Source organism: Ornithodoros turicata, chromosome 7, assembly GCF_037126465.1.
Source record: "Ornithodoros turicata isolate Travis chromosome 7, ASM3712646v1, whole genome shotgun sequence".
Taxonomy (NCBI): domain Eukaryota; kingdom Metazoa; phylum Arthropoda; class Arachnida; order Ixodida; family Argasidae; genus Ornithodoros; species Ornithodoros turicata.
In genome coordinates, this window is record NC_088207.1 from 11,910,618 (window position 1) to 12,054,796 (window position 144,179).

Here is a 144,179-nt window from a genome sequence, read left to right on the forward strand (position 1 = left end):
TCATAATCACGTGCCCTCACCTCGTCAGGGCCCTCATGTCCTCACGGCGCCTCACGTACTTTCACCTAATGAGGACCCACATGCCCTCACGTGTCCTCATCCTCACGTGCCCTCACCTCATGAGGGCACTCATGGCCTCACGTGTCTTCAAGTCACTAGGAGGCACGTGAGCCTCAAAAGAACTTTCCGTCCTGTTCACATGAGACGTCGGCGTTGGACTACTGTGTCGATAGTTGCTACTAATGATACTGCGCGGCATTAAACTGTTTATAGGGTTTCGTGCTGTGCTGGGATAAATGTGTTGACAGTTGTTACTGTCACAGTCAGATTTAAGGCGGTGCATCAGAGCCGGTACTTCGTCGTCTACAATCGAGGGATGGCGCAGCGAGCGAAATGGTTCGCGCAGACACCGCTTCACAACATTTTGGCGTTTGCTTGGAAATGCGGTACCGCTGATGTAACGTCTTCTTTTTGTGTTATTTTTGTTTTATCTTTGCGCGCGACGGGTCAAGCGAAATCTTGTGCAAACATATGACCGCTCGTGCTCACCCATGCCAAGCCCAATACTGTAAACACGCATATCGCGCTCAGCCAGACGGAACAATTAGTGGCGCGGTTTTTGAATGCGCACAGGCTGTCCAGACGTCTCCTGAACTTCTTCGTCGATCTGTTGCTGTTCCGTGCTGTGTTGTTGTCGGGTGAAGGGTTAGTCACCAGTCGTTTCGTGTGATTTCTGCAATGCTTTCGCATATAATAAATGAAATTCCTCGTAACACAAAAACCTAGGTTGGACAAGACGCGGTTGAAACACGTTGGTGTCGGCATGTTATAGCCTACCGACATTACGCGGAAATTGCGAAACGAAGCCGCAACCTGTTTTTGTTATTTTCTGTCACCCTGGGCTTACAAATTTCAGACCACGTTGTGGTGGTGCAAAACGCTTCATTTACTTGCACAGTCAGGGGAAATGAAATAAAACTGCAAAGAGGCTGCATAACGTTTCCCATATCCTTGGACATCAGTGGAGAAGGAGGAAAAAGGCAAAAGAGAAGAAGAAAAGGGAAGAAAAGCAGGATAGAGGAGAAAAATGTGTCTGCCTGGACCATACAGCTGCTTGGAACGTAAAGTGCGAATGGAGGTTTTCAGTTTGGTCGTCTGTATAATTCGGGTCTGTTGTGCTCATCCTGGTCGTCACTAACCACGGCCCCAGACTTCGCCCAAGCACAGATCAGCATGCCGCGAACTGGGTCTCTGATGTCCCATTCCTCTGGAAGTGACCTTCAGCTCGTGGTTCTGTCAGTCTGGATCTCGGAGTGAGAGCATTTCATAACAAATTGTCATTGTGAGTGTCATCTTGCCTATACGCGCAGGAACTTCCAGAAATCCTCTCTATCTTTCTTTTCCGTCCTCGTCGTGGCTTCCGACATCACGACCTTGTCCCGATTAGCAAAAAGCGCACGGCACACTGATTACAATTGTTCTGGCCTGGCGTACTTCCTTCTGTAATCGGGAACTCTAATTCGCATGCTTCGAGGATAGCGAGGGTCAACAAGCTCTAGCAGGAGGTAGTCGTTATAAATTCGTGCAAGGTACACCACACTTTTCTCGTTCCGCAAGGCGTCGTCCAGTACCTACAACGAAGAGGCAGTACTGCCGGTTGGTTATACGTGGAGTTGGCCGTGGATCTGGTACCGGTAGACATGCGTGCACTTCCACAGACAGCACTTCCTCAGTTCCGGTACGTGACTCTGTCCTGTACGCTTGCTACCGTCCACCAGTTGGTCCTGATATTTCGCGAATGTTCCGGTCACTATACAAGGCATGTTCAGCGCAGCACAGAACTGAGCATGGGCTCAATATCGTGCTCCACTAGAGAGGACTCCAAAAACTACAGCGATGTTCACGGCCATATGATCTTGTCCGATGCTTGGTGGACGCTCAGTGTCAGCCACACCCTTTAGTCTGTACATTTTGCACTGCAGTGTTAGTACACTGCGCAATCCTTTTCTGCGTTCAGAAACGACTTTCATGTCCGCAAGTGCACAACAATGGGTGATGGTTTCCGAGCGCCTTGAAGCTACTGAACAGGTGCATTAGTGACAGACAGACGTAACTAAAGCCCACAATATTGACATGTAACTAAAGCCCAAAATACTCACATGTAACTAAAGCACTTGTAGAGGGGCGCATCCTGCATACTCTACCAAAAAAAGACGCCGTAAGCCGCTTTCTCCTTTCTTGTTTCCACCGGAGGCTCAGAAACTGCTCTATGGTGTCTTCCTGTAATGCGGCATGGTCCTCCTCTGAGAGCTCAAGCAATTTTTTGTAGTCGATGCATGCCGTTGCCAAGGACGTTGGCTCCATGTCTGGTCTTTGCGCTTGTTCCCCATAGTCAGCAATTCGGCGCCCGGGCTTCTTACGCAGGGCTGGAAGGCTGGCCGCCTTCGCTTTGGTGTTGAGACGGCGCTTGGCCCTTGCCTCTTCACGTGCTCACGTGCATTACAACGTTTTTGAAGGCTCAAAGTGTACTTCCCTGGCTTTGTTTGACACATCTCCTTGTGCACACGATGATGCAAACCTTCACGTGAGTTCACTGATACGGCTGCGGCAAATGCGCGTGTTTGGTAAGACCGCCGCTGACTGAAGTTGATCCGCTTTCCCCCAACAAACTTCGCGATAACGGAATTGAAGTGCTCGGCGGCGTTATTGTCAACATTCATCAACAAGCTGCGAGCATTGCCTGCAACACGACTTAGTGTGATCTCAGTGACATAGTGACTCAGTGTGATCTCAGTGATCTCCAGTGTGATCTCAGTGCGCAACCCTATTCTGCACTCATGAATTATTTCCATGTCTCAAACAGCCAGAAGCTTTCGTGCCTGTCCGCAATGGTTTTGCTTCAAATGTTTCCTTTATACGATAGCTGACTGGTGCTCTGAATTTTTTCTTGCATTCCTGTTTTTAATACACAATTTCCAATGAAGTGAGGCTAAACGCGATCGTCCCGGCGTTATATGGGGGAATGACATGCCACGTTCATGCCCTCCCCCGCCCCTCCCCCCCCCCCCCGAGAAAATAAACATCGATGAATGAACAGCTCATGTATAGTATAGTCCGTTCAAGTATTTGCGGCAGGGCTAAGCTGCGTGTGCTCGTGCTCCTGCGTCACAGTCAACGTCGGCCTCGTCGTCCACCTGCACGTGCAGCGGTATAGCATTTCCAGCGCTCAAATTGTTGTGTCTTGTGACGATACCCTCCATGGGAGATGGCAGCACTGCGCTGCCCATTCTGGAGCGGCGTACTCCACGGATGACCATACATGACAAAAACTCGTGTGCCGAGTCAACAGCTTAACGTAGATGAAATCTTTTTGGTGGTATTGGTTCTTGATATGTTTTTCTAGTGCGTGATCGGGCCAGATTTTCGATTTTGGGCGGCTCTATTTTGTAAGCGAGCGGAATCTCGAAATATAGCTTTTCCCAAACCTTTCGACGACGATATAAAAATTTCTGAGTCTAAAACGCAAAATCTGTTTCGATCATGCACTAGATCTAAGCATCCTCTTCCATTTAAAAGCAGTTGCACGGAGATCAACCAAATTTTCGCGGCGCTACGGGAGTTGAAAAATATATGGGGATTCCCATAGAGCGTCGGTGGTGATGCACCGCCTTAACGTTAGTGTTTGGCATCACTAAAGTGGAGCCCGAAATACTACAGTGCAGATGTACCGTTACGGAAATGATCGGGTGGTGGCAGGGAATAGTGCTTGAAGAGATCCTGTACTCAGTACCGTATGACGCTGCTGCCAGAATCGGAGGATACGCTCACAGCTGAAGTGTTTGGGCACAGTGATGGTACTAATCGCACGTGCAATCAGGTCGTGCCTTTTGGTTGTTGTTTTTTCTTCTCCTCCTTTTGCATTTCAAAGGCGCTCTACAGTCACGGGGATTCCAGTTTTCCTGGCTTCGTTTTGAGGAGACAAAGAAAGATTTTGAAAATTCTTACAACTCCATGATGAAAAACCCGAGACTGGGGAGAAGACGAAAAACAGACGACGCACACAAACTCTCAATTTCAACGTCTCTTTTTCGTCTCTTCACCACTCTCGGGTTTTTGATCATAGATCATTTTGATTGTTATTTGTTTGTTCTGCTTTGTTAGTTCCTTCCTTAGTACTTCCTTCATTATTGCTGTCGCACAGAATTTGGGGAGCCCGGTAAAGGCTGCTTTATATTGAGCTTCATGCTGTTAGGAACAAGAGACGTCAAGATAAAAAGAAAGCCTCGTTAATTCCCAGCGGCGGTAACATTTGTTTAAAAAGAAAGTACAAAACTACCGCACATGACACCTTTGGCACGACACAGAACGCGTGTGTCCAGTTGCAATCATTCGAAGGTAGCGGGGGAAAGCAGCTGCACGCGCTTTCGAAAACGCAGTACAGGGCCTCTCCAAACGACGCTGCTATTCCAGTAAACAGGCAGAAAAACGAATCCACAAGAGGTAGTGTGGCGCTCAAAACACGACTTAACGTCAACGAAGTCGTGTTCCCTATTCTCGGGGTTCTACCTTATGCAACAACATAACATGACCGCCTAAGAGAGTCATGACTTATCTGTAAGGTCCCTCATGAAAAAGTCGCATGCCCCATCCGCAAGATTCTTCTTTGTAGCCTTCATACAGGGTGGTCCACCAACCATGATAGAAATTCATAGTAAAAAACGTAGGCCCCGGAGAGACATGCGGTCAAGGGATTTTTTTCTGCCATTAACTTCTGTCACATATTTGTAATATTTTTATTTCATTTCAATTGACGGAAAGTTAATTTCTTTAATTGAACTCCAAAATTTCCCATGGCAATCTAACGTATTCTTTGCAGAAATGGGTTCCCCGTCGTCATTTTACTCAGTATAGCACATAACCCCACTCGTAATGCAACGGCAATTGCCGAAATAAATTCGCCGAAAATCTGTGGAAGTGAGAGCCCTTGGCTCCGCTTCTTTTTTGACGGCTCCAAGTTTGAGCGCAAAGCCGCGAAGAAAGGAGGTTTCATTGACACGCCACACGAGGGGGAAAGGGTCACAAACCCAACCCACAGAAGAGTTCCGCTGCCAGGTATCAGCTTTGTCCACGTCAGTTTCAGGGTCGCGCTCTTTTTCCTTTATTCGTGTTTTGCTCAGTGTGTTTGTTTGCTTTTGGGTGCGTACGCGGCAGTTTTCACTATGACCGCTGATAGCGGTCTCGCAGTTTTTCTGCACCACCTTATTGTCATAAACCTGTGTATGTGTGTGTGTGTGAGAGAGAGAGAGTTGTATGCACCGAACGCCTGTCAGCTCTCTTCTTTTTTCAGTTTGTTTGTTGCAACATGCTACGGATTTCTTCACATTCAACACACCTCCTGTGAACTTTTATTAGGTTATCATTAGCGACACTTTTAATGCAGAACAGGATACGTTTCCCTGAACAAAAGACAAACCAACTTAGAAAAAAAAACGAAAGTTGAAAGCAAAACGAAAGGCGTGAAAGCAAAATATCACCATGCACCATGGGTAAAAGTGTTCGAAGTGTTCGCCATCTGCTGCAATGCACAGGTGGGCTCTCCGAATTGTATCTTTCGCGGCCCTTTTTATTTCGGATCTGGAAAGCGACGAGCAGAAAGCAGTGATTTTCCCCTGCTGGTCAGCCAGCGATCGTGGTTCGCTTTTGTATACTTCGTCTTTGGCGTTGAGTCAGGAGACCTGGCGGGCCACAACACTGGACCAAATCGGCCAGCCCACTTCTTCCGGAACATGTGACGGAGCAGCTGTACTGCATGCCGCGCGCTGTGAGGTGGAGCCCCGTCGTGCTGGAACCACACGCGGGTCCGTTAAGCAAGAGGCAGGTCATCAACAAAGCTGAACACGGCATCTAAAATTTCGCTACAGTAGCGGTTGGCATTTAGGGATACTGTGAAAAGATTGGCCCAATAATGGCTCCGTTATAAATCCCGGCCCATACATTGAATCCCCACTCGTACTGATGCTTGCAGTCCCGTAGCCAGTGTGGGTTTGTTTGGCTCCAATAATGCGCGTTGTGGCGATTCACTTGAGCGCTATGGCAGAAGTGGGCCTCATCAGCCCAAATTCCCCTGTTCACAAAGTTTCTGCTTTCCTCGGTCTGACATAGGATTCAGTTACAGAAATCCAACCGTTTCTCGTTGTCGCACGGCTGGAAATGTTGATGAAGGCTCACGTGGTACGGGTGGAGTTTGTGCTTGTGTAGTATTCTCAGCACACTTCACTTTGATGTCTAGACTCGCTTTGCCAGGGTGCGCAGACTTTACGTGGAGATCATCTTCTACTTCTTTCAGGACCTTGTCTGTTTGTCTCGACTGACTGGCAGTGATTGGGTGGGACCGGCTCTGGTAGCGGAATGGGAACTTCCTGTTGTGGACAGTCTCAAAAATGCACGCCTTATGGTACAGGAGCTCACCACCCTAGTTCCTGGAAGCATTTCACTGTATTGGAGGACTGCTCGGTCATAGGCCACACCTGAAGCCCCTAGAACAATGATCATCCTTGTTTTTTCTTGGTTGGAATACACGGTGCTTGCCATCGTTGCCGTTTACTTGTTCACTGCATTCACTGAGAGCGGAGTGCAAAATGCGCAAATAATGTATTTCCTTCCCTGCCTGTCAACACGTCGGGTGACCTCATTTTTGATAAGATTCCCGCACTCACCGCTCGTGTTTGTTCCGTGGGTAAGGCTTGTAACCCTTTTCCTTCTCGTGTGGTATGTTAATGTAACCTCCTTTATTCGCAGCTTTGCTCTCAAACTTAGAGCCGTCAAAAAAGAGGCGGAGCCAAGGGCTCATCTCCACGGATTTTCGACGGATTTTCGCGAATTTATTTGGGCAATTGGTATTGCACGACGAGTGGGATTATGTGCTATGCTGAGTAAACTGACCACGGGGAACCAATTTCCGCAAATAAAATGTCAGCTTGCCTTGGAAAATTTGGGCGTTCAATTCAAGAAATTAACTTTCCGTCAGTTGACATCAAATAAAAACGTTACCAATATGTGGCAAAAGTTATTGGCAGAAAAAAAAATCCCTTGACCGTATGTCTCTCCGGGGCCTACGTTTTTTACTATGAATTTCTATCATGGTTGGTGGACCACCTGTATATGGAGGAATGAAACCTAAGAACGGAACATGGCGATCCTCGAAGATCTTCGAATTTCCATTGGCCCTTCGCGCAGAGTGATGTCATCTGCCGCACACCTTCTCCAAGCGAGGGGATACGGTGGCTCCCCCTTCATCCGTGAGGCTCTGGATGAGGAATGGACCCATGACCTCATCCGTGAGGTTCCTCACAAAGGGCCTCACGGCCTCATCTGTGAGGCTCCTCACGGAATACGTTGTACCCTCACGTATTGATGGCCTCATGACGTCTGGCCTCATGAGGGCCCTCACGGTGGACCTCATGAGGGACAATGCCTCACGACTGTCCTCATGAGGAAAATTCAGCGTGGTCTGGCCTCACTCACCCTCACCTCATCCTCGTGAGGTGAGGGTGAGGCGTCCTCATGAGGGTCCTCATGAGTGAGGCCGCCCAGCTATGGTCACAGGGAAAGGTCTTGGGAACGTCAGCATCATGCGTATTTTGTACTGCAATCTCTGGAGCATCGAGGCAGTACTGGCCAATGCGGTGAACAACTATGTTGAGCGTAGCAGCGAATGCCGTAGTGTGCGAGAGGCAGCGTTTCTTTGTTCTCCGCCCTTCAAGTTTTACAGGTGAGTTTTCTTTCTTCATTTTGCCTCACTTAAGATATGTGCGTTCTTGTTTTCAGGACGATCACAAGTGGTTGAAGTGTGCATAACAGTTTAGTATCCGAAGTAAACAGCTTTGTCGTTTTCTGTACCTGCAGAATCTGGTTGCGTATCAGTGACAAATTTATGCGAGCTGTGGGACTGTGTGGTGTGTGCGTGTGTGATATGTAGTTTGGTGTATCCGAATGTTTTTTTTAAATATGCTCTGATGATATCCTACTGGGGTCAGGTTTAATGCTGTCTGGTTTACGGCTGCTGTAAATGCCTTCCCAATGTCGACATCAGTTTGCAACGGAGCTTTACTCCATTGTTGAAGTCGCACGTTCAAACAGTACGTAGCGCAGGTATTTCAATGTTACAAGTTGCAAAATGCAGATATCTTTGTTCACATCTCTTCGATTCATGCACTATTTTATAGGTGCTCGTGATATCTTGAACTGGGGGTGGTGAAAGCAGCGGTCGCCTATTGTATGAGCAGTCTGATAGTACAGATAAGCTTGGCTGCAAAGGAAATGAGTTACCTTTCCACATCTGACTGCGCTGTTCTCCAAGGTTCCTTGTTTTTTGTATAACCGCTAATCTGGTTGTTGAGTGAGCTAGTGTCGCCGTTTGTAGTTTTGTATGAACTAATAGCTTCTGTTACAGTTGTCAGACAGCTTGAACTGCATGTGATTTCGTCACATCGATAGACAGCGTCAAGCATGTGTAAAGGACCTGGTGTCTCTCTACAACAATGAAGAGCAGGGCATAAATCAGAAGACGAAGACATCGCTTGGCTGCTTCCGCATCACACCATTTATACTCCAAAAGATGCTGCGGTAGGTGTCATGGACGTGTTCCCAGTGGTTGTAGAGTGTTGGTTTGTGACGTCCATTTATGGCAGTGTTTGAGCTGCTATCCCACTAGATGGAATGACCTATGTTATTGGTTATCTTTCAGAGATGACCGTTGCGAAGAGGCCTGGCGACCATCCATGTGATTATTATTATTATGACCATTATCACTGATTTTCTTTTTTGTACATATTTCATTACTTGATTTAAGATTTGGAATGTTTGAACTGCATGGTATTTATGTAATTGACGTCATTTAAGTGCTGGCTGTCAGAATGATTGCTTTTCAGATTCCGTAACACCATTTCCTTTTTAGCATGTGTGCATTTTGATTTGCAGACAAGGATGTGTCACTCTTTAGTAACGTCGTCTTCAGAAAGTCCCAGAGTGCTTAGCACTGCTTCAAACATTGGTAACGTGCGTTACATCGAGGTAGGCAAAGGTCTGCAAACTGCTTCGGCTTCTCGTCTTTCAGCCCATGATCCATGCTGTGTCAAAGTCAGCAAAAATAAAGCATTGACTACTATCCCTTCCCCCATGCAAGGAGTGCTGGGATTACCTGATGTCGCCCATTCTCTAATTTTGCCATGGTGTTATGCAAGTGTATGGAAACGGTTTCGTCTTCGAATTCTCAGTCGGGGGTCAAATGGGTTCCGCAGAAGGAAAATATGACCTGACATGTATGGATAGGCATAACTTGACATTTCCATAGTGCCTGAATCAAAAATATTCATAAATTTCAGTTCTTCAGTAAACAAGCTGCATCCAGCATTTTGACATACAGGCGTTTATAGTTTTATCATATATATTTTTTCTATTTTCAGTGTGTCTTGCAAATGTTCCTTCCTGCTACCCAAAGTCGTCTCCCACCCCACACGTGTGTAAAGTACTCGTTGCCTTTGGAGCAATCAAGATTAGTGCATGGCCCCGAAAACACAACCAACAGTGATTCAAGTACTGCGATTTGTTGGTATGTCATTGTGCAAATAAGAGGGGAAGTGATCACGATGTCTGGTAACTTGTCTGCAACTCTAGTTAATGCTTACCCTGCATGTTTATAGAAATAAACCTTGTACCAACATCTATGGTGCCTCTCTGAATTGTATATACATACTGTGCATGAACTACATATACATGGACATGAACCAATACATGGGCCACCAGTGCCAAAATTTATGTATAAATAATGTGTACTTTTAGACACATGGCTAGTACATGTCTGTATGACGGCTCAGTGGATAGATAAGTGATGTCCCATTTTAGACATTCGGTCTAAAAAAGGTCTAAATCGATGCTATACTTATCGGGTTAATAGCCGTATTTTAGAGTAACGTTAGCTGGGCTAGGGGACGGGGACGGAGCAATAGAGCTACTCTGTTAGGCATCTAATAAACATGTCCAAAGTCTACATTTAGACGTCTTTCGCGCACCATTCGTTACCTGAGTACCCTTCTATAGAAACCACCGGCTAATGGCGAATGACGATCCGAAAACCAACAACGTTCATTTCTTAGGCAATTTGAGGCTTTGTATGTGTTTGTCCTTTCTATGTTGTTCCAGCCTCAGAACATCAGTTGTCTCTTGTTCAACAATCCTATTTATGAGACTGCTTGTACACGTTCACTGAAGCCCTTCTACTGTCCACTTGCAGTTAATGCTTTGCAGAGTTGTCAGTGTTTTAGTGACTCATTCACTGTATCTCTTGTGGTGAGCTTGTGTAGCCTCTTGCTTCTGGTCAGGGTCTCATGAGCAGCCACCACACTCAGAAATTGAGCACAACCCCAGCAGGCTCTTGGACTTAGCCTAACGTGAAAATTAGCATTATTAGAATGCCTAAAACAAACAGAACCAGACTGCACAGTAAAGGAACAACGCAATTGCATATTTCAGAAGCTTTCCTCGCATACGTTCCTCTTGTGTAGATACAACATGTGGCACACACATAAGGTAGATATAGTGTCCTGATATATCTTTGATACATGACCGAGAAACAGCACTGGGGAAAGGAAACTTGTAGTGCACACAAGGATGTCCTTCAGAAGAGGAGGTACATCCACTATCCTCTCCAGCTGTTCGAATAAGTCCCTGTAAGTGAGAAACGCAAAACAATCGCACCACTGCTAGCTTAAAGTAGTGTAAATCGCCTTCATGGAGCAAAAGCTGCTCTCCAATGTCTCGATGTGCAAACAACGACAACAACTTTATTAAGGGATGATAGATGGGGTGTTTCATGGCCAGGGGCGATACTCTACCCCATTGCTAGTGGTGATGCGGGGAAAGAAATAATGAGTCCCTTCGCAATAAGGATTTTTACGAGCTCCCGTGGCGTAGTGGTTAAGGTGATCGCTTTACACGCTGAGACTGGGAGGTGACACGGGTTCGAATCCTGTCACCGGCTGTGCTGTCTGAGGTTTTCCCTGGGTTTTCCCAAGACTTTCCAGACGAATGTCGGCACAGTTCCGCTTGAAGTCGGCACAGGACGCACACTAACCCCCCTCTCCTCCCACTCCTTCATGCTGTCCTCTATCCGCTCACCGCACCTCTCCGCCGCGGCTCATATCCACAGTTGCTTCGCGGCGCTAACACGGATTTAAAAAAAATAAGGATTGAAGTCCTGTGGTGTCCAGAAATGTGAAGAGAGTATTGAGGACAGAGCGTTGGTGTGCTGGATGTGGCCAGGGACCTAGCAATTTTGTGAGACGTGGGGGGGGGGGGGGGGAGTCTAGACTACGCTACCATTGCGAGCCACTTTACCAGGACCAACTTCCCATTCTCATTTTTTTTCCATGCGCACCAGTAGAGGTGGTTTACAATGCTCTAGCACCATTTTTGTAGCAACGGATGTTGCTTTACCAGTGCTGCTCCATCTATCTTTTTCCTGAGGCCTGAGCAAGGAGAAGTAGAGTAGTATAATTATACCGGTTAAGGCTAACATTTCTAAAAATGCGCAAAAAGCATCGACACATTTAAGCTCCAAATGTGATCAATAATGTTAACAGCAAACCTTGCCCCCAAATGTACCCCTTTTAATAGGATATATGTTGTCGAAATACATACACAAGCTGGACTGCACATGTGTGTTATGACGGGATGCGCTACAGAGAAAATGTGGCTTATGACCTATTGCGACGTACAGCACGTCAAAGCGATGATTCACAGATGAATGAGCCTAATTGTGTCTATCGGTGATGAGCATGCTGACTGTCATCCCTTGCTGGTCAAGGTACTCGAGCACCCCTTGAAGGCCTGCTGGTTGCTGGAGTCAACTTCAGTGAAATTTGTGGCATGTGATAACATCAACTTACCGCTTGAACACACAGCAGTCACAGCCCCAGCCCGGCTTTTAAAAAGGAACAATAATGCTGGCGTGTAAATGGGATACATGACTCTTTTTTACAGTTCGGAAAAGGCTGAGCGTAATCATACAGAAGTGGAGACGGACAAAGAGCATCTCAAGACAGGAACCCGTCGGCAGACGAGACGAAATCCCTCGAGAAAAATATTGCGCAAATCCACGCGCGCTAAGAGAACGCGACGTTTATTCCACTTACAATAATACCCAGGGCAGACAGCGCTCCGCCGCACACCAAGACCAAGAAAACAAGACCCCACATCAACCGCGTGTTCACTTTTTAACCCTTCTTCTTGCGAAAACGCCCGTCTCCCACACATGACTTAAGCGTGGTTCACAGTAGTGCGTTCTGCTGCGAGCGGACGCCGGCGTGCGTACGCGTGCGTTGTAAGCAATCCGTTCCGCTGTTCACATACTCCTGTCCGAATGCATGCGTCACAAAACCATAAGCCAATGAGCGCCGAGCGGGATTTCCACTCCGGTGACCGCCATGTTGAAAACAGTCTCGCAGAGAGAAACCTATTGCGCACGCTCGGAAGGCGGCCTCGCGATTCGTTCTCCGCTTGCGGGCTGCTGCGTGCGTCGGAAAAATTGAGCTCGGGCGAACTCCTTGCGTTCTGGTGCAGGATGTCGCGCACGTATCTGTTGCCACGGTAACCAGCGTCCGCACGCAACAGAACGCACTAGTGTGAACCATGCTTTACGGTGTCATACACAGAAAGGAGCACCCTGCCGGTGCTTTATCAAAGTCCGATAGGCGGCGAAAATATTCCTCACACTTCCCCCCTTATAGTTGTTCACAGGCTAAAGTATTCTCCACCGTTTGTCGCTTCGAAGCGCTGTTTCCAACAGCGTTAACGTGATGTCGTAATCGTTTCTTATCGTGAACGTCGTCCTTAATAAAGACCGTCCTGAGCCAGAGGCGTGAAATAAAGCGTCACGTTCAGAATGCTCCTGTATGTAGTTAGTACTGACCACTACTATCTGGACACGTTCTAATTGCAGTTTTCAAGTAATTCGCGACCACAATGTAATTGGGGCCGTGGGATCGAATCCAGTGTGTCAATACACGTGTCCAGCACAGTTGTATTTAGCCGGCTTGTAGTAGTCATGGAAAAAAAAATATATAAAGAAAGTGAAAAGGATAATTAATTTAATTTAAAATCAATGAGATCACTCTGAAGAAAGTGGTCTGTCGCCAGCGCGGACCATGCTCGCTGCTCTCGCCATGACGGTTGTAGAGAGTCACACCAGGTTACGGTCCACCAGTGGCCACCAGTTCTGCACATCGTGGCTGGCCAGGTGGGACGTCATCATGGCAGGTCTGGGCTGTTTAGGAAAAGGATGGATTTGGACAAGAAACGACGAATACACCCATGTAGAAAAAGTTGGGATAATGAATGTCCAATCGACGTCTAAATTTGGACGACTGACAGGTCTAGTAGATGTCTTCCAATAGCGTTAATATATAGGGCAACTCCTCTAGCCTTCCTATAGCATAGCTAACACTATAGCTAACGTTAGCTAACGTTACGGCACCTAGACATCTCAACCTAACGTCCAACGTCTTGCCCTAGCCCAACGTTAGACCTGTTATGTACCAGACTCAGGCGGCTTCTAACCCTGTGCTATCCTTTAATTAGCCATGATGTCTAGGACTATATACCTTCATTAGCCTTTACTTTGACCACACCTAAAAGCTTCTCTCTATGTGTGTACTGTTTCACGAATGTGCGCCGTGCATGTAAAGGTGACATGCAGTAGCTTACACATGAAGCACATTTTGACAAAACTATTTTAACACGAGGGAAATTTATGTTCTGAAGCTGGAACACAGAAGAAAGGCCAAACACACAAAGCCTCGCGTGCCTAAGAACAATGAATTAAGGGAGAAGGAAGTCACTGGAAAGTTTCGCCAGCTGCAGGACTCGAACCCGCCGGTTCAGGGCTGTACCAAGCCCCAGAGCAATCCAGAAGATGTGTGTTCGAGTACTGCAGCTGACTAACTCTTTCAGTGATTCCCTTCTTTCTTCATTGTTTATTATAAATAAAGCTATTAAAACACCGCAACAGTGACCAGCGTACGCACTTTACGTTCGCACAGCATCGCGACAAGACAATAGCGGTCAGGGACATCTCAATGGTTAAACACCGACTAGATAGTAATGTCCATAATATCACAACACATATTGTTGAACTTCTAGAAATAATACCGTAATATTAAACTCCAGTTATGTGTCCTGATGATGCAACTTTAAAGGAGCATGGAAGTGACCCCCAAAATATTTTTAGTTTTTCGCTGCAACGTCTTCTACAACAAAAATGAGCTGCTGCGAAAGATCGATGAGCGCAGGTAACCCAGATAGCACGCGCAAGGCTCTGTCCCGCACACGTTCAAAGAACGCTCTCCAAATCCGAAGAGCGCCGAAGCGAAGCCGAAAACGGCCTGGCGTATCACGGGCTACGGCACGTGACAAGTGACGTCCAACTGCACAGCTGAAACATGTATAAGCGGCGCGCGAGCCGAGATGAAGAAACAAAGGAAAAGGGCACCGAGCAGCTTCTACGTCACGCGGGGCTCGTGTCTCTCGCCCGCGACTGCCGTTCTTCGACTGTCTTTTGTAAATTTCATTGCGCAGTGACAATACGCCGCAGATCGGAAATATTTTGTATGGTGACTCCTTGTGGACAGCTTCACAAATGAAGTAGGATTTCGAGTCATGTTAAAGATCACTTCCATGCTCCTCTAAGTCCCGTAGGCTTATTCTGGAAGTCCTCAAATGCAATATATCAAGTTCAAATAACTTACAAACACATTTCAATAGATACTGAGCGCCCAAAAAAAAAGCTGTCAAATGTACAACCTTTTTGGTAGCATACCTGCATGCCTTCCAAGTGACGTACAGTAAAGCACGTGTCACACTAGGCCGACTTTTATCGGCCGACTGCCGATCTCAACACGACACCGACGACGACTGCAACCGTCGGCCGACACAAAGTTGGCCGATTCCAAAGTCACACTAGGAAGCCAGCGATAGCTGACACAAACAGCCCAAAATGTCGGCCTAGTGTGACTGTCAACACCGATAAACCTGCCAAGAAAATCAGGGAAAACACGAGTCGGCCGACTGTTGTGGCAGGTTTGGGGGCTGGCCGATTTTCTTCGCCGACATGCAGATCCGCTGCGAGATTTCTACAGTTTTTCGAAGTTTTATTATATGAAAACGATAAGACGAGCTCTGAAACGCCCAATGGATCCAATCGCAGCTATGTCATGTACAAATGTCGTACAAAACAACCGGGGCGAGGGTGTCTCCTTGAAAATGCCATGCTCACGTGAAGGCTCGCACCGATACGTGGGCCCACGTTGAGAGGTGTGAGAGGAGTGAAGTGCACGGGACACAAAAATACATAAAACACACATTTAATATGTAAGGGCTGAAGTGGTCTCAGTCAGTGTTGTGCCCATCTCGCGGCAGATCTTCTCTGTGAAGAGTCCGTGTTGGCCTACGGGTTCCCGCTTCCGCGGCAGCCATCGCGCCGAAAAAAAGCCCGCGTACACACGATAAACTGCGCAGGCGCGATTGCTGGGCTCACGACTGTGGTTGGCTGCGGCGTACAATCACGTGCTCACGAGTCGGCTATCTGTGCGGTGTGACAGGAGTCGGCGTCGGTACACTGTCGGCGTGCTGGAGAACAGAATCGGCCGATCATTCGTCCTGTCGGTCATTCTCTTGTCGCGTGTTGGTGTCGCTGTAGTGTGAGTACGCTGCCGACGCCAACAAAAACAAATGCGCCGACAATGTTGACCAAAAATCGGTGTCGCGTCGTCGTAGTGTGACACGTCCTTAAGTGACTGGCCACATAGTAATGCTGTCATCCAATATTTGTCAATTGAACATTGTGTGGGAACCCGTGTTTCCACAACCTCTTGGCGTCAGCCCGTCTGTTCCGTCACCGAGGAAGACAGAGCAAGCGAAACGTGCAACCAAGAACAAGCAAAGGTTTATTCCACTTACAATAATCCGCAGGGCAGACAGCGCTCCGCCGCACACCAAGACCCGGAAGCAAGCAAGACCCCACCATCGACCGCGTGTTTACCTTTTAACCCTTTTTCTTGCAAAAACGCCCCTCTCCCACACACATGACTTATGGTGTCATAGTCAGAAAGGCGCACCCTACCGCTGCCTTATCAAAATCCGATAGGCAGTGAATATGTCCCTCACACTTCCCCCCTTATAGTGGTAACCACCGCGAACAAAGTTCCCATAGTTCAACAATCCTTCAACATGTCGATCAGGGCATCTTCCGGCGGCTGGTATGGTTGCTGAGGGGTGTGCTGATGGGGTTGCTGAGGGGCGTGACACAATAGTTGGGGGCGCGATCGTCGGAGAGTCGCTAGAGGAGCGGAGACATCTTCATTGGTACGGGCGACATCTGTTTCTCCTGCTGTCACTGTCATCGGCGATGTGTCCTGCGATGTATCTTTGACACTCCGCATTGATGGCAGAGGAGGCAAAGTTCTTCATCGGTGTAAGGGATAGGAGGGTCATTGTGGTGTCTGTCTGTAAGGGTGAGTCCCCTGGAGCGACGACTCTTGAGGGACCATCAGCGTGCAGAGGGCATGGTGGCTCCGACTATATGGTCCTAGAGGCCCAAGAGACTAGGCACCCGTCTGCAGCAACTGACCACATAGCAACAGACCTCTGGGAAGACGGGGCAGTTGCAGGTCCTCCAGATGAACGAGAACAGGCCGTGAACACCTAGGCGGTGCGTACAGTGCTGGCTGGATGAAGTCACGAGGCTTACGCGTCTTATGGGGGGGGGGGGAGGGGCATCTCCTGCGGGAAAGAAAAAAGGGGATACGGTGAGAAAGCAATTTCAAATAGCGAGAACCTGAAAACGCTCTCCCCCAGAAGATTATAGCTAAAGACCGCGAAACAGAAATCACACTAAGATCAACAACGCAAGAGCACTAGGGTTAGCGACTGGGATAGTGGCAGCTACGTGCGCCGCCTGCAGGGACGCAAACTGTAGCGATTGGAAGTTCCGGAAACGGGATCCTGATCCACGTCATGAGGAGGAAGCTGAACGTCTGCTTCTTCGCCCTCGGGGTCTCGGAGGTGGTAAGTCGTCAGGTCCGAGATGTGTACTGGCCCAGTTTCTTCGCCCGTGTGACAGCGACGAAGCCTGTAAGTGAGCCCGGAAGAGCATGCAGCTACTTCGAAGGGGCCATCCGACCTATCTTTGAGTGAAGCTGCAAAGCCGCGAGCCGCGTGATTCAGCGGTTGAGTCCGTCGAAGGACAAGGCCACCGGCGCTGTAGGTGCTACGTCCAGATTCTCCCGAGCCGTCCGAGCTGCAACGTCCAGTCAACTCTGGAGGCCCTCCGCATACATTGCATAAGAATGCCGGGTACTACCATCAGGGTGGCGTAGAGAATTCTCCACTGGAAAATGTGCCTCTTGTCCCAAGTTTAGGAACGCTGGGGTGAAGCTTGTAGATCTACTGGCTGTTGTCCGTGTAGCAAACGCCAGTTCGGCCAAGCGAAGATCCCAATTACGGTGGTGCTAACTAGTGAAAGCAACCAACATCATTTTCAGGTTCTGATTAACACTTTCGGTAATGTTAGCCTTAGGGTGATACGAAGTTAGTGGCTCCTTAGCGGCAGCACACTCATTATCACGTCAGCTTTCAGGGAAGGCAGAAAAACAGACTAGTGGCGCCGCGCATGGACAAGAATTGCAACGCTATCAACCAACGCCCCAGCATGCACGGGCAGGTTAGCTAAACGTCACTGCTAATCAGAAACAAAGAGGGTTCAAAGATATCACGGGGGGCGCTGTGTTGCACGACTGCCTCTGTTGAAGTCCAAACAGAGAACTGAAGTTTGACGTTCTTTCGCCCTGTTGCACAATCATTAAGAATTCATTTGACATGGCAGCGCTTCTCGTATCCGGGCCAAAGGTGTGGCAGTACCATCGTCATCGTGTGGCATGTAAAGACAATAATGATACTGCTTCAACAAGGGGATCAACAATAACCTCGCTTGACAAAAGAAAAAAAAAATAATAATATGGAGCGACGACTCACAAGGCTGCTAGACGCGTCGACGCAGGAAAGCATGCACAGAGAATGCACTGATCAGCAGACTAGGCCTAAACCAAATGCACTTGAACAATGTGGAATGGTAGTCACCTGCAGTATTCCCACACGTCGTCGTAAATCTACTAGGCACGAACTCCGTGCGAGGACAGCATCCATAACCCCCACCAACGGTCGCGAGGAGCATGTCACCGACAAGACTTCACCCTGCGAGAGGCAAACCGATAACTGAATCCAGGCGCTGGCCATACGTCTCGCTCATTTGTCGCGACGTCATCCCATTCTCTGAGGCTACAGTTTTTCTCCTTCTAAAGGTCGACTGAGCAATGCATTCGAGATAGAAGCCCTTTACAAAGTCTTCTCTGTTATACACTAAAGGCATGAACCAATTTATGACATCACTCTTTATGGAAATCATGCATTAAAACGAAATCCAGAAGGGGGCGCACCTCTATAGCGCAACTGCTAGGGACAGATCCTCTCTAAACAATAGAGCACTATGCCAAACACAGCGGTACGTGACGTCATAACTTCCCCCATTGTCTTAAGTTGCACGTGCACTCTGAACGACTTCAAATGTCGTACAGGTATGAGGAACGCACTCCAGACAGAAGGCCTATACAAAGCACAACCCTTTATAATATCACTAGAGTATATCTTTATCCTACTATCAATGAGTTTCACTCTAGTATTGAAGTTTAGTACAACTATTACAAAAACTATTTACTACTCTCAGTCATTATGGAGCACAACTATAATTTTATCAGTAAGAATCCTTAACTTATATTCACTCATTATGGAAAACAGATGTACAAAGTGTGAGAAAAAATAAATGAGCTTAACCTCAAGTACTATAATGATTAAATAGTCTTACCAACTCTAACAAAAATCCTTTATGGGACTCATGTTGGTCCTTAATCAGTTTATATGGGTCCTATATGAATATATACGGCCCTGAGTCATATGAGGGCAAGATGCACTTGTATGGCTATCATACGAAGTCACGCGGGATAGAACTGGTACTCATATGGGTCTCGTATGAATTTATATGGGACTATATACCACATGGGCGGCTCCACGCGAAACGATATTCACTTTTTTTTTCAAGATTTGCTACAAACCAGCGTAAAGCACACAACGAAGAGCGTGTTTAATGCGTGTCTAGCACCCGCCACATCGAGGTCTGCGTAGAAACGTTTCGTGGTATGTCATTTCGCACTATCAGGGACTGCCAAAAAAAATCATAAGAATTCGTGGTGGCTTTGGGAAGGCCGAGCAGAGCCATTGGATCGTTTCGCGTGGAATCGCCTACATACCTTTCCCCCATATGAGGTGATATGGGAGCAATAAGGATGCCATACGACTTCGTATGGGACAGGAGTAGTACACCTATGGTGCCGTATAATGCACATATAGGGTTGTATAGGCGACAGAGGAATCACATATGACACATAATTCAGAATGTTGATCGTGCTACGTAGTTATGGTTACGATTATGCCAAACTCAATTTGGAATATGGGCCACTTAATAGCATCACCTCATCCTCTTACCTTGTAAAAACTTCCCTTGTGTCACCGCCACAGAGAAATCTGCAGAGAATTAAACTCGCTGCTACGTTCCTAGGAGAGAAGAGTAACGGGCCTATGTAGAAGATACAGAAATAGCATACACGTTCGAAACGACACCTGACACACATGCGGTTAGGTCAGGTTGGATCCTGTCGCTTTGTGCTTTAATTTGAAAGTCCAGTTAGTTATGCCCTAACGTGCATTTATCCTGCTCGCAAACGTGTTCCCGTACTCGCTATCGATTCTTAAGGTCTGGAGCACACGGATAGTCCACTCGGGGCTCACTGGGGATCCAAGTGTGTTCACGCAGTAGCCAGCCCCTCTCTACTGACGGCGGTGTCGCCCGATGGGGTTCCGGGAGTAATATATTGGCCTCAAACGGTTCTATCGGGACGCGGTTTGTTGTGACGGATTCGCCATTCTTCCCCCTTCGCATGCACACCCACGGCTTGTGAGAGATACTAACGGCAGTCGAGATATTTGGATATTCTGGGTCTCCGTCATCACTTCCGACACATTCGGATCGCCATACCTCCAGCAATAAAAAAAATAGCCCCGTTCGTTGGTTCGACTCCAACATTTGTGTCCGAGTAGGTGGCTCTAGGGTCGATCAAATCACTCAATGGGCCGGTTTTCAGCGGTTCAGAAGTTCTGGACAGAGACGCGTTCCTAATGCTGTTTTTCCAGACAGACTTTGAGGGCTTCTTTTGGAGGCAAGCATTTGAAGGGAAGAGAGTTGTGCGCTCACATGCACACCGTAAAACGGTAACACCCCAAACGCAACAACGGATGATCCACATTGCGTGCAATCGTGGGCAGCGATTGTGATCACCCTCAGGTGCGGACAAAATGAGTACGGGATTACTCACTTCAAGGAGGGCTGGCGTAGGCGCAGTGGCTCCTTTGCTCCCTTGCCTCCTCGCTACTGGCCTTTTCGGACCCAGGCTGGCCAAGGGCTGACAAGACGGCATCCCGTACGAAGAGAGCGCAATATGGACAAACGCCGAAATAGCTATCGCCCTCACAGACGTCATTTGGTCTAATATGAATTTAATTCATGCTGGCATCTTCTAAACCAATGTATCTTTTAATACGCCATTTGAAAAAAAGCTCCAGGAAGCAGCGCGAGCCCTGGCAGGGCGTGTAGCGACAGTGACGGCGTATACACCAGAAATAGGACGACGACGACCTTCGGAGACGATAGGAAAGGCAAGGCATACACATGTTTTCCCCGACAACTCCCAACCTGCACCGTGACAGCCGCAGTGACGCTCTGTGTTCTTCAAAAAACCTATTGGAAACTTGAGTGAGTATAGTGTCAAGCCCTCGCCAGACGGCGTTAAATCAAAACCTGGATCACTAACGTGAACTGCGGACAGCGCAGCGGGATTGCGGCGACCAGGATTGCGGCTGATCCAATGCGACAGTGCGTTTGGGGCGTAATTCACTAATATCTGACTGCCAGGGTTGCCATGATGTACTGCCATGATGACTGCCATGATGCATGTTCTTATTCTTGACGCAAACAGACACAGCATATGTTAGATGGTAATTTCGTTGCGTGTGAAATGAGACCCACTAAGAAGACTAAAATGTTCGGCTCATTATTTTTATTCATCACTTATCAGATATCGCTTGTTGAAAGTACAAATAAAATCAGATGTAGACCAAATACTTGTAGCCATTAAGGTGGGATACACATCCCATTTACGGTGGTGCCTTTGCCAGTTGCCTGAAAGTTAACGAAAGAAGGAGTTATACTTATTCTCGAAAGTTGACCGTCCAAGTCAGTATAAATAATTGATTTGAGGTGGGGGACTAGCTCTAGTAGAAATCAGCACGGTATGGCAAAAATGTGTTTCAATAATTTGCAGTGCGCTATATTCAACAATGCCTGTTATCTGCGTTAGTATAGACTTGTCACGTTACTCTCAAACATACCTGGGTAGTAATGTCATTTCTCTAATGAATTACTTTTCCTGGTAATTTGTAATGTAATATATTACGTTTTGACAGAATGGCGTAAATGCAGGCTAGCTGGTGGATAAATTCCATGATAGGCAAGCCTGAGCGATGGGCAAGAACACGTAAACAAACACAAAAACGAAATACAATACGTTTTACATTATGTAATTTGTAATATAATTTAATTACATTTGGGCAGTAATTTTAATGACATTACTCATTACTTCTTACAAAATAATCGAGTGTGTGTTCTGTGTTTGCACTTGCCAGAGAATTGGGGACCGGCGAGTTAAAAGAATTCCAACGCCCACTGTGAACGGTGGCGCACTCAATCGGCACAGGGAACATGAGTTCCCTTCGACGAGCCAGTTGCCTTAGTTAGGGCACCCACAAACAAATGTTCAGGTAAACGGTTTGTAGCCTTGGAGAATCATTGTTTGCGGGGCCCATCCTCCAGACAATCTTGTCGTGATAAATTGTGTCACCTTCGTCTTTACATTGTGGAACGATATGTCATACGTGGCACACTACCCTGACATGTAGAAGAGACCAATAGAAGAGTACAAGCTAACTGTTGTCACATTGTCAGCATACATTTACCCGAACTTCTTGGAAGGCAAGTTTCGTCAACTTTTGTGTTTTTGCCCCTTGTGCCTTCCACAAAATTCCGGAATATGTATGCCAATAATGGCATAGTAATGAGTTTGTAATTGTAATGTAATTTCATTACATTTCAGTTGCAGTAATGAGTAATGTAATTGCATTACATTCTAACTGGAGTAATAAGTAATGTAATTTAATTACATTTTAGAAGTAATTTACCCAGGTATGCTCTCAAACCACCTGTCTACGTGCGCTGCTTAGCCTCATTTCCAGCGACAGCACCATGTAGGTGACCTGCCAAAATCGTCTGCTTCCATCGGGATGAATGGCTGTGGCTGCCGTCTTTAATGAGTAGGACTGATGAGACCTTCAGCTTTCCATATAACTAGGGTAACCATCTAAGCAGCGTATGAATGTTGGAAACATCGAGGGAAAGAAAGATTGCTTGCTTCCGCATGCGATATGCACAGTTTTCCACGTGAGGGGTGCTGGCCGATGCGATATTCCGGTTCCAGGAAAAATGAACGAACATGAAATGAATACTAACAACACGAAAATCAACGAGCACACACACAGGAAAATGAAGGAACTCGACTAACGACACCCCACACGCGCACAGTTCCTATGATTATCACGGGGCGGCAGCACTAACGGCGGCGCCCATTCGTTGTTTCGCGTTTTTGTGTATAAGAATGCAGACGTACTTCTTCGAAATGGGCAGTAGTCCTGCAGACAATATACTGGACGTTTCAGGAAGGCCTCCCGGCTGAATAATTCGTAAACGGGTGGCGCCATCGAAGAACTTTCTTTTTAGTAAACAACCTTGGATATCGGCCATGAGCTATGTACTGAGCGGCTCATTTGCATACGCTCACTCATTAACTAACATCCTAAATTTTCAATTTTACTTCGCACGCTTACGGAAATTCAGTTTGGTATTCCTTCTCAACGCGACTGGTAAACAGCTCTGGCGGTTCTGTCGTCCCGTAGGTGAGGTAGCGTGTCCTTATCATGGGTGATGACGAATGCCGGGCGAGCGCTTTGTGCTAGTCGGATAGAGAAGGAACACCAAAGCTTCTCTTGCGGTCGTACAGCTGTTCCTTATGTTACGTCACCCCCGTGTGACAACTAGGCGGATGAACACAACATTTACAGTCGGATAGTTGATCCAAAGAGCGCATTGGTGTACTGCTCCGCGCAAATATATGCAAACATGAACCGGTTCCAGGTTACTTCCAGGTTCCAGGTTACTCGAAAAATTTACTAAGCGTCGACGCGTTTTTTTTTCCTTGCAGTATTTTTCGCTGAGACTCCCGGTACGTAAAACAGTGGAAAATGTGCGAAAGAAAATTTAAAAGTTAGGATGGTTGATTGATTGATTGATTGGGGTTTTTGGTGGAAAAGCGACGAAGGCCATAGAGCGCCAAAAACAGTGGGTATGTGGAGAAATCAATATGAGAGTAAAATTAAAAGTAAAAGTAAAATGATAACCTTAAGAACAAAACATTGTGTACTGTGTAAAATGAAACACTAAGAAGTACAAATTTTACAACTTGCCATCGAAGCCATTATCCAGGAGGAAGCTAGAAACAATCTCGAACTGAGCAAGCGGCTCGTCGGCCAGCAAGAGGGCTGCGTGAAGAGGTATGAAGTGCTTGTGAAACCTGCTAAAATAACGCTGAAGTTGACTTTCAAAGAGAGGACCTGCTTACCACAGTGTGAGTTAAAATGTTTATTTCATTAGTGTGCGTATGCAAACGAGCCGCTCACTGCTCAGTTCATTGCTGATGTCCCAAGGCTCTTTACCAAAAAGAAAGTTCTGCGATTGCGCTACCTGTTTCCGAATTAGGCAGCCGCGGGGACCCCCGTGAAAGATCCGGTATACAATGTGATGATGACGTCAAAGTTGGCTCATCAAGGCCTGCCGCTGCGCTGTTCAAGTTCACGGTTTTTCCCGAGACAACGTATGATCATACACCTACATACATTGTTTGCATTTCATTAGGATGTAGCTGTCACCAACGTTGTAGGATATGAGGCAATTAAACACAACACAAGCCTCACAACACCCAGTTGCAGGTGTCGCCAAGCGAGTTTCCATGCAATTCGTAAACTATATGCGTGAGAGATACGACCCCGTGGCATGTTCACAGGCACCTTGCAAAGATGAGCAACGCAACGATAGGGAACGCGGCTCTCGGGGGACATGTTATGTTGTCTGACAAATTTTACGCAGATAAATATGAGGTCCCTCGGTTTTGAGGCTTAAGGCCAGTTCCCACATATAGCGCTTCCCTACATAACGCTAGAAAATGCGCTATATTTTCCTCCTCGCATGGCTGCGAACCGAACCACTCTTGTCGAAGTAGAGCTCCGGTCAACTTTTCTAGCGCTATATTGAGCGGCGAGTATGTGTCAACCAATCGTGAGCGTCTTCCAGCCGTGACGTCGCGGGAGCTGGAGTTTGTTTTGCTTCCGGTCACTCGAAGCAGCAAGGCGGGAAGGCGACGACGAGAACGACGTGAAAATGGCCACGAGTTTCATCTGGCCGTGCATATGCCAATTCATGGCTGTTTGGTTACTATAGTTCGGTATCGCGATCACAGCATCGAAGGTGTCATCCGCGTTCATGTTACGGATATCCGGCGCGGATAGTAAACAATCACGGTGCATCACGTCGCAACGAGATATCCCGTGACTGCAGCAGGATAGCGCTCTGTGCTCGGTAGTATGTGAGAACGGCAACCGGAAAAACAACGCCAGATTTTGAGCGCTATTTTCTAGCGCTATAAGGCGAAGCGCTGTATGTGGGAACTCGCCTTTGGCCTTCCACGCAGAGACTCCAACGTGTTCGGGGTTCGAATAGCGGCACCGACTTTACTGTTTCGGTGCGTTTACTGGGTTTACCTCACGCGTAGCTGTAGTTCCCTATAGCAGGCCAAATAATTTCCGCATGAAGTCGGGCCAGGAGACACGTTTCCCCGCACAACATGTCGCCACGTTATGAGGCACACCGCGAGTTAATAAACAGCCACCAACCAATCACGGTCCTAATGAGAAGACAACGTTTCCAGCCAACGCGTTATACTGTCAGTCGTGCTAAGTTCTTGGAAATAGCGGTTAAGCAGGACATCGTTATTCTGATCTCACAAAGGTTACATATTGCGACATACAGGGTGTTTTTAGCCTTTACATAATTTTTACTTTAAAAAAAATGCCACGAGAGCAGCATATATGTTCTACGGCCAGGCGTACATCATTTAAAAAAAAAGTGTACAAATAGAAGATGACTAATTACCTAAAATTCATTAATTAACTTTTAATTATAGACTTTCGAGCAAAAGCAAGATGGCAGATTGAGAGACTATCCAAGAGAGACTATCGTAGATGCTATTATTTTCCTTGTCCGTCCTGAAATAAATATTCTGTCAATTGTGAGTAAGCAGCCGTGACGTCAACTTACGTGTCTTCCCTGTGTTGTTTATTGCTGCATTCAACAATATGTCAAGATACCAACTACCCCAACTTCGTACGCTTGTGAGATTATCCAAGTTGCGAGCAATTCCACATGTAAAAAAATCCTGAGGCACGCACGTGCGTTAAAACATATCGATTCCCCGGAATCTCTATTTGCAAATGAACCAAAACCGAAATCGAGGCGAGAGGGAGTTCACGGAGTACAGCGCTCATTTCATGTCAGATGGCAACGTGATTCGGAGCGATGGAGATTATTGGAGTAGATGCCGCTCAGATGAACAGATTAACCGCTTTCCGGTCCAGATTAGGCCTCAGTCGGCGATGATGATGCGCTCCTCCGGCACGCTATTTCGGTTTCGGCGCATTCGCATACCAAAGTTCAGCCATTGATATTTCACGCGCTCTTTCCTTGTTTTTAAGAGATGGAATGGATTTCAACTTGGATTGCCTACCGTTCTGCTATCTCGCTTGTGCCCGAAATTCCCTAAGTAAAGATATAAATGAGCAAATGAGAATGGTGCAAGCGAGCTGGTGTACTACGGAAAGACGTAACATTTCCATGGGTCTGAGAAACACACAATACCAAGAGGACAACAGAAGACTCAATTGACCAGCTCCCGTGGGATAGTGGTTAGGATGATCGTTTTCTCACGCCGAGACTGGGAGGTGACGAGGGTTCGAATCCTGTCGTCGGCTGTGCTGTCTGAGGTTTTCCCTGGGTTTTTTTCGAATACTTTCCAGACGAATGTCGGCACAGTTCCCCCTGAAGTCGGCCCAGGACGCATACTAACCTCCCTGTCCCCTATTCCTTCCTGCTGTACTCTCTCCATCTGTCCACGCCTGTACGCCGCTCATAGCCACAGTTGCGTCGCCAACACGAAAAAAATAAAAAAATAGACTCGTCTTAGTCTTGTGTTGCTTTCTTCGTATTGTGTGTTTCTCAAACTCAAGGAAACGTTACCTCTTTTCAAAGAATTATTTAATGAATTTCAGATAATTGGTCATGTTGTAGTTACATACTCTCTTCCAGACGATGTCTGCTAGTCGTAGAACTCAACTAGAAAGACGACATCTGCTCCCATAGCTTTTTTGTAAAAATTCTGTAAAGGCTAAAAGAAACACCCTGTATAGGGACCGCCAACTACTTTCTGTATCACGCTAATAAACGACTGCGATTATTCTCTGCGTAATATTCAGAACGCGCGCGTGTCCTGCGGCTGTTGAGCTCGAACGGAGAAGCATATTTTTCCCTTCTTTCTGTTTGAAATTTGCGTTTCCAAATATGTCAGAACGATGGTTTTTAAACTTGTCCTACGACATGATGGAATCTTCTTGGTTATCGAACCACACTTTTGCTGTTTCACTGCGGTAAAGGATGACATTCTCCACACGAAACGATTCCCACTTGGACAACTCTGACTCTTTCGTGCTGAAGCCAAACAATGGGTTCTTCGCGTCGCATGGCGCTCGAGGTCGAGCCTAGACAAGTATATAGCTTGTGGGACTAGTGCTGGTCGTCGTCTTGCTGTTCGTGCATGTAGGCATGGCGATTTCAGGAAACACTATGACGTGTAGATGCCGCAGGGAAAGGCACTTAGCACGTCCAGCATACGTATATTATAGTAAGAATAATCGTAGTCGTTTATTGGCTGAGTGTGTCTGCGACAGAAGGGCACGCTCTTTGTCCCCATCTGTGACAATGTATCGGCGAGAAAAGCTTTACTCTCAGCGAAACCAGATGTGCCTAACAGATGACTATAAAAGACACAGTCCTCACCATAGTAAAGTTCAAAATCTTGAATTCTTTGGATACCTTGAGTTCATACGCGGTTCCCTGGGTTCTTACGTCTGTTTTGAGCTGCTGCGGTTGTTCGTTATCCACGCTGATATGAATGAATCCCGCCTGCACTCTCATAATGAGGCGATGGTGTGGGAGCGTCGGCATTTTCGCGTAGATGATCTGACCCTTGTACTTCACGGTGAACCTACAACATGCGCCGCTGTTACTCTTCAGCCGTAATCCCTAACGTAATCGTTCCACTACACTCTAAGGAAAAAAAAGGAGTAAAACGGGGAGTAACTGCAGCTTCTACTCCCCTAGTATGCAATTACTCCCCCATTTTAGTCCCCTAACCCGACCTTTAGACAAGACATTTACTCCCCAGGACCGCAAATTGTCACAAAACTCCGCGAATGGTCTCCTGAATGCAACAGTCTATAGGTAAATATGTGCCCTTGGTCAATTTGAACGACATAAGGCCGTATAACTCCGAAAACGTAGCAATTTTCCAGCCACACAGAGTAAGAAACAGTTAGCGCATCTTTCTTCGCAAATTGTGCCCTATGTATGGCGCAAGATTTTATATCACTCGATATATCACGGTTGATGGTTTGCTTCAACGTATTTTCATGCATGCACACGAATTATGTACCTGGGACTCTTACAACAGCGCGTGAAATGCACTCTCCACTCTGTGACATTCGTTTACTCTCGTGCATTTACTCTTGAAAGGGACTATTTTTTGTGGCAATGCATTTGGTCCCCAAAATGAGTAAAAGTACTCCTTTTTTCCTGACCACGATACATGAGCGTTTTTCCCCAGCTTCTACTGAAAGGCAGTAATATTCGCAATCATATTACGCACCTGGCTTCTAATATGCCTGAAAGCAGGGGCGGAACCAGGGTTTTGCTGAGGGGGGGGGGGGGCCTGGACAGCATCCTACTACATACCTAAGGTCAATCGAAACTCTATGTAACGGAAGAAATGTAGGAGGTCAGGACATTCGGACCCCTCTTCATGCAAAACTGCAGTAAGTAGCAGAACAGCGCCTTCTACTTGAAAGGGAAAGTGCTGACGATTATCGTTTTCACCATCTTGACGTCCTTTCCAAGGTAAATATAAATGGTAGCGAAGGCGGGAAAAAATATGAAATCTGTGTGAGCAACCCTGCGCCCTTCATGATACACATGCGAGCGTGGTTGTTGAGGGGCAAACTATGAAGGTAAACAAAAAAAATTTAATCGGAGGCGCGAATAATTTGTGTATTAATGCAATATGCATATTTTCGATACAGCAGTTCGTGCGGTCTGCCAGTAATACGTAAGATTGTAGACAGAGCTGAGTACGCTTCCGGTTCCTGTCCCTCTCCATGTTGTTAGCTACGAATTTGCTGTACATTGACTGCGCACTTTGTGACTGTTCATAGCCGTTTTCTTCTTCATCGTCGTCTTTTCAATTTCGAACCACCCAGTCCAACATGGGACATTCCTCGGAGGAATGCCACATTTCAAGACAGTAGCCAGTTATTGCTTTATTTGAGTGTCAAGAATGTGGACAGTACTGACTTTGGAGCTGGCGGTTCCTCTTCCTGCCTTTGCGACATTTGTGGGTGCGTGTGAGGAAGCCTTCAAAGCCAACGTCAAGACATTCCTTACCTCCAAAAATGGCAGGTCCAAGCTTTGTGAAGTGTTGGACACACTTGTGCCAAAGACATTAAGTTTGTGTTCTTCATCGGTGTGTGATGATCTATTTCACTTTTTTGTGGGGGTACGACTGTTCTGGTTTGCACGAGAAAGGAATGAGGAAGTACGAAGTAGTACGTTACGTCAGAAGGCACTGCAGTAGGCAGCGAGACTAAGTTCGTAAACTCTGCACGTTGTTGTGATGTAACCAGAAGTTTTCTTTTCATGCAAAAGGATATGCATGGTTCTGTAGTCTATCCAGTGCGTTCAGTTGTAACCTAGATTACACATGACCTCTTGTAATTCTTTCATTCCTGTGTAGCACACGATTTGTCAAAGTGCACTTTTGCACATAGCTCCTTAGTGTGTTATTTGTATTTTGACAGCCATGCAGAGCTCAGTAGTCTGTGCCTATTATTTATATGTTTAGTGTATGTACACCTGTGTACATAGATACCTAGCATACATTTTCGATTTTGAATCTTCAGCAGTTTGCGTATTCTTTGATACGTATTAAGTGTATACCTGTGTATATAGATCCCTAGCACGTAATTTTATATATTGAATCCTTCGCTGAGTTCTGTAGTTGTGTGCACAACCGCCAGTATGTAGGCGCAGTTATGTGCAGGGCTAAGCACCTTGTGCAGCTTGAAAATCTACGTACATCAAACATTGTCGATGCTTTGACATGCCTTTAATACAAAAATGCTGTTGTAATCAAAGTAGAAGTAGTCATCAGCAGGGTGTGTACACACTGAACAAGGTTGTCATTACTGGAAGCTGATATTATTGTCATATATTGCAAGATAAAGTATCACAGACTTCTGAACTGAGCTAATGGACTTGTACCTTCTTATTCCCCCATAGAATTCGTTACAATGCCAAAAACTGTGGGCAGACATAGCACCAAACAGTATGCAAATATCATATAATGTGATCTTCAGTGCAAATGTGTTCACTTCCACCTCATTTCTACGAGAGATATGCGGAAAGATCCAGATGTGCATGACGACAGCTATAGCAGCACGCATTGTACATTAAGGTCCTGGGCCCCACCTGTGTTTGCTGTAATTTGTACATTATCTTTTCGTGCTTATTCATTACATGGACTGTCATTCAAGTGGTCAGCATGAACGCGGCGCCGTTTTCTGCCATCCAGTTGAACATCATATACAACGTTGCCTTCACGACTGATGATCACACCTTTGACCCAATGATGTTTACGGGTTGGATCTTTCACCCAAACCTTATCCATAGTGACAAAACTTCTTGTCACCCTTTTTGGAGAGGAGTGCGAAGACTGTCCTGAGTAGTCCTGTGTGGACGGGCGAACTAAATCTAGCTTGAACCTGAAAGGTCTCTTGTTAAGCAAGTCGCAAGGTGTTTTTCCGGTGGAGATGTGAGGTGAAGAAGGTGAAGAAGAAGAAGAAGAAGATGAGGTCGGGTCGCCTAATGCTTCTCTGTGTTCAGGACGTCCACGGGAACCTGGGACTATTCCCTTGAGCCAGACCATGGACATCAACTTGAGACCCCAGGCTTCGTCTGCGCCTCCCGCACTCGACGTCGTCTTCCCACAACAGCCACCTGGAAACTCAACAGCAGAGCCTCCGCGGAGATACCCTATCCGTCAAAGAAGACCTCCTGCCCGTTACAGGTTCACAGCCTTAGGAGGGAGGAATGATGTAGACAACGACGACGACCGAGCTATGACGGAGCGAGGCTCGTGAACTGCTGTTTGCATTCGTCAGCTGGCCGACAGCTGATCAGCAGCTGTTCCCGGAGAGCTGGTCATTAAACGCTCTGCCAACGTGAACCCAGCCTAATTCTTATTCTAGTAGCTTTGCAGATACTACACTCATACTGGTTATTTTGCACATTATTCTGTCGTGGGTATTTATGATGAAAGATGGAAGTCACTGAAAAGTCACTGTGTTCCAGCCTCAGAACATCAATTGTCTCATGGGGGTATTTATACTGTTTACAACGGCGTGTCGAATTTATACCCGTGATAAAAGAAAGTAACCCCCACCTGGCCTCCTGTGTCCTTTCTTGCACGCCATGTCGCTAGCGTTGGTTCTTCTCTGTTTATTCTTCTATGTTTAGCTCTTGGATTTGCTTTCAACAGCGATTGTGATATTCCGCGGCTCAACATCGCGATGGAAGGAACGCGCAGCGCGAGCGCCCGGCCCGCGCATACGTAATGGTGACGTACCAGGTGACGTCATTATAACGGAATTTGTAGTTTGCCCCGCAACGAATGGATGGCGCTGACGATCTATATCATGGCCGCCCTTGAAGACGTGGTGACCAATGCAAGCTTCGCTACCATCTATATTTACCTTGGAATAGGAAGGAAGGGGGGGGGGGGACCCTTGTGTTGGCTATGCCCTTTATTCGTCTCCTGGAAGTGGTGTTTGTTTCAGGTATGTTAAGTTCCGATATAACTGTCAAATAGAACAGGGCTGACTATATATTGTTTAGTTCTATGCGACTCTCGAACTGCTTCCCTTAAGATTTCGTAATGTGAAGCAAGGAGTGTTTGTTTGAAGATTCAACGTTACGTTTCGAAACAGGAGCTGTCCCATTACCCCGAAACAAAATGCCCACTGTGACACACAGGAAATGTATTTTGAAGGCATGGAAGCATACACGTCTAGCCCATTACATCGAACTGTACGACACACGTGAGAGTATTACCTTGATGGGCGACCCCCCCCCCCCCCCCCGCAGTCGGCGCCTATGATAGAACCGTAACTATCGCACTAACCGTGCTTCTATTGCCTGCCACTGCCAGAAACTATTTTAAGTAATTATTTTTTTTATCGTGTTGTTACTTAATGTACCACCGGGTCGAGCATCTGGCACTTGAAATACCATATGACATCCCACTTATTTGGCCAGCAGCTTTAGGCAGAAAACCCAGCTTTCGTTAAAGCGATACTCACATTTTACTAGCCTCTCCATCCCAAACGGCGGAACCTCCATCAAAAAGTCCGGCCTGAGGAGCAATGAAGTCTGATCCCTGTAGGCGAAGGCAGCAAGAATGTTATCAAAAAACCGATCGGGTACGATAAGAACTAAGACCACAAAATATGCTGCACAAAAACTAATCTCCTGGTACAGATACTCGTATCGAATGTCGGGAGGGGTGTAAAGTAATCCTTTCTCCTTCTCAATATTTAAACTGAAACTAATTGGAAAAACGCTGAATGTCGCAGTTAAGTAATGCGATGTGCTCCGCCCATTTTATGGATCTGATAACTTCCATGTCGGTTGGCTGGTCATGTTGGTTGACCGTTTTATTGTACGAATTGAAAAGCTGGGTAGACCACGACACCGAGGACTCGACGTGCTTGTTCGGAGATCTTAGTCCAAAAGCCAAGTCATAACAGCATGTCTTGACAATGTGTGTCACAGTGTCGCGCAATGCCGGCGCCCCGACGCCGGAGAAATCGCAAAAAAGAAAGAAAAAGACGGCGCGGCCATATGACGTCAGCGGCTGGCAGCCGAGAGAGGGGGGCATTTCTGCCGCGAGATTCAAAGCTCCGTCGCGCTCCAGGATTGCGCGCTACGCTCAAACTTTTTGTGCGAATATGTATCACAGGGCTCATCAAACATACAATGATGCGTGCACTCCTTTTGAATGCTATTTGAGCATAGGAATTTCGAGTGAGCATTGCGCACACACCCGAGGTGGCGGTTGAACCCTATCGAGCGACACTGGGGTATCGCTCGATGGGGTTCCCGGTCTAATATCTACGACTAAAACTGTCCTATCAGGTTTGTTGTAACGGATTTCCCATTCCTCCCCCTCCTCGTGCACGTTCACGACATGCGAGAAATCCTAACGGTAGTTGAGATATTTGGAAATTCTTGGCCTCAGTGTGCACTGCCCATACATTAGGAGCGCCGTAACTTCCGCCCCGTCCGTCAGATCGACGCCAAAATTTACGCCCTAGTAGGACTTGAATCTCTCTACAATCGGCCAGATCACACCACGGGCCGGTCTTTAGCGGTTTGAAGGTTGTAGGCAGGGAGGTGTTCGTAACTCTGTTTTTCCAAACTTTGGGGCCCTTTTTCGGAAGGAAGCACGCGTCGGAAGTTGTTCGTCTTTTTGGAGCCTACTCGTCCCGACTCGGTGAACGTGGCAATTTTTTTATTATTCGAGGGTATTTTTGTATATGAGGGTACTGGTGCTCTAACTATACATATCTTTCTTTGTTGGTTATTAAATCATAATTGAGCTAGCTTTTTTACTCAGCTTGGTTCATGCACATTTTTTCCCGAATGTGGAAGGAAGATGCATAGAATATAAGTAATTGCGGATAATAGAATTCAACATGCCTTGTTCTCACTGTCTTCAGGTAATGCCTTACTGACACGTTTGGTGTAGCCCTAATAGGTATAGTTAATTAATCGCAGTGAGTTATAAATGGTTGGTACAAAAGAACAAGTGTCTTTGGACCGCAAGTAACAGTATATGCCTGTGGTGTACAAATCCTTTTTAAGTTTTCCCGCATTTAATGTGACACATCCTGTATTATACTTGCTAAAACCAGCTTCGTAACTCCCTTTATTGTTTCAGATGCCTTCGAGAAATATATCTCAGAGTTATCATCTATCTGTCTAACATCTGGCATCATCTGCGAAGGTGTTGAAGATGTAGTGCAGGCATGAGTGTGATTGTTCAAGAAACATTTGTCAGATGGATGCTGAACCATATGAACAAAAGAAGGGTATAAGTTGCATGATTTGTTATTTCCTAATATACACAGCACAATAATAGGGTGCACAAATTATACAGGGTCTCTACTCAAGCATGAGCACGACAGATTTGCAGACATCAGGTCTCGTGCATATAGCAGACACTAACTGGTATTCCGCCATTTTCGCGTGCATGTAGGAACCTATGTGCATGTAGGTCCCACTGTAGGTCCGACAGTAGGTCACACAATCAAATGGGATCATGTTTGCACGTAGAAACCATTTGCATGTAGGTCCCACAATCAAATAGGATCCTATTTGTGTGTAGGACCGTACATCATGTAGGACCTGGTGTCATAATCCCATATGAAGTCAAATAGGTACTTCCAAGAGAGCAACAATAGAGAATGCTATTGCTCTGTATACAGCTCTGCTGTCGAATGTGTATCTCACTATGTTGGTTAGCAATAACAGTCCCTCTGAGCGATTATTCTCGAAACTGAAGCTCAGAAGAACAGTCATCGGGAAACCGTGATGCACAGCAGACTTAATACGTTGCCATTGGTATGCACATTCTTAGCCGTAGATTTTACAGAAATCATTAGTGATCTTCCGTAAAGAAAGTCACAATTCATTCCAATTTACACTAACACGTAATGTAGTGTTGAATAGCATGCAATATAGTCGATGAATGATCTTAGTAGATGTATGCTGAAGAAGCAGTGAAGTTTCAGAAACTGGGTGGTAACAAACAAATTACTATACATTGACGTTTATTGCGTACATATGGCACGGTATAGTGGCGCCGAGGTCACGCATCTCCATGGACATTTTAAAAATGTATCCTTGTGGAGCACCCTAGAAAGTGCTGACCAGGCGGAAGGGCTCCCGCCATGTACGCTGCCGCGGACCTCCACCACTGTAAATCCTGAAACAAAATAGTTTAATGACAAGAAAATATTCATACTCACTTTACAACAGCTCTGCACTAGCGTTATGGACTTCGGACGAAAGGACAACACGGCACGCTTAAGTATTTTTGACTAGGAAGCAGCGTGTACGTTTGTATGCACAGAATAGTTATGCAGAAGACCCGCCAAAATTGTAATGAACGTGACATTGCACACTACAGTAATGCACCATATGCAGCACAATCCATACATTTTAACTTACGTGCCAGTACAGTAGCATTATCCAGTGTGAAGCAGTGACAAATAGACAGTGATGGCCACTGACTAATTCTACCGTAGTTTAATTATAACTACTATCTACTTCGCGATGGAGTAGTTTAACTAGTAGTTCAACTACTTTTCAGGGGAGTAGTTAAACGCACTTTTCTAACTACTGCGATGTAATTTAACTAGATCTATAACTACTTAACGCTGTCCATCAACACCAATCCCTTGTAGTGTTCCTGGACACCTAAACATGAATCACAAGCAGTGATAATGATATTTAGAATATACTCTTGTGCCTACGTCGCTTAATTCACATACTGTCGTAAAATCCGCTGCCTGCCTCTTTTATATTATGCGCTGACAAAAGAGCCTGCTGCGGAAATATTTTCTATGGAGTGAAAGCTTCCGCTATAAAGGTACGTACAACATACGACGGACTATGTACAAGATTTACACTCATGCTCCTTCGTCACAGATCAATGCGCCATACACAAATATATAAACTGAGTTGCAGAATTGTTTCACAGCAAATGAGGCTTCACTAGACATGCATTAAAAGTGAAAATTTAGTACACATGCATGGCACAATTGCTGTGCACCTCCGTTCTCATCAAACAAGTAGCTCAATGTAAGTCGGAAGTACAATCGTGCCGTAAAGCTTGCCGCAAGATCCGAAGTAGTTTGCGCCTGCAGTAACCTAACTACTGTCATTAACTACTCGAAATAGTAGTTTAACTAGTAGTTGCCACTACATTTCTGCAAGTGGTTGATAACTACTTTTTAACCACAATCAGGTAGTTTAACTACATGCAGTTAACTACTGGCCATCACTGCAAATAGATATTTCCCCTTTTTCTTTGTTCACAGAATGCAGCGAATGAATAATGAGCGTAAACAATACTAACATGAATTTTGGCGTCTTCTTTGACTAAACGTTCACTCATAGTAAATGCACCTTCCTCAATATGACAATGACCGTGAGAATTGTAAGAGTTGTCAGGGACGATGTCAGCCTATCGGAACGGATTGTATCTCCAGCTAGCAGTAAAAAAATGTACAAGAGAAGACGAATTAACTGAACTAGTATAATGTAACTTCTATACCAGACAACGAAGCTTCCATCACCAGATCCATAGGAGTCAGTCACTGTTTGGACAGCGAAAGTGCATGAACTTGGAATTATCAGTTGATCGGAATGGTAGTAGTGCGTTTTGTTTTGCCACCCTGAAAGCAAAGGTTGTGATGTTGAGGGCAGATTCAGCAGTGGTGACAAAATGTCTGCGTGACCGCACCCATCAAAAGTGAAATATTGGTCAATATTCAAATTATCATGTTATACTCTCATACCTGTTGTTTGCTGCTGGACCAGTTGGATCGATTTCTTCGTGAAACAAGCCACAGCAAGGTTTATTTCCACTTTCAACTTGCACCTGTGGTAATTCCCAAATTGGGCTATTAGTAGCGTTGTGTTGCCAATCGTGGCGACAGTTGAGACACAGCAGCTAACAGACAGCTGAAAAACCATGAAATACGCTTCACATTTTATTCACATGTAGTTGTATCAACACTACTGTTCTGTCGTAGGAGCTATGTTTCTCCATAAACGTGATCTTGAACCCCAACTTACCTTTCCTTTCTTTTTCTTAATAAACATATTCCCCCCCCCCAACTTACCTCTACTTTTCTCCGCTTTCTTCTTCTTCTCTTTCACTCTCTCTCTCGCTTTGTGTGTTTTGCGTTGATCCCGCGCAGCACCTACAGAATTTGTGGGTACGGCAGACCGCTTCAGAAGCCTGCGTGCCGTGATTCCAAGTTCCTTCTGGATAAACGCGTTACCTATGATAGCATTCACGGAAGAAGTGATATATTGCGGTAGATCGTTGGGGTTCGGAGGTAGAACTCAGTTCGCAGGCCACCTATCCCTGTCTGTCAAGGGCTTCGCACAGTTTCGTCGTTTTGCAATTTGCGTTCGGAAACACTTGAATACTCATACGAATTGTTCTAACAGCCGGGAGCGTAGCGTAGAGTCGGCAAAAGAAAGTACGCTTTCCCAACAATGTCGCGCCAAACAAACGTCCACAAGCGGCCAGTGCTGCTCCAGAGATAATGATTCTTGTTTCCGGATTGAGCAATGAGAGCTATTTTCAAGTGCACGAAACCAAAGAAGTCAAGCCATGATAGCTTAGATCACGACCTACTAGATTATAACGACCACGTCATAATCAGCAACCCCTATGAGGACCCCGTCCGCACAATCCGCTAGAGGCGCTACTCATCGAAACGCGAGATCTGCATCACGATTGGACGACGGAAATTTGAATTCTGAACGCGCAGAAGCGTTTGTACTACTACCGTAGCAGACGACAGCAATAGCTCCTATGAAAACGCGTAGAATGATGATGATAATCAACCTTAGAATGAAACATCTGTGGAATATCCACCGCTTGTACAGAAATACTAAGGCAAGCTGAACTACAAAGTATTGTAGAAGTTGAGGAAGCAATAACTGGGACGATGAGTAGCGCCACCGCTACCTCCCAAAAACGCGGCGCTGGGAAGGGGTGCCATGACATCGTCGTTATACTCTAGTAGGTCGTGGCTTAAACTATAGCGGTGACGTCAGCCCGTGCTTGCGCAGGGTTGGCCGACCGCTTAGACAGGGTTTCAGCGAAAATAAACAAATGTTTTTCTCTAAGGTAATAATTCTGTTTCTGAAATGTTTCACACAGAGGCTTAGTGTTCCCTAAAGGATACACAGCGGGAGTGTCGTTCAATTATGTGGTGTTTTTTAGGTGTAGTTTTAGCGTAGATACCTGATTAAAAAGCAACGACGGATTTTCGCTGTTCGTGACGTGAATCTCGTGGACGATAAGTGGTGCAGTAGACTCTGGGTCATCCACGGCATGATGCCTCGCATTCTCGAATCCAGTGCAGTCTTTTTTGGGAGAATGCGGCTGGTTGCCGTCCATGCTCACCTGCGAGGGATAAGCAGGAAGGAAATATGCCCAGTTGCTACTCGTCTTTTTTGTAGTTAGTGCAGAATATCTGGTCAAGTATGCAGCTACAATAAGAGACATTTAAAAAGGACGACCGTTCTATGCTAGTGAAGGTCGCATGCTAAGATTCACCAAACAATTTCACCAAACGTTGCAATATCGAAAAGAACTCTATCGAGTTCTTTTCGATATTGCAACGTTTGGTGAAATTGTATGACTTGCAATTGAATTCCAAGTGACGCGGCAGTTCCACCAATTCCAGTTTTGCTGTAGACAAGCATGCGCCTCGTCAATGTACTTGCAGTATTTCAGTGTTACTTCCATGCTGTATCTTGGCTTACCCCTTGCCTCGTGCCATTTGAAGAAAATGCGCCGTCTCTCGCCGTCCGTTTGCGAATATTGCGGCCTCTCAACAAGGTGACAGTTTCAAACTGTTCCCTTTATACACTCTTAAAAATGAACTTCACCACATAGCACGCTCCTAGCCAACCATCATCCCGAATGACAACGTTCTCTCCCCCGATTTCTTGAAAACGAGAGGCGGAGCATATTTTGTGCCGTACATAATGGCACAAAATATCCGCCTCTCGTTTTCAACAAATCGGGGGAGAGAACGTTGTCATTCGGGACGATGGTTGGCTAGGAGCGTGCTATGTGGTGAAGTTCATTTTTAAGAGTGTAGAGCCAGGCAGAATCAGGCAGGGTGGTGTCCGGTAGACACCGTGAGATTTTTTTTCGTTCCAAAATATATTGATACCTAGTGCTTAGGAAGGACATTGGCGGAGAAAATATCAGAAAATATCATAGAGTTGTTCTTCAAAAAAAAAAAAAAAATGTTAAGACTGACAACTTCGAGCACTGCGCTTCCTTGCAATTTTCAGGCCTAATATATGAGGCCTGAAAATTGCAAGGAAGCGCCATCAGGGCCAGGCAGTTAATTCTTCTTCTCGCTTACTGCCCATGTTGTGCTGTTTACTGTTTGCTCAATCTTTGGTGTTCTAGGTTTTGCAGGTGTCAAGATAAAAAAATCGTAAAGTCTTCAGCGCCTAATTACTTTTCTGAAAATACCAGAGGGTTAGCATGGGTGACATCGCTCTGTTGTTCTTTACACACTCTTTCCGTTCATATAAAAAGCACTGTTGGAAAAATTCGGACATACTTCCTAACGCGCGTTTAGTGACGGGTGGTAAGGCATAAACGCGCAAATTTGGTGGCATCTTTTCCGTATTCGCGCACTTGTGACGTGGTTCATATTCGTCACACGTATTGTTCATAACAAGCTCACATACAGCAGCGGAACAAAATTCACTTCAGTAATGTCTGCAGTTCATTTCCCGGCTTTCCGCGCGCACCTGAGGTGTCCGGTTCGTGACGTGCGCAGCGAGGACGGACAGTGGAATTTTCGTGGATTCATACATTACATTATTCATATTACGATTCATGCATTATGTGGACTCATACAAACAGAAAAGGGGACATAGTCTAACACTGGAAAAATAAAGAAATATGTGGGCATTGTGTGCAGCAGACATGCATCCACAGGTGGATCCATTTATACACTAATTTAAAAGAATAATGTGCCTGGATGGCTCAAAGTATTTACGGAAGTAGTTACAGTATTTAAATACTGTCTTAATGTATTTATATTTTGTATTTAAGTACTTTTATCGTAAAGTATTTATAGGCAGTATTTAAATACATGAAAACATGTAGTATTTTGTATTTATATTTAAATACCCCAAAAGTGTATTTATGCCCATCTCTGATTGTGAGGACTGTATTCCAGGAACGCGCTGGAAGTGTTCCTATTCTCGTTTTTTTTTCGTTGTATGATAGTTTGCGATGCCTTGTGCAGACGCACTCTTAAAAAAAGGGGTGTACTTTAATTCGTTTCCTTGCCACATATATATATAACACCCTTTTGGAGAGTACAATTATGCTCAAAAGGGTGTCTCCTCACTCCCTCAAGGGAGTAGCATAACACCTTCTCCCTGCCGGGGAGTAATATTACTCTCCAGTAGGGAGAAAGGAGTTATGCTACTCCCTTGAGGGAGTGAAGAGACACCCTTTTGAGCATAATTGTACTCTCCAAAAGGGTGTTATATATATATGTGGCAAGGAAACGAATACACCCAAGGGAAGTACACCCCTTTTTTTAAGAGTGCAGATGAAGCATCTGATATTGGACAGCTTCGCATTCATAATTATCTTATTTATCTTACATCTCAGGTTGTACAGTGTGCTTAACCACGCCAACGACACCATCGCATCCACTCTTCCCGTTCCATTAAACACCCCCAATCTACCTTTTGCTTCGTAGTTCTTACCATTGCAGTGCGCACAAAACACACAGTCGCACGGTCTGCACTATGACCTCCGTTTTTTTGTTGTATGCCCTTACAAGGAGAAACTGAGGTTTTTTTCTGTTCTAACACAGAGCAGGAATAGAATGTCTTCTGGCTAGGTGGCGCGAAGACAGCAGGCGCGACGGAGAGAGGCGCTTTCTCCCATTAATTGGGAACTGACGCCTTTTCTGGACGACGACAGTATAGGTGGGGTGCATTGACGTGCGCTGGTTCACCAGAAAGAGGGAAAAGGAGCATCCGTATGGGCGAGGTGCGCCGGTTCACCAGAAAGAAGGAAAAGCACGGGTAAAGCTATGGTGTGACGTCATATGCAAGCCACCTATATTAAAGCGACTATCGCATCCGGGAACGTATGTATGATACCGATAGGGTAATGTTCGTCACCGCTTCAGACTCAATTTGGCCAAATTTATCTTCCGAAAACAACTTACATATTAAATAAACGAGTTTTAAAGGTTCGCATTCCATCTGCAGCCAACATGATGATGACATAAGCCACACGAATGGGAGCGCAGCGCAGGGGATTGTCACCGAGGTGGTCTGCTTGGCGTTCGCATCGCAATATACTAAGTGAAAAGTCCTCGGTAAATACGCAGACTTTCGCTTACCAGTGTGAGTCCTGGCGTAACTATGTTGCGTGAAACAATGTGTTAAGGGTGGTTCATACTGTCACGTCTACGTTTGCGGCTACGGGTTATGGGCCCTGACGGTGGGGGTTGCCTTGACGACGAAGAGACGGTGCCCGCAAGATCGTTTCCGGGATGAATTGAGCCAACTTCAGCTTTTCTCCCGCGAGCTCCGTAACCGTAAGCTCACTGGTCAAGAGGATGGCAGTAAAGTTCGGATGCCGCGCATGCGTTCTGTTTCGCGAGTCTCCTTGCAAAGATGCCAGAATCTGCGGCCGACAAATCTAGTGAAAAGCATACTGACCCTAACCTTTCCTTTGTCGTCCATAAATACATAAAGTGTGTCGCGCCATCGAAGAGCAGCATCTCTCGCACAAGATGATGGTATTCCCCGTCCTCTGTGCTCGTGGTGTATCAAGAGGGATGATGATATGACTTGAGGAACTAGCGCCCAGTTCACGGTCCTTCCACATGACATGTAAACAGCAACGCAGTGAAGAATATCGTCAAGGAATGTCTCACTGTCTTCCAAAGCAGCCAGGACGGGGGTGCTGGACGCCATGCTACTCTGTGGCTCTATTTCACTTTTCTTCGGAAGGATGGCGGTCTAGGAGGCCGCTCCTCATAGGAGGGAGGGAGCGCCGAAACGTAGTACCGCGAACGGTGGAAGAACGTAGCTGGCAACGAGATGGGTACTACGTAAGAGCAACTCGCAGGCCGTAAGCGCGAACGTGGCAGTGTGAACCAGCCTTTACGCTCCTGGCTGTACGAACACGTTCGACGCTAACCAGAAACAACATTCCGCGAGCCCATGACAGAGAAGACGCCGTGCCCTAGTATTCCGGCTCGCCCGCCTGCAAGTTGGTCGGTCGCCAAGGCTACCAACGACCGCTCCATGATTGGTCTCCTCCGCGTCATAGGGCGCGCAGCGATTGACCTCGTCCGGGTGATATTTCCATAGAGGGAATCCCGGAAGGCGTCGTCTGCTCTTGCCAGGTTTTATATCAAACTCCACAGGAACAACGCCACCAATTCGCGTCGGGTTTTCGGCGTTATTATCAGTGATGAACGCGGGGTAAAATGGCACTACAGTTTCGGAATCGACCGGGATGGATGCGATAGTCCTTTTAGTGGTCGGCGGACGAATGCGCGCCAGTGAACAATCCTGTGGCGCGCGCCACCCGGTACTGATTCCGGCCAACTCTTACTACGCAAAACTGCTCATCTTGGCTTCACGTCGTTAATTGTTACATAGTGGTATGCGCAACGCGCTTGTGCAATTACGAGAGAGATTTTGGGTTATTCTTGCGCGCCAACCAATAAAACGCATTTTAAAGGATTGTGTGGCATGGAAAAAGAAAACGACGCGTGAAGACCAAAAGGAATGACAGTTTCCAGCTGTCCAGTCCTACCCTGCGGCACGTGCAACATGTCGCCACACTGGGCAGACAAACCTTACGTGTAACTATGGTGGGACTAGAATGACTGGGTGTGTTTATCGGTGATTGCGCGTGGCCACCTCTGATGTTATCGCCGGTAGATGGTGCCAGCTGTACCTTCTCAGGCCTGTGATTGAGGCGCCCCTAAGAGATCCCAGTGGAACTATTCATCACGTCATAGCACTCGTGCTTCTAGACCCAGAGCGCGCATCTTTCTCTTCATACACTCGTTCTAGTGGTCATTGCACGGCAGGATGTCGCAATCGAAAGGGCCGCTCGCTGTTTTGGCCAAGCTCGCGCTCTGCACGTGGGCACGGCCGGCCGGTCGAGAAGCTATGTTATTTTTTAGTTCCTTTATTTGTGTAATTGCCGTTGAATCCATATTTCGTGTTGGAGGTTTAGTTAGTTGTAAAAATACAACAAATAAATAAACGAAATTACCCTGATGATCTATGTGTTTCTTCACAGTGTGCTCTAGTATACTTCACAGCACGGGCTATCTGCTGGGATACCTGACAGCCTGACAATATTTGAACGCATAAATTGTGTAATGACATACTAGCTTGTTGACATTCCATTGGTTGTGGGTTACTCCTATTACGAGATCCTTCTAACTATTACTCGGCATATTGCAAAAAAAAGAAAGAAAGAAGTATTTTTGGCATATGATCCACAATTGTCTCCCTTTTGTGTATTCCCAGCATCCAGGAAAACTACCAATGGAGACCAATCAACCTTTTGTTATTCATGTTGACAATCGTACAAAGCAATACTTCAACAACAACTTATTCATATGGCTTAAAAACACCTTTTTATGTGCATGGTGTCCAGCGTAAATATGGAAGTGCTTTGTCAGAAACACAGCTACAAAAGGAAAACTCTTTCCAACACGATTTGTGTTGCAAAGAGATCCTTCATTGTGAGACCTGCCTTCTTTGCAACACAAGTCTCGCGGGAAAGACGTCAGTATTTTTTTAGCTCTGAAATGAAATGACACTTGTATAGTTATTCTGGACACCCTGTGATATGTACTCATGACTGTACTAGTGAAGTTAGTGCAAACTAGCATTTCGACAATTTTTTAAGTTGCCGCCGCTTCTCGCGGTCCGGCTTATTACGGTTCAAGGATTTCACGAAAAAGTGAAGCCGCGTCAAGCAATAAAATTTGACCACGCTCCTAGTCATATCTACACTGTGTTCGTTGCAGCCGACAAGCGGTAGTTGACGCTTATTCACGGATGCGATTACGTCAAGAACAGATTCCGAATGTAACTCGCTCGTACTAAATGATTTTGTCACAGCATTTTCCAAGTTGAGTATTAAGCTGTAAAATATGCGCGTTGGATAGAGCAGGCCGCCGTTGTCAAAAAGCTCGGTAACCTCAATAGGTAGACCACTGGATTGTTCGGCGTTTCCAAAGCACAGGCTCCGGCATTCGGTGCAAGGCTTTTTCAAGATGCACTTGCGTGCGGCATACCCGGCGATGTAATATATCAGCCTGGCATCACTTTTTTTCTGTCAAGCATGGTAGGTGGTCCACAGCTGCTTCCGCTGCCACCATGTTGCCGGAATCAAGCAGCTCGTCGATGCTTTGTCGCAGCCTTACTGATGACATGTTGGCTGGGCTCAGCACGTGACGAGGCCTGTGACGAGGCCATCGCCCACATTTCCGTCGTTTGGAGCCCGCGCGAGGTTATAAAAGCTGAGACAGTTTACAATAGCGATAAACTGTCCCGCAGAAGGGTGTTCATTTGAGCCAAGCGACTGCCTAATAATACCGAATAGGGGCTCAATGCAGTCCTGACTCATCCGTGACGTCATCGCATATGCGTACCCGACGTCCCTCGTGAGGTACTCCAACAGCCCTTTCACGCTTGCAAGGCTAACAAGGAGCCCCTCGGCGGTGCTGCGGCTGAGGAACCCCTGCTGTCCTGCGTGGTCTTCCCAGTCATCCAAGAATCGGAGAACAAGGATCGGAGCTTGAAGGAGGCGACTCCCACGTAACGCAACACAATGATCTATAGATATTTCCTTGCGGACAGAAACACGCAGGTCCGAACGAGACAAGACAGACTTGATGAAAATGACTTTATTTGTTCTGACTCAGAAAAAGCATAGACACAAGGACGCACCGTGAAATCGGCGCTCGAGCAGCGCGCGACGGTCTAGCCAAAGCGCGTGCATGCGACCGTCCAACGTAGCATTCAGATATCTTCTTCGGCATGATCTTTGCACACAGTGGCTCGCTCCGCGAACCTGGTCACCATATGTGTCACGTGACCTATACAGCGTGGTGGGTGAAGAATGCGGCAACAAGACTACAAGGAAGCATGTCGTGCAAGACTAATGGCTGACGTAAATGCAATTGCCAATAATGCATTTTATGAAATAGTTGAGCAGGAATCAGCGTGGTGCGCTACGAGCGCAGGCCTGTGGGTCACGTGCTTCGTTTCACAGCGGGGCCCGCGCGCGCCCCATGCATTGAATCAGACGATAAACACACCCATGTGTAACCTTACGTGCCATTATTCGTCCGTATATCATCGTTTTCAAGTAATAGGTGTCGATTTTTCTGGGCCATTCACCATAAAACAACGCAAGAAGACTTACACAAAGGCGTACGTCGCCTTCTTCACGTGCGCCGTAACGCGAGCGGTACATCTGGAACTGTGCTACGATAGGATTGGACACTGAGATTAATCTTACAGGAGCTGGCAGAATTACACGGGTGTATCCCATTTGAAACCATTAACAATAACCTTCCTTTCAAAAATAAACGCGTAAGTAGCTACTGTTAAAAATAGATATCCCAAAATATACGCTTAAAATTGAACGCACAAAAATAACTGCTGAAATATCCCCGTGTAAATAAAAACGCTAAGGAATCCACGGTTAAGAATATATCGTTAAAAATAAATCGTTTTAGAATCCCTCCAAATCCACCCTACGTTTGCTACAGTTAAGTGGCATGGCCGCGAGTGCAATAGACAATCCGCTTCGAGAAATAATCCAGAAGTCGGCCAATTTCATTGGGCTTCTATGGACATGAGTATACTTCGTACTTCGATACTTCGTAAACGAAACAACAGTGCTCCACTTAAACGTCCGAGTAAAGCGAACTCTGGACACATGCAGGAACGACAGCGAAATAACGCGAGACATGTATATAATGCACAGCCTTTCTGAACTAAAAACAGAAAACGCAGCAACACAGAAAAAAAAAAAAAAACATGGCAGCCATGACAGTCCACTAGGTGGGGGCACCGCTATCCGCGGTGTTGAGATACATAAGTATTACTCCGCTGTCGTATTCGACTACAGGATATATTTTGAAACAGTCATTGAAACATTTTTAAGGGTATATTTTTAAAGTGCTTATTTTTAACGATATATTTTGCAACGGCATATTTTTCATTGTGAATTCTTAAGCGATTGTTTTTGGGCGGGGATTTTTGCGCGGTTGACTCTTTATCGGGGAAGTTTACGCGGTTTACTGTAAAACAACTTATTTTGAAAGAATTTTCCTTAAAGGATTTGTTCTCAAAGATTTATTAGTGTAACCCCCCTGGTTGACATGTGAGTGCGAGAATGGTTGCGGAAAAGTTGAATTTTCAGAAATCCAGTGTGCATTAAACTGTGTCGGGGGTTTTGCAGCTGAGGAAAGTGTTCGCCATATTGGTTCCAAAGGTGCTGTCCTGAGAGCAGAAGGAAACCCGTGTGTCGATTTCCCAGGTTTCAGATGTCGTTACACGTAAGGAAGTTTCTGGTGAAACACAATTTGGCAGCGCTGCCTCATGCTACGGCCACACTACGGCACTGTACGCCGCACAATTTCTCACGTCCACACAACAATCCGCGAGAGCCGGGAAAGCAGCGAAGGCGTCCAACAACGCGGCGCGAGAGTAGAGATTAATTCTACTTTTGACGGCAGTGCCGGGAAATGTCGCGCGTCAGGACCAATCAGCGCACTCCACGAGCGAGAATGCTGGGAAGGAAGAGCAGCGGAGTGGACAACAAGCATGGCGGACGCGTATAACCTTGTCTACGAAATTATAATCAAGGCTCTAAAGCAGCACGAAATGTTGTACGACAGCAAAGGCGAGAGGAGCAGAAGCGAAAATATGAAAATGAAAAAAAAAATGTCTAGGAAGCAAGCGAGCTGGTGAAGATGATGCATAATGTAAAACCCCGAGACTAGGGAACACGAAAGGACAGACACATGAGACAGACACAGGAAATATGAGGACCGCATCATAGCAGCTGCTGAGAGAAGAAGAGGAAGTCATCGTCTGCCGGGTGTCGACTATGTGGACACTATGTGAAGAGTATATGCATCATTGCTGAGTTTGCTGGACGCAGCGGGTATCGCTTTTCAGGTTGCTGTACAAAACGAAATAAATACCTGTTCTGCAATTGTTATCTCGATTTATCATAACGGCATTATACGCGTACGTATTGCGCTTGAGGAACTTGAGTACATTTGAAGCATGAAACGGAACAGTTTTTAAAGCGGAGGACAGTAGTGCTGTGCCAGCATTCCCGGCGTTCGGAGCACAGTACGGACTAGAGGGCCGCGAACGCCGTAAAAGCTGCGAATTATTTCCCGGTGTTCGATGATGTAGTGTGGACGTAGCATTAGTGTCCCTACAGTCCAGACCGTGCCCCACCCGGCTTGTTTCTCTTCCTACGGATGAAACAATGCCTGAAACGACACCATTATGGAGCGGTGGAAAGAGTGCAAGCGGCTTCGACGCTATATCTGAAGGATATTCCAGTTGCAGACTTCCAGGGGTGTACGTCGCAGAAACGCTGGCAACGGTGGCGTGTTGATGCAGAAGGATGTTATCTTGAGGAACTTTAGATCATTTTATATGTCTGCCATACTTTTTTGTGAGCGTAGACCCGATACTTTTTGCACATGCCCTGTATAATCATACCACAGGCCGAAAAAAATCACTCCCCTGCCCCCACTCGTTCCTGCCGTCTTCTCCCATCTGCCCACGTCTCTACGTCTCTCATAGCAACTGTTGCTTCAAATTGCTGCACATTAAAAAGAAAACTCACCTATCGTACCGTATGATACTCCTCTGTACGACGTACCGTGCGGGGAGGGGGGGGGGGGTAGGCGGTGACGCAAAGAGCACCCGTGACGCGTACGGTAGTGACACCATTGCCTCAGAACATCTCTCAAGGCTGTTTCAAGAAATGTCAAGTCAGGTCCCTGACGGGGCGGGACGTGGGTCATTTTCTCTCCTTTTTAATTTTTACCCGCGCTCATGCTTCCTTTGTAGTTATGAGAGATGCAAGAAACAAAGGTGAGAAACAGAAATGAAATGGGTGGTGCGCGAGGCTAAAAAAAAGACCACTGAACCACACTAAAATATGCAGTATTGGGGTGGAGAACTTGCAGTAAAAACGGCACAGAAACCGTCCCCAAAGGGTCCCATCAGGATGTCCTCAGTACCTCCCCACCGACGACCTAAGATGTTGCAGTGACAGTCCTGTAGATGTTTAAAGGGACTATGAAATTTCCCGAACCCCTCATTCTTTTCGTTTTTTTTTGGGGGGGGGAGGGAACTAATATGCCACAAATTTTTCCGGGCGAAATCGCTCCACTCTGTGAGAAGCGCGCGCTTCAAGTTTCTCTTCAGCATTCCTCCACTCCCACGCGCGTTCTCCTGTGGATCGAACAACTAAGCGGGCTGTGCTGCTGGCCCTCGTTACATCCCCGATGTTGCGCAATGCCAAGAAATACTCGCTTACTCGCCATCACCAGCTGTGAACGCGGTGGCGCCTACCAGTCGCACCTACAAGGTGTCTGAAGGTTGACCTTGAAGGAATTGCCTCATGAGGAAAGCCGGCGATATTTCGAACAGAGACTGTTCTTCTTCTGGGAAGTAGACGTTCGAAATATCGCCGGCTCTCGTCCTGAGGCAATTCTTTCAAGATCAACCTTCAGAGACATTGTAGGTGCGACTGGTAGGCGCCACCGCGTTCACAGCTGGTGATGGCGAGTGGGCGAGTATTTCTTGGCATTGCGCAACACCGGGGATGTAATGAGGGCCAGCAGCACAGCCGGCATAGTTGTTCGATCCACAGGAGAACGCGCGTGGGAGTGGAGGAATACTGAAGATAAACTTGAAGCGCGCGCTTCTCGCAGAGTGGAGCGATTTCGCACGGAAAAATTTGTGGCATATTAGTTTCTCGGAAGGAAAACCCGCCCCCCCCAAAAAAAAAAAGAAAACGAAAAGAATGAGGGGTTCGGGAAATTACATAGTCCGAATTTCGTAGTTCGAAATATCGCCGGCTCTCGTCCTGAGACAATTAGCTTGATACTTCTTTACCGATTCACTGGATTTCTACTCGTCTACTTTTTTGCCGTACGTTTTTCCCTCAGCTTTTTTTTTTTTTTACAATAGGGTTTTTTACCCTAAGTACCCCAGGTTCCCTCGGGTCGGTTTCGCGGTCGGTCGGTCCGCCACTGTTTTTCAACGTGAGCATGCATTACTTCTTGTCTTCATATTTTAGGTTTTATAGTAGACAGCATATGCAGAAATAAGGAAAGGCGTCCTCGTACTTTGTACGGACGGAATGCCTACGCTGTGTGCTGTCATCGTCATCAGAGGCAGAAAGGAAGTGAATTGCATCACATTGTAGAAAACAAGGCGCGTCAAACGAATGACGCGCAAAAGTATATTGCACGGTCCCACACCTTCTGTCCAGCATTTTAGGCCATATCCTACCAAATCGCGCAAGTTCATCACTTTTTTTCGCTGTTTCTAGACTGCTCTCCTATCTAAAGCAGACAACGATATGCCTACCTCCGCGTTGGCGTCTGATTGGGTCTTAGAATTTTTCAATGACATAACAATGGATAGAGATATCTGGATAGCGATACGTCTAGTATCCGAAAAAAGTGCGTTTCTGTATTAACTGTGCACACGTTATGAAGAGAAGTACTGAACAATAACTTGTAAATAGAATTACGGAGCGTAGAAGAATATTACACCTATACTATGTAGCCGCAGATAGCAGTTCATGCCTCCTTTATGTCACTTTTGTGATAATAAGACGGAGACTAACAATAAAGATTAACAGGAAAGAGTAAAACGCGAATAGACGTGTTGGTCAGTACCCTCCTTTTACTGTGTTTTGTGATGGGATGTTAAGGGATGTTTCGAATTTCGAACTATACCGGACGCCTTAGTAGTCCACTCCCGGTTGCTCTAACGCGTACTCACAGTACAGTATGATCCTCATGACACGACGTCCAAGCCATCGAATGCATTCTTACTTGAGAACAATTTAAAACAGGACCCAAGCAGACGTGCCTCAGTTCAGCACGTGCAATCACTCTGCGGGCTCACCTGAAATGCACATGTGTCGAGTATAGCAGTTTGCATCACGTGAACTCCAGGATTAACGCCCCAGATAGTCCACAATGCCTCGAAGTCATTTTGTTTGTTGCTGAAAGAGATAATGTGTTGTTACACATAAAAGCAATAATCGCTATCATCATATGTGTGTAACATAACTCAATAGAAATGGTTGAATTGTTCTTCCGTCAGTTGTCATTCGGACAAAAGTAGGGGTTATATAAAAATGAAAACGTCTCGTCAAAACTCAGTCTTTCGTGTTCACCCGTGTTTCCTTTTTGGGCGAAATGAGCTTTGTAGAATTAAAGAGCTTCCCAAAGGTGTATCCTTGCAATGGCGAATGTAAACGTCTAAGCACACACTGGGCGCCCAAATGTAAATAAATATACGTCTCTATAAATAACCAAATTCAAATGCAAATATGACGTTAATATTTGAAACGCAGTCGTTGCGTTCTCCACACATGGCGTTGGGGCTCACCCGCCGCAACGCCAAATAACCTGTAGTGAGGTCATGAGAAGTGGTTGTTGGTATGTAATAGCAACGATTTCGTTGCTGTTGCAACACGTCTGACGAGGATGACATCTTCGTGCCACGTGCTACCTTTTAAGCTACGGCGGATACCTCTGTGGGATACACTAAAAAAAGGGTTTCCGCGTCACACGCTTGCACCCAACCACCACCCGGAATGATATGGTTGTCTTTTGTTGTTCGTAGAAAATGGGAATCAGGAAAGGGTGTTCCCACTGCTCGGCAGGCGCTCACAGAACGGGGAACGACGAACGGAGAACGGCGAGAGTGTCCAGCCACACCGACGTTCGCCACACTCTCGCCGTGCACTGACGATAGCGAGACAAGTGTGACTTCCGCATGCCCTACGCAGCGGCGAGAGCGTGGATCGCACAGCACGAAACAAACAACGCCTTCGGAGACGGACCCTGTCGTCTCCTTCACTTTCATTTTTGGTCGGTGTCGTCCGGCGGCCGTCAGTGACTGTGCGCCGGACAGCGGCCTTCCCAGTCACCTCTTCGCGACCTTTTTGCCGTTGCTGATTCTATCACAGGAAAGTATATGCCCGTCCTCTCTGTGTAATAATAACAAGTAATAGTTATTCTGTGCATTTATTTGCCTTGAGCATGTTGTGTGGCTAAAGGACAACTCCGGAGATACTGTAAATTTATTGAAACTGTTCCTATATTCTGAAAGGTCACGTCGAAGTATGCCAGAAATGAGAGTGAGTTTTCCGATAAAGCCCTCTGAATAACAAAAACGCAAAAACTGCATTCCCAAGCAAGCATGGGGGCCGCCAGTTTTATGACGACAGCTGTTCATGGTGTTTAAATCACTGACGTCACCAATATCAATGTAGTTCTTTGCCTTCGCTCCCCCTGTGGTGAACGGGAGAGGCAGATGACAGATGTAAGCCTACCATGTAAATAGCAGTATTTGAACGACATACTATGTTTCGGTCAACATGGCGTGTCTTCCCTCGAACATCAGCCATGCAGTATAGTACCAAATGCATCATGTATACCCTTAGCGTTGCCAGCCATCGATACATGCGGTCCTAATTGACGAGTGGTATGCGTCCACGAACAGTATGTCCATAACTGGTAACTGTGAAGTTGCTGCGCTGTGCTTGAGTATAAAACAAAGTCACATTACTTCGAGAATCTGTAAGTGAAGAATGCATGCCTTAATGCCACTTCCTTCAATAACGAAACCTTCAAAGTGGTTGCGTAAGTGCAATTGCTTGGAATGTTCTTTGCAAAACAACTTGTCTCGACTGATCTTGTTTTCAAACTGATGATGAAATTGTTAATGTATATTGTATCACTATATTGCAAGGTCTCTCATGTAATGTACCATATTTTCTTACTAAGATGGCTAAATAAAGGTTGGTGTCAAAACAGATTTATTCACTTCTTGGATCACACTACAACATTACAAGTTATCTGGAATTTGTTTACGCACGAGTACTGGTATTAACCTGTCATTGAACTTCGTGTGCGAGAACCTCCGGGTGCAGTCTTCAAGCAGGGAACCATGACAGAGAAGACTGCCTACATAGAGACAATAAAGTCCGCGGATGACCGACCCATAGCCCTGGAGTCGTTTCGTATTGTAATGAAATGATGTTGCTGGGTGAATGGAATGGTGAACTCCTTGTATTCCGGTCTCATTCTATAGCTGTCGAAATCATATATGCTCCAGTATGCTCCACACGTGGCGTGAGGTGGCAATAAAGCATAAAGGTTTCTTTCACGTATGTGGCCAGAGCAAGAGGTATATCTTTTCTCTTAAGCTTTTGAAGCAAATTCATGTATCCTTTTGCATACATGTCTCATTGGAAGTCGAAGTCGTCCGTGTAGTGTTGACCACCAACGTCGAGCGCCACTCTTTTGAGCTTGAAATTTTCAAATTTTCAAAATTTTCAACAGGACTCCATTGCCCATCCGATGCTTGATCTCTAAACCTCGAAGAAGGTATGTGGCAAAGAAAAGCATGTGGAAGGTAGAAGTCTTCATTCAATGCCAACGAGCACACCTGGCAAAACCTGCACATGTCCCTTGAGATTGAGCACAATTCGAGAAAACTGCTGTGTGTTTCGGTCTTGTTGGGACCAGAGAATAATCTAAATTCCTTGGTGGCTTGACCAAGTACTACTCTGACGTGAACACTATTGAGAAGGAATTTTTCCTGTTGACAAATGTCACTAAAGATAGCAGGATAAAATTCGCAGTAGATCCCTTGGTACATATATAGGGAGCGGAAAATACTTTTGCTTCAGCTGGGATAGCAGAGTTTTCAGATTCTGCCAATTGATCTGGTTCGTAGAGAGTTGCAGACAGGGTGTAAGTCTTAGTGCAGGAACGGCAGGCATAGTGTTCAAAGTTAGAAACCACTGTAGAATTAAGACAGATGTGGATATGATGAAAGAGAGACGATGCAAATGCTTCTACAGGAATCACGTTGTCTGTTGTCACCGTACTGCCTGCTGTATTCAGTGCAGTGTCGTGATTTTTCCACACAGCTTTGCGTTGAATGTGTACAAAAACTGGATTAGAGGTCAAAGAAGCAGCCACCCAGACCTCTAACATTATATTCGATCACACTGCACGAGGTAGGTGCAGAAATCAGGAAAACTCCACATATTCATATTTTTTCCAGATTGTCGGTGGCACTTGGGAAATGGTAGACATGTTTTCCTCAGGTTAAAAAGTCAACTATTCTTTGTTTCTTCACCAGTCTTACTCACCGATCAATTCTGTTGCGCTTGCTTTTATTACATTCCCTTAATTATCCCTCTGTGTCTCTAAAGCCACTCGTCACTTGTCGAATGGATGATGCGACCAAACCCCTTTATTGGCTCTCCAAATGTTGTTCCTTGTTCCTACGCTGTGTGCCGTCAAGAAGTGTCCGACCTAGGGACGGCGCTACTTGTTCAATCAGTATACGTATAGATCATTACACCAACACCGAGAACAACTTGGTAAAGAGGAGCTGAGTAGTGTGGGAATGGTTTATCTTGTTTACCGCTACCAAAATAAGATATAGAACATATGGTGTCTGTGTCATGTGCACTTTCAATAATGTTGTGTTACTTCTACACGACCAGAACCGCCAATGTAGGGCATAAAATCACCAATCCTTGGCCAGGTCGGTTTCAATGATAGTCATTTCCTTGGCGGTCACATATTTATAGCAAAGATTTGTGATAGAGTGGTTATAACTTCATTCCGACCCTGCACACTAAATGGGAGAAAACTAAGGCGGCCTTAAGTTATATCACCTACAGATTCATTCTCGATGATATCACTGTAAAACAGTGTTGTACATAGCGTGGCGCATAGCGTGGCGCATAGTAGCGCTGCTACTGTATTCGCTACCTTTCAGTAGCGGAGTAGCGATCGCGCTACATTTTAAATTGGGAACAAAAAAGGTATTTCCACCACGAATACGAACAGCGGCGGACTCCTCCTTCGCTGTCGCTACTTTTCATAATATGGAAGACTTGGAACAGAATGACAGAAAAGGTGGGATAACGATGAAGATTAATTTATCCTTGTCATTCCTTTTAGTTACTTGCTAATCAGGCAGATTGATGCGACGATGTTCCTCAATCTCGCTAACTTTTATAAGTGAAAAAAACACAGACTGGTGTTTGAACTCATTACCATTATTAATATTACCATTACCATTCATTACCATTATTACCATTCATATTATTCATATTACCATTACCATTTATATCATTAATATTACCATTACCATTCATTACCATTATTAATATTATTCAAAGCGCTTCGCGCTTTCAAGCGATTGTGATTTGCTCTGCATTTCGTGGTCTACAGACGGGATGGGCTGGCCGCATTTCCTTCCGTCAAAGGACGTATTGTTTGCCTAATAATACGTTTCATGCAAGAATTGGTGTTTTATCAGGTATTCAGTTCTAAGCACGTTGTAAATGCGAACAGTTAGCATAAACAACAACCATGCCTACAGAAACTCAACTGCAGCGTATTCTGTAAGGGTATTGTCCACATAGTATTTATTTCTGATAACTGTCTGTTGTTTAATGCATTTATTGTTCACCAAGGTTTCCAATACTATGTAATACATCCATAATTAACCTTGAGACTGAGGGACACAAACTTACTTCACCAGCTCGTGTGGTTCATTATCGCCTTATACTATGGTGTTTCATAAGCTTGAAGTTACGAGTTGAGGTACCTGGAAGGAGACAAAAGCCCCAATAGTCACGTAACATGCCCTATATTTTGCAATTAAAAAAGAACAAGAAAAGAAGGAAAAGATAGATAAGTGGTACTATTTCAAATAAACTGCTTCTTGGTCTTCTGGTGGAAATCTGCCTTCTTCGTAAAAGAACTGTGTAATTTGCCACCAGGCTCAAACAGCTGAAATGTCTGCATCTAGCTCAAATAGTACGATAACTACAATACACAAGAGCTAACAACTGAAACATCTACACATGCACATTATATGCTACACGTACATAATTTTTATGCATATGCAAGCACAGGATCTATCTATTTTACACTGCTACACAGCTCATCGAACAACTGTATTGGCACCAATGATATCAACAAATAATGGCTGAAGCCGCTACACAGATTTTACAGGATGGTCAGAGCAAGTTGAACTGGCTGAACACAGCAGTACACCGCTGGTATAGTAATGGTTGGTAAGGTTATTTTTGGTAATGTAAAACAAAGCACAGAGTTGTAGCAAGAGCAAAATCTCCTGACGACATGGTGCATCAAACGTAGGTTTCTTTATTTTAGAGGTGAACTGCAGAGCACTTGCTGGAGTCTTTCTGACATGTTACCCCGGTGAAAGACTTTAGCTGCCATACACTTGGGTTGTCCTTGTTTGAGAGAGGGAAAAGAATAACACAGTATGCAACTGCAGTTTCAGTGAACGCAAATGGATCCACCTGAATAATGATTATAAGGTAAGGAACAAACGTCTCCACCTCTTAAAATCAAGCTTATCAGGTGTCAACAAGAAAATGTCCTCCTCAATATCATAATTGTGCACATGATAACGTAAACTGAAATCACATAACAAAAAAAACAAAAAAAACTTGCGAACAATATACAGAGCCCGAATGGTAGGCAAGATAATGCTGCAAAGAAGAGTCTGGAAGGAGGCTTCATAGCATTTGTCTGTTCTGAACAGTGGGTAGCAGTAATCAGGCTGTCTCACCTCATGGGTTTCAGGCCCACCTGAGGAAGTTGCCTGTAAACATGAATAGATACATATGTTCAATATAATATATAAATATTTTGTAAAAGTATTGTTTCTAAGATTATGCTAAGCGAAGTCTATTTTCATCAACAGTGTACCACCTGAGTTTAGTGACTAGGTTCGGTAACTTCTCTTTTGTCTTTTGTTTTACTCTCTCTCTTGCGTGTCGTAAGCAGTCGTAAGGTTCCAAGCCGCGCAGATGAGAATTCCAGCTTGTCTAGGCTGACCTCTCCTTAAATTTCCCATAACGAAAAATAAAGGAAAACCCATTTGCACAATCCTAAGATCTGTGATAGCATTTGGACCACACGGATTGAGAACTTTCTTAGCCCAATAACAAAAAGCACACGCACTTTTGCGCAGTTTAGGTGGATCGTCCTTTCCTGGAGTGGACAGGTATTGTGATGGTACTACACGTTGTTTCAAACTACACTGAGATCGGTATCCAGGACGTTGAAGAGATCCAGCGTCCCCTTCGTAATCACAATCACTGAAGTGTTCGCTACAAATCCGACCACGCATTATGTGTTTACAGCTGTTGCCGCTTGCCTGTATGTAATCCCTGGCTGGAAGTCCACGGTAACGACGTTGAGATCTGTCGGAAGATGTACGGCACAGGACTCACCGCAGTATTCGTGAACGTTGCTGAGAATCTCTCGAGCTTTAGCGCTGATGCCATCCTTAGCGTAGATGGCAACTCCGGCCTTTCGGTTTCCAAAGAGTTTGGATCCAGTTATGTAGGAGAAGCCCTTGATTTGGATGGGCACATCAAGATCCATCGCAGTCTCTGAGAGACTAAAGTCGCAGTTGGGGTCAGAGTCTAAAGATAAGTTAACTTTTGCGCTGTCGTCGTTGTTTTCGTTCAAGCTGGTCCTGTGGTAGGATCTCCTTCCTTCTCGTTTCTTGCTGGTGTCCGCACACCGACACCGCCGTTTTCTTTTGACATGAGCCTTCAAATGTACACGGATTAAAAGCGAAACTGCCTCAGATAGCTTCGTGAACAGTGAAATTTGTTGTTACACCAAAAGTCTCAGAGGGAGATGCCAGATTGAAAATATTGGCATAGATTCTGCCATTGCATTTTAGATTAAAATTCGCAAGGCATGCTAGTCTAAGAGATTGTAACTTTACAATACTGGCTCTGAAGTGTAATTATGAATCACAAGGTGTAGATGAGTGAGGCATTCCCTTTTACGTATGATATATATTAAAATACGCCCTTTTCGTCATTTTACAGCGAAATCACTCCGAGGTTTCGCCAGCGTCGTTCGAAATGTGTTCTTATGTGTTTGCTAAACGTGTTGTGACACTGTGATCAATGTTGTTCACTATCTCATGCACATATTGTACTGTACTGCTGAGTACGGAGAAAAAAAATTCTACGCGTCGCATTTGGCAATATATCGATCCTTGAACGCACATGCGCGTCACTCTCTGACATCAGAAGCGCCAGGTTCACGGCCGTCCCCATGGGTAATGGTAAGCACGTGATATCTCTCGAGCTGCCTGACTGCCTGCTGTGATGTCAGAACAGGATGCATTTCTGTTTTCGCAGTTCCATGCCACGCCATGTGTGCGCCATGTCTCTGACCCCTTTGTTGTAAAACTTTAGCTTCACGTCGGACACACCACCGTCTTTTACGGTTATCTTGAATAAGTGTTGCAACCCCTTTAGACACATATTTCTGTGCATAGCACTTCACTACAAATCGTATATTTCTACAGAGTTTATTGAGGGAAGAATAATAAAGTGGTTGATCAAAATTTTACCTCATACACATCATACGCAATTCATATACTTCGAATCTAACTCGATACATGTTATTTATTTCATAGAATAATTGTATTTGTACTCGAGTTTAAGATTTTTTAAATTGTAGCTCATTTTTGCAACTAGAACTTTCATGAGCATGTGTAGTAGTGATTGTAGCAGAAGTATTTTTGATAACTACTTTTTCGTGTATGATGATGATAATAATATAATAATACTAGATAATAATATGATAATGCTACACTCTAAGAAAAAAGGTAGAATTTCCTACCCACAGTTGCGGCAGGACGGTACTTCTACCATTTTGTGCCAATCCGCACGCGAGTTCTCCCCCGCGGGTACAAGCGGCGGCGTCCCTTTCCCTTGCTCCTCTCTCTCACGTTTGCTCTAAGGGAAACTGGTAGAATTTCCTACCAAAGCAGGTAGAACGACAGATTCTACTCTGTAGTTTGTTTCTACTCTGCAGTTATACCCAAAACGTAAAACCGGTTGGAGTAGAAATGTGGTTGCAATGCAGCTCTACCGAAATGGGTAGAAAATCGTACCTTTTTTTTTCTTAGAGTGTACCGACCCACATTATTTATTTATGAAGCGGCACATGTCTACGCAAGTGCTGTTGGAATCGACACTAAGAACAGACATTAAGCGTATTTCAAATAAGAGTTACAAATTATTTGGCGTCACATGAAGATAAACTGATTTGGGAAACATGTTCATTCAACTGAGGCGCAATGAAGAAACGAAAACTGATAAGAGCTCATATAACACATCGATGTGCCGGCAGTTCTTGTCCTACGTTCGTATAATTCAGCATACGGGAATATTTACACATCATTTCATACTCCGGTTTATATGTCTTGCAATGCACACACTGCATCGGACCACGATCCTGCACCAGCGCCTCCTGCAATTGTTACCATTTGATTAATTTTCGAACAGCTTACCTGTCTTCATAATCAAGCCAGTACGTGAACTCGCTTTTACCAACCCAGAATTGTGTCTGGTAGCCATGTTTGGATACACTCAATTGGGTTTGCATGCCAAATCTTGTCCTGGTGGTTGAAATGAAAAATCATGACCTTAAGAAGCGTTGGCATACACTTGTAAAATGAGGATATTGCTTGAGGATACGCACTTACAGATAACCAACAACGAGAAGAGCAATATCGTACGCCATGGACGCTTCTATGCAAACACACAAGGCAGTGGTTCAGCGAACTCATCCATATCATTCTAGGCTAGTGACTGACTGGGGGACCAGTTCAACAGACTAATTGCGTTCGGGAAAAAGGAGTATTTGAGTGTACCTATGCCAGGCGAACCACGCGAACTACAGCAAACTATGGCACACTCTTTGACTGCTCTGAAGGAGAAACATTCCTGGTAGTGTCGACACTTAGCTTTCGGTGGTAAGCGAGGAAAATAAATTTAAGTTTACCAACCTTACGTCGCATTGCTAGGGGTTTCCATTGTAAACGCTTCATCATTTCTGACACTGGTAGGGCTCGTGTGTAATTAGACATTATAAATCTTGCAGGTGCCCTTTGTATTTGGTTTATTTTGTTTTCCAGACTTGTTGTGTAAGGGTCCCAAACATTACCTGCGTATTCCAAGATTCGAGGCGCTGTTGTGGTGTGTGCTAACGCTTTAGTGTCTCTTGCGCTAAGTTTCAACTTTCCTTATTACCGAAAGCCTCCCTTTTCCTTTATTGCAGATTTCACTACGTGATTACCCCATTTCAATTGTGAGTTAATAACGACTCCCATGTGCCTTATTCTAATATTATTAAGTCTTATTATCATTATTAACCTCATTAAGTCTTATTATCATTATTCAGTTTTTGTCCCTCTATGCCGTAGTCATGTTGTAGTATGGTCATGCCCCAACTAAGACACCATTCCGTAATATTATCGAGGCACTGATTAAGAATCACTTGTTGTTAACTGGTTTCTATGGTACAGCACACCAAACAACCTTCCGCGAACAATATTATTGTGACAGGGGGATGTACGCAGGAAGATGTATCATTGGTAAAACTAAAAACACCGGGGGCCCACTGGACGGACCCCTGGGGAACTCCGAATGTAACTACAGGTTTTCTGGCTCATTTTAATCCAGTAGTTAACGAACCGATTTAATCCAAGCAATACCCAATCTAGTGCAAGCAAAACTTGTAAACATATTCTGATATATTTAGCCTCATGACTAAGACTTTCATGATTTCATCACTGCATCATCAACCCCTGATCCAACAACCCCTGCATTTTGCAGTGTCATGCGGTGCTTTATTACCTCTTTTTGTAGTTATGTTATTTCATGACTATTTTCATGCTGTGTACCATCAATCCATTTTATGAGAATGGCGGTGCTTCAAACAGTGTCATACAGTCTTTTATGACCACCGACGGTCTTTATGACATTCAATGACTATTTTCATGTTATGTGCCATGAATCTGCCATGTGCCATTATGTGCCATGAATTTTATAAGACTACTGCTGCTTCCAAGCAATGTCATGAACTGTTTCACTACCGACGGTCATTACGACATTCCATGACTATTTTCATGTTACGTGCCATGAACCAATTTTATGGGACTAGTGTTGCTTCAAGAAATGTCATGAAGTGTTTTATGACTACCGACGGTCCCTATGACGGTCCTTATGATATGCGTCATGAATCAATTTTAAGGAACTACCGCTGCTTCAAACAGTGTCATACAGCCCTTTATGACTACCGACGGCCATTATGGCACTCCATGACTATTTTCATGATATGTGCCATGAGTCAGTTTTATGGGACTAACGCTGCTTCAAACCGTGTCATACAGCGCTTTATGACATTTCATGACTATTCTCATGATATGTGACGTGAACCGATCTTATGGTGCTACTGCTGCTTGAAGCAGTGTCATACAGTGTTTTATGACTACCAACGGTCACTATGACTCCGTGACTATTCGCATGATATCTGCTATGAACCGATGTTATCTTAATCGATTGGGTCTTAAGTCGACTTTGCGGGATCACAGCTGACTCAAACAAATCACGTGATGATTTATAAGTATGACTCCCCATTTCGACCACTCTTTATTCATCGCACTAAATTCTTAGTACGCTTATGTTCCCTAACTAGGCAAAAAAGTGGAGATCTCCGACTTAACATAACAAAATAACAAGGTTTACTGAGGCGTTTCGTCTGACGTACGGACATCATCAGTGCCAAACTCATGATTATGTTTCCATAGATCAACGACCATAGATCATAGAGGTTCCATTATGTCTTTGATGTACGTACTCAAGCTTATACTTATGCCTATCTTCGCATTCGCATATGTGCGTTCCCCGTTTTAACGATAGTTGGATAATTATTGAGGTGAGGAATGATATAAGTTTGTGTGGTTGTCAATAGATTTTGGGTTTTTGCTCGTTGCGGGCACAAAAAATGTGTGAGTGTGCGTGCGCGTGTGTGCAGCTGGGACCCCACTTGACAAGTAGGTTCCTTGTGTTTGACTTTTAGGGATATTGTCGATATTGCCGTATATTATGCCGACTGCGTGAATTTTTTTGTTTTGAAAAATAAGGTTTATCGCGTTTTCAATATAGTAGGGTGGGCTGCACATGATATATAGGCTTTCTCCAAGCAGCGTGCTTTATTTTCTTGTCGAATCGCTCACGCGTGTAGCACAAATTCAGAAAGCAGAAGAGAATGTGGCTGTGTTTCTCAGTGTTTGTGTTTGCCACGCAAGCTTAATTTCAATGAATATTGTATTATTCTGTTCAATAATTTTCTTTCTTTTTTAAATTCCGTGTTACCGCCGCGAAGCAACTGTAGCTATGAGTGGCGTACACAGATGTAGAGAGATGGAGAAAGGACAGCAGGAAGGAGTGGGGAACAGAGGGACCAATAATTTTCTGATATTGGAAAATTTGTTTTGTCATGCTTGACACTTGGCTATTCGAGCAGAAGTGCGTGTAATTTCTTATTTTTCACGGCTGCTCGTGGTGTCTGTGTTGTGTGTGTGCGTGTGTGAAAAATGTTCGTGAGTGTTGTGTTTGTGCAGCTGGTGACCCCACTTAACCAGTACGTACATTGTGTATGCCTTTTCGTGTGACTCCAGTGATAAATTTATGTACTATTGCGCGAAATGTGGGTTTAAAAAATAAGGGTTGTTGCACTTGCCTCGCAGTGCCTTTCTTGTTGCAATTTTCACCCGTAAAAATTCAGCGTATATGGTACTATGCTGCCCGACTAGAACTGATTTTACCTGTTCGATTTGTGTACCTTTGTCCCGTGCTTACTTTACGCAGGGACACTACAGTTGTGTGCATCGCATTTTGCAATAATTTTCTGCTAGCAGGAATGGTTGCATTTTTCTCAGTTTATCATATTTTGGCTATATGTATATTAGTCATCATTTTGAAGCAATTCGAGCACTAATGCATGCAATTTACTTCAATCATTGCTTTTACACAGAAGATGGCCGCTTTCTACAGCTGAATAGTGTTCTATCATGAGAAGTGGGTTTGTTTGTTTGTTTGTTGGATGTTGTTGGGTGCTTGGTATGTTGAAGTAACCTGTTTGCAGTTATAGGTATTTGTGCAGAAATTCTTATGAAGCACGCCACCTTCAGTGGTATTTGGTAAATGAAATATTTTGGGTGTGAGTCTGCTTCGCTGCATGACAGAACCTGGTAGGCTGAAATGGGAAGAGAGAAAAACCTGGAGCGCTAAATTGGCTAGTAAGGCACGTTTTAAAAGCAAACTCAGAAAGAAAATACTATTTTTGTTTTAATCGTGTGATCTTCCATGAGGTTATTGCTGCGATGGCTGAATTGAGCTACACATTTCTTTAAGCAGAGTGCTTTGTTCATATCGAATAGCTCGCGAATTCCATTTGATCACTAGAAAGAAATGGGTGTGTTTGTTACTTGCCCACTTGTTATTGTTGTATTTTGTGCATTTGCCGTGCTTGTAGCTGTGTTCAAGCTTCGTTTCCCCTGTAATAATTCAGAGTATGTATTATTGATGCTCCTCAATAATTTGCTGACAACAGAAATGGGTATGGTTTGTCAGTTGATGGTTCTTTTTTAGCATGTGTTTAATTTTTGACGTCTTAAATATTTTGCTATTTGAGCAGAAATGTGGGTATCTGAGGGTTTAATGCTGAGGGTATAAATTCCTGCGTGAGATGAACTTACGTTTCATTGCAGTTTGTTCCATTTAAGTAATATTACTGAAATTCCGCAGCCACTGTGGGCAAAAAAGGGTGGTTGTGTGCCTGCTCATGAAAGCAACTTCCGAATCGGAATGGCATGTGATGAGAGCGAACTTTGAGCTCAGGTGCAGCACTGGCGTAGGCGAAGGAAGCATTACATAAAGCCAAGGGCAAGCTGCGACCGACGAGCGCGAACGGTAGGCGATCCTCCCGCAGCGGCGGAGCGAACTGCGCAGTGTGGATGCAACGCCGTTCGCCAGCTTGCCAACGCACGTTTAGTTGGAGTTTCATAATGGTGTTCAGTGGAGCGACAGCCCCATGAATGTTGCCTGTCCTGAAGCGTGCCTAGACAGAGTCAACTGAATATTAAATTCGTAATGAGTATGTTCCTGTTTAAATTTATGCGCGCTAGAAAGGTGCGCGTGTGACGAAGTGCTGTTACGGACGGGCTTTGCCTTCCAGTTTCCATATCGATGCCCACACCAGCTTACAGATGGGGATATTTTTGTGTGTAAAAATAGCCTTCTTATCGGCCTTGAGCGCCGTGTCACAATTATTTTTTTGTCGTGCTTGGTTACCGTCAGTGTATTCTGTTGGATTACAATTATTTGGTGTAGTGCGGAATTCCTCAGACCAATCCGGTTGCTCATGGACACCGTAAAGTTTGATCTGAATTGAAAGATAAAAAGTGGGGGCCTCATAGAATGAGTGCAACGTGTAACAATACATTTGAGGATCGTGGACAATAAGAGCTAGTACAGAGTCATTCGAATGGTAATACAGTCGACCCCCGTTTATCCGGACTTCATTGATCCGGATCCCGCGGTATCCGGACAAAGGGCACGGGAACGGATTTTCCTCCATGTATTTTGTTCTCGTTCATCCGGACTTCAGCTTCCGGACTGGGACAAGAATTCCAGGGAACGAAAGTCGAAAATTCTTGTAATCCAGCTTCAGTTATCCGGACTACCGTGAGTAAGAGGAGACGCTGACCCCGCTTCGTCACCCTTTTCGCTGTGTTGGGGTTATTCCCGTCACACGTTAGGGACCTACATTCCTCCGTGGGGGGGGGGGGGGGGGGAGGCAACCGTGCACGATGCACGATGCCCCTTTTCTATTTGTGTGCGTTGGGTCACGTTGACCAGTCGAGTCATTTGGAAATATCTCGAGCAACTGTCCGGTTCTAGGGGGGAAAACTCCAACCCGACGGCCTGCTGCTTACGGCCCGTTGGACGATGAAGACATTCCCCTAGCTGAGCTGCGATCCCTGATGCAAAGGCTCACTGCGACTGCCGTAGATTTCTGACTACGTTGACGTTGATAAGGATGATGAGGCGTGTGTAACTATGACTGATGACGATGTGAGTGCTGCTGTTGCCTCCGATGATGTGCAACAAGACGGTGCCGATGACGCCAGTGAGAAACAAGGCTCCGACATTGACACTTTGCGTCCGCACTGACATTCTTCGAGCAGCGCAACAGCGTGGCTCAACTCTATGCAATTAGCAAAAGTTTGCAGGAATCGAGTGCCTACACTACTATGTAACAGCTGTAATGGACGAGATTTGTGTTTTAATTAAACCTTGCTCTGTAAGACGTTTCTATTCGGTCGTTTCATTTATCCGGATGCCCCCGTATCCGGACGATTTCGCCGCGAACGGCACCGTCCGGATAAACGGGGTCGACTGCAATAGGTGTTAACAGTTTTCATCGTTTTTCATTTAAACAAATAACGACAGGTCTGCAATTGTGTGAGGTGCAAGCGTGATCGCCCCCTTTAGCACTACAGTGACAGTTCTCAAGGAGCTGCATATTGCATACATTGAACGCTGTCAACAGTGATCATATGTGTTGCTATGTTGTGTGTGCGTAGTAGTTTCGTAGCCAGCAGGAACTTGTAGGTATTCGTGTTTGTTTGTTTCATTATTATATTGTACAGTGTGATGTCTAAGTCCATGAACTACTCTCCGGTGGAAACCATACAGCATTGTAACACCTTTATTCCTACATAACTAGCTGGAGATATGTGACGGATGTGATACAAGTTTTCTTCAGGTGTGAGATCTAATCTGTATCCTGCTACAACGGCAAAGCACTAGGAAAATCGATAGCACAATGAACGAAATCGCCCAAAAACATATCTGGCAGTGCAGCGTAATGACGATTTTCACAGGCTGGCTTTTTGATGGAGGCTTGTCCAGCATTCGTGGGTAGATTTCTCGACCGCACAATATTTCGTTCCTGAAAACAGCATTTCGGATCTGGACGGGAAACCAAGAGCACCATATTGTTGCTGTTTTCTGTCCACCAAGTACTACCTTACCCTTTTATTTCATTCCGACGTACGTTTCGGCGAAATGCTCCGAATGTGCCTCATGGTGCACCAATTTTTCTGGCGCTTGCTTTCCGTTTCGCAGCTTGATTATCAAGCTAATCATTATATTATAAACTTTTTTCATGTTTCGGCTAGTTCTGGAAGTTCATTCCAAGTCTAGCTGACGATGATTTGCAATTAAAAACAGCGCAATACCGTATAAACACGACCAAACGCGGTCACTACTGCAGACACGCATCCCGTTGATTCCACACTACCGGCGGATCACATGACTTTCAAAGCGCCCCCTGTAGGTCACGCTCTCTGCCAATATAAGTGGGGAGGATGTGTAAAGAGGCAGCAGTCTCCGCATCGCTTCGAGAATGTGCGGAGCTCGCTTCGAAAAATAAGTATTTTTCATCTACGCTCTGTGGTGCAAGTTTTCTTAATGTTCCTTCCGTTTTCAGTGCCTAGATGAGTGTGCTCCTTTTTTGATCCTCATAATATTGGGGATGATGAGCCATTGAAAGAGAATTCACCATCTTCTCCGCATATTTCAACTGGTACATTGTGTGGTCACGTCGAGCGATCACATCCCCTATGAGGACATGTCCTTCCTGTCATTCTTTCAAACTCATGGCGCATCTCGAGGTATCCTCAAAGCGCTCGTGCTATTGCCATCTGTTCACGATCAGGGAGTAGAGGATCTGCGACAATGTTTAATGAATTACATCCACAATATGATTGCTATTTTGCGAGCGCAAAGGATACCCTTTAGGTTCTGCATTTGTTCTGACGTTCTAATGATGAAAGACAATCGATGGGATATAACAGCGCGCATTGCTCATTTTATGGCGTTTCCTCGCAAAGTCCACAGTGACGGACCTATCGAAAATACTTTGATGAACGTGATTCAGGAGTCCGACGGGCGCGTTGAAAATTATCAGCACGAGGGCAGCGGGTTTGTGTCCACTGACGTCCAAAAGGTTCAAATATGCATTTCCGCTCTGAAAACTAAAAAAAACCGGGTGGAATGGGGTATTTCCAACTAATTTGGCTAATCGTAGGAACGTCCTAACCAATGTCCCTCTACTAGAGCGTAAGAAGGGCGAGTGCTCGCGCGCCCTCTTGCACCCGAAGGAAAGGAACCGATGAAAAACATACGAAAATTATGCAACAGACTACCGGTGGCCTAGTCACTTCCCTGTTTCATTCGCTGGTCTGGACAAGTTCAAAGAGAAAAGTTGGATATCCATGTATGTCGATCTGGGAGTGCACGTGTCACGGCCCCCAAAAATTGGAAAGCGAAAAGAAGGTTCACTTATTGGAGGTTGATGAGCATTTTTTTCGGAATTAAGTCCCTCGAGCTTTTGTTGACGAGAAAGAACACGCGTTTCGTATGCGAAGGTTGCACTCAATCTTTTAAGGAGCATGACGAAACATCGACGCCTGTGTGCGGACGTGAACGAAATCCTATCGGAATTTTTCGAACCCGGAGAAAATTTTGTAGAATTTACCAAAAACATAGTACATGCAGCAGTACAACTTCGTCGTCGCGCTGTGTAGTGTACTTGCGCCCAGTGGTGATGGCTTTTAACGTCACATCAGCTCTAGCCTCTGTGCCATGCTGGTGCGCACCCCAGGGTCATGCGCATCAGGACGCAGCATGAGGAAGACGCTGCGAGGCAGTGCGCGAAAGCTTTGATGGAAATGTGGGATGAAATGAATGCCATGAACGCTTGTCCTGCCGCAGTGGTGCTGAATGATGAGCACTGCGCTGAGCACAGAGCTGCTACGCACTCTGTGTACTGCAAACAGGAGTTCACCGAAGATCTAGGCCGTGTCCGGTATCGCGGCCATTCAAAGCATTGTAGTGTGGGCGAGACAAATTATAACGCGACATTGTGTAACCCCTGTAACGTCGCATGCACAAGGAGGGCAAAATTGCCGATCATGGTACACAATTTGTCCTACGGTTTGGCCAGACTGCTACGGGAATTTCACTTTCTTAGGTGGAAGGGACCTCCCTTCATTGTGACCAGCTCCACGGAAAAAATTCGTTCATTTGAAATTGGCACCTTCCTGCAGAGGCGTTTGAATACTTGATGCAGGTATTTGGAAACGGCTACGAAATTATACTTCGAAAATGTGTATTCCCGTACAGCCATGTCACTTCTTCCGCGGTGTACGATGAATTGGTCTTGCCGGAAAAATCCTCCTTTCGAAACGATCTCACGGGGGAGGATATAAGTGAGGATATAACTGAGGATATATTTGAGGGATTATAATGCATCGTACTTGAAAACAGATGCCCTATTACATGCGGACGTGATGCAGCACTTCCGACGTCTGTGCTACAGCGCGCGCAGACTGGAATTGCTTCATTGTGTTTCTCTGGTATCCTATTCGTGGCAATGTGTAAATTACACGCAGGCAAAACCCAAGTTAATTATCGATGAGGACATGTACAGAACCATCGAATCGGGTGTTAGAGACAGGCTCTGTCAGACGAGCAGGCGTCATTTGCGGGCTAACAACCCTCTGTGTAGTGGCTATGATCCTGATAAAGAGGGGGTGTACATATCATACACAAATTGCAACAATGGTTACGGATTCAGTATGATAAAGCACCTGCCCGTCGGCGATCTCGAATTGGGTCGAGGGTTTTAGCTCTGCGTGCATATTTTATGTGTCACCCTCACCCTCACCTCATGACTTGGAGTATCCAAAATCTGTCCACGCTCTGACACGGTACTTCCCCCTGGCTCCCGAGAAGGTAGTAGTCCCAAAGGACTAAGAAAATGTTCGAGCAGCCTTCAATGAGGAAACCGCGAGTCGCCTCCTGAGTCGGACAGAATGTGTGAGGGTGGAAATTTTGCCGCAGGATTGTGTCATGTATGAAATGCGCAAAAGAAAAGTGTGATGTGATTTCCCCCTTCAGATTGGCTTTACAATTTTAGAACCGAGTAAAATAACGATGTACTCATTCTACTATGAAACCCTCTTGAGTAAGATCACTTGTCCGCTGATTACATGTTACTCTGGCATGGATCCTCTTATCCTCGGCCTGTTCTCCAAGACACTACGAAGATCAATTGCGATCGATCGCTGATGACCATTTAGATTTCTCTTCCTTTGACCAGGATCATCCACTGTACAATGAAAAGAACCCCGGTAGACTAGGGGCTTTCAAACCGAGACTGGTAGTGTACCTATCGAGGAAGTAATATGTTTAAAAGCTAAAATGTACTCCATGAAATTAGCTGGAGGAAAACAAATTGCAAGAGCTAAATGGGTAAAAAAATATTTTACGCAAGCATGTCCTTCATGAGACATACTCCTCAAGAACACACATGGTCCTCAGGATGTCACTACCGTGTCATCGTGTCCTCGTCCTTCGAGGTGTATTCCCAGAACGTCCTGAGGATGACAGTCGCGGACTGCCTGTGAAGGGTCATTCAGGTAAGTCCTGTGCCCGTCCCTGTGGGTAGACAGCAGGACGAGAAACATGTTTAGTTTAACTGTTCACTCCCTAAACACATTTGTTTCGTTTTTTTGTGCCGATCCTTGAACCCGATTGATATCTTTCAGAAATAAAGGGTGGCCCAGTGTAAAATTTTCAGCCTTCTGAAAACGATGAGTGTGTACAATACATAGAGCATTTCTTGTGGAAAGGACAGGAACATGCAATTTTGTGGCACTGTTTTTGACGTTCCAAAGTCCTACCTGAATGTCTCAAACCAAAAGGAGTAGAAAACAAAGACTTTGCAGTGGTACAGAGCTTTGTTTTGTGTCGCAGACGAGCATAACTCTCGAATACACAGAGGGTCGCGTAATAAGCAATATATAGTGTCTGTATTTCGTTCGGGGGATAATTCTTTTACCTTTCGGAGTGGGTTTCTTAGACTTTTTTCTGTGTGTTTTATATTTCTGTCTGCTTTCTGTTTAAACTGCAGTGCTTGCTGTCCGTTATGGAATGTACTAGAAACGAACAGTCAGACTTTATTGCGGCAGTTAACCAAGATGTATGGAATCAGTATGAAAGTGTTTTCTGTGCAATAAAGAAACATTGATATGGGTTCTCTGATGAGTTGGGAGCTACTTTATAAGTGTGCATACTGAAAAAGAGATATGAATATGGCCCATCCTAGAAATCCTCTAGCGCTGTTCTCAAGTTGTCCTCACGTAGGATCTGTGGATGATCTGAGGATGCAATGAGTAAGCTATATAGTGCCAAAATGATATGCTGAGGATGATTTGAGGATCAGATTCACCACCCTGGGGATGTCACCCCTATCCATGCATGATGGTCTTAGGATATCCCTGGGATGACAATGTGTTGTTGTGGCTGTGATACCTTGTTCAACCACACAAGCATATCAAATGAGCAAGTGTCAATAGTTGGCAAGAAACAGCGCATGTACACCATCAGACACGTCAAAAGAACTTTGATGGCATATCCGACGAGAGGCGATACCTCTGCAATGACATCGACTCCTACCTTTACGGAAGCTGTGAACACAGTGAGTTTAAACGCGTGTTGAAAATAGTGAAACTCATAATGTTCTTTTTTGCTTCAGAAGATGTCCAGGAAGAGAATTAATACTTCTGTGGCATTCTGTTCTCTCGTGCTGTTTGGCACTGGGCCGTGGATGGAGAAGGACGAATGCTTGGGTGATCCACATGGTACTTATGCGAAACACGCCATGGATACGAGCGGAAATGTCCAGTGTGCCGCGGGTTGCATCTCCAAGGTCTTGTGTCGTCGGTGTCTATGCCGTGTTGCTAGACATCGATCAAACCTGTTTTTTTCGTAAACATCCGGGAAAAGAGCAGCAATGCTTGCTCCAGCATTTATTGTTGCTCTGAGGTTCCTGGACATCCTCGCAGACCCTCATCTAAGGCAAGCAGTTGCAATTGCAGGCATTTGGTATTCCGTTCCGTAATGATCTCCAACGGGCAGTGATGGTCCGGCACCGCGAAGTACACCAGCGGCTTGCTGCTTACGTTCATCGCTTAGGTTAATCGCTGCTTAGGTGGCCAGTCGATTCTCGGTTTTGCTTTGAGCAGTAGTCCTAGGTTCCTTCACCAATCTGGCATATGGGTCTGCACCAGGTGTTGTCCACACCAGGAATGGGTAGAAGGTACTGCTGCATGCACGCTGGTAGCCTCTGCGACTTAAGTCCAGGACAAGACCCATCTGAATAATGAAGTCGCGTCCCAGGATAATTGCTCCTGCCAGTCCAGGAAGGTGAACAAAGCGTTGTCTGACCAATGCCCATCGACGGTCATGGTAAGGTGTACCACACCACCGGCAGGTACAACTGCATGAGAGGCGAGTCTTAGGCGAGTCCTGGTCGTCCGTACGGAGATGTTCCGCTCCCGGCACCAATCGTGGATGGTCGTGTCGCCAAAACAGCTGCTCCGGTGTCCACCAAGCCTGCAACGTCTTTGCATAGAACGCGCACCACGATAAAGAGTCCAATGTTGCAGATGTTATCTTGCAATTGGCACGCAGGCGAGGCCGAAGCCACTGTATTATCAGAAACCATAGCAACCATAGCACAGTAAGAAGTAACTTGCCTCTTATCAATGTTGACTCTAGCCGACGACGGGAATGTGTACTCTGCAGTTACTGCCGTCGGTATTAGGAGCTTCCCTGGGGCGTTCGTTCCGTTGTTCGTTCGAGCGTGTGAGCGAGTAACCGGTGACTAGAAATGACTAATGGGTTTATCATCATGTATGAGAGGTAGCCAATGAGATCCTGAGCCAATCACTAGGCTTAGAAATGAGTGGAATCCCTGGACAATAGACAGGTGAGCAATGCGGAAGCCTATGATCAGACTTTGAAGTGAATCGAATAGACCATTTTTGTGTCCATGAGCACGTGAGTTGATAGGGCGGCAATGAAGGGTAGCCAATCAAGTAGGCACTGGAGGGATCATCGTGAAGGGGCACAACCTGGATCGAGCAATGAGCATGAAGAGGTGTATCTCTGACCGACCAACTAGAGGACTTAGAAGTGGCTTGACCTGGATTCGAACTGACCGGCTTTCGATTAGAAATCCCTAGACTGAATTAGAAAAAAATCGTTCTTGTGGGGGACGAATCTGTACTACTAGTGGATACATTCTTAATAGGCGTTTTTTCTTTCTACCGCTGTGTTTCAGCTCCGGCCACTGCATCTTTCTTCCTCAGTTGCTCCTCTTTGTTTCTTCCTAGTATTTCCGTTACGGACAATGAGTGCGAAGCTTTAAAACGCAAAAAAGTTCTTATAACCATGAACTTAGAAAGGCAGAGGCATACCTTTCCAAAGCGAAAACAGATACTATATAATGCTTGTCCCGTGAGCTTCCACAAATTCGAGTCATGTTTGCCTGCGAGTCAAACTAAAGGGCGAGATGTGTAAGTTCAATGCGATTGCGTATACTGATGACACTGGACTGAAGAACAGCTTTGCGTATTCACTCATTATAACGTTAACGTCTGTGCTTCTTACTGCTTTTGATTTGAGGCATTCAGTTGGTTCAGCGAGAGTCGAATTCACGCCGCGACACACCTGCCATGTCTCTCTCTCTCCTCTGATAATGTTCCATGCAACATGCATCCCGTCAGGAATCCCATTCGGACAATTCTTCAAACGACCGTTGCGGTACATCCTGCGGATGTACGGTTAGGGACGTCAATTCATGTAAGCTCCCAAAGATGTCAATCTGATATTCGTTTCAGGACATGGACGTTGGGATCTATTTCGAACATCCGCAGGAAATAGTGTTTTGATGGGAATTGAGGTCCATTTTGTTTCATGCCCTCCCACTGGACACTGATTTGAACATTATGGGTTCAACTTGGACGCTCTCATAGGGAACTCCAGTTCCATTCGGTCTCTGTCTCCAACTAGTCATCCCAACTGGCAGACAATTACCCACTGTTGGCGCAACAGGCACCTGATTCCAATGTAAAGTTGTAAATAAAGTGATGTGTTGGTGAGTGTTTTCAATACAATTAGTTAGCGCATGTGTACCTAATCTATTAATGCGACCAGTAATCAACAATGGTTTATTTAATTTCGTCATTGTATAGATTAGTTCGTCCTTCGAATGGCGAGATTTTTCAGTATAAATAACAGAAAATGCGTAAATTAGGTTTCATAGCCACAGCTGGATAGCGGCATAGCGGCAAATGAAGTTCGTGGTTCTACACCGAACGAGCAAGGCTTTCACTTCAGTTTGGAACCGAAACCTTGATGCTCTCATCGTCATGTCTACACCAACGTCACGTTGGCATCGATTGCGTCGTTTGTTTAGCTCCATCAATAAAGTGTTTTGTCAGGTTTTTCAAACATGAACATCATTGTATCTGTGCCGTCAGCTTCTGTGTTCTGTGTAGAATTTTCTCTTCGCACTCGTGCACCAGCTGAGCCACGAGAAAGGACAAGCGGCTCGTGCATAAGACAGTTGTGAATTTCCTGAACTCTCAATCTCAACTAAGGTACTCGATAGATATGTATGTTTATCTGAGCCCCCTTATGACGTATATAGCTATAGCTTTTTAATGGCTATAGCCAGATAGTTATAGCTTTTTAATAAAAACCTGTTGTGTTGTTCTTTGAAAATGACCATTGTCAAGTACTTTGTTCTGAGCAATTCCTGTCAAGAAGACTAGTCTGACAACAACAAGTTGTTATTTTCTGCATATGATCGTGTGTCGTGTTCCCCGGTGAAACCATAGCTGTAGCCTTCCGTGTAGCCCTCCGTGGCTGACCCGGCAAGGTTACATGTTTCCAATTGGAGACCCAACTGAGTCCACCTGGACCACTTGTTCTATCCATTTGAAGTGAATTGGAGAGCGACCATGGGACCATGCAATTGTTAAGCCTGAGCATGCCAGTTATTTGAAATGGGGGACCAACTGATTGCAAATGGTTTCAGTCCACTGGGAGACAAAAACACAACGGGAATTCCAATTTATTTGAATGGGAAAATGTCGAATTGAACCAGTTCCTTTTTTTTCAACTGGGCAAGCATCGTCCCGCCTCTGGCACTCTTGAATGTTTCCCTTACGACTGAAACAATCATAACTAACTTCGCGGATGTTGCGCCGTATGCACGAACGTCGACGACGTGTGTGTCTCTAGCTCAACGTGTCACATAATGGGTACTTGTTGGATCGCCACGAGGCGTCCTTGTCACTACTGTGCAATACAGTGCAACGACAGCTCCGACAGTATATACAATTCGATCACATCAGCCCACAGTAGACGTTCATAATTCTTTGACACATTAGTTATTCACGTGATGACTGGGAATGACAGAAACTCTTATCACATTGACTCTGTTTTTTTTCTCTTCTTTTCTCATTAGATTCTCTCATTAGATGTCGATTCTGAGAGAAAAACAAGAACAAGTGACTTATATATGCGTTTTCTGCTCAGTGTTCTGGCTACATAAGCTCGCTGTTATGTGCAACATCTGTTCAGCCATATTACAAAGCACGTCCCCAAGAACACACGCGATCCTCAGGATGTCCTCAAAGTGTCATCACGTCCTCGTCCGTGATGGGATGAACGGAGGAGGTCCACAGGCTGTCATCATAGGAGCTTCCAGTGATTGTCATTTGCGTACATCCTGCGGTCGTCAACCGGAGGACAAGCACAGGAGAAGTAAATTATTTTAATACTGCGTTGTGCATTTTAATATCTGCTAGCCAGTAATCAACTTCCCGATTTATTTCTCATTATCCAATACAATCAAAGAAGGAGTGCTCATGCATAAATATTAAAAAAAAACGAACAAAAATATAAAATAAAAAGAGATATAGGGACGCAAATACTGATCGTCGGATTTTAAAGGAATTCGTCCATGTGCAGCGTTTGACGTGCACTAAAATACAGTTTGCTAGACCTTTCACTGCGGTCTTGTTCCATGAGTGTCCGCAAAGGGTCCCTGGCAGGAGGTTGCGTGGAGCCTTTTATTTCCCGAAGAGACAAAAAATAATAGCGTTTCACTGCTCAAGCTTCACTTACTATGCATGCATCAAACCAAAGCAGTAAGAAACACGGACACTACCTTGCTAGCGATTTAATACTCCAAGGAATTTCTCACTTCATTGTTGGTTATGTGCGAAATCAAGTTAAACTTAGATACCTCACCCTTTGGTTTGACTGAGATGCGAAGAGGACTCCAGAATCTGCTGAAGTTCGGAAGTCAAGCAATAACTTGTATCTGTTCTGTCTTGGAAAGGAAATGCTGCTGCATCATATGCCTTTCTAAGCGGTTTCGCAGGTTTTAGTGACCTGGGGGCCTCTTATATATATCTCTTTTTTTTTTGCCTTTTAAGCTGTGACACTCATTGTTTGTGATGAGAAATACGCTGAACGAAATACAGATGAGAAACCACGAATGGTAGCTGGTGACCGAGGTTGAAAATATATAAAAAACACACACACGCTGACTGGGTGCTGCAAATGTGCCCTCACTTCCCAAAATAAATAATTCACTAAGGTATCTGCTTGCTCCCAGAACTGTACTAGCCGCGTCATTTGGTATCTCCCATAGGAGGTCCTGAGGATATGACGGGGAGTCTCACTTTGTCACATTTCTAACAAATTGAGGACCTAGTAGGGAAGTCCTGGGGATGTTAGCCCTGTCCGCTGATGACTTTCCCCGGACGTACCTAGGAAGTCATTGTGTTCTTGGGGGTACTATTCAGCCTCCACTTACTCGTTTTCCACGTTCGTGTACTCAAAGACATGCGTGTATGTTGTCTTCTTTATAAGTCCTACGGGCATCGTTCGTAAGTAGCACGTCTCTTTTTTTCCAGGTATAAACTGGTGAGGGATCTGAAACAAGACCCTTAAAAGCATGTGATGCTTTGCTTACAATGTGATGCTTGCTGACAAAACGTTATAGTCACGACTATTTGTGCTGGCCTTCCTTATCTTCATAATTGCTGCACGAGTCGAGATGGCACGCACGCGAAAATAGTCTATTTCTCTCGTACCTTTTTTAAACCGAAATGGACTAGGTCTGGGGGACACCACTAAACAATCTGCAGCGTTAGACAATTCACTGCACTGCTAATGTCAACAGATGTTTACTGGAACCAAAACATTCGGCTGAGTCGTTTAGACAAATAATTATCACTATGAGGGTGGCATGTTAAAAATTGAAAAACTACGCCGGTAACGTATCGCAAATAGTAGTAGGTAACGGTTGCCTGTCGCCATCGATTAACTTTTATGAGATCACTTTTATGAGCCTTTTGCATATCCGTATTCTATCCAAAAGACCATGTGCGTTGCGTAACTGATGTCTCCTTTCCTTCCAAAGGTAGCATTTCGTGTCACTTTCCTGGATACAATCTACTTACAGTCTACAGTCTATACACTCTATATTTAAACTATAGTTAGGAAGGCTACATTCATAGAGGAGCAAGATGAACTCACAGTCTCATAGAGATGGATGCCTGGTTCCGATCGCACCTTGGTAAGTATCTGCAGCTGTTGGGGCGTGAAAGGGCCTGTAAAAATACAAGGTCATTAGCGGCAACACAAAGTAAGGGGGAGAAAATGACATTGTATGTGGGGTACAAGAAGCAAAATCGCACCTGCGAGCGAGTCTTCGCTTTCCACAATAACGTCACAGGTGGAATGTGGTCTGATTTGTTCACAGCTCCTTAAAGGTGCAGTCACCCGGCATTTAACGTGGCACGAAATACTGTTTCATTCTCAAGGGTGTCTCACGTAAGGTGTCAAAACATTATATTTAAATATCTACAGGTCGGAAAATTATGGGGTCAATGTTATTCGAGTTTCGAGAGTTTTTGCCATCGTGTGAGAACACTTTTATGAATTTTTCGCCATGGGAAATTTAATTTTTCGAAATAAAGTCTGGAAATTGCCTAGTCAACCTAGCATTTTTTTCGACAGATTCGGGAAGAACGGGTCGGGTTTAGCCCACGATGGAAAAATTAATTTCGTGGTACAAAAGCAAGGAGGGGAAATAATTTGGGAAAATATCCCATTTCGGGCCGCTCAAATTGCCGCTAGCCTTTCGCATCTCGTCAGAGTGCCCTGGGAAGCGACGCCTAAAAAACAGTCGCCCCGCCCCTTTAATTCCCCTCTTAACGCCCTCATGTTTTCATCGACAGGTTCACTTGGTGATTGCGTTTACCTTCGGGTTTCTTTATCGTTGCTTTAGGAATACGGCTCGCCAACCTGCATGATATGAAGGGCCGATAGCAAAGCTATGACCTCTGCAACCCGTGTCTGTGTGTGTTGGGATGCCGTTCGCGCCCCTTTGCAGCTGTCTACGACGGCCCATACCTCGTCCTTGGACGCCACAAAAAGTTATTCCGCCTTCAGTCATCTCCTTAAATAGCGACTGGTTGTCAGCTCTCCCGCTCAGTCTTGCACTGATGATGCCCATCGTATGACAGGCGAAACGTCTGCTTAAAGTTTGTTTGTTTGTTACGTTAAGTCGGAGTCCTCTCTTTCTTTCGTTAAACATGTCTACCTGTATTCACACACTTCCTTAGACCATGGGTTTAGTGACGTCGGGTTTAAATCGATCACGTGAGACTTTCATTCGCCAATCCTGGATCACCACCGCATGCTGTACCGCATGCTGCTGTGAAGCCTATGGCACCGCTCATAGCGAGCTTCCTGCACGGCGCATGCTCATTTCGCCAGAGTGTGCGAGAAGCGATGGTGGCCGGTAGGCCAAATGCCCAGTTAACGAAGAATTTTTAATCAAATCTTGGGTAAGTTTTGATTGATATAGTTATATGAAGCGCCCAGGGGACGGCTTTTATCACAATGGGACGCATATTTGCCTCGAATATTTCGTTTCGATCATCTACCCAGGCTACTAAACTGGTGGTTTAAGCCCCATACATTTGAACGGGACGTATTTTGAACTATGGGAAGGGTTTAACGTCGGTCTAAGTCCGTTGCAACTACTGTGATTGTGTGTGTTGAAAAAACTATCGCAGAGTGGCTGCGGTAAGCGACGTTGCACTGATTCGAAGTTAACTGGTAAAAATTAAGCAGAATCGGTTTAAATGCACGGTTGGTAAAGAAAACGGCGAAACGCTAGACCGGGGGCACGAAATGCGGCAGTTGTTTTTAGAAGTAACTATTGCGAACTCTTGCTTGGCAAACGTAAAAAACACCCTCAGAGTGTGGTCAAAGAGAGTGACATCGACATGTGCCATTGCCCATTGGACAAAATCCTATACCGATCCAAGGGGCCGAGAGAGCGTGCGGATGGCTGAACGTCAATGTGCATCTTCAAAAACAAAGTACTAGTATAATGCTGGCGCTTTTTACGAGTGTCATCTCCTGGGATACACACTGTGAGCGCCCCCGTTATTGTACAGTAAGAGCAATAACATGCTAGATGGTTGTTGCGAGCCCCGATCGAGAAATTGAAGGGCATTATTGACTGGCATGTTTATCAACCATCCGAGTATCACTTCGTGGTGTCGTCTCTTCGCAGCGTGTCTAATCATTAAGCCTATCTAACAATGCAATAGGACTGATCATAAAGTGCTTTAGGGTCTTGCGGCTGTTGTGCGGATACTATAAAGGCACGGAGATATTGCATGCTGTCGCACAACACTGAACACGAAATTTGAGCAGGTTTTACGTTCCTCCCGCACCTCCACGAAAGGTGTAGCAAAGCTGGATAAGTACGAGAAAACAGTACGAGCACACATCACGCGCCAGTCATCGTTGTCGTTCCGACACGTCACACTATTATGCAAATATCGAAACAAAAGCGGACGAGGTCCCCATTTCCCCTGGATTCACATGCAAGCATAGATGAAACTGAAATGTGTGCTTTACTAATTTCAGCATGCCACAGCAGAACAGACCAATGAAGAACGGTTCTTCAGGTATCGTCTTGCTACTGCTACATTAGAAGACATTCAAAGAGACAGAAGCTTACTTCTGTATTGATTTATCACCTGTTAACAGTAGATATACTGCTGCTACTGCTGCTTCTGCAAATGACGCTACACAGGAATGTGCTAAAGGAGGCTGCAAACATTTTGGAAGCGTCATTACTTTTCAAGGTTAACTATTGCAGGTGCATAACCATGACCAATCACTGACAACTTTTGTGCATTGTATAAGCACAGATATTCTGAAGATCCCTTCTCGAAAATTATCTGATATGGACTCATTCATCACAACAACTTTGTATTCGTGGGCTTTGTGTTTATATCCAGACAATAAAGGCTGTTACGTAGTTCCACAAGGGTGACTTTTTTTCGTAGACGCGTGCACTCTCGATATCCTGCTCAACTAGTTGCCCGGCCACATGAGAACATAGGTGAGCAACGGCGCAAAAGGGGAAAAAATCCTTGCTACAGTCCACATGCTGACTCCATTAATATACCTGAAGTATCGTACTGCAATAGTTGAATTGAACAGGAATAAAGGGGAATGTGTACAGAGACCTTGAAGCACCCTAACTCGGCTTACATCACCCTTACATGAGCTGCAATCACTGCATATAGCACCTTTCAGATGAACATAACAAAACATAGGCTATAGACTCATCAATAGATGGTATTGACAATTATAATAGTAGTCAACTGGTACATGCAACATGAAACTGGAAATGTGGTTCTGCCATACTGTAGCATGAGCACATGGATAAATTGTAATGGCCACATGACAGTTGTCAACTACTTAAAAGAAAGAATTAGCTTGCGTTAACATCGGTACAGATTTTTCCAGCCAGTGCAGCAATTTATATCTACACTGAGCACACGAGCACGTGGGAGAACATGGACCCATGTTAACAGTACCTATCGTTCTTTTACGTTATTGACAGCTTCCACATGACCACGTGGTTTATTTCTGTGCTTATGTCTTTAGTGTGGGAATCGATGACAGTGCTAACCCAAGCAGCACACCATCATTGGTCCAATATCGGTCCAGCATTGGCAGCCAATATAAGTTACATTGGTCCAATATTGGCCGTGCAACTCGGTCCGATTTGCGCCAATGAAACTGCCAATATTGGTCCAATGTTGCAAGCCCGTGGTGAGCCAGTGAAAAATATGAATGGTACTTATAGTAACTAGTCTTGTTTTAATTGGTTTCAAAATGTAGCACGACAACAGGAACGCATCATATTACAAATAATTATTTTTTCTTTCATTTGTTTCGTTATAATTTTTGTGTAGATACTGCAACTTTGCCATCGGCGGCACGCGGGGGTGAGATAGTAAGATCCCCCTTGGTCTAGGGTATGGGTAGTCCCATAGAACAACCCGTCAAAGAAAGTATATGCGAGCATCCCTCAGCAGCCTTCATTGGGAGCATCGCTGTAACAGCCAGAATCATTGGCAAAGTTACCAAGTTTTACGCACAACCCGCACCTGGTGTTCAAGGTAGCATAACTCTAATACATACTCTAAGGCATACGTCTTAGCAACTTACAACCAATTTGTAAGTAATTCGAGGCGCCTAACCTATAACAGCAATATTCATCCCTATCAAGAATTGTGTTTTTTATTTCAACTGCCGCTTCCACTGGCGTTCTTTGCTTCGCCGCCAGTAAAACCGATATTTTATTGTGCGTGTCTTGAAGTGTGTTACTCGAATAATTTCAAAATCAGAAGTATATCGACCGTACAAATAAGGATTATTTGTTGCCAGAATATTTCGCGGGACCACAAGTTATATTTTATAAGTCCTATCCTGGTTTTTACCCCTCACATAACGCATATGTTAGCAGTATTTAAGTACAGCCATTTTCCACCGAGGGTTACCAATGGAGTGCCAATGAAGGTGCATTGATTGAAAGCTGCCTGCATTGGCACTTTGGTTTGATGGCAAACCAATGTAACGCCAGTGAGGCACCATCGTTCATTGAGCAACTCCAGAGCATAATTATATGGGCGACGTGGCCTCAAACTGCAATAACAATGGTATATTGGTCATTTTCTAACATGATATTCAGTTTTCCATACTTCCGGTTGAGCCAACATAACGCCAATACAGCCAATAAAGTGCCATTTCTTGGTTCTTTATTGACTTGATGGGGCCTCCTTAGGCCCAGTGAAACCGGGATAGTGTCAATATTGAACCGATATTGCGTGCTGCCTGGGAAAGCAGGGTAAACATGCACGAATGTTACACGAGCTTTTCTTTTACGTTGCTGATAGCTGTCATATGGCCACAGATTTCATCCATCTGCTCATGTGTTCAGTGAGAATATAGCGCTAAGCAAAAAAAAAAAAAAAATACGGTGTCCTTTTGTGTCTCTTGAAGCTCAAGGTTTTTCTTTCAGGCAAAAATGTATGCACGCTGTTCTGCATCATTTTGTGAGGTAGGACTGTTAAAAATTGCTCGACGGCACTGCAGCTTTGCACTGGTGTGATATGTGTGCTTTTGTTGTGTAGCCTCATATCCTGTAAAGGTAAACCTTAAGAATGGAAAAACACATCCCTATGGAATCATGCAACATGATTTATCATATACCCCTGCATCCATATTGCAATCATGCTTCCATTTATCGAGAATGCCACATGCCTCTAATATGGCTGTGTCGTGCCTGTCTTATTATTATTATTATTGCTTAGAAATGGTACGGTACAAGTACATAAAAAATTGGGCTGAGAGAGCAAGACCTGTCGTACAGCCCAGGAAGAAACATGGGTATATAACAATCTTACATGAGTCTTGTGAGGATTGTTCAGACAAAAAAAAAAAAAAAAAGATGAAGGTGGAGGTTAAGCAGCAAACGAAAAACGGGAATACGTGTTATTTTGATAATAACAAAGTAGTCAAACCGAAAGCAAAGAGTAAGTACATATGCCATTCAGCAAAAGGGAGTTGATACCTATAAAACAAGCTATTTGTAGCCAAAAAGAAAATAAACAATGTGACACAATATGAAATGCACAAAATCTCAAGCGGAAAAAGTCAAATGATAAAAGAAAGATCATACATGTGAAGAACAAACAAACAAACAAAAACAAAGCATTTATAGCCGAGAAACAAATTGTCAAACAAAACACGGTTTATGTCATATGAAGACAATTATCCCTAATGGCCTGTTCCCGGAGTTTGAAGTGAAGCGTAATTGACGTGGCAGCTCGTGCCACAGTTGACCACGGAAGGAAAAAATAGAGAAGAAGCCGTAGTTGGTACGACTAGTAGAGTATTGTAGAGTGTACATTGTATGCCTAAGTGGGTAAGGGGTGTTGTAGTTCTGTACGGGGATTTGGTGCCTACTAGAAGGTGAGTAGGATAAGTTGTGCATGATGCTTGCTAGTTTACATCTGAGAAGTTTATAGATGTTGAGTATCCGCATGTAGGGGAAGGCAAAAGAAACAGAGTCACGAGGCCCCAGCGAGAAGATTAACCGAAGTGCCCGCTTCTGTGCTATGAGCAACGGATGCAAGTTACTGGAATATGTGAGCCCGTATACCTCGAGGGCGCAGGCAAGATGAGAATGAACGAGGGCATAGTATACAGCACGCAAGATGTGGATGGGAACCAGGTTTTTGATACGAGCAAGGGCGTAGAGTCCTGGAGTAATTCTGCTTCTAACAGAGTCAATGTGTGGCTGCCAATTAAGGTTTTCTTGCAGAGTAACTCCCAAAAAACGAACACATGAGGAGCGGGTTAGAGCTTGTTTGTTACCAGCTCAGGTGTATGCTAAGTGTCCACGGTTTTTCCTGTATGACATGTCCTGTACATTACCTACACAAAACGGGTACTGTCATTTCATACCAGATATCCTCTGGCTTGACTTGCACTCCACCCCTAAACACCCCTCAATGTACTGCTTGCGACACGGTTGTCTGAAATCCAGCACCCCGTGGTTTATCCCATCTCAAATCTCGAGGTGTTACAACACCATTTATTTCGAGTAAGAGACACGTGGAGCATATGGTCCACTTCTAAATACAATATTGGAACAACATTTTCGAGGGCAATCAAGGAAATATGTGCTGCAGAACTACTGACACGCCATTTTAGACAACCGTGTCGCGAGCAGCACAGTAGTGAGTGGAGAATGAACAGAATATGGGCATACTACGGTCACAAAGTTCTGATGTAACTAAGGATGTGTCACCAGCACTATGACAAATAATTCTTACATCTATTAATCTGTCACTCGAAACAGTCCCTGAATGCTGTTGCAATGCGGGACCCCACGACATACATTTATTACTGGAAAGCTTCCTACCTCCACCTCATCACCAGGAGAATATGTGCCGAGTGATATGTGGGGAGTGTTTAGGCATTGGCGGTGGTGAAGGTTTCGCATGTAATGGTAGGATGATAAGGCCAGTGGAATTGTTTACAGTGGCAGTACGAAGTCGAGAGAGAAGCTTGTAAAGAATGAGCACGGAAAAATAGATAAGTCCCGAACCAGGTGCATAAAACTGTTTGCTCAATAATAGATGCCTTTGAACAAATAAGCACAATGCAATTATTGAACAAAATAGCAGCACAGGCTTTTTGCAGCAGTTATTGCGTGTGCTTTCTTTGGTTCATTCCTGTTTACTCCATCATTGAAACACCACTGTTGAAATCGATGTAAGACCTCCTTCTTTATTAGATAATTTGGTTCATTTTAGCACCTATATTTTCTGTCCATGGTTCATGTACCAATTACGACGTTTGTGATGTCAAGTGCATAATATCAGACGACAAGTATGGCAAGTACGCTCAGTTACTGTAATGACAAACATTTACATTAGGTATGTTCCCATTTTGTGAAATTTCGTCAGAGCAAGACACAAACACGTCGTAATGATGAATCTTTGTTGGATGAACAGAACAATACATTTAGTGCTTAATGATTTTGTACAGTAATCTTATATGCTGAAATGCAGAAATAAAAGAGGTCAGCGTTAAGCACAGCAACACTGACGGGGGTTTACGACACTGGCAACTACTTCCACGCTCACAAGCAGGGACGCTCTGGGTAACATGACGGAAACAACGTTAAACAAACAAAAAACACACACAGGACGACGACGTAAACAAGGCAGCACCCTGAGTACGTTTTCCGTACGAGTCGCGCTCCAAAGAGCAAAGAGATGCTCTAACGCGTTGCAGATTTGTGAAACGTTAAAAGTACCACATCGATTTCTTACAACTATGACACCGTAAAAGTTATGCGTGTGGGAGTCCCATGCAGGATAAGGACACCCTTGCATCAGTGTTATTCCTGTTTACATAGCCTACAGTGATCAAGCAATGGCACACGCGTTGCGAATATCAGCTCGAAAGCGTATAAAAGACGCTGCTGGAGTGCCCCAGCAATCGAGAGGCTATCTTGATCGTTGCAGTTCACCACACAGGTTGCACAACAGACGATAAACAAGCGATGGTCGATGCGAATAAAGTTACTATACGCAACCACTGTCAACGACCGAACACCGACAAAAGCACAACGATCACCTGTGCGAGGACACATACTGCTGCCTTTCGAATAACATGGCAAACGCTCTCTATGTACACTTTTTAGCGACCATATCAACCACATGTCGCAGAGCTTTTCATTAACAAATACAGAGGTAGGCCTAACCGCCGATTACAGACACCCTGACCCGCAACCACCTGCACCAACGCCAGCGCCGCCTGAATTTCTCTTCCGTTAACAACCTCATAATCAAAAAACTAACGGGAACCTTCCTCTTCGCAGTACTGTCGTCTGCTACTTTCTTCCTCCCCTCAACCATCTCGTGACAATGTGAATAATGCGCATGTGTCGTGGACAACCTTTGGACTGCTTTTCATAGCCGGCGAGATCACGTGATCGATTTAATCCCGACATCAGTAAGACACTGGTTTAAGTCTGCTGGTGAATACGGGTGTTATCTTCTTCTTCCGAGTCACTCCGATAGGCCGCACCACTCAACTTGGGGATTGATCATAGTATCAGTCCCACATATGTCCAGCTTACCGGAGAAGATAATCCAAGTACCGGGGTTTGTCATTTTATTTGAACTTTCCGCACCGGTAGCACAACACAATAAAAAACAGCATCTTAGAAAATAGACGTTGTAACGTTTCGAAGCCCATGCAGGGTTCATCTTCAGAACAGAAGACTGTCGACCGTTAACTCTTTTTAAACAGGGGGCTATATCTATCCGGAAGTGGCCCTGGATGTTTATTCATGCAGCCTGTTGTTGTTTTGATAAACCATGACTCAAGGTTCCGTCGCACCCCCCCCCCCCCCCGACTTTCACGGGCTAAGATATCTGGTGACTCCAATCCAACCGTATGCCCCGTCCTTCCCACGTGTTCACACAACTCCGTAGGCTTACCTGGGTTCTTTTCAATGTCGTATCTATGTTCTTTCATCCTAGTTTTCACTTTACGGCCCGTTTCACCAATGTATGTCATAGAACAATCATGGCATGAGACACGGTAAACAACTTCATCTTTGGGATGGCTTAGTTCTTCAGGGTGGCCTTAGGCTTGGACGCCGCCCTGATGTTTACATCAGCTAAAATGCGCCTGATGGGCTCTGACACCCCCTTTAATATATGGTAGCGTGACAAACAACTGTTTCTCCTTGGCCCTTTCGTCACGTCGGCGGTTTTCTTGTACTCTATCATGTACGTCATTCAGGAGCGCTTCAGGATAGCACCTGCTTCTCAGGTTCTCCTTCACGGTCCCGATCTCATTTTGTTTCGCTTTAGGACTTGACGGAATGGTTCATGATCTAGACATTAGGGAACGGGCCACTGCTCTTTTGTGCTCCAGTGGGTCTGCTGACTCATAATGTAACGTTAGCCCTGTTTCACATTCCTTCCTAAACACCGTCGTAGCCAGGCCACCCGAAGCACTCCTCTTCACAAGGACATCCAAAAAGGGGAGTTCGCTTCCGCTTTCCCTTTCACAGGTAAATTGGATATTTGGGTGGACACCATTCAAAATGTCGAGGAACATGTCAACATGATGCGCTTTAACAATGGCAAAAGCGTGTAAGCGGCAGCAGAGGTAGAAAACTTCGCATCTACGAGAGCATAAAAATGGGCTCGAAGGACTTGAGGAGGAACATGGTCTCTGCGGACCTGGAGGTCAGGAAGACGTGCGATGGTGGGTGGCACAGGCAGAGACCAGGGGGCGTCCGGCGGTGTGACGGTCTTAGGTGTGAAGCCAGTGAGAGCTTGGCGTGTCCTCTGTGGCACGCGATGGAAATCACTTTCAGGACCGTATCAAGACGGTACGGAAGATATGTACTAACGGCGTACGGCATGCGTAGGTTCCCAAAACACCGTTTATACATAGATGAAGCTTTACGCCCATGTACACATCGTCGTTTGATTCCTAACTACTCAAGTAGTTGCTATTTCCAGCAGAATGCACCCACACTTGGTCGGTTTAGGTACAACCAAATCTTTTTACTCGTGAATTTCGTTCTATTGAGGTTTTTCGTGTGTATTCTTGCTTGATTGCTTTCTGCTTCTCTATCTGCTATAGGATGGCAGGTGTGTTTACAGCATTGTTTTACGTACTTTTCTTTCAAATCTGCTTCCCGTAAAAATGTGTTCAGCCACCTACTTCCCCGCTGCCACAAAGCGCCTGAAGGTGCACGTAATACAGCGTGAACCATGAACACGTACTGTCATGACAATTAGGGCAGCGCGAGTACTCGAAATTCGAGTTCGAGTCGAGTCGATCTCATACTCCTCTCGAACTCGACTCGACAAATGATGACTCGTCAACTTTCGAGTACTCGATGTTGTTTGGAGCTCGAGTTAAATCCACATTAAAATCCATCACATATAAGATGTAACCTGTCACAACGATTCCACAATTTGGAAACACGCATTCGACGCAGCCGTGATGCGGCGTAGCCGAGAGGGCTGTCATAATTTCGCCATCTTGTTTTCACTATTAGCTCTCGCTAACCTTGACTTGACTACGGACTGAGTAGTGGCTATGAATGGCAAACCAGCTTCAACTGGCTGCTGCTGGCTACGGAGGGGTCGCGCCCGCGCGGAAGCGTATCCGACATGGGAGGGGCGCATTTATATATGAGCGCACAATATCGGCTACTGTCAATAACACAATTTTCATTTAGCGCAGGGTATGGGCAGTGTTTCACTGGGAGATTCTCCGGTACTCTATCCCATTGCTAGCTTTATGAACAACATAAAGATCGGGGTACCGCCAACACTAGGTCAGTGTTGTTCGTAGCAGGGATAAAAATCGGCCTTCGAAAACTGTTATACCGAGTAAGCTCTGATTGTATGCTCTACGTGTCACAGTACGGTTCGTGTCGGATCTTTGTCGGATTTGTCGGGCACTGATTCCCTGAGGACTCATAAATCAACAAGAAAGCCTACTTACTTTTAGTGGTGGTGGTCGTAGTTGTGGTAGTGGTCGTAGTTGTTGTGGTGGTCGTTGTGGTAGTAGTCGTGGTTGTAGTTGTTGTGGTGGTGGTCGTTGTGGTAGTAGTTGTGGTTGTAGTTGTTGTAGTGGTGGTCGTTGTGGTAGTAGTCGTGGTTGTAGTTGTTGTAGTAGTTGCTGTGCTGGCCCTAGTTCCTGGAAGCGTGCTGTCTGGGGTTCTGGTGGTCTTTTCTTCGTCATTATCGCCGCCCCCAACTGACGTTCTGCCATCATCTTCTAAAATATAGCATAGTGCACGAGCCCCCGCTCACGTCAATACAATTAGTATACGATTGAGATGTACCAGCAATGTCGTATTACTCCTATGTAACAAATCAGCACAGTAAGTAGGTAAGGACAAATTTCCTCGTTAATTTGTCTCCCACAGACAGAAATGGATTGCCTTTGGCAGAAAAAGTTATATATATATACATATGTATGTTAATATATATATATATATATATATATATATATACCGGGTGTTTCAGTTAAATCTGAATTTAACTGAAACACCCGGGCCGGGGCTAAATAATTCGCGAACGGTTGCACCAATCGACGAACTTTCTCTTTTACAAGTATCTGTCCGATACCACCAAGCTGTGCACAGTGTCAATGAGTGGGAGGCGCTCATTATTTAAGTAAAGATTCAAATGAGCTTCGTAAAAAAAAAAAAACTTCTAAAGCAGGGCGCTGTTGGCATTAAAATGGGTACTACCCTTCTGGGACCTTCACTGGACCCCTTTTAGAGAAAAAGTCTGCAATCGAAGCGGGTCATTTGTTGCCGCAATTAATTGGTTTCGGTTTACATATTTTTTCACGGCTGGACGCGGTGAAGCGCAAAAGGACGTAATTCATTGGTGTGATCCATGGTGTAAGGACATAATTCATTGGAGTGATCCATTGGTGTAAGGACATAATTCATTGGTGGATAAGGGTGTGGAAGAGCGTCGTTTTGCGCTTCACTGCGATCGAACGTCGACCGTTCTTTTAAACGTTTCGTAGTATATTATAATCTTTGTGTTAGATTACCCACTAAATAAACTAGTTTTTGTTAACTTAACTGTAATCTGTCGTCCACGTGTTACTATATTACTTTTGCTTATACATATATATGTACAGGGTGTCCACGCTAAGTGTGAACAGATTTTTTAAAAATATATCAATCACTTTTTCCGAGATGAAATCAATTGCAATATAGCATATGCTGAAGGGCACTCCCTAGGGGGCATTAACAGACTCCTAAGGCAATGTCTTAATTAACTTTCAATAATTAACTTATTAATTATAAAAGCTACGAAGTTGCTCCAATGAGAACATCTGATCTCTTCGGTCTCCAGATACCAAAGCCGTTTTCAGAACAAAAATCCGTTCGATAGATTGTCCGCAAAAAATTCGTGAAGGAACGCCATTTTTTCTTATATATATATATATATATATATGTGTGTGTGTGTGTGTGTGTGTGTGTATATATGTATATATATATATATATGGAGAAAATACTAGCCCTCACAGTATCCCTATGTATTCAGCAAGAACTGCGTCATTTGAGTCCTACACTGCGTTCACTGCATATATAGTCTAGACACTGAAAAATTGCCTGCATGAACTAACCTGGTTCAAAAATGGAGCCTGCTTTAATGGTGGCTACGATGGCGATGAGGAACAGCAAGCATAATCCTGCAGCTACCACCCATGTCCTGGAATACATGGAAGCCACCATCAGCTCCACCCATAGCACTGCACAGCTAGCCGAGTTGCCTATAGCCCAGGGATCTCCAACTGAAACTGAGTCGCATTGGCCTGGCCTACATCGTAGTGGGGCGCAGATAGTGAACGTACACAAAAACTGACTCTGATCTGGGGGACCGCGTGGCCGAGGGCGGGTGGCGTAACTGCAACTCCCTCAGCTCGTACATATCTCGTTCTCCAGACGATACATTGATGCAGTTGATTACGATCCTATCGTCTAGAAGACAAGCCCGAAGGAAATACGCAGTAGAACAGACGAAACCGACTGTATTACAGCCAAGGGCAGGGGGCTATGCGCCTCGGAATAAACTGAACCTGAATAAGGTTACAGGAGGACGCGCTCCTTATGACGCGCTGAGGACACTTGAGGCCTCTTCTTCCTCACACCAGATTCCCGAGGTCCACTTGTAGGTTGACCGCAGTCACTATTCTCAACTGTTCAATTGGGCTCAACTAGGCTCGAAGGTGGTCATCAGACAGCTGGGACCTCAGCTTAGTCTTGTTGGCATTCATCACATGGAACTGCTCGCATACGTATATGCGAGCTTTCCAAACACGTCAGACATCAGGCAGGGAAACGATTTCACGTCTACATATTTGTAGAACTCGGGAGATCCAATTTTTAGCAAGAAAACTTTTGCAGAAATGTAGAATTGCACTGGGGATCTATTTGTTCCATTTGGAGCACGGGCTCAAAGGCGGGCTCAACAGGGGTCGGCGAACAGTTTAAACATCACATCGAGTATCTCAAAGCCATGAAACGTCATGAACTCACGCCACAGCACCGGCACTGCCGACGCTTATGTGCGAAGAAAAAGTAACGGCCATGCAAAGGATAACAGCGTCGACAGATGATGAAGGGGATAGCATAGAAAAAGGTCTGGGCATATTTTATTCGTGAACAGTTTTCAGTGTGTTTTGCGATTTGTTAATATCGAACCGGTGAACCACTATGTACCTTCGATATACCGACGATATGCGGAACATGAATTTCGAAAGTTCGCAGATCTCCTAAACACCGCACGCACCACTATAACGTTCACGTCACAACACTCAACTGATTCAATCAACTTTCTCGGCACCACAATAATGGTAGACAACGGCAACCTCACCGCAACCCTATACAAAAAGCCAACTGAAAAACAACGTTACTTTCACTTTAACAGTCACCATCCGCGCCACTGCATGGTTGGACTTCCTAATGGGCAAAGTGTAAGACTGTGCAGAATTAGTTCGAACGACTTAGATTATGCTGAGAAGCTCGACAAACTCTGCAGCACACTTGCCTAAAGTGACTACCAAGACTCCCTTCTAACCGAAGTCCGTCGAAAGGCATTCGCATTGGCCCGAAGCGAGGGTCTGGAACACCAAAAAGATCCTGATACAAGCCAAATAAACTGGACCGGTAATCCAGAAGATGTGGGTTCGATCTCTACAGCTGGCTAACCTTTTCAGTGACTCTCATCTTTCATCGTTCAAATAAGCGTGACCACTAGATATTCCTACGCACTTTCAAAGATTAAAGCCTTCTACGGAAACACGAGCCCCTCCTCCAAAACAATGACGAACTTTGGAGTATATTCACCCTTCCCATACAGGTAACATTCCGACGCGCAAAAAAACCTAGACTCTTTGGTCAACGCCAGAATCAGCAAAACGATCACCCAGCACAATGGAACACAGCCCTTCAACCTCCCGCGCAGCAAAACATGCGAGTACATTCAACACACTAACCACATCAGAAGCACTGCGAGCAACTACGCCCAGTCCGTTAACGACGCATTCACATGCGCAAACTGTAATGTCATATCCAGAGTTGTACACGTTACTCGTAAAAAGTAATTATTACAATTACTGTTACTACCCCGTGAAAAGTAATTCGTTACCGTTACAAATTACTTCATCAAAAATGTAATGCGTTACTGATTAAAAATGTAACGCATTACTTTTCCAGTTACTTTTATAGTGTGGGCCATACTAAAGCCTTCAGTGAATGCAACCATGCAGCTCTTGTTGCAAATTCTATTATGAGACATCAACATATATGATACGTGACATTCACAAATACATTTGAAAACGAGATACAAAACACATACACGCGTTTGTTACATATTTATATACACATTTACATCTATATGTACGCAACACAGACGCCCGTATAGGCGTCGGAACATCCGCTTGAATTTGTTACTAATTGTTATGTTCAGCCCGCACAATTTATCAATACAGTCACCTATCTTACTGTTGCTCCAGTAGGTCGCGGTTGTAAGGGATTATCATATTACTGTGGTGTGCATGAAATACGTGTGGACTAGAGACGGCCGTCACAGTGACCTCTGCGTCATTGCTTCAGTCGGACTCGTGGTGGAACACAAGAACAGATTGGCTCGCTGAAAAGGGTTGTCATTCTTGATAGAAGGTTAAAAAAGTAATCGAGTCAGTAATTGATTAACGAAAATTGTAATCAAATTACTTGGAAAATTACTTGCTCACAAAATTAATTGATTACGTTAAAAATTACTGAAAACGTAATTGTATACTAGTAACCCAATTACTAGTAACGCGTTACGTATAACTCTGGTCATATCCCAATCAGCACGCCAATATAGGTCCAATATTGGACCCATTTAGGCTGCCAATATTGGTCCAATACGGGGAGTGCAACTAGGATCCATATTGGAACAATATAGGCTGCCCATATTGGCAAGCCAATATTTCTGTGATAACGCCAACAGGAAGTCCGTGTACTAATAAAGCATCATCCGGGTTACTATTCATCACTGATATTACATCCCTCTTCTCTTTGCCTTTTTAATTTCTGCAGATCTCCTATTTGATCCACGTTGCATACAATTACAAAAACAACACTGTACCGCCCCAAAAACGAAGAACGGGTATACGCCAGTCTTGTTGAAGTGCACAGGCAGTTGTATTGCCAACTGTAGGATGGGACAACCGACATCTTGCCCACATCACCTTTCAAACATAGTACTGTTCTCGCCCTTAAAAGGAAGAGCAAGATCAACTAGTGCTAGGCAGGCAGTCTCACGGAACTTGCAATGCCAAACATGCCTAGGAAGCCTTCATTGGGATCGCAATAAACCTCTACCCGACAAACGTCATGGTGACGTTGGTAGACAGACCGAAACCAAAACAGATCGGAAGGGGAAAGCTGGGTTCCACGAATGAGCAATTGTTCGCTGAACGAAAGTAGGACCGAAGGTCGCGTCCCTTTCAGAGACCATCGTAATCCCCTCAAGACCGTGGCTTTCAGGCGCGACCTTGTTCGCCACTAGCTTTGAACGTAGTTCAACTCTACCAAACTCGTGGCGCTGTCGAACATTATGACGTCATTTGTTTACAAACAGGTAGAGGTCTATAGTCACCGTGCGGCACCTAAGCGGGGCGCGCTGCTCCGTCGCTACAGCGCCGCCAGTGGCGGCCTTGGAAGTACCCGACGTGATACCACCGCCGCACGTTCTATGCATTATCAAGTGGAACCGTAGCTCCCGTGGCGACAGACGTAATTAAAAGGGCTGATTTTCGAAGTGCAAATAATGTGAAACCTTTCACGGGCGCGAACGATGAGTGTAGAGACAAACTGCACAAAAGCAACCACAGCATTTATAATGTATCTAAAAGTGCAGAAGGAGATACAGCCACTCGCGTCTGTCTGTGTCAAAACACGTGTAAGTGATACGTAGATGATGTTTGATGTCTCATAAAATCCTGGCTTGCAAGCGCAGACTGTATAGGTGCATTTCTCTGACTCCAGCCACTTGTAACATCATGTTTTTGACTGTCTCGTGTTCCTTCGTCCTTTTGGCACATCACTGCGCACATAGCTTCGTCACTGAAATCTACATCCTGCGTCCGCTTCATCCAGTAACAACGTACTGTCTGAACTAGTACTGCAGCTTTTCTAGTATCTTCAGATACAATTATGCTAAAGAGGTCCTCGAAGAAGAAATTATATTCATCACGTTTTGCCTAGGCTACCGGCTACCGCCATAGGCTTGCGCCACGACGGTTTGTGAAATGGTCGGTGCGTAAATACTAAACTTTTTGGAGAAAGTAGAACTGACGTTCTCACTGTGAGACTCGTCAACCAAATTACCGGGAGCAACATCGGCTTTGGGCACTGGCGATGAAACACCCTCAATCATTATCTCGAAATAAGTTGCTGTATGGTCGGTGCATTTGACATTGATACCGTATTTAGCGGTGTTTCACCGTCACGAAACTGGGAACTGTAAATCACTGACCATCTTGCAGGTCCTCACTCAGCTTCATCTAAACTAGGACAAAATGAATAGAATATGAAAAAATGGCTAGGAAGCAAGCGAGCTGGTGAAGATGATGCATGATGTAACAGCCCGAGACTTGGGAACACGAAGGGACAGGCACAACTTCGTGTTTGTGTCTGTCCCTTCGTGTTCCCTAGTCTCGGGGTTTTACATCGTGCACCAAATAGAAGATATTCGCTCATGCTGATATCATTTTGTGTCATGATTCGTTGAAAAGAGGGGAGGGGGGCTATCTGGGACAAGCATAAGGTCTCCCAGATAGGCGCCTCCACCCATTTTCACCAAATGGAGACACAGAATAATAATAATATCATTGGGAATGACTGTTGGCTAGGCGCGTGCTATGTGGTGAAGTTCTGTTTTAACAGTGACCCCCAGCAGAACGGGACGGGAGGTGACGCGCGTTCGAAGCACTTATGCTGTCTGAATGTTTGGCCTGGACTTCTCCGTTTCTTTTGACATTAAGGTAAACATCGCTACAGTTATGTATGAGTTACGCAGGACGCGCGTTCTCCCATAACGGAACGCTGATCGCCCGGCAGTAAAACACACAAACAAACCGGCCCTACACACGGAGCGGAACGTAAATATTTCATAAGTAAATACAGTACTATATTTTCTGTTCGCTCCGTACCCTTCGAGACGGTTAAACGTCACGGGAGGGGCTGAGCAGCAGTGGACTTGATTTTAAAACGACTGCTAGCGGGTATCAGCTTATGTAGCTTCATAAGCATGGTGGCGTCAAACTCCTCACAGATCACTCGCAGATGTGCCGTTTCAAGATTTTGCAAGGGAACTACTTACTCTTTCTCACCCGCTAAAAACATAAATCATTTGCATAAGAACATTCATCATCGCACACACACACACAAAAATAAAAATAAAAATAGGAAACGGAAAGTGCAGCTTTAGGTACAGCGTTCACGCAACATTTTCGAAAAATGTGTACTTCATGTAACATGCTTTTCTTTTAATATGAAACGAGTCGATCGAACTTTTGTTTTTATACAGCGTATTTTTTTATTCGCTACAGAATTTCTATAAAAAACAAAACCAAGGAGAGGGATTTGAATTTGACTCGCTCCAATTCTACTATCTCGCATTTCCCAGGAAACATCTAATTAATACGTTAATTACTGAATTTTAGATAATTAGTCGTCCAGTAGTTGCATACGCTGTTCTAGAAGATGTTTTGCTGTGCTAGTTTTTTTTCTTCTCATAAATATTCTGTAACCAATTAAAAAAAAACTACATAATATGATCTACTAGGCAGAAAAGGAACTATCCCAGATTGGACAATGAAAGCCCCCTACTTCACAAAATAGGAGAATTTTGTTCTCGAGTCAGCGAACACACAGATACTTCACGTGTGTGTGACACGTGCCGGGACTAATATGGCAGCCAATGACAGTGATCTCATGGTGCATCCTCAACACTTCCCAGAGGTTGATCAATCATGCAGATGTACACCCTTGCAGAGTTCTATGTCCGTAGCACACCAGTCTCTTTTTGTTCGCCCTTTCTCTTTCTCATTTTCTTTCTGTTTCGCCACACCGTATCAATACGATCCGATTCCGCAAAATACAGTCCTCCATAAACATCAATCTTTTTAACGGGCTTTACTGAGCAGTTGCTCACATTTTGAATATGGGGCTACTGACGCACTGAGTAGTTCACTATGCGAAACTCGAAAGTTCGATGAATATGACCTAGATGAACTTAAGTGACAGGTGACGAAACAAGACTTATAAACTCAAAACACAAACGAAATTGACGTGTGGGGGTGGGGGGGGGGGGAGGGGATGCTGGGAAAATCCCTGTATGAAATAAATCAGAATCACGGATATTCGATACGCGGAATGATATAATTACTAAAACTACTTAATAAAACTAGCCATAGCATGCACAACAACAATGCGAACCCACAATAACATTATACTCACACTCTTCATCACGCACGAGTGGAATGTCAGGAGCAGGAACTTGTCCTGCGACAAAAAGAACACACCACGAATCAAAATTTGATATATGTTAACGTACGGTACGTACGGTAACTCGCCATCTATTCCGCGCACCACCTACCGCCTCGCGGCTCTCGAGGACTGTTTAAATTCATAATATGGCACTTTGAAGACATCACTAAATGACTATTTTACAGAAAATGATTCAGGACGAGCATGGGCGCTCCCTGGAATTTTTTCCGAAGGGGCAAAGCTCTCCAGGCGGGATAGGGAGGGAGGAAGCGTGCAAACCGCTACCCCTACCAATTTTTCTTTCTGGAGGTTGACATTGCGCACTGTGTGGGTGCCCAGAGGTTGCTATTAAGACATCAGAGAATAATCGACTAACGCTTGCACAATTTTGACAAGCGACATCGGAGCTCCCGGGTGTAGAGAACACGGCACCCCCCGTTGCCTCCTTCCGGTACGCACATGAGGTACGTCGTGTGAGGCCGAGCGATGAAGCGAATGGTTCTCATGTCGTGTTTCAGACGACAGCTAAGGACTATAATGATAGTGCTGAAGTACATGCAGCTTCGAAACAGTCTTCTAGAATATCGCACATTCATTAGACAGACTGAGGTGAATGTGTTCGCGTCTCGCTACGACTAGGGTAAGGTGGGGCAAGATGAGACACGGGACAAAACGAGACATTTTTAGCTCGAGAGACGCCGTCTGTCTCAGAGACGCGTGGCTCCATGCCCTTGAAACTTTACTCATAGGTGGCTCTGCATGTCCGCTTTTGTTGCACGTGAGACTTGTCTGGATTGGGGTTTGTGTTGAAGATAAAAAGAATTACCTCTGATCTAGCTACTTCTGCCTGGAATGTAAGCAACAACAACTTGATTAGGGGATGATGAGATGAGGAGTTCCATCGCTAGGGGCGATACGCTATCCCATTGCTGGTGGTGATGCGAGGAATGAAACAATGCGCCCCCTTCACATTAAGGAAACCAGAAAGGTGACGAGAGCTTTGAGGGCAGAGCTTTGGTGGGCTGGACGTGGCCAGGGACCAAGCAATTTTGTGAGAGAGAGGGGGCGAGAGTCCAGCTCGTTAATGAATCCCGAGAGTACTCTCGGGAAGGCTGGTAGTGTTGGCAATGGAGAACAATATGCTCTAGATCTTCTACAGCACAGCAGTGACTGCATTGCGGAGAGTCAACTTGCCTCAAGCTGTAGCGCCACTGCGCTATGAAAGCCACATCGAGGCGCATTCGATGAAGTAATGCAGCATCTTGACGAGAGGTCTGTTCAGGCATGTTGAAAGCGAGCGCTGGATCAACTCTGCTGCGCATGGCCGGGAGAGAATGTCAGCAGTCCATTGGCGGAAACCAGAAGAGTCACGAGACGTCGTACGGGCGCGTAGGCGCGAGTACGGAGCGACCATCTCCTCTGGGCAGCACAATACGCGTCCGTCTCCAAGACGAGAGAGCTGCTTCTGCGGCGCTGTCGTAACTGTTCGTTCCCTTCGACACCGCACTGGGCTGGAACGCATTGTAGGATAAGCCCGTGTCCTGCTTCGTAGACAAGGTTGTAAGCCATTGAGACATCAAAGACCAATGGTGCGGATGAGCCTCGGATGTCATGATTTTCAATTGCTTGCAGCGCAGATATTGAGTCAGTTAACAAGACCCACTCCCTGCAGTGCTGCAGAAAACGATGTGCCGCAGAAAGAAAAGTGTGGCATAGAGTTACACAGCTGCGGATGAGGTTCGATGCGAAAGGTGACATCCTTGCACAACGCCTTCGGACGGAATGACGAATTCTGATGCGGACTTGCCACTTCGAGAGATGTCATTGGGATATGCTGCGGCAGAGGTAGAAATCTTCGCGTCTACCAGAGCATAAAAATGCGCTCGAGGGGCTTGAGCAGGGACCTTATCTCTTCGTTCCTGGAGGCCCGGAATGCGTACGAAGGTGGGTGGCACAGGTAGAGACCAGAGGGGGTCTGGCGTGGTGACGTCCTTAGCTATGAAGCCAGCGAGACCCTGGCGTGTCCTCTGCGCTGCACGATGGAAATCACTTTCAGGACGGTATCGAATTTTCCTGATGAGTGGTTCACGGCGAATGTGCGTACGCAAACGTAGAAAATGTCGATCTGTTTCACGCTCATGCAGAACCTCCGGCGGTAGTACACCAGCTTCAGCCAGGACTTGTATTTCAGCCATCCTTGGAACGCCAAGGCAGCGGCGAATGTCCGTCAGCGTCAGGAAGGTCAGCGAAACAGTGTCCGAAGGGTATTTTACGACGTTGTGGAAATCGTGTGCAAGATTGGAAGGCTGTAAAGCACAGTCGCTCTCACCAAAGCCGCTGAACGGATAGAAGGGAGCGTTGATCCCCAGCCCAATCCAGAAAAATGTTGAATTGCAGGAAGCCATCGCCGCACTTTGGTTTCAAGGTGCTTAAAGGTCAGCTCCGGAGGAAACTCACTGCCACGGATTACAACAAAAACTCGCAGGCACAAAGGTTGATGCCTACTGAATGTACTTCCAAAATAGTTTCGGCGAATACCCTGTATTTACTGCGAAATCTGTTTTCTGGTTTGCCGTCCGATCGTCCGCTTGAACAGCTGACGTCACGCTCAGCTTTCGCTTTGGCTCCTCTTGGCTTGTTTGCTGGCTCGCAGTTTCGCAATCGCCAGCAATCACAACTCGTCAGGCTGAAAGCGAAATCGAGAGTCGTGTACGTATGGGCACCTTTCTCCGCGTCTTAATTTGATCATCTTTTTACTCCGGCTAGTCAGTACACACAACCTCATCTAAGTTGTCACTTTGTGAGAGGTGCAGCGTGAGTGAATTGTGAGAATGCCGTGCTTCTCGCAGTACGAGCAGGTACGCTACTAAGAAAGATGTTTCGTGCCAGGTTCCCAGTTGATATTGTGCGTGATTGAGTGGTACGAAACCAGTAGTTGAGTGCTCTGAACTTATCAAGGCAACTGTCGTGTGTGCACGAAGCATTTTGCATCAGAATGTTACGAGGTCGTTCACTTGACGGCCGATTTGAACTGTAAAAGTCGCTGGAAAGGGATGCGGCACCTGCCTCGTTCGACGACAACAAAGAACCAAAGTTGCGGGTAAGTGTCCGCACGAACTTGCACTGTGGCTTGCACACAATGTAAACATGTGAACGACAAATATGGGACTGCTAAACCCTATAATCCGCGGTTGTATGTAAAACTACGCAGTTTCTCAGAGAAGCTGGTTGAGAAATTACATGAGTTTGGAGAAGTCTGAGCTTGGGCACAGGGAAGACAAAACAGTCACAGCAGCTGAAATCAGCAACAACTTAGGAGTTCCTGTTTTGAGACACTCTGTGTCTGTCTGGACTTCTCTGTGATCACATTCAGCCTTTTCCCAACCATGGAACCACACCATATCCTGCATACATGGAAGCATATTGTTGTTCCTCTTTAAAAGCCGGGCTGTGTCTGTGAGTGCCGTGTATTCAAGTTGTAATGTAAAGTTATTACGTGCCAGAAATTCCATTCTATACTAATGAAGTTGACTCCAGCAACTGAGTACCTTGACCAGTAAGGGATGACCATCAGCATGCTCGTCACAGATTAGCAGAAATAGGTGAAGTCATGAGAAAGGCTCATCTACCTGTGAATCATCGTTTTGACACATGGCACATTGCAAGAGGGCCACATTTGCTTTGTAGCACATAGTCATAACACATATGTATGCTGTCCATTGGTTGACAACATATTTCCTATTAGAAGGGGTATAGCTGGGGGCAAGCTACGCTGTCAACATTGTTGATCACATTTTGTAGCTCTTAAATATGTAGATGCTTTTTTGCACTTTTCCTAACAATATTAGCCTTAACAGGTATCATTATAATTTCTGCTTCTCCTTTCTCAGGCCCCAGGAAAGAGGTACATACAGCAGCACTGGTGAAGCAAAGACTGGTGCTACAATAATGGTGCCACAGTATCGTGAACATGTACATGTGTGCACACGTGGACAAGCAATGATAATGGCAACCTGTTTCCGGTAAAATGGCTCATGATACTCTGGCATGTCATGGATATTTGGATCATAACGTTGCTTCACATATTTATGAGCATCAAAGTCACCATGCAAGATGTGCACATCAAGACATTGGGAAGCTGCTTTGGCCCCACGAAGGTGATTTACAGTATTTCAAGCTAGCAGCGATTACTAAGCAACTGTCCTGCATTCCTCACTTACAGGAACTGGAACATTCGAAGTGTTGTAGGGGATAGTGGGTGTACTTCCCCATCTGAAGGACATCCCGCCATTGTGTGCACTAAAAGTTTCCTTGTCTCAGTGCTGTTACTCGGTCACGTATCAAAGTATGTCATGGTAAGTAGGTCATGTATCACTTCCACCTTATCTGTGTGCCACATATTGTATCTACACAAAAGGAATGTGTGTGAGAAACCTACTGAAACAGAGAATTGCATTGCTTCTTTACTGCACAAGCCTGTTCTGTCTGTTTTAGGAATTCTAATAATGCTAATTTTCATGTCAGGTTATGTCCAGGGGCTTTCTGGTGCTCTGCTCGATCTGTGTGGACGATAGCTGTTCATGAGCCCCCCAACAGAAGGAAGAGACTACACAAGGGGGGCTCACCGCAAGAGTTACAGTGAATGAGTAAACGCTAACAACTCTGCAAGGCATTTAATGCAAGTCGACAGCAGAAGGGCTTCGGCGAACATGTACAAACAGTCGCATACGTAGGATTTTTAGTTTTTGGCATTTCATTCGCCATTAATCGGTGGCTTCTGTAGAAGCGTAGGGGATGGGGAAACAAACACAAGATTTTGGAGCACACAGTAAATGGTACTCCATGTTCCATGAAGTGCCAGGGTTGGGACGCTTTCATAGACGTGGTTTGTTACATCATGGGTGCATCATGCATTGCGCTCCATAATGCTGATCAATCTGTTTTTTTTTTTTTTTCATGTGTCATACTTCGTGAGATAAAAGCTCTCGAACAGATGACTGACTAACGCACAAATGTCAAAGACCTCAGAAATACAGCCAATTCCACTGATAGCCCTGAGGTCTGTGACGTCAGAGCTGCTTGAGTTTTGCTATTCAAGGTGCCCATTCTCTATGCTCTATTCCAACCTTGGTTTGTAAAACACACATTGGCACGAAGAAGCTTTTATGTTCGTGTGGGATGGTGGTGTTGCAACCCCTTTCACTGGTTTGTGGGGAATGACCTGATTCTGCACCTAAGACTTACCACAGAACACCTGAACTGACACCTGTGTTCTGTCCATCTTGCAGTGTGCTTGTTTACCTGTTGCGAGGGATTATGGGGGGAGTCAGATAGTTTTATGATCTCTGTGTATTCAATAAAATTATGGTCTATTCAGTGTTACGTGTAAAATTACAGTATCTGTGGAATGTGTGGAGATGTGCATTGATTCAAGAAGTAAATCGGCTCCTGAAACCAGCATGCAGATCCAGATGTAATACTGGTGTCTTTCACATATGGAAGCAACTCATCTTCATTTCTTTTCTCTTTTTTTGTGGTTGATTAATGTGATGGCTCATGGCTGCACTGCACTAGTAAACCAGCCGAAATAAGGTGCAAGATATCCCTGATAATTACACTTGCATGGTGTCCTTGTACTGTGCAGTGTATTTTTGTATTGTTTATTTTTTCCTTCCTTTCTTTTTCTGTTCAGCCCTCATAAGCCACGTATGCCCTCATGTAAGTATCTTGTTCTTGTATCTGGTGCTTGCTCTCTCGACAGTGTAAAATTTCGGCAAATACGTTCATCGCGAATCTACACTAAGGTTGTCATTCCAGCCTAATTCTTACGTACGTAGTACCTGCAGTGTGTATACGATAACATGGCGTTGCCAAACACAACTCGTTCACCCGGTTATAATGCCAAGAAATGCGATTACTGCTCCTGTAACGTCAAACGCCAGGCATTCGAGAGTGAGAAAGATATGCGCAAGTGATGCAGCAGTGGTGAGCCGTAACTATAAGTGAGTGAAGTCTTCAATTAAGCGATGAATTGACTTACTTTATCAAAGACACCTACAATGCGAATAAAAATATCTTTCGTATGTAGGCGTAGCACAGTTCCGTTGACAATATACGTGACGTTCATTGCGTTCTGAGCCAGTCTGCCGCTGGCCGGAACGCGACAGCATAGTTGCACGAATCCGAACTGCACAAGTGGTATCAACAGCGTGTTTTAGCATTGGCAGATCATCCCAAATATTAAAAAAACAATGCGATCAAGAAGCCTACGTCGATCGAGCAGACGCTCCCTGCCACCATCGCCTGTTTACATTCCCGTATGCTCCGTAGAGAGGGAGGGAAGTCTTGAAGAACACTGATATCACTTACGTCGGCGATATAGACCGCGTGAACAGCTGCCGTCATAAAAATGGCGGCCCCCATGTCTGTTTCGAAATGGTTAATTTACGATTATTTAAAATATGGGGCTATTTTGTGGAAATGAAGGGTGCTTTCAGACACAGTTCGATATGGGCTTCCAGAATATTGTTACAGTTTCAAGAAGTCAAGGTATCTCCGGAGCTGACCTTTGATATGGCGATCCCAGCCCAGTCCATAACCACACCAAGGAAGCGACGGGAACGTACGGACTCGAGCTTGCTTGCACCAACCCAAAAGAGGGAAATTTTCCATTGCCTCGTGGCTGGAAGTTAGCTCGACGCACTTTTCCGGCTAAAGGTCCATCCCATGTCGCGTGAGGTATAGATAGACATTATTTAAGGCTAGCTGCAAACGGCTGGTCGTGACTTTCCTACTGTCCAAAGGGCAATGTCATCAGCATGCACAGAGAATGCTAATTTATGAGGAATTATCGATTTTATGCCTGCCATTACCACAATGAGGAGTGTAGGACTCAGAATGCTTCCTTGGGGTACGCCTTCGTGAACCGGATGTTTAGGGTTTTGGCCGTGGGATGTGTGGACAGCAACAGTCCGGCTCGTAGAAAACCGTGGAGCCTGCTGAAGAGTCGGCTAGATACTATAAAAAAGCGTAAGGCGTGCAGCACATTGGAATGTAAACATCCCACAAGTCCACATAAGTCTACATTCTATTTCTTTATTCATTCATCTGGATATATGCAAAATATGGGCACGACTCGACAACTTAATGTAATTTATTTAAAGTAATTTAGAAACGGATAGATCAATTGTAGGTGGCTCTATGCTTGTCCCTCAGAGATTGATTTCTTTTTTACATATGTTATGATTGTCCAGCAAATTTTCTTGGTTCCTAGGCATTGGCGTAGCCACGGAGGACTAGGGAGGACTCGAGCGCCCCCACCTGCTGCAGGCCGACCCACACAAAAATCGTGTAAATCCGAGCAGAAAAAATAATATATTTGGGGTGGGAGGTCAAGCATGACGATCGCGAAAAGTGCTTGCAGTTACTGATATACAGTCATGTCTCGATTATCGGAACACCTCGGGAGTCGTTCTTTTCGTCCGTATAACGAAGCGGACCAAGCAAACTTCCGGAGAAACCCGAAAAAATTTGGGACACCTCTTTATAGCTAAAGGAAAGGAAACAAGGAAAAGATTGTTACTTCAAAAATTCGTGCGAAGTGAGCTGCTTGAAATTAGTAGGCATGCGTACAACAGAAATTTGGTCACAGCCACGGCACTCGCTGACCCACCCTGCTGTTCAAAGAAGGGTAATGTCTTAGAAAGTTGGTGCCGCGCACATTTGCCTTTTTGCAAATGTATTTGGCATGGGCCAAAAGATAAGCGAGGCTATCGGACGGCCTGGACATTGACGTTCACATGTTGATTTTTTGCGCCCAGTGGATACCGGGCACCTGTAGCGCTTATCGTCTACACAATCTCTCCCGTGTGCCTGCACACACCAAGAGGTAGTGGCCTCTGAAGAAAGGGGAATCAAACATACAGAATGCCCCGGTGATATGTGACTCTTTCCCGGAATAATGCGAACACAGTACATGCCACTTGCTGAGGACGTTCACGATTTTCCGTATAAACGAATCAGAATGACCTACGTCCTGGAAGATCGTTCCCCGTATTTGCTGTCCGGATACGGATAACGAATTCCGAATAACCAAGACAAAATCCAATGGTAGCAGGCTCTTTCCCGGTAATGTAGTCAGGATAACGAGTTTTCCGGATATCTGAACTCCGGATAAGCGAGACATGACTGTATATCTAAGCAGCATACTTGAATACTTTTGAAACGTCAGAGCTCATGACACCCCATTACGCATTATTGAACGTTTAAATATTCGTACTTTCATCTCTCATCTCGCCTTGTGCACAAGGAGGAGTGTGTGGGCGTACCCAGGATCAGCGGAGATGGGACAGTGGGTGTCTGTATCGAGCCCTCCCCCTCCACCTACTTTGGAGGTCTAGCTACGCTAACTGTTCCTAGGATATTTCCAGCAAAGCTGAAGCGCACGCAGAAGCGGGCGGCCACTGACACATCGGGTTGGCAGTGCCTTGTTTGCAACGAACGGTGGAGCAAAATGGTACCGGATTCTATGTGGTTTTATTGCACATCATGTGAGCGGTGGGCTCAAGGAGGTTGTGCAGGGGCCTACGGGCTTTAGTTTGTGCAAAATCTAATTTGTATAGTTCATTACAACGGCGTGTCTCATCTTGGCCACGCGATGTCTCGTCTCGCCCCGAAGATTGGGGCAAGATGAGGCAATCTGCATTTTTGAATAAATTTATTGTTCCGTTCTTACATTAGACCGGCCGCGTCCGTTCTGCATTTACAGGTCAGAAGCTCTGGACCCCTGAAATGTGCCTATGGCCAGTTTTTTTTTTTGTGAGAAGAATAAAAATTTCCTGTGCAATTGCAAATTTCTGTCTCATCATGCCCCACCTTACCCTACATCGCGAGGCGGAGTCCAAGAGGATAGATGCGAACGAATCAGCTTTTAGCTCCCCGTCTGCTGTTCCCCGTCTGCTGAAGAGAAATGACGGGAAGGAAATCAGGTGACGTCACTTTGTAGTGTAAACGTATACTGTGACGAAGCAACCCAATAAAAATTCCATTGTAGCTGAAAAACAAACAAACAAATAACCATGTGCATGCTTCAGTATCTTCCTGAGAACAATATCATTTCTGTTTCTGTGTGCGAGACTCTCACTGAAACCTCTACTTATTCACAGTCATCCTAACTCGCTCTGGCTGCGGGAGGCAAGTGACAGTGAAACGTACAGCTAGAACTGTGTAATATTCACTTTTTTTTTATACGTACTTAATTCCACCGGTGATAGAATCTCAGGCGACGTCGTAGTATCTGCAATAATCGTGAAGGGGGAAATTAGTTGCTGATGCAGCTATTATTATCATTACCATTACATTACCATTACATTAAGATTACCATTGCATATCAAATGTTCTGTCGACCATAATCGTCTACATCTGCTCAATATATCCAGTGTAACAAGCGTAGCAGTTTGCATGGTGCTACGGTACCGTGCAACATCCAACATCCGTTCTCTGGAAATCGATTGTTGCGGCAGAGTGAAGGAAAGTTCCAACTACCAGGACCCACAGGAAGACCCACAAGGAAGTATGCACAATCAGAAAAAAGGGTGCAAAAAGGTGGTAACTCTGGTCGTTACCACCTTAGCAGACATGCGCTCTGATGCTTAAGATCGAAAAGGGCGTAACAGCTCAAGTTACCACCACACAGCAGGGAGCCACATTGCGGTCTGTCCGTGCATCTCCGCAGCCTAGACTGGTCGAAATGCTTTCAAATCAAGATGGCTGATTTAGGCCAGATAATTGATTCAGCTCTTGTGTTTCAGACACAAATAATGTGTCCTTCGTTCACAGTATTAAAACAGTGTTAAAGCAGCACATTGAAGCAGTGACATACGTACAACAACAGCACTTCTTTTTCTGTCTTTTTGGGTAAGGTAAATGTAAATCCTTCGCCTGTGGTGCCTTGGCTACAAATGAGGTGATGTTCTTCCGGTCTTCCAGTGTCGCTGTTGCTCTGATACTTGAGATAGTCGGTATGCGTGGGAATAACAACGATTTAATACGAGTAGCTAGGGACAAGACAATACATGTTGGAGCCTATGTCTCCAGACGAATCAGCCAGAAGAATGATCCAGGCCGAGCTCTCGCGCATCGTCTTCAGTGTCCGCAACCCAACCCACCAGCGCCACTACAATACTATGTGTGTATAACGGCATTCCCGTATGTTTTATGCGCCAATGGTGATATGGTCTACAGTAGTATAGGGATCATGCAAATTCTTACATAACTCGCGCTCGATATTTTTGTTCTTACTTCCAGAGAATTCCGTCATGTACATGCCCTCCCTATAGGTATGTTTTTGATTTGATATTTCTGTACGTTCAATGCGCTACCGTTGGTATGGTCTGCAGTAGTATAGGGGTCATGCAAATTCTTACCTAACTCGTGCCCAACATTTTTGTTCTTACTTCCATACTGAAGTATTCGATACTGAAGTAAGTGCACCGGGTTGACGACACGTCCTAGAACTGCGTGTATGCAGGGGCGGCAGAAGGTGGTTACATGGGTTAGTATAGACTCCGTGAACTTGTGAAGGAGGCTAAAAATTCCCATGAACGTGAGGTGCCAAAGTGTTATCTGAGGCGCCGCACGCGAAGAAAATTCCATAAACCCTTTTTCTTTACATTTTTCGGGGCCCGGCATCAATTGGTGGTGGCGGTGAGGGACGGAAGGGGGTGCCGGTTGAGATCTGGGCTCCCTCTGAATTCGGGACGTTGCACCGCCCCTGGGTGCATGAACGTTTTAAATCTTTTCAAGAAAGGGGAACAGCGTTGAGTACGCCCTCAATACGTAGAGAGAGGCGCGTGGGTCTTTCTCCACGATAATGCCAACTCCATGCAGCCATAATTGTGCAGCAGATGTGGGCAAAAAAGAGTAATATCGCTTGCGCAACCCCCTACTCACCAGATGTGGCTCCACCGTATGTCCACGACTGAGACACGCCTCAAAATTTAGATTACAGTTTTGTTGACGTATCTGACATTCAGCACACTGTTGCGATGGTGCAGAGCTCCATCCGAAAAGATGACCTCGCCAGCAGTTTCCAGGAGTTGCATAGTTGTTCTCAACAGTGCACTGCCATGGATGGGGACTATATTTCGAAGGGAAGTGAGGCAACTCTCCGGAACTATGCACACAGCTTTGTGTTCTGACCTCATTCACCGAACTTTATTGTCAAACGTAGTTGGAACAGTTGGAGTTTCGTCCATAAAGCCTGGTTCACACAATTGCGTTCCAATGCGTGTGTGTACGGGCTGCCGTGGTAACTAAACTGTGCGTTGCCCAACAGAACGCAGGGAGATGTATATCATAGCCCGAGTTCCAGGTAGAAGAAGTATGTCAACGCATACGCACGCATTGGAATGCAATAGTGTGAAACGGCTTAAGGTTGTTTGCAATTGAAGTTCTTACCGTGAGGTGATAACATGTCAGGGGACACTCCGTTACCTGCAGACGAGGATAAATTGTGTAATGCTCATGCACATAAACAGAAACATTTGTGTATTTGTATACTAGCACTAAACATCTTTTACCATTTAACCTACGCCCCCAGTATACGTACATATGTGATATTCTTGAACTTGATGGCATAAGGCTGTATAACTCAGCCAACTTAGAAATTTACTACTCACACAGTGTAAAGCAACAGTTAGCGCTTCTTTCTTCGCAAATTGTTCCCTATGCATATCACAAGATTTTATATCGCTCGCCATATCACGGTTGACGGTTTGATTCAAAGTATTTTCATGCATGCACATGAATTATGTACCTGGAACCATTAGAACAAAGCATGAAACGCAGTCTCCACTCTGTGACATTCATTTACTCCAGTGCATTTACTCCCGAAAGGGACTATTTTTTGCGGCAATGTATTTAGTCCCCAAAACAGCAGTAAGATTACCCCTTTTTTTTCTTAGCGTGTAGTAAGTATGTTCTTCGTTTAATCTGCCACCAAATCTGAAGTATCGTTCATATTATTGAGTACAAGTCATGTTCATTCCCTGTTGTGGTAGCATATCGCTGGACACTCTGTAACGTGCAAAGGGTACATTCAAGTAATGTCCATAATAGGTCAGACGCAGGCATTCGTGCACTGCCATAACACACCAGTATCATATGCCAGCCCTTATGAAATCCATTGCCGTCGACAGTGCAACTGGGAAAAGGTCACGAATGACGATCCTATTGCTAAGTCAGGAATTCATTTAATATGTCATAAAATATTTTCAAAGTATTGTCCATAATAGGCTCTAAAACTTTTTTAACAAACATCGTATAATATTCGTGTTCGAAATATCGGCGGCTCTCGTCGTCCTGAGGTACTTTCTTCCATATATATCATAATAAGAGACATGTGATTCGGTCTTCGCCATCAACTGAAATAGCCCTTCTCTATCGGAAAGAGCTTATTATCCGTAATACTTAAAAAAATGCTGGGCACATGTGGAATCTATATTGACTTTACTAAAGCTTTCGACTTCATGGGCCATTCATTACTCTATAATTAGAATTATATGGTATTCGCCCCATAGGTTTTTAAAATCATATTTAATATCACAGTAGCAGTAATTCTCAATAAAATATTACTGTGCTCTTGGCGTACTGCCAAACGCGTAGAAAATGCGATAACGTTGCATCCTATGAAGCGCGGTCCATGCGCTGTGGCCGTACATGGTTTGCGTACGGCGCAACGGCAAACCCGACCGTTGGTTGCCGTGGACTTCCTGCAGAAACGCTGGTTTTGCCTGCAAACGAATCACACCTTGTTGAAGTCACCGTACTCTTCCGTGAGCGTTTCCAAACATCTAGCTGAGTGTAATGGCGGCGCACCCTGTCATTAAAGGGCTCATATCTAATTATATATGGTCATCCATCCAGCGTTATTGTTTCCTAGTGTGGGGCACCATAAGCCAGGTAAACAATCCATTTCCTACCTTCTTCTGATAACATATCGGGGGACACTGTGTAACCTGCAAAGGAACATAAATTCAACAATGTCCACGGCAGGTCAGAAGCAGATATTCACGCGCTAGTACAACACACCATTAACGCACGCCAACCTACGAAAGCGTTTGCCTTTGCCTGTGAAACTCGCAAAAGGTTACTATCCTACCAGTCAGTGCACACTTCATATTAGTGGCCCCATTTATTAAGGATCGCTTACAGCGAACCGAAGCGTGATAGAGAACCTATTGCGCTGATGTAAACACCTCGGAGCGTTCCCAATGACGCGCCGACTCGGTCCGCTTCTGATGGGTGGGCAGAGACTGTACGGCATGTAAAGAGCTCGATATCGTTAAGCGCATTGCATAATGTGGAATAAAATTCGCTCTGTACTTGCAAAATACTTGCATTATCACAAGAAAATTGTTCAAATACTACTCCGGCCCCGAAAGCAAAATTAATAAATAACTAATGTGTTTCGACCACTTTCCTTCCACGTTTCAAATGCGTCGGTTTCCACAAAAAGGACTTCAAAAAACAAAACAGTCATTCCGGAATCATGCGCTTGGTTTTCAATGTTGGTGCTAACTGTGTCCTTTTTCAAATATCTGTTCTGCCAGGGCTAGGTAGAGTTACATGAGCCACAAATAGCATGAGTGAAAGAAAACGTGAACGGTTGCCAAAATTATAGGGAACAACATGCAATTGAGAAGGAAAGGAATTGGTTCCCGTAACTTTATTGCAAGAAGCAGGTAACTAGTTGGACTTGAAGGTTACTCTCTGAGGAAGAGTAATTACGAGGGGTGTTCAAGTCAAACCGTGGCTTTCTGTCTCCTGAGTGTACAAATGGCTCGCGCTACTTCTTTTTCGTCATTTTCACACGCGACAGGCCTCCGCGTTCACCACGTGGTGGTCCAAAGTTTCTGCAAAACAGAAGGCACGTGCTGGACAAAATGGCAGACAACGAGGTGAGAGCGCACATCGAACAGTGAATTGTGACGAAGTTTCTCGTGAATGAAGGCGTAAAGTCATCTGAAATACACAGAAGACTTCAGGCTCAGTATGGCCACGATACACTTAGCCGCAGCAAAGCGTTTGAGTGGTGCAAACGGTTGCAAGACGGCCGTAGATCAGTGCAGGACGGTCCCGGCCTGGGCGGCTCAGCACTCAGTGTCAGAGTTCCTGAGAACATCCAACTTGTGGAGCGCCTGATCCTCAAGGACCGACGGATAACATGTCTCGAACTGGCTTTAAAGACGGACCTTTCCGTGGGAACGTTGAACACTATCATTCATGAACACCTCCAGTTTGGAAAGTTAGTGCCCGTTGGGTCCCGAGGCAGCTCTCTGTGTTTGACCGGCAGAGAAGACTGGAAATCTCCCAAGAGCTAAGGTATCGTTTCGACACTGCAGGACAGCCGTTCCTAGATCGGATCATCACGTGCGATGAAACGTGGGTGCACCATTTCACTCCTGAATCTAAACGCGCATCAAAACAGTGGAAGCATCCGGGCTCGCCAGCTCCCAAGAAGTTCCAAAGCACCCCGTCTGCTTGTGAGGTCATGGCCACGGTTTTCTGGGACAGGGCTGGCGTTGTTCATGTTGATTTTCTGCCCAGTGGTACCACCATCAATAGTGCATATTACTGCCAGGTTCTCAGGGATGATCATAAGGCGCTGAAGCAAAAGCGGCCGGGCCTCATCACCAAAGCAGTCCTCCTCCCACAGGAGAATGCACGTCCGCATACCGCGCATCTCACGACACGCACCTTACAGGAACTTTACTGTGCGTTGCTGCCACATTCCCCTTATAGTCCAGAACTCACTCCCAGCGATTTCCATGTCTTCGGGCCACTGAAGGCGTTCCTTGGGGGCCGCCAATTCAGCTGCGACGACGACGTCAAGAATGCGGTCCGATCATGGCTGCTAAGCGCCGGTAAGAATTTGTACATTGCTGGCATCCAAGCCCTCGTGAAACGCTGGGACAGGTGCATTAGTGCAGCTGGAGATTACGTTGAAAAATAAAACTAATTTCTCGCCTGTAAGTTCATTTTACTTTTGCGAAAAATGAAAAGTCTCGGTTTGACTTGAACACCCCTCGTAGTTACAGCTAATTTCTCACTCCAATTTTCATTTCCAGTCTCGCCTTTTTCCCATGTGCATGGTTCGCCCCATGTAAACACAAGCATTTCCATCCCAATATCTGAGCGCTCGGACTCGGCGCGCTTAGAGCAGGCCCATGTAAACCAATGATTGCAATTCATGTTCTTTCCCTGTCGTGGTAGCATATCGGGGGACACTCCGTAACCTGCAGTGTAGGATAAACTCAGCAATGTCCATGATAGGGTAGGAGCAAATATTCGCACACTAGCACAGCACAGAGTTTACCTCTACACGCTCTCTTAAGAAAGCCATCGGCGCCTCCTGTGCAACTAGCAAGAGCTCACTATCCTGCCACTAAGTATGGACTTAATCTGATATATCATACAATTTGCAGCCTTCTCCACACTAATGAATGCAAGTGAGGTTCTTACCTTGTCGTGGTAACATATCAGGGTACACTCCTGCAAAGAAAAATAATCTGCGTAATGCCGATGGCATGCAAGCCCACAATCAGATATTCGAGCACTAACGCTACCATGAGCACTATTCAAGCACTAACGCTACCATGATCCTTCGCTCATTATGAGAAAAGCAATTGCTATTGGCTGTAAGTCTAGTAAAACACCACTAACACTACGTCTTGTACCGCAGCCACTCGAAATACTGGCAGGCATGAAGAAGAGAGCGCTGGGGGCACGAGGAAACCCAAGTGATAAAGGAGCTGCTACCCACAACTACACGTGCTGCGAGGTAGATTTCGTAGAGGTGCAATAAATTTGTGATGCACCGTAAACGTAGGAACCACAACCCACAAGCAAATCTCGAGTCCCGCAACATTCCTTTCAACAGACCACAGAAGCGACCTGCCATACGCAATTACAGTCTTACCCCTACCTTTGTGTGCACGTGGAACCCATACGTATGCATTAGAACGAGAAACTGTGCTAGTTAACACGGGTTAATTTAGAATGGCAGAGCACGAAACATACGTCGTCTTCTCTGCCTCCACCCACGTGTGTTTTGCGCCCTACCACCCGTCCGTAAGGTTCCTACAGATAGAATGTCAGTTTGCACTGCCGCACAAGCAGTGGAATCCGTTGACAAAATTTCGTCAAGTGCTCAACGTACAGCGGTGAATCAGTTGCCATCTAATTGATTCGCATCCTTTGCTACTCGTCCTACGCAAATACGCACGATACGCTGAGAGCAATGACACTGGAGCATACTACAGCCTCAAAGCTGAAAAAGTTAGAACAACGCTTGGCCGTGGAAGGACCGCATCGTTGAGACCGCCGCTCTAGCAAGCATTTCCGTGACATGGAGAGCATTCTTGGTGACTAGACTGACGTTCAATAAGACTCTCCTGACATGCCCGTTCAATGTCCAATGTCGAACGTGCAAGTGATTCACGACTCTGCCTCCACCCTTCTTCGCCAGAGTGTGAGAAATAATCCTGGAGTTTATGTCCGTATGTCCCCATGTGTGTCCGTATGCGTCATGCCCGCCTCATTAGCTCTGCTTTCGGCCACGCCACCAGGGTTCCGTACATTCTAAGGTAAGGCAGCCCAGCTGCGTGCAGATTTGAACCATCTATTGACCACGGTAGCATCAGCCGTCTCTGATGGAAGAAAAACCACAAAACGTTAACTCGATGTGGAGTTTAAGTGTCATTGATTGGTCTCGGGAAGAGGTTATGCAATCTAGCATTAAGAACTGCTGGAGACGATCTGGGCTTTTGCGCTCGTCCCTACCAGGAGTGGAAAATGGAACCAAAGGCAACATCACTCTTGCTGAGCTTCAACGACCTATCAGCATGTTGCATCCAGAAGCACCGGATAGCACAGCAGAAAACTTCGGTGCGGATAACGACGCAGTCGACACCAGTGTTCCATTAGAGGGTGACGCCATCTTGGCTCAGTTGCATCGTGGTAATGTCGCAGACGAAGAAGAAACGCAGCCTATCGAATACGCACCTCTCCTGTAACACGTGTCAAAGATGAATGCTAATTTCAAGCAGTCCACTTTGCGTTAACTTTTTGAGGTAACTGACACCAGTGGCGATCCCTTCCTTTTCTTTCTTTCTTCTGCACCAATACAGAGGTCTCCTAAATTTTTGGGGTTTCGCTGGAAGTCTGCTTGATTCGCCTATCCGTAAATTCACTATCCGGACGAAGATGGTCGACTCTCCAGGGGCCGGATAAGCGAGACATGACGGTATATATTGACATAAGTGGGAGAGTACACACGCAGGCTGGGAGCTGCCAAGATGGCAGATATCACAGCGTCCACAGTTGCATCAACCTTTCTCTCTTCCTCTCTACCTCGGTCGTGACTGACTCGACTGCTTGGACCTGTACGACTAAGGACCACAGCTCACCATAAACTAAAAGTTGCCATTACGGCGCGAGACGAGCCAAACCATTGGTGCTACCAACTGCCACTAATTCTACCTAGTATTCGCAGCGCATTAGAAACATGGTAAAAGCGATAAAACCCCAGTGCAGGGGACACTGAGAGACGAAACACAGACGAAGCACTGACTGACAAAAAACTTGTTAGAAACATGGTTTAGTCTCCCTGTCGCCGAAGCGTTGTACGGGCCAGGCGTTCGCCCCGCAGCAGAGTGACTGCACCAACGTAGGCAGATTTGAATCCGACAAGCCACGTTAGTTCAGTACCTGCGTGGTTTCCGTGCCAAGATTCGAGCTGTACTGTCTCCCCGCGAGAGCCGCCCTTTCGTAATTGCCCGAGGTCTCGTAATAAAATCACTCGTCTTTAACCGTATGGATGTGCTATTCCGATTACTTCAGCCTCCCTACTCAGGCCCTGTGCTCCACCGGAACGAAAAGTTCTTCCATGTGCTTGTAAATCAACGATCGTTCGGCATCTCGGGGAATGGAACCTGCAACGCCGTCAGCGTCGAGCGATGTTGAAGATGCGAAGGCAGAGAGCAAAACAAAGAAGGACGCTGGCAGAACACGAGGGACAGGGAGGACGAGGACAAGCATGACGCTGGCGGCACGGGGAAACAACGGGTAATAAATTAGTTTTTGCCACGGCCACGTGTTGTACCATTGCTTGCTTACACGTGCTAGGTGGCGGTGGTAGTGGTAATGGAAGTGCTCGCCGCTATCGGCCTAGGTGGGCACGAGCAAACTGTGCAAACATGCAGACATAAGTATGAGAGCATCTGCGCACTGCGGGAAACCTAGACCCCAGAAGGCCCAGACAGCACAACCGGCATTGGGATTCGAACCCGGGTACCTCCCAGTCTCAACGTGACATGGCCAGCACCCTAACCTCTCAGCGACGCCAGCTAGGACACATGCTAGAAATCGGATAACATTTGCAGTATCGTTCATCTTAACGATGGCGATTCAGCTTCCTACCTCGCGGTGAAGACGTGAAGTGGGATATCCTCTGACCTGCAAAGGTAAAAGAAATGTGTAGATTCACGCAGGCATTCGTGCAAAGGCGCCATACACCATTCAATATGCGCTCACTTTCTAGAAACTCATGCCATCGCCTGACTAACAAGACGGTCCCGTTCATCCTGTGAAACCATCTCCAAACTTTTGAAGAAAACAACGTTGTAGATATTGATTTATGGCTGCTAAACATGCACATGAAAACGCTCAGTTCTAGCACACTGGCGTTACAAAGCTGTTCCATACGCCGAAGGTCGCGCGCTGGGCGAACGCCACCTACATAGAGAAATCCTGCAAATTGCTTCCTCTTCCTCCTTGACTCTGTGGATACATAAAGTCAGAATTCGTCTGCTACTGCGATTCACCGTTCTGCGAATTCAAGAACCCCCAAATGATTGCAGCTCATCTGCAACCTGCAGACCTAAATATTTAGACAAGAAGTTTAAGATGCTTTCCAGAAAATCAGTTTTGAGAAAGATTGAGCCCTTTTTACGCTTTATTTCCAAGTTTTCCCATTTAGTACGCGGGGACGTTCAATCACAACTCGCAGACGACGGTGGTTCTTCTCCATGGCCACGACCGCTAAAAGCATGTTCGTGATTGACTACGGCCGTTGAAAACACGATCCTGATTGGGTGACTCTTAATTGCTACGTCACGTCGACGAACTCGCGGGCTTTCTGTATCTAGGTGCTGTTGGCTGGCCACGCTCCTCCGTCGCTCTCAACTCTTCACCTCCTCGCCGGTTTTTAGAGTGACGTTTCAGAGTGGCGAAAGGAAGTGCATACTTTTGCATATTTTCTCTTTCCATGACGTAGCTGGCCACTGGAATACGACCTTCGTTGCACAGCGTCTGACCCGAACCAGGACCGGATCTGAACCGTAATTACTAGCTCCGTCCTGGTATTGAACCAGAACCTAACCGATCTAACAATTTCGGTTACCGGTTCGGGATCATTGGTGTGTTTGTGTTATCTACCCTGTCGTCTGGTGGCGACATCGTAGTATGTGACACAATGCTCGAGATCTGGCGGTCCATTCAATAGCGCTGGACATACAAGGCTAAGTGTGAAGGAAACTGTCCCCTCGCCGCCGCTTATAGTACAAGAAGCATATTTTGTCATTCCTATCATTTGAAAGTTTGCAGCAGCAGTGCATTGCAACAACATCATGTGGAACATTAAAAAAGTAGCCATTGCGTTCAATAAGGCTGGACTGTACTGCTGCTGCAAGTGTGCCGCGACTCGCCTGTCACAGCAGTTCAGTCCTGCCATTTGTAACTTGTAATAAGTGCCCAGGCGCTGGCCGAAGTTGTGCCAGCCTCTCAGAACGTAGACACAAAGAAGGCGAAAGGAAGCACATGGAGTTGAATGCAAATTTCTGCTAGTGAAGTTCCTCCAACTATATATATGTTAGTGCATCAGCCCAGTGACGCTCAAGAAAACAAGTTTTGAGACTTCGATGTGGCGTTGGAAGATTCATTTGAGCAATAGTCCCCAGTTCATTTGTCTTATGAAGATGCGACATTAAGATATTCCAGGACATAGGTGCGCCTCTGCCAACCTTTATCTGTGTCCTGCCCATGGCTGATCCACTACAAAGCTTTGGTGTTTTCATCCTTTCCTATCGCACAGGTGCGTAGAAGACGGGACGGCCTGAAGAAAATCTAGTTCAGAACTTGTCCACATATGACACTGCCAGTGGCGTAGCCAGACCTCCAAGGTAGGGGGGGCTCGATACGAAAACTCACCCCCCCCCCCCCGCCGCTGATCCTGTGTCGACAACACACATACTTGTGCACACTGCAAACTGAGGATTAAAAACAGGAACGAAAATAGTTGATTTAGACGTTCACAGTACGATTACATGTATAGGCTGTCATGACCAATGAGGTGGTGTCACGAGATTGGAAGTATTTTGACAGCTCATGCTTTGAAAACCATTCAAGAGTGCTTCTTAGATAGACGCCATGAACTGCAAGAACTTTCGCGATCGTCACACTGGTCCCCCCCACCCACACACATATATTATGTTCCCGGATTTGCATGATTTGTGTGGGTCGGTCCGTGGCAGGTAGGGGGGGCTCGAGCCCCCCCTAGCCCCCCCGTGGCTACGCCGCTGGACACTGCAAACATATAAGTCAACCTGTAGTATTGGTGATTGTGGAACTATCATAGCAGGATACCATGCAGCCAACTTGGAGCGGTACATACAGCATCTCAATAAAAATGAGTACGCTGAACTTCAGGCCCAACACAAGCACATGAGCAGCAAGCGCGCCAGAAGCGACGTGGACGGGTTTCCGCCGGCCAAACGGATTGATCACGTGCTGGTATTGTCCGTCAACGTTCAAATTAAAGGAAAATGACTTGATCCAAGGATGTGTAGAAATTGGCACAAAAAAATGGGCGGGCTTTTGCAGCCGTCGAGGACTCCGGTTTCAGAAAACTCATGGGTCCTGTTATCAAAGCATTTGGTGGGAAACTTAGAGGAGCATGGAAGTGACCCCAAAAATATTTTTTTTGTTTTTCGCTGCGACGTCTTCTGCAACGAATAAAATGACCTCCTGGGAAAGAACGATGAGCGCAGGTGTCCTACAGAGCACGCGCAAGGCTCTGATCCGCACACCTTTAAAGGGACTCTGACCAGAAGTTCGACAAATATTTCGTTTGCATCTATTACGAAGGTATAATATGCCTCCAAGCCACACGCGAAATGTTTTGGCTGTGCGCGGAGGCAAAGTTTGCCAAACAGGGAGCTGAAAACCGGCTTCGCTTTTCCCTCTCAACTCGCGCAATCGGGGCCGAAATCTAGCCTCTTTGCAGTGGACATCCGCCAATTTCCGTGTGCGTGACGAAGTCACGAGGGCCACGTTTCATTGGGCGCCCGGACCGGAAGTTCTGTTGTTAGTGAGTTTGTGAGAGCGCCGGCATCCGTCCGGAAAGCGATCTTCAATATGGACGTCGAAGGAAGAAATGCGGAGACTTCGAGCCCGGAACTTCTTTCTGACCTTTCTGCGATCGAGACATCGAGAAGAAAATTCTGCGTGCTGAACAGCTCGGTAGGCTTTCGAAACGTCGCCGATGCCGCGAATGCGAGACGAAGTTAGAGCTCTACGAACATCAGTTACAGATGAAGCAAACAGCATGAGTCGCCTGTCTTCAGGTAAGCGATGAGCTTTTTAACGCACACTGTGATCAAACATGTAAACGTTCGCAGAAATTTCGTGTTCTGATATCTAATGCGCACTTGCTGTTCATGGTGCCGGTGTGGCTGGTGTGTCATAATGCCGAAGGAGATCGAATGCTTGTGCTGCAAGGAGCTCGAAAACACTGCCGAATGACTGCAGTATGAGTGCATTACAACCCACAAAGATTTCCAACTTCTACTCTTCAATATGACTGTCCTGAAGGTCGCATATTGAACTCCGTGGGCACGCGAACCTATGAGCGACTGTATTCACAAGTAAGTCACATGTGTCCTTGTCGAACGATGTTAAAATTTGGGCGCCCAAAACTGGTTTGGTCCTGCAATAGAGTCGTTAAAAACTCCAGTACAGGGCGCAGCACATAAATAGGCTATACAGTACACGACTCTGAACTGGAGAAAACCAATATAGGCAATTTTGTAATTGTCAGTGTGCTGTGTCCTGAGTCACGTTTTTATGTATTGCCCTGTGCGTAAGGTTTTAGCGTAGGTTTTTAGCGATATTGAGTGTTCTTGATTGTCGATTCAGTGAAAAGTAAAACAATTTTGGGTTCTAAAAGAACACAGCATGTGTAGTAATGTACAAGGTGTGGGCAGGTAAACTGCAGTTACTCTCAGGTACATGTAGAAATGACAATGCACACACACTGTACTGTAACCGGTTACCTATTTGCCTAAACTATATTTTATGTAAATCTGTGTAGACGATGCAGATACACTGCGTATCGCCAGTTTGCAAGGTGAGTATGGCACAAGCTTGGAAAAAACAAGATCATGGTCATCCCAGCCTGTGCAGTGAAGAGGGTCTGGCAAGCCTTTCCCACAGAAAATGCCACAGGCTTCAAGTACCCAAGATTCTAACTGGGGGTACCTCTTCGCACAGCTCGTCTATCACATTTAAAATAATTCAGCATCTGTATTTAGGATGATCTATAGCTCTCAGGATGATGCATGGTTCATGAGTTCAACATGTTGTGTTGAAACACAACACTAGTCCTTTTTAATGAGTCTTGCGGAATGATAGATGAGCACTCCTTTCGTGACATTGTGTACCATTGCTACAGTGAACAATTTCTTGAGCAAGACTGATGAACAAACAAAAAATAGAGTCTTGTCTTCCAAATATGTATGTTCCTTGTAACTTCATGTATGTTCCTTGTAATTTGTTAAGTGATCCATGTTGATGTCCCCCCTCATGTAATGCCTGCAATGGCCTTTGAGATATATTCATAAATAAATAAATATCAAAACTGGAAAAAGATGTAACACGTATCCTCTCTTTGTGTGAATGATACATAGACATTCTCAGAAGATTTGTACATAGTCACACTTTGCCTCATTTTGCATAAAGCCTAGTTCCACCTCTTATATCATCTCCGCATCTTCAATCTCCAAAGCAGTACAAGGCTAAAGTAATCAGTTACTACATAAAAAGAAGAAGGGGAGGAAAACAAATGCTGGCACATCTAAAATTCGAAGAAACCCTGGTACTTTCACGGGGCTACTCACGGCTCAGTGCTGGATCAGATCCCGATGGAAAACAGCTTTTCTGAGCCTCAGTGATAGATTCCCTTGATTGCACTGACTGTGAGGCACATCTCATTGGCTTGGTGGCAAGTGGGCTTGCGTCTGATAGTAAGATTTGGAAGAAAGGGAGCAAGGAACATCTCTCTACGGTCTTAAGAAGGATATCAACGTTTCCTGTCAAGGTACAGCATTTCATATTGCTTTCAGTAAGTACAACACTCCTCATAGCAGTTACCATTCGTGTTGGGAAAGCATGCTGAAGTTAGCTCAGGCAGTGCATCCAGAACTGTGAATCGGGTTCATAGAGAGCACCTGGTGAGAGGGACAGCAACAGTGTCCAGTAAAGACTCTCCAGGAATTTTGTGCAGGTTTGGTGGTCACACCTTTTAATAGTGTTGATGGAAAGCAGGGTGTGTGAAACACTGACTTCTGGTAGATGAATTCTTGTTATTTATAACCAGGTACCCATGTTCTAGTAATCTAGAAAAAGCCTTGGCTCTCTTGGAGGAAATTGCTAATGAATCTGAGTGTCTTTTGTGGAAACAGGTTGTAACTGCCTTTCTATCCACCCTTCCTAGTTGCCCTAGCAAAAGCAAATATGTAATGCTGTACACCATATCTGATGCTAGCACACTAATTGCGTTGAGTGTTCTCAGGCTTCTGAAATGGAGCTACCTCGTACATACGCTGTGCCATGTCGGCAAGAACATAAATCAGACTGCCTTTACTTTTTAAATTGGCCCTTCAGTGCTTCATGTGACTGCAAGAATGGCACCCCCAAAACAATAGGCAACAAGAATGATTTCTGCAATGTATTGAGCTTTGTAAAACAACAACTTTATTTGAAAATATATTCCAGAAGCCGGGTGACAACCTCATAATGTAGCGTCCTTTACTGCAAACACCGCTCAACACAACGAATCAAAACAGAGCGTGAACGTTTTGTCGCCTATCCGGGTGGCATCATCAGTACAACAGAGGCCAAAGATGAGCAAATCAGCCTATCTAAGAGGGAATCTTACACATGCGATAGGGGGCCACGGTATGTACAGGTATGTACAGGTATTACAGGCTGAAGCATCACGCCTGATAAAGCAGGATTCTAAGAACTTTCTAGGGTCCCATCGCTAGTCATGAGCAAAGGTTACTGCACCATCAAAATATATGTCCCTTAGGACAGCAGTGGTAGACTGATTCGGTCCTGTTTAGTTAAGCTAAGCATTAGTAGCCCTGGCTCTTTTAGTCTTGTCCCACGTCTTTTGTCTATCTCGCCAATGTAGGTTGTATCAGATTCTATGCACTCAACTTGATATGCACAGTCAAAATGCCTGATGGGCACAGTGCCCTCCAAGCAGCGTATGAAATACATTGGATGAAAGGAATGCGGACCACCGATTTGACTCCTTTGATGTTGTTTTTGATTGTTCTCTGTTGGAGGGATGATGCCACCTGGATGGGCAATGAAACTCTCTTTATTCTTAATTGTTGTGTTAAGCCAGTGTTCTGAGTAAAGCATTTTACATTATGAACTTTGTTTGAATGATGATTAGTGGCGAGCTTCATACCCTGGGCCACTACTCTAACAATTGCTTGTGGTAGTGTGGCGAAATGGAATAACGAGCCTTGTAGACAATTTACTTGGCAATATATTTATTTCTCTCTCATAGGTTGAAGAACCCAGTGTGGTGTTACATAACGGAGGGGCACGTAATTATACAAGACCGATCACCAAAGTCCTTGCTTTTGATTAGATTAAAATGTGAAGCGATTGTAATATAACAAATGCTGCATGGTGGCGATATGATAGGTTCTCCTCACGAGTTGTCGCCACACTTACGGTTAGTTGAGAAACTGCATATCCAGGTAGCAGGATCAAATTTTAATTAGGCTACTTTGGCCAACACGCGAGCGTAGAGCACAGTGTCAAAAGCCCTTACAAAATAAAAAGAATACTGCATCTACATGGACCCAGAAATCAAGACAGTTTGAAATGCTGTGAACGAATTCCACTACGTTAGTTTTGCATGAATACCCTTTTCTAAAGCCATGCTGGAATTTAAAAAAAAGAAATTGACAGAGTCAACTTGGTTGACAACGTGGTAGTACATGATGTGCTCCATTAGTTTACAGGGAACCCTAAAAAGTGGAGCTGGTTAACAGATAGAAGGCAGTCACCTCTTCTGGAGACAGGAATAAGCTTGAGACCTATGTCCTCGACTCGCACACATACTAAGAACCTTTGACACAGATTAACGTATCTTCATTCCAGCTCTTTCACTTTCAGATGTTCATCTCTGTTGAGTGGTCTGTCATTCTTGTAATACAGATTGGAATTGAAATGCAGGTGCATAAGGGATGCTCTGAAAGAAAAAGTGTTTGGTTTTAGTCCTCTTAATGTTTCTGAAAACGAAAACAAACTTCACGGTGACTACTCTTCTGAAATTAGCAATTCCAGGATGACAGCAAAAAAAATATCTTGCCATATCATTATATCCACCTGGCACTTCAATTGAATAATGGCAGTTGAAGATGACGATGATTCAATTTAATGACGCATAAGTAACTCGGGCTATAGTGTGCCAAAACCATGGTAAAACTGTGACTTGTTAAATATCAGATGATTATACTAAAATAATATACTTTGTTGGTTGGTAAATTGAGATATAGACAAAAACATGATATGATAAAAATAAGCAATTGAAGAAAAGGCAATTGTTGGCTTTGTGTGACTGATGTCGAGTTTGCCACACTACGTGTTGAATAATAATGTACGCTGATACGCTGTAGCATATAAAGTACAATCATACACACGCTCAATATGTGGTGGATATGTGAAACCAATATACACATACTTACATTTCAAACTTTCTTGAAAAAGGCAGTCCAAGTCTGTCGGATTTGCCAGACTCTATACAAAGCCAGTAAGCACAGTGTGGAATGACTGATTCATCTTTCGAAGGCAGAGGTGCAGCTACCACGACGCTTCGTCATCTCAATGCTTCGGAGCGGCATAGCCTTGTAAGAAGCCATCAGAAGGATCTCATAACCATATCTTGGTCGAAAAAGTGGAGGGTTCTGTGGGATATGTAAGAAAGCATACGCGTTACACAACAGCTACGAGAATGATCGACTGCACCTGCATGGTTTTCAGTACGTAGACTTGGAACTGAAAAATAAATGTGCTAACCTTGTTGATACTACTTTTCCGTCAGGACCACACGAGAGCACATTTGGTTTTTTTAGTTGAAGGTATCATCAGGTCCCCATGCTCCTTTGAGATGCAGCAGACAGAAGTTCGCTGAGGCGAGTGACTGCCGTTGCGGTTCGTCGCTTCGCAGCAGATCAAGAACAGTACACCGCAACGATAGGTGAAACGTTCAGAATATGGTGACCAACTCCAACACCAACCCAATGACCCGAACAAAGAGGATGAACCGGGAGTCACACAAGTTCGCAGTTAGCAAGCTGGGCATACGGCATCCATTACAGCTGACCGGATACGGAAGCATATATCGAACGCCGTGTACAGATTGAAAAGAAAATCGTAGAAACTGTTGCAGGTGATAAATGCAGGGTATATTTTTCTTCTTCGGGCTCTGTAACAAAAACATATTAACGTAGAAATGCCATTTCACGAAGGAAATTGACAGATATTGCGTGACCACGTGACGCGTTTGAGCCAATTGTGGGTGTTGCGAGTGGCCCCCGTGTTGACGTCATCTTGATGGTGGGCCGGGGTGGATATTCTATATAAACGTATGTTTTCTCGGTTTGACGCTAGGCGTGCTGCACTCGGATGAAGTCGAATGTTTAAAATTCGAGTTTAGAGAAACCGTGGGGTTTTAATGCGTGAATTTTCGCATGGAGAGTCCTTGTTGGGTGCTTTATCGACTACAAGTACGAAAGAGCTCCCACAGTTTCTGGTCAGAGTCCCTTTAAAAAGCCCTCTCCACGTGCAAAGATCGCATCGGCGAACGAGAAGACGTCGTGACGTATCACGGGCTCTGGCACTTGACCAGTAACGTCCAACGGTACAGCTCAAGGATGTATAAGCGACGCGTGAGCTGAAAAGAAAAAAAAAGAGAGAAAAGGCACTGAGCAGTTTCTACGTCACGCGGGGCTCCTGTCTCTCATCCGCGAATGCTTTCTCCGACTGTATTTTGTAAATTTTATTGCGCATTGACAATACGCTGCGGAGCGAAAATATTTTGCATGGTGACTCCTGCTGGACAGCTTCACAGGTGGAGCAGGGTTTTGAGCCATGTTAGATGTAACTTCCATTCTCGTTTAAGGCTAACGCGGAAATGGTTAAAAACTTTCTGATTCAAGAAGCTACGGGTGCTAGGAACGTTCTTGCGTATGAGCTAAAGGGTCACCTGGTATCTCTAAAAATAGACTGCGCAAACCACGTTCATCGGGCTGTCTTGGGTGTGAATTTCCAGTACATCGACGACGGAAAGCTGGTGCTCCAGACTCTAGCAATGAGACAGCTATTCCAATGCCACACTGGAAAGTACCTAAAGTCGGAAGTCTTGGATGTTCTGTCCATCTACGGTGTGCTGCCCGAGCAGATATACAGTATAACGACCAACAATGGCGCTAATATGGTTAAGGCCGTTTTTTTGAGAGAGGGAGGCGCTTGAGGAGACCGCTGTCGCTCTGCTAGCAAGTGGTGACGAGGAGGAAGATTCTACAAGAACAGAGGATTACTTAAGGGAGCTGGAGCAGGCTGGCTCTGCCAATAGCGAAGAGCCACTACTACAGGGCGTGAGATGTGCCGCACGCACGTTACAGCTGACTGTTCACGACACTTTGTAGAACGAAAAGGCCCAAGACACAGTTGATAAGTGCCGTGCACTAGAACTGCCCCAGATGCAGACAACGATGCCCTTGATCCGAAAACTGAAACCTAAGAAGCCTCTTATTGACACCCGACTCTATGGATGTCAACGTGTTTGGCCGCAGATGCACAAAGACATCCAACGATGCGTAAGGACCAGCATTCTCCTGCTAAAGTTCGAAGGCACGCCGGTAAACTATTCAGCCGTTCCTTCCTCCGCGCGTTTACAGGTCCATATCAATGGACCAATACCCCCATCTCGCAGTTTCAAGTATACTTTCTCACTTCCGTACACCGGTTCGTCAAGTGGCCTAAGGCGGCTCCCTTGGTTCAAATCCCCCACCAAGAGTGTCGGAAGCTTTTATCAGAACATAGGCAGCCCGATTTGGACACCCGTCAACAGTTAGAACGGTTAAAGGTTGGCAGTTTCAGTGCGCACTTTTCACAGTGTAACCAACCTCATCAGAAACAGACATATACAAAAAAAAAAAGAAAACAGCCCTACCACACTGCAGCAAATGTGCTAGTCCAACGGCTGCATCGACTGTTGAAGAGAGCTCCTATACGTCTTAGCCCAACCCTGTGCAATGGGCTCTGCATGTTCCCTTTGCGTTACTGGGGATCAAATCAGCAGTAAAACAAGATATCCGACGTGCCCCAGTATAGCTGGTCTACGGTTCTGCGCTCTGGATTCCGGGAGATTTCCTCACGCCAAGCTAAGATCGATCCCGTCAATCGCCTATACAGTGACTCCATACAAGAGCTACTTCATTTGTTCCGTAACGTTACCTCAGTCCCCACTGGCTTCCGACGCGAAGTGCCGTCTTCTTCAACCGCCTGACCTACACCACCCACATGTCCACCAGGATAAACCGTGTGAAACCACCTCTCATACCCCATTATACACTACCTTATCCCGCACTACCTCGCACGTCGAAGACTGTGCGCGTTTAATTCAACGACAAGCAGGACACCGTCTTGTTTGAACCGGTCAAGCCTGTTTATACATCATCACACCTCTCCTTTCCTGGTCTTCTTGATCTCCATGCCAATCCTGCTCCTCCACCGGCGTTCACAACGCGAATCACCTAGTCTTTTTGTAAGCCACCCATCTATGCACTTACAACTATCTAGAAGGGCGGAGCGTGCAGAGCCCTCTGTGACTCGCGCAGACTGTCACGGTAATACAAGTGCGTGTCCCAGTTATTTCTGGGGAAGACGCCTCCGCTAGTTAGCCGTTTTACAAAGGCTCAACAGGGTGCAGCCATAGTGTTAACAAACAACGTCCAACACGCAATCTGCTTCACTTTCTGCGCCCGAAAAGACTAAATTTGCAGGTTCTGTAAATCAATAGCAGTCAAGTCCTTGACGAAAAATTTCGGTGGTCTTGGCCAAATTCAAATCACCAACGCAAAGTCATACACGTACTGCTATACTTCCTGCACAATGCGGGACATTGAACTTTAATGGGACGCTCTCTATTAAACTTCACCGGAAAGCAAAAAAAAAAGAAAAGAAAAAACTTAGACGATCGTCTGATGCGACAAATAATTTAACAAGAGCCATAAACAAAAAGAGTCAGTCCCGCCCACATAAATAATTGCAGTTGGAATTCGTACCAGGTGGTGTCAGAACATTGGGGGACACTTCGTGACCTGCAAAAAGGAACGAAATGTATGAGAACCATGCGAGGACAGAAACAACAAATGTTGCATCTCAAGGTACAGTTAAAGTGAAGACGATTGTTGGAATGTTCATCTCCTGACCGGCGTCCCAGCGATATACATGTTTAGACAGAATTTGTGGTTAAGACAGAAGAAAACAGTCATATTCCGCAGTTACCCCACCAACAAATGACAAGGGGCTCCGTCTGTTTTTGAATGACACTAAGACAGGTCACACGTTCAACGAAGCAATAAACATATGAATGGCAACTCTATACATAGCAACTTCTCACCGACGGTTGCTCTATCTGTTAAACATTATCTGACAAGACAGCACAAGCGTTTTTAAACTATAACTCTGTTTTCCTGCTCGTTCATCGCGCACAATAACGCCGAAAACCGACGCGAATTAGCCGAGTAGTTTCTGTGCAATTTGATGTAATGCAGAGCAAAAGCAGACACCGGATGTTGAGAGTATGGCGGAATACCCTCTCTGAAAATCGGAGAAAACGTCACACGAACAAGAGCAGTCATTGAGCGCACTTCAGCGTGGACAAGTCCAATCAGAGAGCGCCCTTCGGCGATCGGCGTGCCGACGTCTGCAAATCGCGGTGATCTGTCATCAGCCTCTGGAATGTCGTTTTTAGATTAGCGCAGGATGTGTTCGTACAACCAGGAAGGTAACACCAGGTTCCGTCAGAGCTACCTTCGTAAACGAAAATCTGCGTATTTAAAAATATATTTTCCCTTTGCACAGGGTGGTTGCAGATGAAGTAACCCCACATTTCCGCACATAGCGCGTTCTCTGCAATCTGCATACCGTACGAGCTTCCGGCGCATTTATGCGGGGCAAATCGAGAGAAAAAATAGTGGTAACCAAACTTGGTGAAAATAAAACCGTTAGCAACGCGAACTTCGCTCCGTGTATTTCAACGGGACATGGCGGTGTAGCACAGTTGCATCGCCCTAGCGCTGGGGGTGCCAATCACGCAGAAAGAAAACGAGATCTGGTGCGCATAGTGGTAGCTTGACACAACTGTGCTGTGGCCGACATATTGCCTTCTGCGTAGGAAAACCGGGATGCACGGAGAGCAATGTTTGCATGGATAACTTTTTTGTTACGTATAAAGCTTGGATACTACGATTTTTTGTTCGTTTTCATCTGAGACATTCGTCCTCTCGCGCCACCGGAAATTCATGCGGTAAGCATGGAACGCGATACGTGCATAAATGTGGAGCTACTTTATCTGCACCCACCCTGTGCATTGCCATGTGAACGTGAAGGAGACAAGCTCAGAGATAGTCGCCTGCGCTGCACCCAGATCGGTATGCCTGGCCTACGCCATCATGATGTTGCTATCGCCGGGGCTTCCTTAGGTGCACACTCACTACGACTCTTAAAACAAGGGTATGTAATACGTAAACAGTTTCCGGAAGAGAGAGAATTCCGGCCAAGCAGACTGTGGAGCTGTGCCAAGCGTTACGGTATCGGTCTCATAGACACGTTTCCGAATGCCATAGTCGCTTTAACAATCCCTTCTAGGCACTATATATAAAAAAAGTACGTGCGTGTCTGATCCTCATGGTGAGTACATAAAGGGTAAAGTGAGGCAAGGTGACAAGTGGGGCAAAGCGCAACGTTTTTCGCTCGACGCCTCCTGTCTCAGAGGCACGTTGCTCCATGCTCTTGAAACTTTACTCATAGGTGGCTCTGCAAGTCCGCTTCATTGCACGTGATAATTGTCCGGATTGGTGTTTGCGTTGGAGAGAGAAAAAAAATCGGTTAATTCAGCCTGGAATGTACAGACCCTCAAAAAAGGCGCGATTTTTTTCTGCAGTCCTTTTTCTTTTCATCTGTGCTGCAGCGTTGCGCAGGCTTATTCTGTCAATGTAAGTCTACATCCTATTTCTTTACTCATACATCTAGATATTTGCAAAAGATGGGCACTTTGGTTACCCGGTGTTCAGCAGAAAAATAATTCATGTGATGATATGCACGCAGGCTTTGTCTGCTCGCATTGTAAAAAATAATTTGTGTAGTTAATTACCACGGCTTGTCCCATCTTGCCGCACGCGATGTCTCGCCTTGCCTAGAGGGTCGGGGCGAAGTGAGACAATCTGCATTTTTGAGTTTTTTATTCTGCGCTTATTTTAGACCGGCTAAACCCGTTTTGCATTTACAGGTCAGAAGCTCTAGAACCCTGGGAATGTGTCTGTAGCTAATATTTTTGAACAACACAAAAAAGAAAAAGTTCATATTGAATTGCAAATTTGGGTCTCATCTTGCCCCAGCTTACCCTATGCACAAGACGTAGCCTGGTTTTCACAGTGCAGGACAACCAAGTACGGGAAATGAGAGACACACAAGGGTGACGCTGAAGTCGCAACTAGGTGCAGGAAAGCGAAGCCTTTTAGGCTTCGTGTCGGTGATGCGCCATATATCTCCACTACGATGATTGGGCTCCTACTGAAGGAGGCTTATACCCAAAACGCACTGTCACAGACAATTTGGATCGGTCGGCAATCCTGGTCGGCGCAACCCTGCTGGGCACGCCGTGCCGTCCGCACTTCACGTTCGTGATCTTCGTTTTCATTTGCAGCCGTCTGGTGGACGGTTTGCACAATACTTCCAGAAGTTTCAAATTAAAAGAAAACACTGGTCCAGGATGTCCACTTTAAAGAAATTCACATTAATACAAATGCGATTTCATCGGTTTCGGCGTTTGTCGATGTTGTTTTCTTCGTGAGGGCCGCTGTCATCGCCGCCATCTTGCCAACCCGGAACCGGCAGTGGGAGTATAGCGCGAAGACGAAGGGAAAGGAAGCCACTGCGCCTGCGCCAACCCTCCTCGAAGTGTGTAATCATGTTCGCGAACGGGGGACACGTGTCTGCGTTGTTGATCTCTGTCGCCGAGACTCGCTTTGTCCGCACCTGAGAACGATCACAATCACTGCCTAATCACGATTGCACGCGATGTGGATCCTGTATCAGTGCGTTTTGGGTATTACTGATGCACTTATCTCGATCTCATTCTCCGACAAGGAAGGCCTCCAGAATTTCACAATGTATTCTCTCCCTATAGGTTCCGGCTGTTGTGGTCTCTTCGAGGCTTGGCTGACATCTGCAACGGCTGCAATGTAGGGTTAGGGGGCCTGACGGAGTACCGCGTATTCTCGCCTTATGTTCGCATAGCCTAACGCTGACACACGTTTCGGTTTGTCCTATCTAAACACTAGCACAACTGACGGGAACGTCATATGCAAGCTCCTCTGTGTAATCCACATACAGCTTCCTATGAGCGATACTGCATCCTATCAAACCTCGAAGGGACAACTATAGGAACAACTTATAGGAAGAGAGTAGATCGCGAAATTCCCGAGACCTTCCTTATCGGAGAATGCCGTCCAGATAAGCACATCAGCACATCATCAATGCGACTCATTCTGGAGGGAGCCTATCTTAGAGGAGATAAACGGCGCGTCATCAACGCGTTGCATAAAAAGGTTTACTTTCCTGCAATATAGTTAGTTGCAAGTGCAGCGTCGTCCTTGTGTGCCCCTCATTTCCTGTCTTTGGTTGTCCTGCGCTGTGGAAACCATGCTAAGTCTCAACCAACTACGCCGTTATTCGATGTTAGTATGCAGGACGCACCCGCTTATGCGTGTAATTGCCCGTGCAATTAGGTCATGTAGCTACAATGGGCCACATCCCCTAACAACACACGCACACTGTCGTCTCGGGCAGGAGAAGAAAGTTTAATTCTATCCATCTAGCTCAAATAAGTAAACACCTACTCAGCAGTGATAGCGAACCAAATGACGATGAATGATCTGTAAAGGAAAATATAGACGTATTAGTGCAATACTCGTATATAATATATATAACACATAACATCACAAAGGCGTGATTTCTTGGGTACGAAACTAGTTCTGACAGATACATATTTTTGCTGCGACCAGGCAACAAAAGAATATCAGCTAGCTATGTGTGTGTGTGTTTTATTTCTGTTCAAATGTTCGATTGGTTTAGGTCGAAGCACACAACTTCGAATCGTGAAGTTCGTACGTTTTCCTTTCTCCCTTTATATAGAAGTGACACGATAATCTACCACAAGACAACAGTGGAGCTTGCCCGAAGATACGTCCCGCGATTCTGGACCTGTCACTCACCCCAACACATGCTGGTCGCATTGCAACGGCAGAGGAGGCCTGGGGCATGAAGATTTATTAAAGAAAAGGAAAAAAAAAGGACAGCAACAGCATCGTAACAACACAGTATACCACAGGTCCGGGTAATGTATTTTCCATCCTGAAGAACCCAGCACCAAGATTTGCAGCCTCTTGCTTTTAAAGGGTCGGCTTTCAGCTCCCCACTGCGTCTAACCCACGCACTGATGACTGCTGTGGCTGCAGGGAGTGCACAATTTTCGTCATAGCATATCCCCGTCAAAGCTGCCTCACCAGTGATTGTGCGGGCGACTCTGTTCTCCACCATGGCCAGTGACCGGTTCCTTTCTCGCTCTCAGTGAAGTCTTGAAGCTGTAAACGCTTCGAAAATTACCCTTTGCGCCCTTTGCTCTGAAGAGCCTCTGCGTCACGTGAGTTTTCCTATTAATCTTTGGGTGCGTTAAGTAGGCGTCCCGGGGAGCGAGTGTTTCATACTCCGTTCACTTAACGCTACACAAGCGCCGCTCGCGCACCCGGGAGTGTGAGACTCCGAGCCGCTTTTCGCTCTCCTGTTTCATTTGCGTGAATCGAAGGAGACGACAAGCGCCTGGGTGCTTGAGATTTTCTGTGACGTAAGTCCTCTTGAGGTACGATAGGACGACCGTCGAAGTGCGAGCTCAGAAGCAAAATACGGACTTTCTATATTACCCAATGCTCCGGTCGTCATGCTTTTTTTTTATTAGTGAACAACTTCCACAGCCATGTCCGCTGTGATTCGCTGGAAATGCAGTGCTCTAATGCAGACACCTTCATGCCATGCACTCATCTTCACAGTAAATGATGGCTCCTACGGTGCCTGTGACAAACTCCCATCTTTCCCATTTCATTAGCTTACAAGGAAAAGCCTTCACAACCACCGCCGTCTCTTCCAACGTTGCTATAGGTTCAAACTGACGTCCGCCGGTGTGCTGCATGAGCAGACAACAGGAAGGGGCATCAGCGCTCCAAAGTTGCTTTTCGCTGCGTGGTGGCTCCGGTTGTCTCACACTCCCGATTTGACTGCGCGAAAAGAGGGGCGCCTACTTAACGCACCTTGTCTAGACCTCCGGGTTCATAGAGGCCCTACCGCCCTCGGTGGCTCCGGCGCTCTAGCACTGGGCTTTTTTTTTTTTATTGATTTCACTGTACAGGGTAAGATGATCGCCTTCCAGGCCGAGACTGGGAGGGGACGCCGGTTCGAATCTCGGCACCGACTGTTATCTCCGAGGTTTCCCCTGGGTTGTCCGGCGGACTTGCAAGACGAATGTCAACACAGTTCCCCCTGAAGTCGATGCAGGACGCATAGTAGACCCCATGTCCCCCGCTCCTTTGTGCTGTCCTCTCTTCATCTGTCCACGTCTTTACGCCGCTCCTATAGCCACAGTTGCACTCTTAAAAGAAAAAAAGGGTGTACTTTAACTCCTTTCCTTGCCACATATATAACACCCTTTTGGAGAGTACAATTACGCTCAAAAGGGTGTCTCCTCACTCCCTCAAGGGAGGAGCATAACACTATTTTTCCTACTGGAGAGTAATATTACTCCCCGGCAGGGAGAAGGTGTTATGCTACTCCCTTGAGGGAGTGAGGAGACACCCTTTTGGGCGTAATTGTACTCTCCAAAAGGGTGTTATATATGTGGCAAAAAGAGGAGTTAAAGTGCCTTTTTTTAAGATTGTGGTTCTCGGCGCTAACTCGGAGTAAAAAAACGTACGTATAAAATTGTTAAAAGTGTTTCTACCAGTACAGTGTTCCCCTCATGTCACGACCTAATGAAGCATAAATGAAAGATATAAGAGGACTAACACTCACAACATCAAATGTGCAAACAGAAGTGTTGGTATGCATACACCAGTGTCCGAAATTTGCTGAAATCAAGGGTTTCTTTCATTGACGTCTGAGACAAATCGAACCTGTAGGACAGGTTTATTCCTGTTAGTTCACTTTTTAATGATTATTTCGTGCAGATTCGAGGGATTTAACGCTAGCTGACAGCCACATTTAGTGAAGAGTGCACGCAGTGTATTTGTCCTCTCTCTCTCTCTCTCTCTCTCTCTCTCTGTCCCAGCCCTCAGAACAACAATTGTCTGATGTTCATCTGATGCCGCCTGCGTCGATCCCGTCGTATGATTGTGTGTATGAGTGAGAAAAAATGTAAGAGTGAAAGGAGGATGAATGAAAGAGTGTGGCTGGTTTGTCCCTTCAGATGACGCATCCTTGGAAGTCGCTGGGGAGGTGTGTTAGCTTAGCTGAGCTGGTAAAGCCTTGGACCGGTAATCCAGAAGATGCGGGTTCGAGTCCTACAACTAGCTAATCTTTTCAGTGACTTCCACCTTTCATCATAAATTTCTTAGGCATATGAGGCTTTGTATGTATTTGTCCTTTCTATATGTGCTCCAGCCTCAGAACATTAATTATTTCATGTTCAAACCGTGCACCTTCGACGATGAAACGCGCACTGCACTCCCGACGACCGCCACGACCTGCGTGATAGCTCGCTTAGTTGCTTTCGTTTTCAATATAAAGCGAGTCGCCTCAGGGTTGGTGCGTTTGGGAGCCTTTAAAAAATTAATTGGCACAGCTAAAATTGTCAACGTACAGCAAAGCTGTTACATATTTGAAGCGTCGAAGATAGAAGCTTTAAGAAAAGCATACAATTTCTACAAGTTTGTCATTCACTTTACAGTGTTTTATGGCAACGTGCCCATGACATTCAGAACCACTGCACCTCTACGGGAGCCATCAGCATGTCCGGCTGAGGACGATACCAACCACGTCATGCATGCCACTGGAAATGTCCTACTACTGCATTGCTGTGTTTTGTGACACCCGTAGCATTCACATAGCAGCGGTGTCGCGGTATATATAAAAAGACCATTGCTTTAATGCAGAGCGGACATTTAATGTGTCTCGAGACCCTCTCTCATTCACCATACAGTATTATCAAGAGCTACACGAGTAATGCAGTGTCTTTTCACTACCCACTAAAATTTAGAAATATGTCCGGGTAAGCCTTAAAGAAGTAGCGATACGACGTCGCAAGTTACCCCATATAAACGTAAAAGAGGATCCTTTGCACCAATGTGAACCTGTGTTCCAAGTTTTACAGCTTCGCCGAAATTCACCCGCCTCTTACATCAGAGCTCGCGTCGCCGCCAGTGAGGCAGCGCGTTCACCTGGCTACAAATGGGAGCTCTGAGGTCTCTGGCATCTGTGCTTTACTCGGGCGTGTGTCCGGGGGTGTCCTTCTCGCTGAGTACAACGAGTAGAAGAATAATTGTTTTTGCTCGGTTCTCTGCAGTGTAGTACAATGCGCGCATGGTGCAATGAACCACATCTAACAAGGCGTCACATCCCGTTTAAAGCTGGCGTCCGGACAAAAAAAAAAAAAAAAACGCAGTTGAACTGAATGTGCGATCGGAACAGTGGGTGCCCGAAACACGTGTAACCGAAACATTTCGTTTAGAAATCAGTCGCCAACATTAGAAAACGAATTTAAGCTGATTTCGCAGCCGCCTGCCCGCACTCTTAAAAAAAGGGTGTACTTTAGCTCCTTGTTCTTGTCACATATATCACTCCCTTTTGGAGAGTACAATTACTCTCGAAAAGGAGTCCCCTCACTTCCCATAGGGAGTGGGCTTCATGCGCTCTCTGGGGTCACTTGAAAGTAATATTACCCTCCAGTAGGGAGTAAGGGAGTAACGAGACTCCTTTTTGAGAGTAATTGTACTCTCCAAAAGGGAGTGAGATATGTGACAAGAAAAAGGAGTGAAAGTACACCACTTTTAGAGTGTGGCATGAACTCAAGCAAAAGTGTGCGCACCGACGTCACTAGAATATGTTATGAAAGAAGGCTGTCCGCCACAAAATGCGATTTTCCGACTCGCAGACTGCTGCCGAACAGTTGCTAGAAGCATCTCATTTCATGCTTTCGGTGGTATCGGATTGTAACCAGCCTGGCGACGCCGTCAGCTGAGCGATTGGGTTCTCGCCGGCAATGCCAGTGACGTCACCGGAAGCAGGGAAGGGCCGTTTCAAGCCGGCAGTTGGTTGGTTCGGAATTCGATATTTGTGTGTGTGTGTTTTAGGAAAAAACACAACGAATTTTGCGAAACTTTTTGTGTGTCTTCTTTTCGGAAGGCATCTCCAAGTGGATATCACATTGACTTTACAATTTCGGATTCCACGCGGGCACCACCTTTAAGTAGCGGGGAAGCCTTAAAGCAGCAATGAGGTGTCACATTTAACATCCCTCGAAATCCTGCCTCGTCTGTGTAGCCGTCCACCAGGTGTCACCAGCCAAAATGTTTTCGCTCTGCGGCACGTTATAGGAATTTACAAAAAAAAAAAAGAAAGAAAGAAAGGAAGGAAAACCAGGTCGGAGAAAGGAGCCGAGGACGGTCGACACGATGCTCTCGTGACGTGGATAAGGCTCCGCGCCTTATTTCCCAGTTTCCCTTTTTTTTCTTTCTTCGCAGATCACGCGCCGCTTATGCGTGTTATATATGCTGGAGGTGTGTCGCAGTCTGCTTACGTGACGGGAGTAGCACACGCCACGGCGTCCTGTCGTTCTGCGGTGCGATTTTTTCTCGAGGAAGAACATTTTTCAAAGGTGTGCGGAACAGAGCCCTCGCCTGCTCTCATCGTTCTTCCGCAGAAACTCATTTTACTTGGTGGAGAACACTCTGCATCAAAAAAACAGGGTACACAGAATTTGTCCGCTACACTCTACAAAGATATAATTTTGTAATTCGCGCATTTACCTCTCCGCTAGTGTCTGTGGCCATGTTTGCTCTCCCTTGCCTCTCTCTCCTCCTTTAGAACAAGGCCACAGCAGACACGTAATAGGTAGGACAATCAGTGTACATACAGGGCAGCTGCTTAACGGCTCATTTCACTCTTTTGCACATGAACATATACGAGTAAGGTCAGGACGTGAGCCACTCGCCGCAGATTCCTTCAAACACAGCCTCTCCGAGTGTTGAAGCGGCTGATCTACTATTTCCATCCATTGTGGTGCCAGGTGAGCTTCTTGATACAGCCAGGTTTAGTCTATGCGCGGAAGATGTGAAGAAAAGGCTGCCTCGGCAGGAACCACCACATCTTGGCTACATCACAACCCTGGTACTATTCTGAGTAATGACAATGGAACCTCCATGAAAGACCACACGCACTTCACAGATGCTTGGTTGTTTTATTTTACCTTTTTTTGTTTCTGTTTCAGCGGCATCCAATATGGAAATAGCCTTATTCTGCTTAAATCGATAATAGGGGTTTTAAATAAACTGTGAAGTATTTTGTTCTATAACTTGCAATTTTCTTTATTTGGGGGTCTTCTAATGGGTTGCAGGGAAGTGCCGCGTTATGAGAAGACATCTCCGAAGACGTGAAAGAAGAATCAGTTTGGAGTGCCCATTAACAGGCAGACAAACTCGCGAAGAGGGCGAATTAGTACCGGCAGTTTTTTAAATAATGAATCATGTTCTACCTAATTCACACTTCACTTTACACACTTCAAACCTCCATGTGGTTGATACCAAGCGTGGGGTAACACCGTTTCTGTGATCAAGTTTTTAGTTCTGTTAATGGAAAAATAATAATAATAACATAATGCAGTAGTGCATGCCAGCATTTACCCACGCAGTTTAGCTGCTCAGGCTCAGTATAGAAAGAAAAGTCGCTGGTCGCGAACGGACGACACCTCAAACACAGATTTCTTCGCGATTGTAACTTAAAACGTAAAATTACATACCGAGTGCTGGTGGAGATGCGGACATGTTTGATATCGAAGTACCTACAGAGAAAATATAGACGTTCTCATCAATCTGAACAGGTATCATTACAAATGATTAAGTGAACTACAATGATATTTCAAAATGAGGATGTGTGTACGTCATGTCTGCTCTCCCTCTGTCACTATCGGGCGCAAAGTAAGCATTTCTCTTCGATTCAGTGTCAGTATTTTACACCTGGCGTGAGTTGCGAGTTGTATACTGGACATATGGATGTTATGCAAATGAATGATGTCGGCCTAGATGAGGTCATTGTTGCCATATCTCGCCTTAAACCGAAGATTACGTCGGGTTATGACGGTGTCCCGAGTTTTATACTAAAGGGGTGTTGTGACTTAATTGCCCCAGTATTGAAGCACATCTTCCAACTGTCGCTGAGTGCAGGTGTATTTCCTGAAGCTCTGAAAAAAGCGGTAGTTGTTCCGATCTTTAAAGCTGGAGATGCTACTGACCGGAACAACTATAGACCAATATCGCTGCTAACAAGCGTGTCAAAAGTGTTTGAGTCAGTTATGTATACCCGTTTATATAGTTTTTTTAAGCATAAAATTAACAACTGTCAGCATGGTTTTATCAAGGGAAGGTCAGTAGAAACGAACCTGAGCGCATTTATGAATGAATGTGCGTCCATTGTAGAGAATCGCGGCCAGTTGGATGTAGTTTATTTCGATATGTCGAAGGCTTTCGACATGGTGAGTCACGAGCTGTTACTAATGAAACTGGCTGCGTACGGTCTTAGTGACCGTTTAGTGGCATGGTTCAGGAGTTATCTCACTTGTCGGGAATATGTTGTGCGCGTTGGTGGCTCTCTATCTGAATCATATGAATCTTTTTCTGGGGTGCCGCAAGGCTCAAATCTTGGACCTCTGCTCTTTGTTGTATTTGTGAATGATATCATTCAAAATATTAAGTATTCAAATTGTTTGCAATATGCTGATGATTTAAAAGTGTATAGACGAATTAATGACGCAGGTGACGCCACAAAGTTGCAGCGTGATGTTGATGCCATAGAATGCTGGTGTCGGGTCAATGGTTTGCGCTTGAACACAGAGAAAACGAAAGTAATATCTTTGACACGAAAAAAGGATGATCTTTTGCATGTTTATAAGGTCGGTGGCGTAGATATGAAAAGAGTAAAGGTTGTACGTGACCTTGGCGTAATTTGGGATTCGGCTTTAAATATGGAGGAACACGTCACTAGTATAGTGACATCGGCAACACGCTCGCTAGGTGCAATTTTTCGTGTAACTAGAGATTTTCGTAACAAGGAAAGCGTACTGGCGCTTTACAGGAGTCTAGTAAGGTCAAAATTAGAATTCGCGTCTGCTGCGTGGAATTTCCTAAACAGTAAATTATCAGCTAAGATTGAATCAGTACAGAAACGATTTATCAGAACGTTTTTTTATATATTTTTTCGACAGAAGACATTTTTATGATTATTACTGGATTCTGAAGAAACTTCTTGTGCTCTTTAAGTGTTCGCAGAGATATTCATGATGTGTTGTTTTTGCACAAAATTTTAAACAGTTCCATTGGTTGTCCAGACCTACTCTCGTCTGTATCGTTTTGCGTACCTTCTCGCCAACGGAGAAATGCTAATTTGTTTTACGTTGCTCGTGTGTTATTGTCTTCACCTGTGATCAGGAGTGAATTAATGTTTAATACTCTAGAATCTAATGAGATTGACATGTTCATGAGTACGAATTTTTATCATACTGTTCGAAGTGTTTTTGCCTAACAGTGTTCTGCTTTTTTCCCTGTATGTGCTCCCTTTTCTTTTTTCTTTTCCTTGATCCATTTTTCCATGTATGTGCACCATTCGCAAGGCGCTTTAATGGGCTGTTAATGGGCACAATAAAACCAAATCAAATCAAATCAAAGTGCCAGCATTCACATTTTAAAGAGGCACTAAAATGCAAAAACAACTTGCTCTCAAATGAAAGTCCGTGTTTCAATTAGCATAATTCAAACAAAATCATTTCACACAACGCTACCGTTTAGAAGAAAAACGCAATGAGAACAGATCAGTCTTTGGCAGCAACGAATGGGATCCCCAGGAGGTAAAGATTAGCGCCATCCAATGAGACAGCAGGAGGTGCGCGAGCATACCTATCGTGGCGTTCTGGATTTGGAACGGGGCCGACCATAGTGTTCCGTATATGTGCGCCCTGATGTGCACTGGATTTTTCAACGCCGATTAAATAAACAGCAGCACACAACAGTTTTCGCGAATGTTCCACTGAACATTTATCTTCACTTCCTTCGGACAGCGACGCTAGTCCACCTTGTTTTTCGCACTATGTTTTTTCACCGGGACTGCTGCATGGCGTGGCACGCGCAGCATACTCTAAAGATACCGATGCATGAGCTGAAGCGTCGTTCACAGCTCAGCGCCGAAGCAAGAAAGAGTTCGGTATAATTTTGGTTGTAGTTTCGTAACGGAATCAAAGTTTGGAATTACGACAACAAGTACGAAATTAACATAGCGTGTAACGTAATTTGGAGTGAACTTGTTTTTGCATTCTAGTGCCCCTTTAACAGACATTGTTGGCGTACTCGTATTGCTACCGACCGTATTAACGAACCCGGTTGATATTTAAAACGCACTGATAAGGGCCAGTTCTCACTTGCCGACGCCCGACGCTGCATCGTGTGCGGGCGGCGGAAGTAGAGGCGCACTTCCGCCGCCCCGTCAGCGCGCACGATTTTCATGTTCCCACCACAGTGGCATTCCGTCGTCCTAAGCAGGAGGCGTGGCCTTTCTGTGTCACCTAATTGGTCGCCAGCTGCCGTTCTCGGCAGCTCTCGCCGACGTCGTGAAAGAAGTTCGGCATGGCGATTTTTTGGCGGCGGCATGGCAATGGCGGCTCGACGTCTCTCCTCTCCCGACTCCAGAAATGCGCGTCTATTTCCGCCGCACGCTCACGACGCCGCGTCGGGCGTCGCCAAGTGAGAACTGGCCCTAAGAGCGTTCTTTTCAGAAGCAGGGGGCGTCGTTGTGCTTGCGTTTTGTGATCCCTTTCCTTCACGCACTTTTCTTGACACCCGACGAGATCTATCAGTACAGCAACAGAGCATGCAATCCCTTTGCCGTCGTAAAAGGCAAAGTGCCATAGCGCTGCATGTTGCTACATGATGATTGCGAAGAATGGCTGACGCGTCTTCCTCCTCTTATTTAGTCTTTATCGGCCCATTACTGGTCTGCTATACAGGATGTACTTTTTAGGTGCGTCAGATTTTTTATGAAAAATCTATGAGATGCCGTTTGGGCCTGGCGGGCATCCTTCCTAGCCGGTCGCATCAGCGTTCGATGACTAATTAGCTAAAATCAGATAATTAACTTATTAATTAACGAGGCTTTGTAAAAATTAAGATGGCAGGGTTAAAGACCGGCTTGGAAAGATGTCCGCCAGGCCAGGTATGTTAGACGCCGAAATGGCATGTCTGGGGCTCTTCATAGATTTTTCATTAAAAATCTCTGGACCTCGTACTGGGTGTGGAGAAACGGTTTCTTTTATTTTAATTTTGCTTTGGGGGCAGAGTCAGTAGGCATTTGCGTGACACCAACGTGAAGGAAGCATACCAACCGCAGCATTGTAAGCTCACAATCTTACCCTTTCATTAGCAGTTCCTCCGATTTAATACCGTACTTCCATGACAGCGTTAAAAAAAAGTTTCCCACAGCTCTCCCTCCATTGCCTGTACGATGCAAGCTGGTCGCTGGAATTGCATCTTACGTTTTCATTCCCGGGATTGTTCCGGACGAATGCCGGGACGAGGTTTCGGAATTGAAATTAGACGCATACAGCGCGCACACACACACACAACATTTTTGCGGCAACTCTGACGCTTATCGTATGCCAGTGGTTCCCAAACTGTGGGTCGCGAAGTCGCCCACAAATTAAAAACAGAAAAAGCCACGCCAGGTCCCCTATAAACCTCTACCAGACAAACGTCATCATGACGTTGGTAGACAGACCGAAACCAAAACAGATCGGAAGGGGAAAGCTGGGTTCCACGAATGAGCAATTGTTCGCTGAAAGAAAGTAGGACCGAAGGTCGCCTCCCTTTCAGAGACCATCGTAATCCCCTCAAGACCCTGGCTTTCAGGCGCGACCTTGTTCGCCACTAGCTTTGAACGTAGTTCAACTCTACCAAACTCGTGGCGCTGCCGAACATTATGACGTCATTTGTTTACAAACAGGTAGAGGTCTATTCTGTGTGAGCACGAAGCCCCAGAGTTTCTCATAAATGCACTTGTATGCGAGGTACGCGACGCTTTCGACCTATCCGCCACCTGCAGTGGCTTGGTGGCGCTAGCGTCAACTGCCCCCTATCGGCATCTCCGGAAAATCTGGGTAGTAGGATTGTGGGAATACTGAGGCCCACCTCTAGTTTTCCGCAGTCGTGCGGGCGGTGGTTACGGTTTTTGGGTGGCGTTTTTGCGCAAAGTTTGGCTTCGGCATGCCGGTAGTCGTGTTGCGGCATGGCTTCAGTCCTTTGACATCAGTAGACAGGTTCTTCCACGGGGAATCCCTCAAGAAGGGCAGGAAACTGGTGCATGCGCATTATGTGTACAGCGCCCAGGAAATTTTCTTTGACGGAGGGTCCACGGTTTCAGCGAAATGCCATTCGCAAGTGAGGCGTCACAGCTACGAGATACAGCTTGAGGTAAGTGAAGACTTGCAATAGAACGTTAATTGCCTCGCTTTCATTCACATTCCACATGGTGTGATATGTGTAGATCCGTGTTTTGTGTGAACGCTTCGGGTCGTGACAACCTTGGCGTCCCTTTTTGCAGCTGAACCAGGATAGGAGGATCACCAGAGGAATATGCAGTTGTAAAATTTGCCCATCTGGAATGTGCAAACATACAGCCGCTGTTTCCCTCCTCATCAGTCAAGGTGGCTACCCATCGTGTACCGACGAACGCCAGCGGTGGGGCCGACCGCACAGGGAAAAACCGGACTTCGATGCGAAGGAATCAGTGAGCCAATTATTCGGTGGTATGAATTTTGCCTCATTATAGCACTTTGGCGCACTCACGGAGATATAAGCATGCGTACACCAGGAATTAAGTTTGCAAGGGTTTGGTACACATATACAGTCTGTCCACGCTAAATGTGAACAGGATCTCCAACAAGATGTGCTTTCATACGCTAACTGATCTGTTTCCTGAGAAGCTTGTATAAGAAACACGTGGATCTTGCAATGCAGCACCTGTTTCTTACACAAGTGTTCAAGCAACTGCATCAGTTTTTCCGCGGCAGGTCTAGTTATGAGAAGTCCTGTTCAGGTTTAGCGTGGACACCCTGTATATATATATATATATATATATATATATATATATATATGTCTTTTTTTGTTTTGTTTTTTTGCAGCATACAAAGTGACATTCATTGGCGGTCATCCTCCAGCTGAAACTCCTCCTTGTCTGCAGCACTTCCCTGGTATTCAGTGCCCTCTCATGGATATGCTTCAGAAAGAAGCAACATCTCAAAGCGATAGAGTGGTTCGCAGCCTTTTGGACGAGCTCGTGGACACCGTGGCTACAACTGTGGAACAAGAGAAGCTTGACAGGGTGCTCTCCTGGGTTACGTCAGAGAGGCCTGTGTACCGACTGTTAAAAGTCAGTGGAGGTTTCCCCATTATGACGCTTTCACCTGTACCTGTAAAGGAGCTCGTGACCGTGTCGGAGCTGAGCTTCTTGCGTGACATGGTGGAATGCACAGACGACAACGTGCGAGAGATTGCCAGGATGACCGTTAAGCAATCAGGATGTGCGAGGTAAACGGAATGAGTACCATCATTCTAGCTGTATGAAAGCTGTTATAAGTTCTTAAATACCTTTACAGATGGCACAGGGAAAGAGTAGTGAGGGTATCGAGCTCAGTGGCGCACCAAGTATACAGGAGACGAGGCAGGTTTGCTGATCTAGCGGTGAAGCTAGCGAGGCCAAGATCATTCAGTTCAGCTGCTACTGCTTACGGTTTGTATTTCCTTTTGTGACAAATGTATAACCAGTAAACTATACAAACTGAACAAAGTAGCTGCATGCACTGGTGGTGCTGCTAATGAAGTCCATCACGTTCTGCGTCCAGAGTAGCAAGTCTAGCCACTGATTCCGTGTAAATCGGTGCCATGTTATATACCGTTGGAATCACTGTCCCCTATTCAGGAAGTGCTACGAAAGCCGCTGCAAGACGTGAGTTTGAACAGAAGTTCGGGGTTGCTGTGACTCAGGTACAGGTCCATAGTGTTGCACGTTCCAGGCAAAGGATATTCGAGGGAACAGCCTGTGGAATCTTCTCCTGTTTTGTTTGTTTATTATCTGTCGCACGGTCACTTTGTTCATAATGGATCAGTTAAGGGTTATGCAGGAGCTATGAGCTTAACTATGATTTACAGCATGACCATTACTTGCTTGTTTTGCATTTCAGGTTGGGCTCTTGGTGCACCCCACACAGTCCTGGCTATGTTCAAGCCCAGACGGCACGTTTTTCACGGATGATGGTCTCACATTACTGGAAATCAAGTGCCCCTATTCACGCCGAGGTTTACAAATCATAGATCCTGCAACATGCACCAGCTACGTGCCGTACATAGCTTATGAGAATGGCTGCCTGTGCTTGGGGCGTCAGCACTGCTACCACACACAAGTGCAAGTATCAATGTACGTTGCAAATGTTCAGGAATGCTTTTTCTTTGTGTATACAGACAGGCATAGCATTATGTTAATCATCGACCGTGATGATGAGTTCTTGTCCGAGGTTATTCCTCACCTTGAACACTTTTACTTCAATGTGTATCTGAAGGAGCTAATTAAGACAAGGTTCGTCTAAATAAACTGCTTCAAATCCTGCCAGGGAATTGTGTTGTCATTCTTCTGCCTGCATCCATGGTAACGCATACCGTTCGATTTATCTCTTGGCATGTACAGCTTCACATCTGCATGCTGAAGATGGAAACAACCACAAGACTGCACAAATATTGCACATTTTATTGTAAGCTCTTTTAGTCTATTTACAGTAATTGTGACAGTGTTGCATAGCTTGATCTTCTATGGGGCATGGTGAAGCCGCCCAGCTATGTTTGGTACACTAATGCACAAAAAATTGACTATTTACAGGGTGCTTTCAGAATCCTCTTTTTTAAGTATGTGTGGCTGCAGGTTTGCCAGCACACAACACATGTGAAACACATGGCTCATTGCAGGAATGACAGATATTGGAATGCGATTTGTCACTATTCCAAAGATTTTCAATCTTTGAATTGCACGCTCAACATGAACTCTGACATTCGAAATGTGGTAAGTATCATCGACCCCCTCAGGTGTAAATGGGATGCCCCCACATGAAAAAGGCGGTATCACTAGCACTGCGTCCTTGTCAGTTACGCTTGCACGGATACGCCTGCACGGATACCAGGAAAGCCCTCGTCAGCTAGGATGACATCACCAGGGCCAACTAAGTTGAGAAAGCCGGAGCGAATACTGATGTCTGCGTCCGAGCTGCGGCCTCCGAATGCTTTAGACTTGAATATGATCATGCCGTTTGAAGCAATCGCAATAAGGAATTTGAGTGTGTATCCACTCTTGTACGTGGAATAGAGATGATGCTTTTGCCTTATTTCAGGAGGTACCTCAGTTTTTACCTCAGTACAATCCACTATCATTGTACAGTCAGGATAGTGTGCCCGGAAACATGCTGGTGATGTCGCCTTGATTACGTCAAGTGGTGGCTTGATACCCAACTGCGAGTTGCACGACATAGTGTGCCTAGGATTGCATGAAATATTCGTGAAGCTGTCGTCTCATGTACCCCAAACAACACCCCGAGCATACGAAATGGCACACCATGTTTAATCTTCACAAGGAACAATAAAAGCTTATTTTCTGCTGTCACAAAGTCTGATCGCTCTGCTACTCTGGGAATGAGGCTCAAAAGTAAGGCGAACACCTTGTCACTAACACCACATAGATCAGGAACGGCCCTTTTAGTTGCAAATGCACTGTCACAGCCAAGGAAAACACAGGCACGGGCGTCGGGACCTACGGAACGAGATGATGTGGATGGCTTGAATCCTGAAGAGCTGCGTGGGAGACCATTGTGCTCGCACAACCATCTTCAGATATGCCCAGGAAGAGAGTCAGTCTCCAATACACATCACCTAGGGGCTCTGTCTGTGTCTCCTGTTGCAAGACATGCATACATTAGTGCTCGACAATCACCCAGAGACTGTGCAGAGCAATGTGCACAAGCCCTTGATATGCGGGCGCTGTAGTTTGTACCTTTTCGCAAGCTGGGTTTAGGTCGTATGCGTCATAGCCTGGTGTGTCGCAACACGTGTCAATGCTTGAATTGGTTTCACTGTTTTCCAGCTGCTGTTCACTCTGCTGTCTTGCAACAGTAGAAATATGTCGTCCATTCCAGCTGTGTTTACATTAGTATAGGTTGCAGCCGTTGCTAAATCAGTGTTCACTCCATCATTTCAACTCACCGTTTAAATCTCGAAAGGCTGTCTTGAGGAACCTTGGGTTCCTGCCTGAGGTAGTCCCTTTCGAAATAGCGTTGGGATGTAGCCAGGATGCTTCTCGATGTTGCTGCTCTAATTTCCAACAAAATGTAGGCTGCAGATTCTTGTATTTTCAGTAGGCTCGCAAGCCTCTCCGTCTGGGCTGTGGATAGTTAGCACATTTGTTAAGGACAAGTGTAAAACTGATAAGCGAAAAAGAGCACACAACGCAAAAGAACTCATCTCACGCGCCGCACGGCATTTATCCAACGTCGCCGCCGGTCCCTTTCATATGGTTTGCTGGGGAAGCGATAAAACTTTACGTTCTCGTCCACACCTTCGCGCCGATACACAACTGAAGACACAGCAGTAGCGGCGGCTTGTTGACTTTCTCTTCGTTTTCCGAACTTCATGCGCCAATTCATTGGACGGCCACGCGTAAATCCTCCATCGCAAAAAGGTCTCGAAATAACGAGCACGCAACGTCCACACCAGCCGGAGAGACGCTAGCAGGACACCTTTACGCGGCACTTAGCCACTCTCCTACTACCCAAACATTAGCACGTGACCGGTTGGGGGCGCTAGCGTTGCCCGGGAAACTCCACAGCAGGGAGCGGATAGCTTTCATGCTTACTTTCACTTTTGCACGAGGGCCAAAATCTATACCGTGAAGGTCACTCGCTCCCACTAAAGGCCACAGCGTTTGCGTCTATTGCGGCATACACGGACGCCCATCGTTCGCGGTGCGCCACGCAGTGGCGTTAGGTGGGACGCTAAAAACGGGAGGACCTCGATATTCCCGGTTGCGAAATCCCCTATCTTGAAATTCACAAGGAAAATCAAGGACAACAACAACAACTTTATTTTCGGCCTTGGAGAGTGGGGAGTTTCATCGCAACAGGCGATACTCTACCCCATTGCTTGGTGGAATGGGGGGAATAAAATAACGAGCCCCTTTACAATAACGATCGAAGTCCGATTGTGTCCAGAAATGTCAGAAGAGCTTTGAGCGCAGAGCGTTGCTGGGCTGGATTGGGCCAGGGACCAAGCAATTTCGGTAGGGAGAAAGGGCGAGAGTCCAGCTGACGAAGAGACTCGGAGAGTGTGGTTCGGGAAGGTTCGTAGTGAGGGCAATGAAGAAGAATGTGCTCCAGATCCTCAAGAGCACCACAGTGGCAGCAGGGGGGAGAATCAATTTGTCTCAAGCGGTAACGCCACTGAGCTGTAAAGGCCACATCGAGGCGCATGCGGTGGATTAATGCAGCATCCTGACGAGATGTGTTTCGTGGCATGCGGAAAGCGAGCGTGGGATCAACTCTGTTCAACATAGAGGGGGGAAGAATGTCGGTTGTCCGTTGGCGGGAAGCCAGGGGTGTCACTAGACGTCGCAGAATTGAACGGCGGTCTCCTCTGAGCAGAACAATACGGGTCCGGTTCCGAGACGAGAGTGCTGCTTCTGCGGCGCTGTCGGCCTGCTCGTTCCCCACGACACCACAATGGGCTGGAACCCACTGGAGAACTAGCCTGTGGCCTGCGGCGTAGATAGTGTGGTAAGCCATTAACACGTCT

General features: G+C 45.6%; 1 protein-coding gene and 3 long non-coding RNA genes across 4 annotated transcripts; all 4 read right to left on the reverse strand.

Moving 5' to 3' along the window:
* Positions 1–21,258: 21,258 nt before the first annotated feature.
* LOC135399536 (uncharacterized) lies at positions 21,259–27,689 on the reverse strand. Its single transcript, XR_010424326.1, has 2 exons — positions 27,488–27,689; positions 21,259–21,397 (listed from the first exon to the last, which is right to left on the reverse strand). It is a non-coding gene; the product is annotated as an uncharacterized LOC135399536 (long non-coding RNA).
* A 4,425-nt stretch (positions 27,690–32,114) lies between these two features.
* Positions 32,115–105,834, reverse strand: LOC135400460 (uncharacterized). The gene is made up of 11 exons (XM_064632293.1): positions 105,802–105,834; positions 103,598–103,639; positions 94,315–94,359; positions 87,927–88,012; positions 86,277–86,552; positions 75,378–75,451; positions 74,653–74,771; positions 58,346–58,453; positions 49,850–49,949; positions 37,869–38,030; positions 32,115–32,195 (listed from the first exon to the last, which is right to left on the reverse strand). The coding sequence occupies exons 7-11, from the start codon at positions 74,718–74,720 to the stop codon at positions 32,115–32,117; spliced, it is 519 nt and encodes a 172-aa protein (XP_064488363.1). The 5' UTR covers positions 74,721–74,771; positions 75,378–75,451; positions 86,277–86,552; positions 87,927–88,012; positions 94,315–94,359; positions 103,598–103,639; positions 105,802–105,834.
* Positions 105,835–107,322: 1,488 nt separating this feature from the next.
* Positions 107,323–127,932, reverse strand: LOC135399538 (uncharacterized). Its single transcript, XR_010424328.1, has 5 exons — positions 127,896–127,932; positions 124,056–124,091; positions 112,825–112,860; positions 109,867–109,896; positions 107,323–107,360 (listed from the first exon to the last, which is right to left on the reverse strand). It is a non-coding gene; the product is annotated as an uncharacterized LOC135399538 (long non-coding RNA).
* Positions 119,772–121,054, reverse strand: LOC135399537 (uncharacterized). The gene is made up of 3 exons (XR_010424327.1): positions 120,784–121,054; positions 120,453–120,611; positions 119,772–119,956 (listed from the first exon to the last, which is right to left on the reverse strand). It is a non-coding gene; the product is annotated as an uncharacterized LOC135399537 (long non-coding RNA).
* Positions 127,933–144,179: the final 16,247 nt, after the last annotated feature.

Bases quoted from the DNA above. Each gene is read 5' to 3' on its own strand.
- LOC135400460 (XM_064632293.1), bottom strand. From the start codon at position 74,720: ATGCCCGTAGGACTTATAAAGAAGACAACATACACGCATGTCTTTGAG. The intron at 49,950-58,345 runs GTAAGCTGTTCG...TATCTCTTTCAG, and splicing joins TGGCTTGATTATGAAGACAG to CAACAAACAAAATGACTTCG. The intron at 38,031-49,849 runs GTGAGCCCGCAG...TATCCCTCGCAG, and splicing joins TCGACACATGTGCATTTCAG to GTGAGCATGGACGGCAACCA.